The sequence below is a fragment of the Rousettus aegyptiacus genome, unplaced genomic scaffold (assembly GCF_014176215.1).
Source record: "Rousettus aegyptiacus isolate mRouAeg1 unplaced genomic scaffold, mRouAeg1.p scaffold_m13_p_11, whole genome shotgun sequence".
NCBI lineage: Eukaryota > Metazoa > Chordata > Mammalia > Chiroptera > Pteropodidae > Rousettus > Rousettus aegyptiacus.
The window spans coordinates 44,604,461-44,748,639 of record NW_023416286.1 but is presented as its reverse complement, the minus strand read 5'-3'; the positions used below and the strand labels follow the sequence as shown (position 1 = coordinate 44,748,639).

Below are 144,179 nucleotides of genomic sequence, written 5' to 3'. Positions count from 1 at the left end.
TGCTTCCAGGTGTCTAAAGACAAGATAAAAAACAGCACAGGGAAAAAGTAGCAGTGGGTTGGGCGCCAAGGGAGAGCTGTCGTGTCCTGGAGACAGGAGCACTACCCCACTCAGGTCCAGGCAGCAGTGCGTGGCAGAGAAGTCAGCTCCTCTTGTCTGAGATCAATGTCAGGAACAGGAATTATTTATATGCTCCTGACCCCCCAGAGGTCCTGCAGCTGGAGGAACTTTTGTATCTTAAACACTTAGTTGAGGAAATGGAAAAGATATCACAGGAAGTGTGACTCAGATGCTTCGCCCCAGGCCAGCAGCTCTCTACCCTTGACCAGGCAGCTTCAGGGATTACTCCTGGGTTACCTGTGGTGGGTATCTATGATAAGGAGAAGAACAATGATGAACGGAAAATCCTTTCAGCTGTGAAACAGACTGTCTTTAAGGAATGAGAAGGTTCCCAACACACTGCAGGTAGTCTCCCCAGGGGTTCCCAGAATATCTTACTCTGCTTGTCTTGTGAAGGAGTCCGCTTTGCTGCTTTTCCTTATACTAGTGCATGTTACCCACTTTCTGTCCTCTTATCTCCACCTCCTGGTTTCTTCTAAGACTTCTGTTACTGCCTTCTGTTTCTGTTCGTATTATTACTTTGTATCCATGTGTGTGTGTGTGTGTGTGTGTGTGTGTGTGTGTGTATCGTGTGATCAAAAGAGGTCATTGGGTATGGCACTCACTGACCAATATAGGAGCTCCCATAGGTCCTTGGGTATGGCTCTCTGGTTCCATCAGTTGTGGCCAAAATGACAGGGTCACAGGATACAAAGTCCATTCATAAGGAATCCTGTCTGGTATGAGTACTTGGATGCACCCCCGAGCTCTGTAGCGTGTGCTGGACATGATCGGATTGTCTTAGGAGGTGGACAACGTTCATGGTGTTCTTACTTTTGGCATCCTTCTCAGTTTCCAGTGAAGATCCAGTTTTCTCTATCCTTTAAATCTTAAGGGACCCCAGCCCTCAGCCCTCTGCATTTTTCACTTTATACTTTTTTCTTGGATGTCCTTATCCAATGTTGACAATTATTTACTTACTTTCATATGCTAACTCTCAAGTCTGTCTCTGTAGCCTAGACTTTTCTCTTGTGCTCCAGACTCCTAGATATTGTTTCTATTTCTTGATCTTGGTGGTGGTAACATGGGTGTGTTCCCTATGTAATTTTTCGTATGTAAATTTTACATCAATTAAAAGCTCATTTCAAAGAGTAGCAAGGGGGTAAAACTGGGAATTATATAGTGATTTGGATATTTTATTCTTATAAAAATGGTTTTAGAAAACAAAATATATCATGTGCCTTTTTCACTTAATATGTAGTGGACATCTTTTTATATAAGTATATTATAGATATAGCTTATTTTTCATCATGGTGCATAGTAGTCTATCATATGGGTCGATTATGTTCTGTACAAGCATTTAGGTGATTCTCAATTGTTTTGCTAGTAAAATAGTCCAACTAACATTCTTGTATACATACATTTGTGTACGGGTGTGAGAATTTCTCCATGACAGATATTTAGAATGAGGACTGTTAATTCAAAAGGTACGCACACTTAACATTCTGATAGGTATGTATAGTGGGAAACCTTTGGAAGGTTTTATGCTAGTGAATGATAATATCTGAATTTCCTCTGATTTCAACCTCTTAAAAGGTGCGGAGCCCCTCAATTCACCATCTGAAGACACAGGACAAATTTTCAGGTAGGTAGGACTCTCCACCTCAGAGTACCAAGCTAGACCAGGAACCCTCCTTAGGACTGGCATTGTCCTCTTAGTCACCTGAGACTTCCTAGGAGGCAAGAGACCCTGGGGAGTCGGACTGACCTGGTGAATGGGTCTCTGATCCTCCCTGGGACCTTGGGCCAGTGGTTCCACGGCAGGAATCAGTTTCCTTAAGGTCAGATCCTGGGTTGAGCCAAATTGGAGATTTTCAAGTGTTTGCTTGATAGCAATGGAACTCTTTGTCAAATGGAAACCAGACGAGTCAGAGCAGATCTACTTAGTGGAATGGGAATAAAGGACCCAGGTAACAACATGAGAGTCCCCCCTCCCCCCCAGTTCCATGGAAACCTCAAGGCTCAAGGGATCTAGTAAAAATACTCATCCAGTCCGTTTGGATCTTTTGGGTACTCAAATATAAGGTATTTACACTCAACCCCCTTCACATTATTCCCAATTTTTCCTCCTCCTTTCTCCTGCCCTCAGGAAGAGCTCCTGAAAAGAATAATAATAATAATAAAGCTAAGCACTAAAGACCAGTGGGTAAGCAGGAGGTCTGGAAGGAGGGGAAGAGAGACAGGGAAGGAAGTGGGTTGGTTAGTTTCTCACTTAAAGTTTCTCTGAAAAATTCTAGTCTAGCTTGTCCCAAATGACAGAAAGAGGGAAATAATTGGTACATGGAAAGGTGGGAGCAGTTTGTGGGGGCAGGGCCTGGTCATAGGAAATAGGGGTGTTGCTGGGCTGTTCTAGTAAGGTGAGTAGCTGCCAGAATTAGCAGGTGTGGCTTCCATGCTGGTCCAACAGCTGGCACTCATCTTCCTCCACGCTATTGGGGGCTCCCCAGCCTAAGGTTAAATAAAGTGCCAGGAAGAGGCGTCCCCACAACTTCTGGCTTGAAAACCAGCAGAGATTGTCGCTGAGTGAGACAAAGAATGGCTGGAGTTGCAGATGTTCCTCTTAAAGGGCCTGAGATGGGGCTTGCTTGCTGATGGACTCATTCGCTCTGAGCTGGACGAGCAGCTTGAAAAGCACCAGGGACATACTGGGAGAAACTGAATTGTCTGGCTTCAGGGTAAGGGCTAGAGAGGCAGCTTTCTCTCAGACAGAAGTGCTGGTCCACTGTCTTTTTGTTGAGCGATCCCTCCTCTCAGCATGTAGACACAAGTGGCCACCATATCTGAATCTCCATCAGCCTGGATAACACTAGTTGCCCTACCCTGGTGATTCCTGGACCCCCTGTTCAACCTAATTTGCGGTAGCATCCAAGTGCCTCCCGTGGCTTTCCCATACAAATGGCCTGTCTTGGCTCATGTTGTGGACCTTCCTAAAATCTCTTAAAGGTTTGCAAAATCCAAACAATTAGCATCTGGCTTTGATGTGCTCTGTATCTCTTGCTGAGAAGCACCAAGCCTGGCACTAGTGCCCTGGTTCACAGCTTGGCCTCTTGAGGCACCTCTAAGCCCAGCATGGGTGGTGGCCATCTGCAGATCATTTACTGACTCTTACCAGATGGTGGACAGGGCACAGGCTTGCAGCTTAACTTGGCCTTTGGTGGGGACCCTTTCAGGGGACCCTGGGGCCAGCATGCCTGGTGGCCAGCTTCAGAGAGAGCTTAAGTACCACCTAGGGCTGTATCCAAGAAAAACATGCCCGAGCCCTGCTAAAGAGAATCTTGCTTCATGAGGTCAGCCCCTCACTGACCAGTTCTCACAACCAATCAGCCTATGGGTAAATCCCTCCTACCGATGTGCACACAGTAACAAAGGCTCAACTACAACAGGAGGGCACATGCAACTCACACAAGGGACACATTTGGAGCACCTGGCTCAGGTGACCAGGGAAGACTGTGTCACTGGGCCTCACAGAACACTTACTAAATAAAAAAACTCTAGTAAGACCGAGTGACAGCTGTTCTATCTAATACATAGAAACAAACACAGGGAGGCAGTCAAAATTGGGAGACAAAAAAACATGTCCCAAATGAAAGAACAGAACAAAGCTCTAGAAAAGAAATTCAACAAAATGGCAATGAACAATCTATAAGATGCAGAATTCAAAACATTGGTTGTAAGGATGCTCAATAAACTTAGGTGAAGCATAGATGAATTCAGTGAGAACAAAGAGTTAGAAACCATAAAAAAGAACCAGTCAGAAAAAAAGAATACAATAATTGAAATGAAGAATATATTAGAGGGAATCAACAATAGATTATGTGAAGCAGAGAATCAAATCAGTGTTTTAGAGATAAGGTAGCAGAAAACAACTAATCAGAACAGCAAAAAGAAAAAAGAATCCAAAAAAGTCAGAAAACTTCCCTAATCTAGTGAAGAAAACAGGCATACAAGCCAAGGAAACACAGAGAATCCCAAGCAAGATGAACCCATAGAGGCCCACACCAAGACACATCGTAATTAAAACACCAAAAGTTAATGACAAAGAGAGAATCTTAAAAGTAGCAAGAGAAAAGCAGTTAGTTACCTACAAGGGAGCTCCCATAAGACTGTCAGCTGATTTCTTTACAGAAATTTTGCTGGCCAGAAGGGGTTGGCAGAAAACAGCCAAAGTGATAAAAACCAAGGACCTACAGTCAAAATTATTCTAACCAGTAAAGCTATCATTTAGAATCAAAGGACAGATAAACAGCTTCCCAGACAAGAAAAAGCTAAAGGAGTTTATCATTACCAAGCCAGTATAATAGGAAATGTTAGAGGGACTTATTTCAGAAGAAAAAAAAAGATAAAAAATAAGAATAATGTAAATAACTATATACCTATCAACAATTACTTTAAATGTAAATGGATTAAATGCTCCAATAAAGAGATAGTGTAGCTGAATGGATAAGCAAACAAGACCCTTACATATGCTGCCTACAAGAGACTCATTTCAGATTGAAAGACACACACAGACTGAAAGTAAAGGAACAGAAAGATATTTCACGAAAATGAAAACTAATAAACATAAAAAACTAGAGTAGTAATACTTAAATCAGATAAAATAGACTTTAAAACAAAGGCTATAACAAGAGACAAAGAAAGATTCAGTAATTCTGTTTCTGGATATTTATCCAAAGAAACCCAAAACACTACTTCGATGGGACATGTGAATCCGTATGTGCTTAGCACCTGACTGATCATCTCTGAGCATGCATGGACACAGTCCTCACCAACGAAAATATTGAATGTTTTCAGTCTGGGTTAAAAACGGACACTGCTTTGAGCATATCCCCAAGCTTATCTCTGAGTTTATACCTGCCTCATTATTAGGAGCTGAAGGGTTACCACCTGCATTTTGAACATCATCCTTTGGAAACATCTTGTAAGAACAAGGGGACCCCAAATAGGTCTGAGCCAATAGTCATCCTGTTTGGATTGGTTTCATGTACTTTTCCCTTGATGTTAATCTCAGGGCATAGTGACACTAAGAAATGTGGTAAAGAATCTCTTGAATTCCAGACATGGTCTTTCTAACCTCCATTGCAGAGTAGGAGAAGGAAGCCTGAGTCCCCAAGTAATACCAATGCTATAAAGACAGTGTCTCCTTTGGATGTAAAGATGAATAAAACTCAGGGAAAAATGTCTGAGAGAAAAACAGTTCAGTCTTTTTTTCACCTTTCTCTGCACTAAATCCTACTGGACAGTTCTAGCAGAGGCTCTCCAACAAGTAGCCCAAAGCATTTCAGGCATGAGACAGGTGTACTGTTCTGCTTCAGCTTTGCGGGAATAAATTGTATAATTTCTATACATTTTGCAAATGACCATAGATGAAGATATCAAAAGGCTAAGAATTAAAATTACTCTAATGCTTCCCATTCAAACATTTTTGGTGTGAGCTTCACATACTCAGTCTTAGGCATTCTCCAAAAATATACTTTCTAAAGACTGTAAGAATGATAACAATAGCTACCATTATTGACTACTTAATATCTGCTAAGCAACATGATTGGCAAGCTCTGTATGCATTATCTCAGTTATATACACTATTCTTGAGTGCTTTATTCATATTTTATAGCTAAAGATATAGAGGCTCAGAAGTATTAAATAACTTAATGAGGGAGGAAAAAAATTACTAAGAACCTATGCTGAATACCTAACTATCGTCAAAGAAAGAGTTAAAAACATTTTTAGATGGAAAGACAGACTCAAATTTGACCTCCCACAGGCCTTCAGTGAAAGAATCAGTAAAGAATGAATATCAGGAAGAAGAAATGTGAAATCAGAAAAACACAACAGGAAGAAAAAATAGTGTATTTAAATTAGTATTAGTTTTAAAACAAGACAAGAAAACACATTCTGACTAAAATTCCACATGATTACCACATGGGAGAACAGAAAAGATCCAATTAAAAACAACTCTCTTTTAGGTAAGATATAAATACTATAGATACTCTGTTATTGTTTAATGCTTCATTCTCAGAAACTGATAGATATGCTAGACAAAAGTAAGTAAAAAAAAAAAAGAGGATTTGATAAGATAACACGCTTGATCAGGCAAATAGGCAAGTCAATTCCAACAACCAGTAACTTATTGTTAAATAGATGATGCTGAAAATGGTCTGTCTTGATATCATGATCCGAATGGCATGTGAACCTTCATGAATCAAATTTCAAAACATATATAGATCTAAAAAAAATGAAGGAAAGTATGGCATTTCATTATATGCAACTCTGAATTAACATGCAACAAAGAACAGAAAATAAAAGGCCTAGAAGTATATGTCTTATTTGAGAATAGAGATATAAAAACTATTTAATAAAATATTATTTTAGAGTCTACTGGAATATTACACAAGAAGAGTAATACATTCTAACTAGGTAGGTCTGATTCTGTGACTGCGAGGTAAAACACTAAATAATTCCATGACTTTGATGACTCTCTGTTGACTTTAAAATACAAACAAATAACATACATAGTAAAGGAAAGTGCGAGTCCAACATGAAAAGGAAAGATCTCCTCACCTAAAACCAATTTCTCACCTCAAAAAGATCACTGTCTATATATTCTGTCATGCAGAGAAGTTTAATGAAAAAAAGCATTGGTATATTTTCAAGTTTCAAGAGCTCAAATTAAGAAAATATCATGGACACCACAAAGAGACGCTGACAAAGTACCATGCACCATTTCATCTGCACCATCTTCTCTTTATTCCCTAGTGTTTTTCAGAATATCCTTCTTGGCCCCTCACTTTCTCTGCCTCACTAGCGAGTCTGTCTGCAATCAATGCTATGGCCAGTCTCTCTCTTGCCATCTTCATTTTCTTTTCCTGTTTCCTGATATCTTTCTCAGTCACCAGAAATTGTTTGCAGAGGAGCTGTGGGATACCCAGACCAGCTCCTGGAATCATCTCTGCCAATTGTGAGGACCCAGCAGAGGTGGCCATGGAGCCACCTGTGAAAACACCTGGCAAGGATTCACCTGTGCAACTAGGCACAAGTTTTTGCAAGGCTTTGGCAAGATCGAAAGGACTTAACAGTTGTCCTGTGCTACTGCAGGCCTGGAGTCCTTGCAGTCTCTTCTGCCAGCACACCTGTTGGGGCTTGTCCAAGGTTTCCTCCCAGTGATAGCATCTGACCTCATTGCCAGGGTGGGATGTGATTCTAGTAACTGGTCTCTTGAATATGTAACTGGACATCCTCAAAGGAATGGAGATGCTTAAACCCGGTTTTGGTTTGGATGGATTTACCCAATCGTGATGCTTCCTCTGTGGAGTCTTGACCATTCTTTTACTTTTACTCTATAAAAATAAATCATGAAATTGAGTCCAAATGATAAATAAAGCCTGCCTTCTTAGGACAATTAATTTGACTGTCTTGTACTTCCAACCTCCCTGTCTCTCTGGGGATAGACCTGACCTGCATCCTGGGATATTATCAAGCCAATTTAGGTCAAGAATCTCAGGATCAAAACACAGAACCCACTCCAGATCATTTTTCCTCCAAAATTTTGTAAGACCTTCTCCTTTATGAATATGATTTTTTTTCTCTTTTTGTCCTTGTCACTCTTAACTGTCCAAGACTTGGTACTGTCCCATGACACACAGTCCCCAGTCTTTTTCTAAATCCCAAATCCTACCATTCTTCTGTGTTATGTGGTTAACCCACTGACCATTTGGTTTTTATAGCTTCGTTAGAGCTTAAATCAACAGTGATATTATCAACTGACCCACTCTTAGTGACTCACCCCTATATCCCAGAAACTTACATCAACCCAAATGGTCATGTTCAAAATAAATAATTCGGAAAATATATTCACCCACTACAAATTTCTGATTTTTGACGTTTTTCCCTAAACACTCATATATTAGATACCTGTTCCTCAAGATTGCACGTTATGCCAGATCACCATATTCTTATCTTAATTTCTCTCCTCTTAGTCCTATCAATGAGAAGGCAAGGTTCTTTGGAAAAGACAGTCATTCTGGGAAAAATAGAAGGCAGCAGGAAAAGAGGAAGGTCAAATATAAGATAACTGACTCCATAAAAGAAGCCATAGGCTCCTGTCTATAGTAGCTGAGAAAGGCTGTTGAGGATAAGCCTTTGTGGATATTACTCCTTCACAGGGTTGCCAGGAGCCAACTCAATAGCACATAACACACACATTCCTATAAATCCTAGATTCTATAGACTATGATCTCAATAATTCGCTGGAATAATTCAAAATTCCTTACCATTCATCATATCTGCCTTGTGAAACTTCAAAACAATCCTGATTATTTGCCATGCCATAACCACTTCTGGTCTTATGATAACTACCTGATATTTTGGTACCACTATAAACACAAAATCATCTGCATCCACTGGAAAGTATCCATACTACCTGGAAATTTTCCCTTCTTTTTATGTGTTGACATATTTACTCCTTGATTTTTCCCAAAGCCTGTTTCAAATTTTCTCTACTTTCTTTTTCTTTCATATATATTCAATACCCCTTCATTTCTCTGATATGTCAGAAAAATTGTGAAATACTTCTAGATAGAAATTTTACTGCCGTAGTTGCCAAATCTGCAAATTTCTCTGAAAAACTTCCATCAATTCCCAATTTCCTCTAATTATGTTTTTAAAAAATTATTTTACCTTCTAATGGTGATCCTGACCTCATTCCTTCTTCTCTCTTATTAAGGTATTTACCCCAATATTCCCACATTGCCCTGTATTTTCAAACTCTCTTTGTAAACTGAATCCTTCCTTCAGCATTTATGCATTCGCAAGTCTTTCCTAACTACACAGAACTCCCTCACCTGCCCTTCCTGGACCCCTCCTCAACACTGCTCTTTCTACTCCCTTCCATTAGTCAGGAACCATAGAAAAAGGTCATCTATATCATGTGTCTTTGGTCCTCACCTGCAACTGCCTCCTCAGATCATCCCACACTTCCATCTGCCTTTGTCATTCTAGGGTAAGGTCACAATGACTTCTTTGTTATTAAACCCAACAGGAACTTTTCATTGTTCATCTCACATGATCTTTAAGAGGAAAACTTTTAAATATATTTGGACGACTTATTTATTTGACTATTATTTTACAGTTGTGAATATTATAAAATCCAAATACTGATCAGATATATCTGATAATATGCAACTTACAAAGTGAGGGTGAGCTTTAAGTGAAAAGTACAAACTGAATTTCTGGAACTCAGTACAAAAAAAAAAAAGAATGTAAAATAACTCATTAATTTTTACATTGACCATATTCAAAAATGATTATAACTTGGTTGTATTGGGTTAAAATATGCAATTAAAATTGCTTTCACCTATTTGTTTTTACTTTATTTAATGTGTCTAATAAAAAGTTAAGTTCTATAACATAAAGTGTTTAATTCTGCTATTGACTGTGCTGGTCAGGCCAAATGAAAATAGAGTTCACAGATAATGGTCAGGGAAATTTTTCCCAAGGCAAAGAGTCTACCCTGCCCCCCACCACAAGATGAAGCAAACACTCGTGCTCTCCCCCACCCAATGCCTCCTTTCACCCTTATCCCCCACCACACTCTAGCAAAACCGTATATACTAAGATCATCCCAGAGTCCCACCAATATTTCTCAAATGTCACGAGGTTGCACTTGTACATTGTCTTAACTAAACTGATATCAAGCGAGAAGTCAGAAGTCAAGATAATTTACCAAGTAGGAAGAGCCAAAACTAGAGACTAAGGGTCAAGATTTTTTTGTGAATTCCCCTCTCTTTAGTTTCTGTTAAACATTCAATACGTTTGGAAAACTTTTTCAGGGAGGGTCATTTTAAAAATTACTTTATCTTTACTGTGTAAAAATATATAAAATATGTAAAGAATAATTACTCTAGCCAATAAATGAAAAGGAGATGATAGAACATGAATATCATTATTATTAAACATTATTATTACATTATTATGGATTAGTGAGTCAGTCAGGGTACAGATGATACTAATTTGGACTTTATTAGGCTGATCCCAATAAGAGTATCATCATATTGATTGCTTTATGCTAGGACCCCTGAAACGCGCCGGCCTCCCCTACTATTTATCTACCAAGACCCATCAATCAGACGAGTCTTTGCTGACAAATCCCTTGACTCCATCTATTCTGATGACACCTGGAGAATATTCCCAAATCCCACTTTGCCATGGCACTCTTCTACCTGCCACTGGCCAGGAAAACATTTTTCCCAAGGCTCGTGCTCTGTGTGTGCCCAGCTCTGGGGATGACACTTCTCCCTCAAGTAAAGAAAAATTGGGGTGCAGACCCTGTGGGCTGCAGGAATTAGCACAGGGCTGGGGTTTGCTGACAAAGAGACAAGAACCTTTAGTGTGCATAGCTACCATGTTCCACGAAGCCCCAGTGATTCCTAGATAGCATTGAAGAAGAGGATGTAGGACAGAGTAGGTATGTTTGTGTGTGACTGTGCTTGAAAAAGCCTGTAACATGACACATGTGACACTGGTTATGCATTCAACAATGCTCATTCGTCTATTTTATCTTGTGAAATGTTTTCTATATACACTTTGAAACTAGTTACCCACACTTCGGAGCTTACAGTGTCAGAAGAATTTTAAAATTTTATTTGTAATGTATGGATATAGCACCTGTGATATGCCAAGTGTTTCAAGCATTTTTCAAACATTAATATCTCCATAACCTTACAAAGTAGGTATGCTTATTATTATTGTCAATTGACAAATGGAAAAATTGAGATACCAGAAAGGGAAATAACTTGCCCAAGGTGAAATATCTAGTAAGTGGTTGAGATGTAATTTGAACATCAGCTGTGAGCTCCATATTTTATGCCCTTAACTATTACATTCGCTCTCTAAAGACTTCACTTCAGTTTGGACTCAGAGCCTGCATTCTTTTCTGTCTGTTGGATGGGAACTCCCTCAGTGCTCTCCTACGGTGCCTCTACATAGGACAGCTCAAAATATCAGCACTTGCTCTCCCACTTTCAGCAATATGGGGGAGAGAGGGAGAAGGAAGAGGGGAGAAGGAGAGGGAAAAAACAGATGGGGAGTAAGAGAGCGAACACAAAGTGAGTAAGATGAAAGCGATAGGCTTTTGTTAGTTAAAACTTTGGTATGATATCTCAACACTTGGCTGTATTCTGTTATTCAGAAGCCAGTTACTAACTACGTAATGGCTACACCAGGATGTGCACACCAGGAAGCAGGGACCACTGGGAGCCATTGTGAAGGCTGCCCATCACATAGGCTGACATGATGCACTTGGGTCTGATTCTAGGTATAATAGGAGGCCACTGGACAGTTTTATGCCAGTGGATGAAAATATCTGAATTTCTTTTCATTTCAGACCCTTAAAGGTACAGACCTAAAAATGAGGCCAAGAGGGGCAGTGACTTTCCCAAGATCACATGGCTAGAACTCAGGCCCGATTTGAGTGGTATTCCATGCTACGTCCCATCCACCCCTTCTTTGTGATTCATTCGTCTTTGAGTTTGTGCATCAGACATGTGACACCAGCCCACAGGTATTGTAGGTATTCTCATATATAGTAGTCCCCCCTTTATCCACGGTTTTGCTTTCCACTATTTCAGTTACTCATGGTCAATCAAGGTCCAAAAATATTAAATAAAAAATTCCAGAAATAATTAATAAGTTTTAAATTTCATGCCATTCTGTGCCACATGAAGAAATCTCCTCCTGTCCCCTTCTGCTCCATCCCTCCCAGCACACGACCTCTCTCTCAGTCCAGCATATCCATGCTGTGTATTTCCTGCCCATTAGTAACTCGGCAGCTGTCTCAGTTATCAGATCCACTGTAGTATCACAGTGCTTGTATTCAAGTAACCCTTAGTTCCTTAATAAAGGCCCCAAAGTGCAAGAATAATGACGCCGGCACTTTGAATATGCCAAAGAAAAGCTGTGAAGTGTTTCCTTTAAGTGAAAATGTATGTATGTACAGGAAAAAACATAGGATGTATACTGGGTTCAGCACTATCTGTAGTTTTGGGCCTCCGCTGTGGATAAGGACAAACAACTCTACTGCCAAATGGTCCCCCCAGAAAGGCCATACAAATTTATAATTTCACCAATAACTTTTTAAGAGTCGCCTTTTTTCCATACCTTCACTACTATAACTACAAATGATCAAACTTGAAATTAACTTCAATAAGACAGGTGAAAAACAGTATCTCGTGATTGTTTTCATTATATTTTTAAACAAAAATAGCATGTAATTTTTAAAATACATTTATTGGCCATTTCTACTTCTTTCTCAATAAAATGCATATTCAAAGCTTTTGCCAGTTTTTAAAGTAAGCTATTGTCATTTTTCAATGAAGCAGTAGGAGTTCTTAGGTTAATAAATCATACTGGCACAGTGGGCTATCTATCTATCTGGAAGAAAACAAAGGTAGACCCTACTTGACACCAAAAATAACTGAAAAATTTAATTTAAAAAAAACTGTAAATCATAAGGAAAAATTATAGGAGACAATATGTATGATTTCAAGGTGGGAGAAATTTTGTATGGCTAAAGACACCATAAACAATATCAACAAATAAAAGACTGGGAAGTATGTTTGTAAATATTTGACCAACCAAGGTGATATTACTTTCTTGAGTCTGTTTTGATTCTTTGTACTTTCTTAAAAAAAAAAAAAAAATTAGCCATTTCCTCTAAACTTTAAATTTAATGATACAAAGTTAAGTATAGTTTTTCTTAATTTTAAAAAAGCTCCATGTTATCTACAGTTATTTTATTATTCTTTGTATTCTTTATTTTGGTGTTTTCTATTTTTTTCATGGTCAGACTTGAGGTTTTCTTTTTTAATGTGTTAGGTATACTGATTTTATTGTTGTCTGGTTCATTACTTTCTGCTTTGATTTTCTGCTGCCTGCTTTTCATTTTTCTATTTCTACCGTGAAATGCTGTATTTCATTTATTTTAAATCTTTCGTGTTTTGCAAGAAATGCATTTAAGATCATAAATTTTCCACAAAGAAAACCTGTACATTTTAATACATAGTGTTCCTATTGCCATTTATTTCTAAATAGATTCTAGTTTCCATTTGTTTTCTCTTTGACACAAGAATTATTTTTAAAAGTATAATTGAAAATTATAAGGAATTATATTGTGAGGAGGATGTAATTTTCATGGGTAATCCTCCTTCCTTATATAACAAATACTTATGAATCCCTACTATGTGCTGAACAATGTGTTAGGTGCTCTAGCTTATTTCAGTTAGCATAATACCTTCTAGGTCTATCTATTGATGGGCACTTACGTTGCTTCCATATCTTGGCTATTGTAAATAGTGCACCAGTGAACATAGAAGTGCATATACCTTTTCAAATTAGTGTTTTGGATTTCTTCATATGTCTTATAAGTCTCCTATAAGACTTACAGAAGATTCCTAAAAGATGAGAAGTGGCTCTCCCACACCCGAACTCTCATCCTCTGCTCCTGCCTTGCCCAATATCTTGGAGTGTCCATAATGTTGTATGTGAGCTATAGCCTCTGTGCCTTTGCACACAGTACTTCTGCCCCAAACAGTCATCTCCACTTCTCTCCCTGGCTTGGCAAACTCTAGTGTTTCAAGTCTCAGCTCAGGCACCACCCCCTTCTGAGTAGCTTTTGTGATTTCTTTGTCTTTGGAGTCCTTCCTAGATTCTTTCGTAACACCCCATGCCCATTCTTACTTTTATAAAAGCATATTATTCTGTGATTTGTGTTCTTGTTTGTGTCTTTCACTAAACCATACACTGCTTCAAGTTAGGGGCTGTCTTCCTCTGAATGCACAGCACATACCACAATTTCTGACTTGTTTACCAAATTGAGTGGAGTTATATTTGGCATGCTACTATTTTTTTATATAAAGAATAAAAAGCGTTCATTTGAGCAAAAGGAGCTGCAGCCCAGGAGTCACAGATTTGGATAGTAATCTAAACTGGGTTCCCACTACTATTGTTATTGTGTCATTTACTTGACCTATTCATTCTTTTTTAAGTGCGGCAAATCTTGCCATCATTTCCACTTTTGCTTATGTGCCTTACTTAGAAATTTGTATTCTATGAAATGGCTCATTCCCATAAATGTTTTAAAAACTGGAAACTCCAGGTTATTAATATATGCCCAAGTTACTACCATGTACTTATGTATCCTTTACTTAATTCTTCCCAAAATTTGGGGCGATTTTTAAATTAAGATAAAATAAAATAGTAAGCTTGTCAGATAAAAAAGAGATCAGAGACTATTTAAGGAAAGACCCAGGTCAATGTTATAGGAGGCTGGGGTGAGGCAGTAAACATAGTAATTGGCTCTGAGCTCCCTCATAGGAGCTATAAAAGGGAACCAACAGGCCTCATTTACCTGAGAAAATGAATCACAGAAGTCAAAAGAGACAAACTTTTACTTGCACTAAACTCTGGGAAAGGTTTATTACATGGACCCTTATAAAGGAAATGACTAGTAGTTTGACAATGTCTTCAACTGTAATTTTTGGAAGATATAGAGATGTTATTCACCTGGCTGTTTTTTGCTAAAAGTAAGGAACTAATATATTAGTCTAGGGATACTGCCCTCTGGCATCACATTTGATACAGAAATAAAACTCGGGGAAATAAGAGAAATGAACTGATGATACATTCTTAGTGTCTCTCATTTTATTTATTAAACTGGTAACTTGCTGTGATTAGAAGCCTATATGACTAAGTTCACTAAAGTGTAGACATATGATGTTGTCTGGAGATTAGAAAGCTTTAGATACCACGAGATGGCAAAATTGATAATCTATTATAAAAATGAAGGATGTGAACTACAGTTTGACTTAGACTGAAGGCCAACGAACTTGTCTGGAGGTTGAGGGGAGCCATGACTGCCAACATAGCAGAGTGGGCATCAAACATGCTGTGTTTGTTAACAAATGTAGATGAGGCATATGTCATTTTTCACTGTTATTTTCATGATCTATTTTGGAAGTTAGATTGTAGGCATACGCAAATCATCTTGTTTGCTCTAGTGTTACAAAGATAAAATTATATACACTTTACTTTCCCAATGAATTTTGGTGGGATTTTAATAAAGATTAAAAAAGTAAAACCAGAAGTATAAAAAGGAGATTAGAAACCATTTAGGGAAAGAGGAAAAACAATTTGGCCAAGACGCTGGAGTAAATGGTGAAACCAGTGCTTACCTCCTAGGGTTGTTATGAGGATTAAACATGGTAATTCATGGAGAGCAATTTGACCATTGTCCAGGACAGATGCTCAATGAATATTAATCTCTTTTACCCTCTTCCTTTTCTGTAGACAATGGATGGCCACTGACGCTTAAGAGGGGCAATGAAATGGTTGGAAATACACTTGAAATTATAGGTTCAGAGATAACAGAAGCAACAATTTGAAGTTTTAAATAATTTGCATTTGAGCTGTAACTTTGGGTCCCAAGGAGTACCCCACTGAAGATTCTTAAAACATTCTCTCATAGACAAAGGTGAAACCAAGAAAATAATTTCCTTCTTAGTCCTTACTGTTCAAAGAAAACTTTTTCCTGAGCCAAATAATTTCATATTTTTAGATTTATTCTTAGGGAATCTTCTTAGGATTCACTGTAAATTCCTTGGGGGCAGAAGTAGTTTTACTTTTGTTCTTATTCTCATAGAACCTAATAGAACTGTACAAGAAGGCTTAGGTAAATGTGTGCTGAATTTATTTTGAATGGTTTTCCTTGTCTTCATAAGTTAGGCAGCATTTGTAAGCACTGAGGTATGTAGAACATGACCAGCTTAAAGCAGAAAATACTCCTATGTTAAGAAAAATGCCACCTCCTCTAAAGTAGTGTGAATGGTAGTAGCAGTGGTTACTTCCTCTAAGGAGTCTTTTTGGAAGACTGAACTTACTCCAGTGAAGATATCATTACTCAAAACATTCCTGGATCTTTTTTCCTTTTGTGGTACTTACCTGCAGAGTACTGCCAGGTAATCAAGAGGAGAGACTCTGGAGCTCTGGACCCACTGGGTTTTGAATCCCATATCTCCTCTACCTAGTAGCTATGTGACCTTCAGTAGATTAGTCTGTTTTCTCATCTATAAAATGAGGATGTTACTATAACCTATATTTAATTACATAAAAAATTTAAAATTGATTTGTAAACACCTATATAGTTGGAACTGTTAACTCTCATATAGACATAAAATGAACATGTACCAAAGATTTTATTTAACTTGCTGTTTAATGAAAGAACCAGGAAAATTAAAAGTAGCTCAAATGAAATTTTGGCTTTATTCTCTGCAGGACAAAATTCATTTTTATTGCCATAGATAGGAATTATTTATACAGCAACAGTCAGGAAATATTCTCATTATTATCAGTTTTCTATCAATTAACTTCTACCTCTAAAGAGCTGTAAAATAGCCTATTCAAAGACACGCACACATACACTGTAAGGATTAAACATCTCATTGAAAGGACAATAATCTTCATCACTCATTCCAGGTCTTTCATTTTTCCTTCCATAGGGTTGTTGTGAAGATTTACAAAATTATCTACTTAAAATATAGAACAGTCAGATTCATAGTAAAATACTCAGTAAATATTAGAAATTATTATGCCTTCAGAATCTATAGTACATTCCTTTGAATACCTTCAGTAGTTGTTTTTCAGCCATGAAGGGGATATTCAATTTTTAAATAGGTAAGTTATTTGAAATCAAATCTGTTAAATAGGTAAAGAATGTTGATTTTGCTTTTTTAAAAATGAAGGCTTTTAGTCTACAGCCATGCCACCCTGAACAAGCCCGATCCTGTTTAATCTTGGAAGATAAGCAGGGTTGCGCCTGGTTAGTACTTGGATGGGAGACCACCTAGGAAGACCAGGTGTTGTAGGCGTAAAAAATAAAAATAAAAAATAAGGGGTTGTAAACTGATAAGGTCCTTGCAATCTGTGAGGTCAACCGAGGGTTGCCTAGTCTAAAAAAATAAACAAACGTAAAAATAAAAAATGAAGTTTTTTGACAAGATGAGAGCACTTTCAGAGTTAGTTGATTAGACACATTTTAAAAATTAACTCTCAGAGGATTCTGGGAAGATGTCAGAATAGGAAGCACCAGGAATCTGCCTCTCTACCTATACAACAATTACACTGGCAGAATCTGTCAGACATAACTGTTTGAACTCTGGAGTCTGTTGAAGGCTTACAACTTCCAGGAGAAGATCTGGATGGCCAATTGCAGCAAATTTTGGTCAATTTTAGCTCTTAAGAACAGGAGCAGCTACCAATCCACCAGCCCTATCATATGGCAAGTGTTCCTGGCACAGCTTGCACACAGCTTGTGGGAGCCACAGTAGGCAAAAAGAACCCTGTCCTCCAAATATCGGGGAACTATCTGTGCTCGGGTCGCTGATGGCTTTTGATCACGGAGGTAGCAGCCATTATTGTTGTCCCTCCCCCAAGTATTGCAAGTCCTTTCCCCTCTGGTCAAAGTGACTTTCAAGTGATTTAAAGGCTGGTGCCCTTTCTTTTCCTCTGTATTTTTCATTTTTTTCCTCAGTCAGGAGCCAAACTGAAAGACCAGGACATTCAAAAACAACTTCATATACAGAAAAAAATTTGAAAGTGATTGCATGTGCCCAGAGAAAGGCTCAGAAAAGACCTGAGATGATATTAAGTTTACACCTAAGGTTGACCTTTGGACTAAGACAGTTTACCATAATAATAATAATAAACCCCCAAAAACAATAAACAGAAAAATAGCAAACCTTAGACGAGGAGAATCTGATTTCCAGAGTTACTATATTATTAGATTTAAATGGCTAGTGTTCAACACAAAATCACAAGGCATACAAAGAAACAGCAAAGTATGACCCATTCGAAGGAAAAAGATCAACAGAAACTGTCCCTGAAAAAGACCTAATGGTAGGTATACCAAACAAAAACTTTAAAACAGCTTTATTAAAGGTGTTCAAAGAACTAAAGAAAGATGTGGAAAAAGTCAAGAAAATGATGTGGGAATAAAACAGCAATATCAATAAAGATACAGAAAACCTAATAAGAAACAAACAAAAATTCTGTCTCATACCATATACAAGAATAAACTCAAAATGAATTAAAGTCTTAAATTTAAGACCTGAAACCATAAAGATCCTAGAAGAAAAGATAGGCAGTAAACTCTCTGATACTGCTCTAGTAATATTTTTTCTGATATATTTTCTCAGGTAAGGGAAACAAAAGAAAAAATAAACAAATGGGACTACATTGAACTAAAAAGTTTTTACACAGTAAAGGAAATTATTAATGAAATGAAAAGACAACCTACTAAATGGGAGAATATATTTGCCAATGATACCCATGATAAGGATTTAATACCCAAAATTTATTAACTCAACACCAAAAAAAATAAAAATAAAAATCCAATTATAAAATGGGCAGAGGACCTGAACAGACATTTCTCCAGAGGAAATATAGATGGCCAACAGACATATGAAAAGATAATCAAAGTCACTAATCATCAGAAAAATATAAATTAAAACCATAAGACATCACCTCATACCTGTTAGAATGGCTATCATCAATAAATCAAAAAACAAGTGCTGGTGAGGATGTGGAGAAAAGGAAACCCTTGTACACTGTTGGTGGGATTACAAATTAGAGCAGCCACTATGGAAAACAGTTGGGAGGGTCCACAAAAAATTAAAAATAGAACTACCTTAGGACCCAGCAATTCCACTGCTAGGTATTTATCCAAAAAATCCAAAATACTAATTTGAAAGATATATGCACCCCTACATTCACTGTAGCGCTACTGACGATTGCCAAGATACGGAAGCAATCTAAGTTCCCATCAATAGACAATTGGGTAAAGAAAATGTGGCATTTATATACAATGAACTATTACTTGGCCATTAAAAAAAATAATAAAATCTTACTATTTGTAGCAACATGGATGGACCTAGAGGGTATTATGCTAAGTAAAGTAAGACAGAGAAAGAAAATACCATATGATCACTAATATGTGAAATCCTAAGAACAAAATAAATAAAACAGAAACAGACTCATAGATAACTGAGAACAAACTGATGGTTGCCAGATGGGAATGGGGTTGAGTTGCTGGGTAAATAAGTTAAAGGCATTTATAAGTACAAATTGGTAGTTACAAAATAGTCACGGGGATGTGAAGTACAGCCTAGGGAATATAGTTATTACAGTATACTCTAATAACTCTTTATAGTGCCAGGTGGGTACTAATCAGGGGCGATTACTCTGTAAATTATCTGAATGTCTAACCACTATGCTGTATACCTGAAACTAATATAAACTACTACTCAATGTCAACTGTAATTGAAAAAATTTTAAATTATTCGGGTTATAATTATTTTAAAAATGTATGCTTTTTATTTGCTTAAGGCACGAACAGCATCTCAAGAAAACAGAGCAGTTAAGAGAAAATAATAATGCTTCAATCAGAAGTCAAGTGGGACTCAGAATTATAGGTCTGGAACCTGAACTCTCCAAATGAGACTTCTCAAGGAGATTCTAATAAGCTAAAATTGGAAAAAAATATAACAACTCTATGTAGAAGAATTAAAAGTTAGAAAGTCACCGACAAATAAACTAAAACAAGGCTAATGAAAGGCTAGCAGAGACCAGTACCAAACTTCTTGTGAAGAGCAGAACAGATCTTTACCCAGCACCTTATTATGAAGTGGATCCTGGAGCCTTGTGTTGGAAATCTTGGTAACAGGTCAGTACTCAAGAGAAATCTTGCTCCAAGAGAAAATTTGGTTATTCCTACCTCAACTGTAGACTTCAAATAATAGCATGGAGACTTAATTGACCAAGATGCAGCAGGAGTTACAAAAAAATATAACTAGAGAACTGAAAGAAGCTGCTGCTGAATTTGAAGCTGAATCCTACAGACCTCCTCTAGGATCTATTCATGAGTCATATTTATATCAAATATAAATATGACTGCTATGAGGACCAAAAGGGAAGCTTCCTAACAAAGCCATAAGTGAGCTGCGCCCCGGCCTGTCAGACCTTATCCTGCACCATTTTCCATGTTGCACATTGCATTCTAGCCACACTGACAGCAGGTAGAGCTTGTTTCTACTGCAGGGCTTTGCACAAGCTGCCTTTTCTGCGTGGAATGCTCTTCCTTTAACCTCTGTGTCTGGCTCCTTCTGGTTATTCAGATCTCAGCCTAATACTGTGAGATTCATTGTACTCAGTGAGAACCTCTCAGACTACCCAATCTAGTTACTCTCCAGTGAGTCACCTCATGTGAATTCTCTTCAAGGCACTTATCAGCATGTGAGCAGGGACAATTACTATATTATTCTAGGTTGGCGCCTCAGTGCCCTGAACTGTCCATGTCACACTGAATGCTCAGTACATATCTGTTAAGTGAATAGCTAAAGGTAAAAACACTCTGGAAAAAATAAGGTACTATATGAAATAAAAAATGCATAAAACCTTCCTTGCTTTTACCTAGTGATTTCTCCTAGAAATGACAGCATTGTTACAGTGATTACGCTAAGAGCCTATATCATGTAAATGAAAATCTCCTTTTCATTAAATGAGACTGGAATGAAGTCTGATTCATTCACTGTTCGCATCTCTCCTTTATATATCATGGTAATAGTCTCCATTCACATTAGTTTAATTTCATCCATTTCCCTTGAGAAAGTGAAGAGCTTAAAAAAGAAAAGCTGCCACTAAGGTCATAATATAAGATACTAATGTTGGTTTGCTAACAGAGCCTTGGCCAAGGATGGCCAGATGGTCTGGAGGCTGGCTTGGCGAAGCTGCCTGAGACACAGGGAGGCTGCAGGTCAGCAGCTGGGAGAACATACTGCATTAGACTACAAACTGAGAACTGTCCGAGGTTTCTTTTTCCATAAAACCAAAACTTAATAATGGTTATTGGTTTGGTTGTGACTCCCAGTTAAGCATGACAGAAACTGGTTTTAAATTCCACGTTACAGGTTCCAAAAGGTCAGTTTACACAATTTTAGTGACTTATCAGAAGAAGAACACAGTTGTTTTCTTTAATCTATTTACCTCTTCCTACTAGGAAGGTTAAATGGACTCTCCTACCAGTATCAGGTCAGGGCTAACTATGGTCCCCTCATAGTGATGCCTTTTTAGGAACTACCTCTGACTCATTTCCTTAGTCAAAAACATACCACAAAGGGGAAAGGTGCACAAAGTGAGAGTCTCCATGAACTTGCCCAGTGTGCAGAATCAACAGAGCAATGGCCCCATCTGCTGATTCTGGCTAAAATGGCAAAAAAGTTCGGATATGTAGCGAGTAAGGGATCCTGCCTTGAGTACCTTTCTCAGTGCCAAGTGATCCACAGCACTATTAAGAAAAGTCTGTCTTTAGGCACAAAGTGATATAAGGAGTGTATAAATATTTTCTCTCATGTTCCATGTCTTCATTCTTGCTTATTTATTTTTAGTTTTAAATTAGCTGTACTGCTCCAGAAGCGACCAGGGGTGCAATGGTTTTATATCGAATCAAGTGCTGTGAGCCTTCCTCCAAGTCAATCACATAGTCTCTGAAAAGGAAGAAGAAAACATATCTGCAGAGTTTAGCTGGTGCTCTATCCAGAGGAATTATTTCTCACTGTCAAAGACACATACATCACTCACCTCTGTTCGTCTGTTTCTGGTTCTACCATTATGTTTTCTTGTCGTTCTTTCACTCTCAGAAACACATATGAATCTAGATCCGGTTTGGGAACTGCCAGAAAACCAATAATATAATCAGAAGATGCTCAGTTAATGAGATCAATATGGGAAAGGTCACTATAATTAATTATAGTGAGCATTGGGGGACCTGATGTAAAAGTATTTTGGGAGTAGGGTGATTTGAGGAGAGATACAGCTCCTCCTAGAAAGAACACATTTCCTACCCATGGTTTCACATAGCAACCACTCTTTCAACAAACGATGAGTATTTCTGACATGCAGGGAATTCTGCTACACACTGTGGAGGATACAAACAGAACACATAGTCTCTGGTAACAACAGCATTTGATGAAGCTTTACCTGAGTGGCACATTCACTCAATGATGTGGGGAGAAAGAAGTCAATGTAAGCTTTGAAGAAAAGGGTAGGACTTAAAGAGAAAAGAGTGAACCTGAGAGGTAATGGCAAGGGCCACGTAGAATATGCATGACGTTTTGGGAGGACAGAGTATATAAATCTGGTTAGATATTTTTACATAAAGGAGTAGGAAAAGAAAGTACAGTAAGTTCTCACTTAATGTTGTTGATAAATGCTGCGATTTCAAGTGAAATGGTGTATAACTAAACCAATTTTAACATATGCTAATTGATGTAAACAAGAGTTAAGGTCCTTTGGTAGCTCATCGTTATAATGAAAAAAAGCTGAACAAAACCATGTTATTCAAGGACCTGCTGTATTCGAAAGATCGGGTCCTATGGTAATAGTCTTGAGTGTTAGACTAAGGAAAGCAGGTTTTACCTGTAAGTCCCTCACTCATCAGCCCCAGGTTAGATCGCTGCTGCCAACCCTCCTCTTTTATCATTGGCCAACACTTCAAGGGAGTGCCCCAAGCGGGGCTGCTCCTCAATAGCTCTTCACTTCCTGGCACTCCACTTGTACCTGGAGGACTCTATCAACTGCAGGGTCCAAAGAAGCTCCTGGATAGCTCTCAGTTCTAAGAGCCCAGCTCAGATTTCATATTGCCCTTGATTCCCTCATCTGTAGGAATGGGTTCTGGATAACTAGCTCCGAAGGTCTAAGGAGGGTCCCTGGGCTGCTCCACGGTTTTGGGCCTCTCAAAGAGACTCTAACTTCAGGGTCAGTTGACCCCACTGGGCAGGTACAGATCCCAGGAAACTCAGCTTAGATTTCAACATGTCTCTCCCACCCTGCCATTGGGTCTATAGGGCTACAGAGGCCAGAAGGGGTTTCACACATTTGGACTAAGCAAGACTCAGATTTCACCAGGGCAGGCTAATCTTCCCCTCCTCAAAACATACCTCCCCCAGCAGCTTCCAATTCCAGGAGCTGGATCTAGTCCTTGAACGGGATCCAGGACAAGCGATATGTGAGTGTTTTAGGAGGGATCCACCAATGTTTAGGAACTCTGGAACAATGGCTTAGGTCCAGTTTCAGGAATTTGGATGCATGCCCATCAGTAGTTCTGTGGGTGCTTTAATCAACTGGATGCAATAGCAGTGGACAATGATTAGGCATATGGTCCTTGCTCTGCCCCTAAGATGCAGACAAAACTGGCTGAACTGGACATGGATTGGGCCTTCTGTTTCCATCAGGAAGGTTCACCAAGATGACTAATTCAGAGTTCCACAAATCTGGTATAGGTCTGGCTTGCTCCTGGTGTTATAGGCTTCACTGTGTCCTAGCCCCCCACACCCCAGATTCATATGCTGAAGCCCTAACTCCTAGTATTTCAGAATGTATTTGGAGATAGGACCTTTACAAAGGTAATTAAGTTAAAATGATGTTGTTAGGGTAGGGGCTAATCTAATCTGACTGGTGTCCTTGTAAGAAAAGATGCTGAGGGGCTTGTGTGCAGAGGGACAACCATGTGAAAAGGCAGCAAGAGAGTGGCCATCTGCAAGCCAAGGAGAGGCACTGGAGGAAACCAACACTCCAGCACCTTGATCACAGACTTCTGGCCTCCAGATCTATGGAAAAATAAATGTCTTGTTTGAGCCCCCTAGGATATAGTAGTTTGTTAGGGCAGCCTGAGCTGACTAAGATCCCTGGTGAACCATGCCTCCGCCACCCTGTTCTAGTTCTTCCACCCACCACATGGGTCGCAGTGCAGACCCTAGCACAGGCTGTGGAGAAAAATGAACTCTCAGGGTTCAGTTGTACTTGAACTTGTGACTTCAGCACACTAAGCTTAGCTTATGAACAGGGTGGATTCCAGTCCCTGGAGCATTGATAGAATTAGTCAGGCAATTTTGCCTGATAAGGTCCTGCTTAGATATGGTAAGCTATGAAAGATTGAGGCATATGGACTTTAACTTACATGCTAGGGATCCCTAGTTAGTGGATCTAAGGTTAGGAGTTACTAACATAACTCCTCCCTCCTCTCAGCTCAGCAGAATTATGATGGGACTCTGGGAAGAGGGTGAGAGGTGGAAGGACTGGCCATGCTTCTCTTCTCTTACCCGCCTTCTCTTTCAACCTCGAATACTCTCAGTCCTGCTCCCCCTCCTCCATAATGAGAGAAACTCCTTACAACAAAAAGGTGAGGAGCCATTACTATTTGTTACAAGGAATCATTGAAGGTTTCCGTAGCCTCCTGTTCAAGTCCTTTTTGGTAGCTAGACAGTCCCTGCTCAGTTTGGAATTTGCGAAGAAAAGACTGCTGGCTCTTTGAGGGCAGAGACTAGCGAGAAGAGCCTGGTACTATGCAGATGCCCCATAGATAGCAGCTGAAGGAACGAATGACTGAATACAGGAATAAGTCTAATATACAATGGCAGTCACAACAATTTCAGCCAGACCTGAAGAATCTATGGGTATCTTTGTACCTACTTTTAATAATTTTTTGTTTTTAATTTCTTTCTGCTTATCTACATGCTTATTTTTCCATGTTTGAGAGGGAATGAGTAAAGAAAAAGATCTTTTTTAAAGCACTTGAAGAAAGTTGGGATGTAAACTATAGCCCCTTGGGATATCTGAAAAAAGAATGTTCTGCTTACCTGACCTCAAGAGGTCCACCTTCTGTAAGTTCGGTGGCATATGCCTTAAGGCAACATTCTTTAGATAGGTCTCTGTGTTAGCCATGTACCTGAAATATACAAATTCAAATCATTGTAACAACATGGCTGGTAGGGGCCATCAGGACTATCACACAGACAGCACTGGCTCTGAGATCAGCTTCATGAACCACCAAAGCTCATGCTCGTGAGCCAGGGAATGGAAGGCAGTTCCCACACTTACTGCTTACTCACTCTTTGGCAAAGGCAAACTCTTCTGGAGAAAGGCTAGAAGGCTCCCCCTCATGGTGTGTTTTCTCCTTTTCAAGGATATGAGGAAAAAACTTCTCTATCTGTGAGGATAAATAAAAATCACAATGAAATCATCTTTCAAGATTCAAATGTCAAACATAATAGTTTTCTGAAAACTATTGAGGTAGAGGTTAATATAGCAATTGACTTCAAAAATGGCAAGTCTTCGTGGTCAAGACTATTTTTAATAATAACCTTCTTCAAGAAGGCAAGTTTCAAAGAATTCAGGGGAAAATTAAGGGCTCTAAAAAGGAGGTTAGTTTAAAAAGGATGAGGCATTCATAAAAAATAATCTAAAAATACAATTGTAAATGATATTTAAGAGGAAGAGAAGGGAATATTATTTAATATATTTATGTAATTGTACAGTGTTTTTCTATGAGATGAAACATAAAAAAGCTGGAAAGACACATACAGAAATCAGAAGCAGACAGAATAGTGACATTTAATTATATGAATGTAACTAGCAAGGATAAAGTCCACAATGAGATGAGGCTTAGAAAAATGCTAAAAATTATCAGAGGGAGGAGAGGGAAAGCAACAAAAAGGTATGTGGTCAGGTACCTGGAAGGGATCGCTGCTCTGTTGTTTGAAGACAAGGGCTATGGTTATCTCTGTCAAGGAAATGCTCCTTGTAAGCAGGGAAATGACAATGGTAAGAAGGAACTGAAGGCCAAGATAAAGGAACACTCAACTATTTAAAGGAACTTGTCTTCTGGCTTGGATCAATGATAGTCCAGATAAATTAAATTAACATTTGTATGGAGTTTAAGTGTATGAAGCACTTTCTCCTGCTACATGTAAATTGCTACTACTACTACTAAATCACTTAGTGAACTCAAAATATATGTAGTTTCATAATTTCAGAAAAATTAGCTCAAAAGAGGTGTGAAAGATTAGGGATAGGTAAATTTCTCAATTTCAAAAATACACAAAGTGGGAAATTCAATACTGATTAGTACTCTTAACACTGAATAGATAATTTAAAAGATGATTTGTGAACTCAAAGAAAAGTAAATTGTTAATACGAAGAGGATTTACCCAAACAACAACAAAAAAGTATGTGGCCTAATAGTTGAGGGTGGGTAGAAAGGCATATTGTTTGTTTCAATACAATATATTTTCCAAAACATTGATAGTGTCTTTATAACACCTTTGAGGTCAAACCGTAAACCTGGGGCTGGGTTATAATATAGACTGGGTGACTCATAAACAGTTGAAAAAAAGAATACTGATTTGATGGATGGATGTCAATCCATAGGGAAGTCTCTGGTAGAATATTCAATTATTGCCCTAGTCTTATTAACAAGTCAGATAAGACCTTTGATGATGACATCCTTGTTAAACTTGCTGATGACATAAAGTGTTAGGAGATAGCTAATAGGTTAGATGACAAGATCAGGATCCAGAGACCAGGGAAATGGCTCAATTTAATAAAATGAAGTTTAAGAGGGATAAGTATCAAGTCCTACACATAGGGGATAAAACCCAGCAATATATATACAGGATGGTGAGAGGATGGGGTAATAGTAACTTAAATAGTTCAGATAAAGTTAGATTAACAGTGAGGGCTGAATGAGTTAGTGTGAGGTCTCTGTCAGATACACTAATGTGATATTAGGTGGCATTACTACTATTTTAATATCTAGAATAAGGGCAGTGACCGTCCTGTTTTCCACAAACATGACCAAACCACAACTGGAATACTGTACTGGGTTGAGGTGGTATAATTAAAGGAGGATACTGATAAACCAGAATCTTTGTAGGGAGGAGACCAGGAGTGTAAATGAAAATAAAGTGTTTAGCTGAGAGGACTTCAATGAGACTCATGAGCTGTCTTCAGATATTCAGATATGAGAATTCACATAGAAGACTGTATTTGTTTTGTAATAACTAAGGGGACAAGTGAAATCAAATGAGAAGAAACTTCAAGGAGGTAAGAACTTTCTGGGGTTAAAATAGATATCATACAAAATAAAAATGCTTGCAATTTCATTTTTATAAGTTAAGATAGCTGGCCACAGAGCTACAGCTGAATGTCAAGTCAGCACTGCCATGCTGAAACTCCAGGGGGCACCACTCATGTAGCAAATAAACAGACAAAAAATGTGTCCCCAGAGGTGTGCATCACACGTTTCATCTATGCTCCTCCAGAACGATCTCTCGCCCTCCTTACTCTTTAGCTACTCTGATACTGGGCCTCAGTAGCATCTTCAGGCCATGGGCCCTCCCAAGCCCGAGCCCAGTTTCTCCCCAAGGCACTCGCACTATATTACAGACTGCACTGCCTTAATGCCACGTCAAACCTTCATGAGTCGACACCGCAAGTAGCTACTCAGGACATAGCGGATCCTCTCCATCTCCATTCGATGGATACTGACCTTCAGGTCCCCCTTCTTTGCTCTCCTGAGATTTTCTTCCTATTAAAAGAGAAAATGAAGTTTATAAAAAGCATGATATTCAAAGACTAAGAACTTTTTTTTGCTTAATCTGTACACGGCCAACAAGGACCATCATCACTGGCAATGCTCAGGACGCAAACACTACATTTCTGTCAAAGGGACAAAATACTCATTATATGAGTTCTCATTTTCCTTTAATTTCATAATTACACAAATATATGACTACAGTCTCATTATAAAAAGTTCAAACAAAACTCATTTATAAGCATACCTCGACTATGTTGCAGGTTTTGTTCCAGACCACCACAAGTAAAAGTAGTGGTGGAGGGTTTTGCCTTCAATTTGTAAAAAACGCAACATCTGTGAAGCACAATAAATTAAAGCATAATAAAAGGAAGTATGCCTGTGCTTTTAGAAAATGACCATTTAAATATAATCTGAATATGATTGGTCAGAAGAGCCTAGAAGAACTCCAACACAATTATAAAGGAGATAATATAGCAGACAGAAGAAATGTCTACAGGGTTTAAAAAGTAGCATTAAAACACCAGTTGAGAAACTGTAAAATATCAATGTTTAAAAGCTACTCTGAGGCTGATAATGCCTAAGACCCAGCTTATCTAAACCAAGGCCCCAAAACTCAAATGTTTATAGGGGCCAAGCAGGTAAAATACATGAGAAAGGTGGGTAGTTGGGGACTGTGGGGAATTGGAAAGCACACAGAAAGGGAATAGCCTTTATTCTGCTCTGGTCCGCTGTTATCATGTAAAAATATGGAGCTGGTGATGATAGGTTTTTAGACTGTTCATGGGAAGTGATATTCAGATATTCACAGGAATTCTCATGCTTTATAAATGTGGATAACTAATTCAACACTAAAAAGAAAAAAAAATGAAACTGGGCTGGGCCAAATGAAACATATTTGCTATCAAACCTCTCACTATACTGACAAACCCTTTTAATGTTCTCTTCCTTTGTAACCTTGGGATGAGCAACTCTTACCATGTGATCTAGCTGTTCCATCACACACTCTACAATTTCAGGCTTGCTTTCCAGCAGGTCAGGGGCAAACTTTTCATTCATCCAGGCCTAAAAAGCAACATATATATATATCACTCACAATGGAGCAAAATAACCCTGCAAGTCAGGACATACCCCATGACAATTACAGCTGTTTCAGTCAAAGAAAACTGCCTACCAGTTGAAAATACAAGTTATATTTAATAGTGGCTTTTCTATTTTGTTTAGTAGTAAAGCTGTGTTTACAAACATATTTGATGAACATTACAAAAAAAATCACTGTTCACTTCAAAAATATGTCAGTTATGATACCTGTTGCTGAGAGTAACACCATCTAGTATTCAAACAGGACTTTTCACTAGGCAGCATTAACATATTTCTACTTGTTCACCTGCTATTTCCCACCAAGGGACACCAGCATCTTTCAATTTTGAGAGTCGAAGTAACACTACATCAATCTATACATCTCTTCATTCCTGAAGCTCAGAGCACTTTACAAATATTTTCATTCACCATTGTAACATTTGAGGGAAAATGGATATAGTTATCCTCATTGCACTGATGAAAAAAAAACCAGATTATTTGCTAACTGCCCTAGAATATAAAGGATCACAATAGAAGTAGATATTTATCTATTAAACAGTTTTGAAATAAGAGGTTAAATTCCTAATATATGACTCAGGCCCAAGTGCTTGGTACATTTCAGAAACTATCAAGGTTTAGAAAATTGAAATATCTACAGGTGACTGAAGAAAACCACATTTATCTTTCAGTTATAGGAAATTTAGTTTTAACAAGAGCTTAGAATTACATGCCAATCAGGCTCAATTAATTCTTTTTGATGTCCCGAGTCTCTGCTTCTCCAATTATCACCACCAACAAGCCACACTATTAAATACTGGGTACTGCTACTTGAATTTTTTCAAGTGCTCAAGCTTCTGTACTAGTGTTACAGAAGTTAACCAGAAAGACAACCTGTATTTTCAAGTAGCATAAGTGAGAAAAGATGAAATTCTCATAGAGAACTTATGAAGCAGTTTTTCTTTTTAACTGATTTTATGAAATATTAATTGGTACAAAAATATTTATAAAATACATATTAACATGAAGAACAGTGATATTAATACCGGTGTATATATAACTTCATTAACAAATATTATCATTAGTTTAAAAGTCCCTATGTCCTTCTCTCCTCAAACGTAATCATTAGCTTGAATTTAGTGTTTAATTTTCGGTACAGTTTCACTACATTTGTTTGTATCTCTATACAGTGCTTCTTAATCTTTTCATGACAGGGCATTCAAAGAAAATGATAGTGTTTATATAGTACACTGGGATAAAATAGAGTAGATTTTTGGGGGGATTTCTCATTTATATTATGAAACTATGATACAAAATAAAACATTAGGGGAAATTTATATTAATATAAAACTTTCAAATACATTTTTTCAAATTTTTTAGTGAGAAACTTGCTTGTATTTAAATCCATGGTCTTTTTTAGATAATCAGGTTCCACGTTTGAATGGCCACATCTGGGTCCTGATCAAAATTTTTAAGGACAATCTGTTCATCACATTGTGGGCTAAACTGTGCCCTCCCCTCCAATCTCCAATTCATAAGTTGAAGTTCTAATTCCTAGTACCTCAGAATGTGACTGTATTTGGAGACAGGGTTTTTAAAGAGATTAAGTTAAAATGAGATCATTAGGTAGGCCCTAATCCAATAGACTGGTGTCATTTTAAGAGGAAATCTGAATGCAGACACACAGAGGGAAGACCATGTGAAGACATAGGGAGAAGACGTTCATCTACAGCCCAAGAAAAGCCTAGGAAGAAACCAAACTGTATCAGTACTTTGATTTCAGACTTCTGGCCTCCAGAGTTGAGAAAATAAATTTGTTCTTTAAGCCACTCGGTCTGATACGCAGCCGTAGTGAACTAATATAATCATTAAACTGAGAAACTATGCACTGTAGGCAATAACTTTTAAATCATTTTTCATAAGCATTGAAGACTATCCTATATGTGCTTGTGGAGCTGTGTTTATCAGTGGCCCTTGGCAGGTCCTCCTTAGGCAATCAATGCCATGCAGCCTGAGTCTGTGTCCTGCTGCAGCAGCTGTCCAGGTGGTGGCAGACCAACTCCTTGACTGCATTCGAGACATTGCAAGAGAGCATCAGGCCCGAGATGTAACTCATGCTCACCCACTGCCAAGCTGAGGCTGTGCTGTCAGACCCTACTATCCTTAGGCTGCCTTCCTGATGTCACCCACAAGAGGCAACCAGCCTGGGCACTCTGGCTGCTCCAGATGGTGGAGGGTAAAATGCATCACGGAGGCATATGCAGCACACCAGTGTGTGCCATGTCACCCAAGCTGGCAAGCTCTGCCTTAAATAACAGTTTTACAAGTGTTTAAACTTTACGTAAATGGTTTTTCAACAACTTAATTTTTGTTGTCCTACGTTACGTTCCTGAGATTAGTTATCCATGCTGTTTCAGGAGTTATCTTCTACTCATTTTATTGCTGTTTGTTTTTCCTATTGTATGTATATGCCATAATTTTTTATATATTCTATTGTTGAAGGATATCTGGGTATTTACAGTTTTAACTATTGCAAGCAATGCTGTGAACATTTTGTGCATGTCTTCTGGAGTACATGTGCACGTTTTTCTCTAGGGTATATACCAGGAAGTAGAATGATTGGACCACAAGATATGTATGCCTTCAACTTGACCAGACAATAACAAATTATTTTCCAAAGCAACTGTACCAATGTACATGCCACCTACCATATACAGGTGTGCAAACTGCTCTACATCCTTGCCAATACTTTACAATGTTCACCTTTTTCATTTCTGCCAATCTGATGGGTAGTATAAAGTGATATCTCACTGGGATTTAAATTTTCATCTTCCTGATTACTAAAAAGGATGAACATCTGTTTGATATGATTCTTGGCCATCCTGGTTTCCACTTCTCGGAGATGCCTATTAAGACTTCATTTTTTTACTGGTCTGTTTGTAAAGTTTATTTGTGTATTATGGATACTTTTGTCAGTTATACATTTGTGAATATTTTCTCCCAGTTTTGTGGCATGTCTTATTAGGGTGTTAAAAGAGTTAATTTTAATGTAGTTAAATGTATCAGTTTGGTCTTCCATGCTTTGTGGTTTAAATTTTCATTTAATGAATCCCTTTCTAATAAAAACAGGGGTTCTTAAACTAGCGTTCCCAGGTAGGCAGGTTTCGGGGTATTTGTGAAACTCCTGAAATTATATGAAAAATTCTGCATGGGTGGTATTATTATTTGCTGAAGAAGGGCCAGAGTTTTCACCAGATTTTTCAAGAAGGTCTGTGATATAAAAACACATTAAGAATCACTGTTATATAGTAAGGATTATCACATAAGATATAATTTAAAAATTATGTTTCCTTGATTTTGTCACTCATGATGGCATGTATGGTAGGAAAGAATGAAGAACACTAACGTAATTAATGTGAGAAAGTTCTAGAATGGGGCAGTTTAAAGGAGAAGGCAAGAATAAGGCAGCAGGTGTACTGGATTAAGAGCATGTGTTTTGGAGTCAGAGACCTGGTTTATGTCCTGGCTCTGCTGTCATTGTGTGACCACAGGCAAATTACTTTACATCTTTAAGCTCCAGTTTCCTCAACTGTAAAATAGAGATAACAATAATATCTGCCTCATTGGGTTGTTGTAAGGATTATTACTATTCACAGATAACATTCAGTATTTATCATGAGTCAGACTATATGCTAAGTGCTTTATATATATCATCTCATTTAATCTACTCAAAAACTTTGTGAGGTAGCCACTATTATTAACTCCATTTTGCAGTTGAGGAAATACTTGAGACAAGCTATATAACCTGCCTAAGGTCACATAATAGACTAGTGGCATGAAGGGATTTAAATACAGATAGTCTGAATTCCTACCTATTAGGGCTTCATAAGATAATAATTATAAATAACATAGTTACTGGCACACAGGAAATGCTCAAGCCATAGCTATTATGATTAAAAAGAAAGATAGCCTAGAAATAATTTTAGGTAAGGATTGAAAACATAGAGAACAGTTGACAGAAGAAAGTATATAGGAGGAAAAGGAATAAGACCAATTTCTCCGAAAAAAGGTGTTTCAGCCCTTTTTTGTTAACCCAAGTATTCTACAGGGAAACAGATGTTTAAGAGAATGAGGTATAAAACTTCCATGTTTCCACACAACACCTCTGTAGTCCCTGAAAATACAAAGTAGCAAATTCTTGCTCTGTGAACTGTTCTATTAAATGTACTCAAAGCTGTCCCTTCCTGGCCCATTTGAGGATTTTGTGTTTAAGGTGAGGTTTCTAACAGAGGCTGTGCCTGCTACTTCCTATTTCTGTATAGATGGCAAGACCCAGCCCCTCTTCTCTTGAAATAAGCCTTGAATCTCATTTCCTCATGTCCTGATTCCTGACATTTGCACAGTTGGACTAAATTAAAAGGCTAAGATTGGATTCTATTAGAGATGCCTACCTGCTCCAGCCTTTCAATGAGTTCTGCAGGAGTTAGGACCACTTCCTCACTACCCCCATCAGAGTCATGTCCCATGAGATTCAGTTCCTCTGTCATCTTCTCTGAAACTGGGAACCTATTGAGAATAAAAGAATCCATATCCCTCAGTGTTTTCCATTTCTTGGCAAGAATAGGAAACTACGTGTCTACAACTGGGTTGTAGAGGCTCACAGGCAGTGGGCTAGAGAATTCACAGTCTTGATTTTTTTAAAATTAAGTTTCTTGGGGTAACATTGGTTAATACAATTATATAATTTGCAGGTGTACATTATAATTTGACATCTATATATTCTATTGTGTGATTACTACCCAAAGTCCAGTTTCCTTCAGCTACCATATATCTGATTCCCTTTACCAACTTCATCTTCCCCCTACCCCCTTATATTTGAGGCTTGATTTTTCAATTCTTTGCCTCTTCCTTAACCCTTAGATCAGGTATCAGTTAATCAAAGAGCTCATCCCTTATGTTTCCACGTACACCTTGAATTGAGCACCTATCACACCACACCATGTAATAATTGTCTTCCGGATTGAAGTCCTCTCCTCAGGACCTTTGTTCACTTCAGTTCAAATATGAATCACTCATCTGCTCTGTGCCTGCTACTTTTAAGTACATGTGACATAATTACCTGTGTAGTCCCTGAGCATAGCACAGTGCTTAACTCATAGCAGGCACTTAAAATTGTTTGGAAAACTAATCAATGCCTAATTTCCTAGAATCGCAAGACTCAGCAACATCAGACTAGTCAGTGATCCTTAAGGAGTAAGAAGGAAGGTCCCTGGAGCCACAAGAAAACTGAGAACGTATTCCTCTCGCTCCTCTCTTCTCTCGTGCCACGAGCAGAGTGGCTGTTCCCTCCCCTCTCTCACACACACACACACACACACACACACACACACACACACAGAGGCCCCGTTCGGATGCTCACCTGGGCACGCGGGAGGCAGGGAGGCACTGTGAGGTAGCAGACGGTTAGGACGGGAAGCTCGTGGGGAAGCAGCTCCCGCTCTCTCTCAACGAGAACCTGAGAGCGTTAACGGTATTTTCCAGGCCTCTCGGGGACTTAACCGACCCTCCACTTCTCAGCTCCCGCGCTCCTCTTAGAAACGTTCCGCCTAAGCACAACGTCACTGCGCACGGGCAACGCTGACCAATTACGACCCGGCGCCCCACCCCGCTCTAAGGGGCGGGGACTCGCGTCACTGCGGCTTGTTTTCCCAGTGGGTCCGGTTTAGCCCCGCCCACCTCGACCTGCCGCTCTTGTGCGCGGTTCCGGCGAACACCACCCGCGGACCGTCGGGAGGGGGCGCCCCGTCATCGTGCCTGAGAAGACGCGGCGGTGTCTGCCTCCTGGCCACCAGGCATAATCTCTTGAGTATCGCGTGGCCAGTAGGGGGGCCCACAGAGAAATGGGACCTGTTAAAATCAGGCTACTTCGTCTCCTGGGTCATCTTCTTCAGCCTTCTGGTTCCTTCATCTTTGCCAGAGCTTCAGCTGTGGCCACTACTTCCAGATCTAAAAACCTTTAGGCTCGTGGTTCTTAAAGCCTAGCACCGGACCACCAACAACAGAGTTGGCTGAGAATTCGTGAGAAATGCAGATTTTCAGGGCCACCAACATCTGCTGAATCAAAAACTCTGAGGGTGGTTCAACAGACTCTTCAGGTGAGTCTGAAACAGGTGAGGTTGGAGAACCACTGCTTTCAGCAATGCTTCCATCTCAGCCGCTTGCCTCTAGGTTGTTGTGATATTTACTGCTTGTGCCTTCAATCTATAATATAGGGCAAAAGTATATACTATATATTTTTGTGTATATGATGTCAGTTTTTCTTCTCTTAATCACTGATGCTTTTTTTCCCTGCTCTGCTTTCTGTGCAAAGTGTCACTTCTGGCTCCCCTAGAAATGTGTTATCCCTATCAGTCCGAAGCCTTTTCTTTGTGGTGTTCCCTATGCCATATTGATTGATTAGAAAAAGAAGTTTGGCTAATTGACAGGTTGATAGTACCTGCCTGATTGCAATCATGTTATAAAAATAATTACAGTAGAATATACTGAGTGAGAGAGTAGGCATATTTACAAAGGGCTATTGCAGCTGGGGGACATCAAAGAGGGATTCCAAAAGGAAGGCCCATTTGAGCTGTGTCTTGCAGAATGAGTTTTGTTAATGACAAATGGTCTTTTCAAGGTGTATTTCAACTCTGTGTTTCAGTGTTTTGGTAATCTAGTGGTTTTTAGTTGTGGCAGATATCTTTTCCAAAGATAGCTGTTCTGATGTAGACCTCATCTCAGTGCCCTTACAATACAATGCAGACACTTTTCCATTGAGGTAGAGTCTATATTCTTGCCTCTTAAATCTAGGAAGACCTTTGTAACTGCCTCGACCAAGGGAATGTGGCAGAAGTGTTGCTTTTTGAGTTCCAGAGCTAAGTCATAGAAGGAGGTGCAGTTTCTACCTTACTTTCTTGAGCCATGTCCTATGGGAGCGATGAACTGATATGTGAGAAGTTTGGCTAATCTGCAGCTGCCATGCCAAAGGGTCCATGTAGAAATAGAGAGTGATGTCTAAGGAGCCTCAGCAGCTCCATATGTTCTGTCCTCCAAATGTCTGAAGCCTTCAGATGATTCTAGTTCTCAGACTTTAAGCAATCAACCAGCTGTCCCTGCAGAACTCTGCCCAGAATGCAGATTTGTGAGCACAATATTGTTGTTTTAAACCCCTAAGATTGGAGATGGTTTATTATGCAACATTAAGTGACTGGAACATTAGTATGTGAGCACAGTTTATTCATCTATAATTCTCATTACTACATAGCTTTTCAATGGTCTTTATTAATATTCTTTATGTATTGTAGATTTGAGTCCAAGCACCAATAACTTCTCCATACAAGTATTAATCACTTAGTTCCCTTACTCAGAGACTCCTTCTCCAGTGCCAGCTTCCTTCTCCAGTCTCCCACTACAACTTTTTTAAGAAGGTGGAGGCCAGCTACTGCTTCCTTACTTAACAGAGGTGTGACCTTATACAAGTCACTTCTCTGGTCTTTGGTTGCACTGTCTGTTAAATGAGAATAGTATATGTGTTCCTATAGGGAAAAAGGCTAGATCAAAAATTGTGTTGGTGGGAGGTCCCCCTTTCACTTCTAAGATCATCGATTCAAACTAACACTCATCAGATAAAACCACTTTACAATAAAATGAGTTGGCAGAGAAAGGTTTCTGCTAGGTAAGGAAAGAGAATTTGAGGAGATAGCCAAAAAGAATATATAGAGCTACCTGGGGAAGGAAGCTCAGACTTTTGGTGAAACTGGTGAAATGACACTGTTAAGTTCGGGAAGGTAGGAGAAAAGACAGGTTATAAGTTACATTATACAGAATGAAGAGAAAAATCAGGAGTACGTCATTGATGTGTACCCACTATCAAGAAGTTTTAAAAAATAATTACATAGCAAAAAAATTGGAATGCTGTTTATTAAAATAATCACATAGAAAAGAGAATTACATAGGTTATGATAGCAAGAAGATGAATTTTGATGGTGATAAATGAAACTGCAGGAAAGAATTTGTAGGCAAGTTGTAATGATTAAAAGAGCAAAATGAGCATGCTAACATGAATTCAGGCAAGTGAAACATGAAGCTACAAACAACAAAACTGCCCAAGGTTGAAGAGGATACAGAAAATAGGACCCTATACAATAAAGAAAGTGAAAAGTCAATGCAATTTCCAGATATTTCTCAATGAGGAAATTAGTTGCAGTTAAAGATGCAGCAAATAGAAACAGCCAAAATATTTGTGGATAACTGTGGAAATATACATTAACATGAATGAACCTATTTTTTTTTCAATCACCAAGGATAAAATATAAAACATACATATCCATCAATATGGTGAACCTTTTTGGAGAAAGATGCTTTTGAAATACAAGGTAATATCATCATTATTGTTTTCATATCATCATTGCTCTTGCTCATTTGGTCAACAGCTATTCCTTACTGTTTCCTTCCTTTGAATATCATCACATTTTGGGTCTTCCTAGTAAGAACCAAAAAATTAAGTTTTGGGGAATGTACTATTTAAGCAAAGTTTAATCCCCAGTTGTTCTGAATGAATGAAGATTTGACCTAAAGATGGAAAGAGGGCAACTTGGATTTTTAAGGAAGACAGAAAAGTACTCTCAGAATATATATATATATATAGATAGATAGATATAGATATAGATATAGATATAGATATAGATGTATATATATATTATCCTCACAAGGAAAGCTATTGACTGGTGAATTTACAAGTATTTTTCTGGTCAGTGATAAAACCTATACCTGTTTATGTGGCTGAGAAAGTGGAAAATTCAGGAAGCCAGAGCTGGGTTTGGGTCTCTCTAACAAATGTAAAATCTGGGCAATTCATGATATTCCTAATTCCTTCCCTCACGTCCCAGACTTTAGCTCCTCATCCCTTATTCAAATCTCTACTTGATTTTAAGCCTATTAAATTAACCCATATAGGTCCCCAATAAAGATACAAACTTTTCAAATCTCTTCTAAGTTTTCAGATCATAGTTTCAGATCATAGTTTTCAGATCATAGTTTTTACAGGTAAAGGTGAATTATGTGGCTTGTAATATTGTTTAACTAAAAAAAGCATGTCCAAACCTTTGATGCTATGTTCTCTATCTTCTTTACCTGCTCCTTTATAGGGATGTGGTTTGACTCCTTCCCTTGGTTTAGTCTTAATGTGTTACAAGTTTCTGGCACAGACATAAAAACCTTCTACCTCCACCTCTATATTTTGTCTTGTCATGGTTAATAGGAGTATGCATTTCTGTCATGACTACAGAATCAGCCTTAGGAATAACAACAACAACAACAACAACAACAACAACAACAAAAGTTCAGTTTGCTATAGAAGTGTACTCACATCTGAAAAGAAAGCTAATCCAGACATCCAGCTTCAAATTCAGCTCTAGGACAGGCTTCCCAAGCCTGGACAAAGACTTGTGGATGCCAGCTCCCCTTTTTGCCTCAACTTTGGAAATAAGGAGGCCAAGGTACTGATAACTGCCAAAGGCTGCTGCCTCCTCAAGCAAATAATAAGATGGTATTCTTTCATTCCAGGATTACTGTTTTTCACTGTTGAGGTTTTCCTTGGTTTTATCTTTACAGATAACCTATAAGCTAGTACCTCATTGCTCTTGCACTTAGACAGCCGCACTGAAGTAGGCTGTTGGAGAATGGAGTAAATTCCCTTTAGAGAAGTAAGAGGACATCAGGCGCTGGTGTGATTTTAGTCACTCTGAAAGCAGTGCTGCCGATTATCTTGTGGTTTAGGGCTTCCTCCCTTACACTGTCTTTGTTCCAGTTGTGTTGAACTATTTAAGGACATGAGATATTTTGTCTCCTTTCTTTGCACATGCTGTTTCCTCTTTCTGGGCTTCTCTCATTCCATTTAACCACCTGATAAACTCCTATTCATCCTTCAGACTCAGCTGAAGTAACTCATGTGAAACCATCCTGAATATACTATCTCTTATTTAGGTCATCGTTACACCTTTTATTATTCTGATATCACATTTATCATGCCATGTTACAGTTTTAACATGTCTGTTTCTCCTGGTAGATTATGAATTCCCTAAAGGTATTCTCCAAATCTGTCACAGTGCCTATTCATGCACACATTCATTTCGTAACAAATATTTCTTGAACATAGAGATTTTTGAGTATCTACTGTCAGGTCCTATGCAAGCGCTAAAGATGAAGCAGGGAATAGGGAACAGTCCCTGTGATAGGAGACAGACAATAAACAAATAACAATTCTTTGTCAGGTGGTGATAAAATAAGTTGGGTAACAGAAAATGTAGAGGTCGGGGACATTTAAATGGTTGGGATAGGCATCTGTCTTAGTTTATTTGGGCTGCTATAACAAAATACCAGAGGTTAGGTGACTTACAAACAACAGAAATTTACTTCTCACAGTCTGGGAGGCTAGGCTGTGCAAGATCATGGTGCTGACAATCAGTGTCTGGTGAGGGCCCCACATCCTGGTGGCCATCTTTCTACTGTAACCTCACACAGTGGAAGGGGCAAGAGAGTTTTATAAGGGCACTAATCTCATTCATAAGGGCTCTGCCTTCATAACTTAATCTCCTCCCAAAGGCCCCACATCCTAATACTGAAAACATGTGATATAGTTTTCAGGAATAACAAATATTAGTTCCAAGAGAGATGGATGTGAAACACTGTCCTTTGCTCATTGCAGAATAAACAACCATGAATTTTCCTTTATTTAAAAAATTAATCTGAAAAACTATGGCTAATATAGCATTTAATAGGTTAAGTAAAATGATTTTCTTAATGATTTTCTGGGTAAGAGTCAAGCAAAGAGAAATATGACCTTTCCATCAAGAAATTCATGTGCCTTCATTTCATGGGCATCTGATGAAAAGCTCATATGTCTTAAGTGCTGAGCAGAACTTTATATTTATTAGGGTCCATGTAATTTACTTTAGGGAACTGTCTTTAGGTCTAAATGAAAACCAGGCCAAACGCACTATTTCTAAATGCTTATGGCTCTTTTTTTGTTTGTTTTTAAATACGTACCATAGGAAAGGGTTTGACTACAGTCATAGGAAAAGGATAAATGGTAGCCTTGCTCAAGAGTGTACCCTGTACCAAAATTCTACTTACTCCTTCTCCTTTAATGCCTTAACCTTTTTCTTTGTGTTAATGGATCATAGACATGGCACCATTTTGAGAATGTTGCATAACTAATGAAATGGGTCATTCCACTTCAGACTAAAGTTTGTCGAAATAACTTTTCTGTGTAAGGACAACTCTTAAAATACAGTCAAGATTCATCTGTGCATAGGTAATAGTTTCCTTGAATGACAAGATACAGTAAGATTTATTTTTAAGTTTCTTAAGTTCCAAGCTTTCTAATTAGAATTAGAGATGGAATTGCATTGTTAACTGTTACCATTTTATTTTCATTTCTACTTGGAGCATCTATAAATTATACATTCGTTGAAGTGTCAATACTTGAAGTAATAAGAGGCATGGGTTAATTTAAAAATGTGAAATTAAAGACACTTTTGACGTCTCAAGAACTTTTGGCAGGTCCGGGCTTCTTCATTTCAACACTTGTTACAGGTCTCTCACTGGTAACACTAAAAATCTTAATTGAATTCAATATTCATCCTCTATCAGAAAGCTAAAGAATGGGATGATTAATTTATGTTCCATGCCACACAACATTATTTGGGTATTTTACTATTAAATTAGCTAGAACAAATAATGTAATAATTCTACCTTTAGAGTATCCCAAAGAGATAGAAACTGTTAGATTTTTTCAGTTCATGTATGTTCAGTTGTTGTGAAAATATTTACAGTTCAAAATGCTGAAATCTGATCACAAAATTGTGTTAATTGTTGATCTTTTTTTAACCAAGAACCAGATGCCTTGGGTCATTTGGCCTAGTGTAGCTGATCTTACTGTGAGCAGCTGTCATATTATGAGTCACTAACTCGTTAGAATCAGTAAGAGTTGGATGTGACCCACGGAACTTGGTGAAGACTGAAACATGTTGGACTTTCCACTATTTGTGGGGAAGTGAGAGCATAAGTTTCCCAGTCATCCTTCCTTTGTTTCATCTTAGACACGTTTACTTTAAGTGAGAAATTCAGCTTGACCCTGAACTTTATTCTTGGCTATATGCTACTTCTAGGATGGAAGTTTATTCATTTATTTTAGAGATCTACTCACATACCTGTAAGCAGGAAAAAGCCATTTGTTCACTTTTTTTTTTTTTTTGTATAATGAGAACAAGCAGAGCTCAGAGGCTAGTGCCTCTTGACAATCAATGAGACCAACAAGACAAATAGGCCTGAAGGCTTAGAGGAAATTGAAAATAGAGACCTGAGTGAAATCTCAGGGGGTGGTGGGTAGCGTGTCCAAATTATCAAAGCCCGTCATGATACTGAAAATGTTAAGTGGTGTGCATAGTATTTATATAGACAAATAATGTGATTGTTTTTATAATAAAAATTTGGGGGGGGGCATTTCAAAAAATATGGAAAATAATAAGTCATTTGTTCAATCTAAGCCTTGTACTCCTCCTTCTGACCGTTTCTTTTTCCTTCTCTGCAGAGATAACTACAAGTTGGATGTTTATTGCTCCTGGGCATATTTACATATTTTAGCACATATGTATAGGTTCAAAAATAATAAGATGGTAATATATGATTCGTGTATATGTCTGTGTATATATATGAATTAGGATAACTCATGGAATGTAATCATAAAGCAATTCTATTTTTGTCTACAATTTTATTTTGACCCTTTACATTTATTTATTGGGTCTAGTTCTTCCCCTGTCCCAGGATGAAAACTGAGGATGGTCCAGGATTTTTCCTGTCACTCTTTGTTTGGAAAAAAAAAAAGCCCCATGATCTCTTTAAGTCATAAAACACAGTCCCAATTCAGTAATCAAAATGTCCATTTTTATTATAATCAAAAAACCCCTCTGGAGAATGGTACCATATTGGTTACAATATAGTTGCTGCTGGGAATTCCAGTTACTTATAAGATGATTTTTCCTATCCTGAATTACTCCCTGCATATCATTAGATATTAAGTAAAGCTCTCTTTCTGTAGTATTTTAAGATGCCCAAAACATGCTGTTAGGCCTTTCCTTTCCTAATTGTTGAACTCAAGCATTCCTCATTTTAAAATTAGACAGTAACATCTATACTAATGTTCTTTTTTCCAGCATATAATCCTTCAAACATCTAAATTAGGTACTGGACTAAATAAAACATTTGTACATTCTAAGAGATGCACAAAGGATTTGCAAAAGTTGCACACGCCGATCCTTTACTTGGGAAGAAAAGGTTGCATTACATCTGTTTCTGAGTTTCTGTATATCACAGAATCTGAGCTTCTACAGTTACATTATTTGGCATTTGGTTGTTCCCAGACTAATTGCCAAAACATTTTGAATACAAATTAGTATGTTCATTTCCCCAGCTATAAACTGGTCTGTGAAAATAGGAAGTAAGGAATATATACACAAATAGGAACATTAAGATCAAGAACAGATCTGGCAGTCAATGGACTGATTTTTAGTCCCATCCTCCCCCTTTTAAAAAGAACTCCTTATAAGTGAAACAAAATTAAGAAAATTCTCAAATACAAGGTGATTTAATCTGAAGATTAAAGATTTTACTACCAAAGTAGAAAGTGACATCACAAAGTTAGAAAAGTTCTGACAAGGTCAATGCTTAAATTGCTCAGATACTATTTTTTAAAAATCAGAAAATTCTGCTGGCATAAAATTGTTTTAAATGGACAGTGACCCTTAACCAAAATTCTTTGGTTGTACCTGATTTATAAAATTATTTCTTTAGGCAAAATGGAGGCTTAAAAAATTTAAAGTAGGTATTAAGTTCCTATTGGGCTTCCTGGTTTTAGGTAGAATTTCACAGAACTTCACATCTGCAGCATTTGAGGTAAATGGAAGGAATTTAAGATATAATACAGTAGACCTATAACTTTTATTTTGGTTATACAATTCTGTGTTTACTCATTTTGGAGCAAAAAATGTGCCTTTGTACTACTAAACTATCCTAGAACTTAAGTGGTCGAGAATCTACGTTTTAGCATTCACAACTGACAGCAAATAAGACATTAATCAGACGTTTGCTATATTCTCCATGTTTCCAAGTTTTGAGTACTATGGAATAATATTATTAAACCATCAACTCCAGCTCTTGTGGGAGGAAGAATAAAAACCTTCATACTTTACACATTTGCGGATTAAAGTTGGTCACTTTGTAATGGGAATATTCATTGATGTTTATCATTCAGCCAAGCATCAGTGAGATAGGGATTACTTTGGTTTATTTCAGTTAGCATTTGTACTATAAAATAGTCTCTGGTGATTAGATTTGCAAGCCTGTTTGTTCGTTTTAACTGCTAAATGAGTGACAAGCATGTTTTCCTTAGTTTCTTGTAACTTTGTATAGAGAGAAATCTAGTAGTAAGGAAGGGCTTAAATGAGTACAAAGTATTATTCATACCTTACTAGGTTATAGAAAACTCTTAAAAGTGAACTTTGAAGATTAAATTTAAATGAATTAAAGAGAAATAGATTTCAAAAATATTTCCTTAAAAAAATGGTGATAGAGGATTTGTTCAGCCCTCTTGCAACCAACTCAAAACATGACAGAAACATGGAGCAAATAGCAAGTCGCCTGGGATCTAGATGAACAGTAGGACCACAGCTAGGGAGAGAAATGAGAAATCACCCTGCAATGGTGGGAGGGGGCGAAGATGTGAGGCTGCTGGGTCCCAAGCGGCTGAGTGGGACAGAGGCTGCTGGAGCTGGCAGCTGCAGACACCTCTTAAAGGGGCTGTGTCAGTAAGCAGACCTTCGCGGTGATGGACCTGCTCACTCTGAGCCCCAGCACCGGCTCAGCTGCTTGGTGGGGTGACAAGGGGGGCACCAGGAACTTACAGGGGGACACTGAGTTGTTGGAGCGAGGGTCAGAGGTGAGGCTCTTTCCCAGGCTGAAGTGCCGGCGGTATCCATTGTTCCTCTGTTGAGCCCTCCCCACTCCCAGTATGTGGACTCAGTGCTGGCATAGCTGAGACATCATCAAATTGGATAACAGCAGAGGTAGCTCCACCCAGAGGATTCCCTGAAACTCTGCCTCCTCCAACTCCCATCCCCACCTAAACCACATCCATGTGTGTCCTCCGCCAGAATCTGGTGCTTCTTGCTGAGCAGAGCCAAGACACTGGTGACAGCTGGCCTTGGCTTCTGGTGTGGCCTCTTGAGACAACTATAAGCACAGCATCTAGGGGTTGCTTGCTGAATCTTAACAAGGTGGCCCCGTAGGGACACAGGCTGGGGCTAAACTTGGCCTCCAGCTGGACCCGTCTCAGAACTGTGGCACTGGACACCTACTACAGAGAGCCCTGCTAATAAGACCGGGAGACTAAGAAGCTTTACTTAGTTTATATGTATAAACAGAAACAGAAAGGCAGCCAAAATGGGAAGACAAAGAAGCAGAAACCATGAGAGAGCAGAACAGAGATCCAGGAATAATGGAGTCTAGCAATCTAAAAGATGCAGAGTTCAAAACACTGGTTATAAAGATGCTCAGTGAACTTAGAGGAAGAGTAGATTAACTCAATGAGAACTTTAACAAAGAGATTTTAAAAAATCATAAAAATGGAAATGGATATTATAAAAGGGAACCAGTCAGAAATGAAGAACACATTATCTGAGATGAAGAGGATATTAGAGGGACTAAACAAAGTGGATAAAGAAGAGGATTGAACCAATGATATAAAGGATGAGGAAGCCAAGAACACTCAATCAGAACAGCAAGAAAAAAGAAGCCAAGACTATATAATTTAAGGAGCCTATGGGACACAATTACATGTAAAAATATCCATGTCATAAGGGTACTTGAAGGAAAACAATAAGTTAAAGAGATAGTTGAAGAAATAATGATGGAAAACTTCCCTCACCTGGTGAAGGAAATAGACATACAACCCCAGGAAGCTTAGAGTTTTAAAAAAGAGGAACACAGAGAGGCCCACACCAAGACACATTATAATTAAAATGCCAAAGGTGAAATACAAAGAGAGAACCTTAAAAGTAACAAGAAAAAAGCAGTTAGATACTTAAAAGGGAGCAATACTTTATCCAGCAAAGCTATCATTTAGAGTCGAAGCACAGATAAAGAGCTTCCCAGGCAAAAATTAGCTAAAGGAATTTATCACCACCAAGCCAGTATAACAGAAAATGTTGGAGGGATTTCTTTGAGAAGCAAAAACATGTATCAAAAACATGAATAAAGAATGGTAATAACTACGTTCCTATCAACAAGTACCGCAAATGGAAGAGAATTAAGTGCCCCAACCAAAAGATAGAGTGGCTGGCTGGATAAGAAAACAAGACCCCTACATATGCTGCCTACAAGAGACTCACTTCAGATTAAAAGACACACACAGACTAAAAAGGGGATGGAAAAAGATTGCTTCGATGGACCTAGAGAGAATTGTGCTGAATAAGCCAGATAGAGAAAGGCAAATATCACATGATTTCACGTACATGTGGAATCTAAAGAACAAAATAACAACAAAAATGGAAATAAACTAATACAGAGAACATTTTGAGGACTAAGGGATGAGAGGGAGGTTGCGGGGGATGATAAAAAAGGGCAAATGGATTAAGAAGTACAAATGGATAGTTACAAAACAGACAGGGAGATATCAAGTATAACATAAGGAAAATAGTTAATTTGTAGTGAACATGTAAAGGAGAAGAAGGGTACTAAATTTAGTGGGGTGATCACTTTGTAAGTTATATAGACCTCTAATCACTATGCCGTGCGACTGAAATGAATATATTGTACGTAAACTGTAACTGAAAAAAAAAACCACATTGAATTGCACAGTATAAATATGAGCAACTAATTGTCTATTATATTTTGATAAAGCCAGGAAAAAAAAAATGTTTCCGAACTTTAATCATATCTAGATTTAACATTACATATTGGTAATATCAATGACAGACAAAATAAGAGGCTTATTCATTATTTACATTACCTATCTACTTCAGAGATTTTGAATGCAGTTCTTTCCCATCCCCTGGGAATTCTTGACTTAAAGGATGGTCATTCAAATCCTCTAAAGTAGTTATCTCTAGGCAAAAATCCACTGTAATGGAGTCTGAGCCAGGTATCATTTCTTCCCAGTCTTAGAACAAGACTTTAAAAGGGGAGTATACAATTTAGTATTATATCAAGTCAAACACCTTACTAATCAAGGTGTAGTAAAGCAACTCTGCTACCTGTCAACTTACATCGCATTCATTTATTCACTTTACAAATATGTGACTGCTAAGTGTATGTAGCACCGTCTATGATAATGTTTGGAGTTAGGGATGGACGCAAGGGCAAGTAGAAACAGTCTCTGCTTTTATGGAATTTACAATCTCCACTGTTGGGCAGAAGAGCTGGGGTGCAAGAAGAGAGAAGCATGGAAAGGGGAAGGAGAAATAAGTATATAAATCAAATATAGCACTAATACTCTGACTTCCTTTATATGAAATTAAACAAAACAAGAAACAAAGCATGTTACTCTTGAGAAACTATGACTTTAGTTTATGCCAGGAGCCAGGCCAAGTGGAATATGAAAGAACTTACTTTGGGTTTTATGACCTCTATTTTGACTACTGGCTTGGCTACACATGAGTATTACTATTAATTTGGACAGGAAAGAAAAGCTGAAAATCTTACAAAGAAATCTCACAAAAAAACCCTTGGATTATAGATAAAACTATATTTTATAAACTGTTAATCTCTACAAACGCATTTCATTGTAACAATCGAAGTGACCAGATGATTTAAGGTAGTAACGACTGTGATACTTTTTTCCTAATGAAACATTCCAATCTCTCTTAATTAGTTGAATCTATTTTTGACTTACGGATTATTTCTTGGTTTTTCCCTATTTCGCTAACATATCTGCTCTTAAGAGATAAGCATGTAAAACAATGAAAAGTGTAACAAACTGTATAAGTGTACGATGTCTGTTCATAAATACAAAGCTGCACTGTACCAGTAATTCTAGTACTGCATATTGTCTATCTGCCAAATTTAATGCTACGTTATTTATCATGTTACCAAATCACATCAAACATGACACAGAGACAATTTGTTTAAGAAAAGTTTTACTAATGTGTTAATATTTCAGCAAAGTTATTGCAATGGGTTTAAAAGGCAGACAGACATTATTTCAGGCTATAAAGTAACAAAGGAGTTTTATACAATTAAAATATTACACAGACCTATAGAATTTATTGAATAACTAACAGATCCATAAAAGGAATTACATATGAAAAATTAAATCCAGTATTAGCACCTACAATATCTCTGAAAGTAACTTTTAACTGTTTCATTCTCTCCTAAAATATTTCTTAACTCTCTCCCAAATATGGTGCTCTCTCTCAAAGCCCACATATGAATGAAGGGCATAGAAGCCCTGATGCTGAGAACATATGGCCAAAGGAACAAGAAATGTTGACTCAGACTTGAATTTAGTTGGAAATTACTTAACTTACTGTACTTGAACCAATCATAAGATTTCTGTGCATTGAATACTGTATATGAGTCCATGAATAAGGTTTGCCAGTAAAGATAGTTAAAAATTAGCAATATACAGTATTATTCCTATCAAATTTTTTCTCATAAGTTATATTTATAACAAAACTATAATTAAAATATTTATTACACTTGTTTAATACACTTTCAGGGAAACAGCAGGGACATTTATGTGTCTGATGGTTTAGCATCCACTTTATTGTGCTTATTTTTATAAGGAACAAGCAACACATACCACATCTTCTCAACATTCAAGGTAATACAATAACAAAATTCTCCAAAGAAAAATAACTGGAAATTGCATTTAATACTGCTTTAATTAGGAATAATTGCTATAATAAAACAAATAACATTATACATTATTTTTCCAATGAGCTTCAGTTTGAGAAACTGAATGGCAGAAACATCTTTAAGATCTGAGTCATGGCAAAACTGGTAGTTCTTTGAAATCTGGGACATGCATTAGCAAAACCACAGACACAGCCTACCCTTCGCTAAAATCCTGGAGTAAAGCCTTTTTTCGGGGGGGATAAGACCAAACACTGGCTAACACATCACTTTGAAGTCTACAGCCACCTGGGAAGCTGGGCCAAGGAATGACGAGAACCATTTGGGACTGGTGGCAGATAAGAAATAAACTTTGAGTTGGGCTGACTAACTGCATATTTTATTAATGGCTTTGAATAAAAAAGTGAAATGCTTCATTGTGTTTTCTCAGAAACTAATCAAAAGATTACAGAGTCCTACACAATTTGGAGACATAAAGTGGATGCTGAGCGACGAGCGGTCACTCCAGGTGTGGAATATTAGAAAGTTAGTCCTTGGAGGAAATGGCACCGTGGCTCTGGCAGCAGATACAAAGGAATGACGCTCTGGAGAGGAGGTAGGGGACACTCTGCGATTGGCCAGTGGACAGATGAGGGTCCCAGCTAGAGTTGGGATCTATAATCAGAGAGGGAAAGTAAAGGTTATAGAAAAGGATGATAAAAATAACCTCTAAACCATCTCTTTTACACCAACTAATTTGAGTGCCTCATACATGGCCTATGTTCTGTTAATCTAGGATTCTAATAAAATATATGCATCTGTACTGTGTGCATAGGGGAGCACACAGCTCTCAACAGTCTAGAAATCCAAGCTCTGTATATTTTCATCTCTGACCAACCACGTCACTAGAGGTAGTATAGCACAGAGTTAGGTAGCAAATCTGGGTTTAGGCTGCCTCGATCTATACCTATCTGTTTTTAGCCTTGGAAGTAACTTTTCTTGGTGCCTGAGTTTCCTTATCAGAAAAATGAGAGTACAGTATCTACCTTGTACAGTTTTTGTGATGATTAAAATTAAGCATTTACAATAGTGCAGGTACATAAGTGCCATCAAGTGTTAACTATTTTTATCTTGAATTGATTGTGTTAGAATAATGCTATATTCCATATTTTAAAATAAACACAATCTTAAGCCAAAGAGAGAAAACACCACCAGTCTATTTAATACTATATTTAAAAAATTAAAAAGAATAAAAAATTTTTATTTAAAAATCTTTTTAAAATAAAGGCTATTTCCATGATTTGGGTACTCTTTTGTTGAAACATTAAATTCCTAATAATGTTTAAACCTGAAGATGCCTTGTAGATTTAGGAAAAATGATAGAATTCAATTACTCTTATAGTCCCCCCTACCCAAGACTTCAGCCCACACTGGATCCTGGGCCTGAGGAACACACAGCTCTGAAAATTGTATTGAACAAAAATATCTGCATTCATGAAACTATCCAGAAGTTCCTAATGTAAATCTTCCCATTTCAAAATTTCACAGTTGTTTGAATATTGATTGATTAGTCTCTGGTGTGTAATTGCTCAAAACCCCATACCGCTTCAGAAAAATATTATATTTAGCAATAATCGCTACAAAATGAGTCATGACAAGTGGGTTGTGCCAAGTCAATGCAGCTGCAATTGATAAAACAAACTTATTCCAATGGCACGTAACAAAAACCACATATAAGGTTTCTGACTGCTTGTTTGAGAAATTGTACAAGAAAGTGTATGGACAAATAACACTAAGGTTCCAAAACAAAGCCTTTTCAAAGAAATCAAATATATGGCAGATGACGTCATCATTAGGTCTTTGACTTTCAAGACAGGTGACATTTACTAGTGCTAAAAGAAGGCAGCTTTGGAATGTTGGTCTGTAGGATTCAATAGATGATACAGGGCACACACAATGTATTTAAAGAGTATTGAAAAGGGGAATAAACCTTAGAATAATCTGATGAACTCTTTCCTTTCTCCATGTACTTGCTGCTGTAAGTACTTACCGGAGGTATGGTGTAAAAAACGGGTTTTATGGTCTATTAGACTTGGGTTGATATTCTAATACTCATTAGCTGTGTGACTTTGAGAGTATCATTTAATCTATTTGCACTTCAGTTTGTACATCTATAAAATGGGGAAATACCTGGCAGAATTCTTGTGATGATTAGAAATACCATTTGTATATTACTTGGCATATAGCAGGTGCCCTCAAAATAGTGGCTATTATTATTACTACTGCCCTGGGAAGGAATATATTTGCTTTGGTATATTCTGCTTCTGTGCTGCCTGTTAATTAGTGATAGATACCTGTAAACAAAGTTAATTAGGAAAGCAAAACAGCAGAACACTATTTGTAGAAAGAGTAAATGATTGAAATTAGCAGAAAAGTAAAGTACAATTTTCTGTCACTTAGAAGACTATGCTAATGTACTATGGTTTCTATGTGATTTTGCCTACATATTTCTATTAGTATTACCTAATTTGTTTCTCACATATTCAGAGTCATTTGATAGATATATAAGAACATAAACATTCTAAACAAAAGAATTAAATTTATGGTTCTGCCTGTTAGAGGTAAAATTTCTTTTACAGGGCTATGAAATATTTATAATCTCTTCTCTCCATTCTGAAATGTTTCTTTGGTTTTTAAAGCCATTAGTCATACAGGCAAGGAGATCTCTGAACTGATTCTTAAATGCAAAATCCAACTATTTAAGTGCTTAATGGTTTTGAAATATTAAAATAAGATCCCCTCCCCTCAAAAAACCAAAACCTCCAAAAAACAAAAAAACCAGTACAAAAAAAATATAGGGGAAAAAATATCATGATTAAATTCTGTATCATCAAATAGAACTTAAATACACATCTTAAATATTAAGCCAATACAGAGAATATGCCGCTATTTAACAAATTATTTCTCATGCAGGAAAGAAAATTCATATATCCTACAAAATTACAAAAACTACATATAAATCATATAATTTCATATTTACCTTTAATTCTATGTTTATCTTCCACTGCTCATGCCTCTGTCTTCATAAATGGTAATTTCAATCTAAACAGCATGGCTGTTAAGAAAACACACTATAGAATATAACATAAAAGAGGACTGTGGCAAGATGATGCATATGATCTATAGACTTTTCTTCCAATTTGCCTTGCTTATTTTTAAATTATGAAAAATTTCTCCTATTTAAGTTAAATGCAATGCTTTCTCTACCTTGCTGAAAAATTTAAGAAATGTTAATGCTTATTGTACTCCACATGTACTTCTTCCCCAAACATTATTTTTTTGGGAAAAAAAAATCTGAAAAAGGATACTTCATTGTAGAACTAGGGAGTTCTTAACTGAGAATCTATGAAGGTAATAAATTCAGGGGTTCGAAATGCCCTGAAATTATATGCAAACTTTTTCCTGAAAGAGAGTTCATGACCTCTAAAAGTTTAAGACCCATCTCTGCAGAGTATAATAAAACTGAAATTATTATCAGCAGGAAGGCCTGGGATTATCGGACCTAGGTTTTTAGAAAAATTTATTTTATCCATTACTCCAGTTATCAAGCTAAATTAGTTTTTTGCAATTTTATTTACCAAATTCACTTAGTGATTTTCAAAGCTTACTGCTTCTAAAAATATGCACAGTATGTCAAAGGTAATGAAATTATACATCTGGCAGCTGCAAGTGATTTCAACTAGTCAGATGAACCCATGGAACTGCAATTCATTTGGATGACAAGTCTCACCACACATTATGAGTTTATGCATTTCAAAGGGGCTTTAGGTTCAGAGTTTCTGCAGCTGAAATGCATTACTCATACCACTCCCATTATTACTACAAGATGCCCTCAGAACCACCAAGACAGACAGTTACCAGAATACTGAACAATCCAGAGACCTGTACAATGCAAAGGAAGGAGAGAAGACATGCTCTAAGAAAAAATGTTGGAGAAAGGAGGCTTATGGTAGGTATGCCATTCACAAAGACCATTCCTAGGGCAAACACAAGAGAAGGGAGTTAAATTTAGCCAATGCCAAATAGTACCACTGAAATTTTATAGTTAGATCTTGTGATCTGCACTAAAAAGATACAACTCGAAGTCCTCTCTCAATGGGATCTGTCAGGAGGAGGCCTTGGGGAGCATATATCTTCTCATTCTGCTCTTGAATGTATTTGGAGACTTTCTTCAGAACCTGACAGAAAGAAAAACCACAGCTTTTTACAAACTTCATCAGATTTCCCTTTAAAGTATCATCTCGATCTCAAAATATTCAGGCAGTGGAATTAGTTTTCAAAGCGAGTCATGGATATTCACATGAAGGGATACAGCTCTGATTACTTGGCTCGTGCCAGTTGCATACAATGTATAGTGCAGCACGATGCATTCTTTAAGTCACAAGTATTTTCAATGCAGTGTAAGTACAAATGCATACAGAAGCAAGAAAACCAATCCCCTCCCCTTATCTCCTTGGCCCTTCAATCTTGGATGTAGATAAACAGACGATTATATACACAACAGTTATAATTTTTTCTTTCCCTACTCTTAAGTGTTGTTAATGCAACATCGTCTAACATCAAGGGTAGTTCTTGGCCTTCTTTAACACTTAAGAACTGCTTCTCTCCTTTGTACATTTTCATCAATTTTAAGTAATAATATGAAGTTGGCCTCCAGCAAAAGGTAGCCCAGTTAGTTTAAAACCGAACGGTTTATTTCCTTTGTAAAGCTCGTGGGCGTTACCTGCCATGGAGTTTCTGATGACTACAAGTATCTTATGTCACTGCCATGATTGCATGTAGTGCTACTCTGTAGTTTTCTCTTGTGTCCTAGACAGGAACCTCAATTTATAAGTTTAGTATTAAGGTTGTAAAAGTCAAAGCAAATGTAGACAAAAACCAGATAGGATACAAAGGAACTTCTGGAAATTGCCAAATCTCTAGCTTTAATAAGGGTAATTCTGAGACAGATAAACTAGAAGAAAATAAATCTTAAAGGCTATATACAAAATCAAAGAGTTACATGTTTTATTTCAGATTCAAAGTCATCGGAATCCTTTTCTGGCTCTAACATTCAAAGAAGCTTTGATCCAGTTCTTAAATGACTACATATTTTAAATTCACACTATCAGCTTATGATAAAGTCACAGATAAATGTGATCATAACTTAAAGGGAAAAAAAGAACTTATAAAAATAAAGCTGGAAATTAAGAAATAACTTAAGTGTGTGTCTGTAATGTACCAGGCCAAACGAACAATTTAGGGTGTTATGATTTAGGTGCTTAATATAAACTGATTTAGAATTTAAAACACTATGTGATTTGTATAACAAATCTTCTTATTGAAGGGAAAAAATGTAAGTAGTTTATTAAAGTTACATCTTTGGGAATAATACAATCTTGTGTTTCATGCTTTTTAAAAAAGAGCATAATATTATTAAAAGAGTGACCTACAGAGCTCTTATATAGTAAATTAAGAATACTATTTCTAATAAGTTTTTTTCACCTATTACTTGAAGTAATACATATATCATTCTCCTGTTTTCAACTATCAAAGGATTTGAGCAGTGCTTGGTCTTACCAGGCCAAAAAAAGAAGAAAAAAAAAATCTTAGATACTATCTACCAGCGTTTGTCAATCATGCTAAAATAATGAATAGAAAATAAAAAGAAGTAGCCCTTAAAGGTGCCCAACTCGGGACACTCAATCTTCTCTCTGATTTCCTTCTCAGCTCACCTGCCAGACTTGGAAATTGGAGAGCCAGTCTCCCCTCTCTGAGATCCATTTATATTAGGGGACACTCAGAAAAATGTTTGCATGGCTGGTTTCAAAGAAAGGATTCCTTCAGAACAGCTTTCCTCTCTCTCTCCTTGGGTACAGATTACTAGCAAAGAAACTGCATTCCTTTACTTGATTTAAGCACAACTTTGTTGTGCAGGTCTTTATGTAACTTTAATAACATTCACGTGTACTTGGGTAGCAGTTCAAAAAGAAAAGTTTTCTTTTTGTATACGCTCCAAATCCTCTTATACTATTTGGTGAAGGCAGCACTGCCCTGAACAAAATGCTTTTAAATATTAGTCTCTTTAGCAATTGGAAAGCATTAATATGAGTAAATTCATACTGTACCCCACCCCAGGACAAAGCATCATTCCCTCTCCCAAGAAACCTTATGTTGGTATTTTACTCATACTTTATTATCTCTGGTAGATCAATGTCAAAACAACTATAACACTGAACAAAATTATCTGTTATCCTCTAACCCTCAATAAAACCTCAATTTGTGTAATATTTACAAAGCTAGACAAATCAAACTGCAGTAAAGACTATTATCCTCCTCAAGAACATAATCCAGAGAAAGTCTACTAGACTTTCTAGTAGAAAGATCCTAAATAAGGCTAAGTGAGAACACCAGAATCATAATATTTTCAAAAATATTTTAAGTTCCTTCTAACTGTGTTTCTGTTACAGATTACATCGCATAGGCAGAAGGGATGTTTTCTAGTTGAACAAGGCAGAGAGCTACTGAGATGACCTCTACAAGCCTATTTGTTCCCTGATTATAATGTGCAACAATAGAAAAATAACACTGAAGTCTTTATCTTCATTTTAAATCAATAAGTAGCATATTATAGGGAAAAAATGCATGACTGTTCTAGTGAGCTTTAAAAGGCCTATTTACAATTTCAAAAAATTTAACCCACATGACAAACTGAAAGCAGTTATATTTGGTTGTTGCGTATAAATTTTAGTGTCTAAAACAATAAAGACTAAATGACTCAATCCTGTCCTTTCATAAAGTAGAAAATAATAGAACAAAAATTCCTCAGGAACAAGGGGGGGGAGTGTGATTATTCTTATACTTTCATCATTTTATCAAAAATATAAATATAAATTTTAAAAGTTTTCTTTTAAAAGCATAGGTACATTGTATTTTAATGACAAAGATTCCAGTTATTCACTTTCCATGATCTAGTTATTCATGTCTACTTTCTAAAATAAAATCACCTATTTATAAAAGGTGGCCATGCCTTAAATATTGCTTTCTTGACCAATTTTATTTGGCTTTTACTTGCTTTATAATACTTAACTCTGTAAAGAGTCCTTGATAAGACCTGTAAAGTAGTACCTTATATACTGCCTATGAACCCAAGTTAAAACATATATTGGGATCAATTTCCATTGTATTTCTGAAACTGAGAACTGCTTTCCAAGATTAATAATCAAAAGAATTTTAATTCAGAGCTGCTTAGTGTTTTAGCAGCTAAATAAACTAGCAGGTGCTAAAACAGATTACTTGAACTTGAAATAAAAAAATTGTATGTCAATTTACAAATATCTGATTGGAAAAATATATACTAACTTAATTTCTAAATCTATCTTAAGAAAACACTCTTTTTAAACATTGATCATATGTGAGGCAGTTTATTAATTCTAAGAACCATTTTACAGTTGAAAGCACTCTGAAAGATTTATTTGTCCATGATCCCATAATTAGTATATGACAAGGCTGGCCCCCAAATACCAATTTCTTTTTTGCAACTGACATCAGAAGGAGCTACCTTATCTATTTCAGCAAATGCACACGGACAAATAAGAGTTACAACCTCATTAATAAATTTAAAAACTATAGTGACATGACAATTCCAAGCATCTAATACTCTACTAAGAATGAATAAAATAATCTGGAGAATGCATTTCTAACTTAAATTGACAATATTATATATATCTTTAAAGGACCATCCTTAGATAAGAGTTTTTATCAATATGAATTCTGCCTTATCTCCCCTTTCTACATTCAGCATTTCATCAAGTCTTTGTTTTCCTATCAAAAGATTCCTTGAATTTGTTCCCCTACTTCCATCTCTACGGCTGTTCTTTGTCCAATCTATCATCTCTTGCCTGGATTTCTATGGAACATCCTAACTGGTTTCCCTACTTCTACTTTTATACTTTTTCACAGAGCAAAGAGATCTCTTTATAATGAATATCCTTCTCTTGCTTAAAACCCTTTGAGTAGCTTCCCCTTGCACTGAAAATCTAAACTTCTTTCCATGGACTACACACTCCTTCATGATAAAGCTCTTCCTCACCTCTCCAAATTCAACTCTAGCAGTTTTCTCCCCACTCCTCTCCTTCTATACAGGCCCCCTTTCAGTTCCCAGGACTCAGGAAGCTGTGCGGGCCTTTACATGCAATACTGATCTCTCTGCCTGAATGTCCCCAGGCTTTTCATCGTTCCCCAAGCAACTTAAATGTTACCACTTCAGAGGCCTTTTCTGACCACACAATCTAAATTGGGTGTCTCCTATTATTTTCTCTCACAGGAGAGTTTGTTTTCTTCAAGGCACTTATCACAATTTGCAATTTTGTATTTTTATCACTTGTTACCACTAAATTACAAACTCCACCAGGTCAGCAACCATATCGCCTGCATAATGCTTAGCACGCTGTAGGCTTTCAATATGTATTTAGTAAATGAATCCATCCCTTCCCCTCACTCAGCAAAAGTAGTATTAAAGAAGTGCTGCTAAGACAAAACAGACTGAAAGCTGACACTGATCCTTTATAACTTCTGATTTTGAATGTTAAACAGGAATAAAAGTTAGCGGCTTCTCTGCATAATATATAAAAGAATATAAACTCCTAATTTATTTATTTAAATATACCCCTTTGTAACACTAGATCAATATATATTAGCTGAAACCATATCTGCTCTCTACTACATGAAGTACAAGATAATCACGGGGACACTTCTACCATGTAGGGTATAATATAGATATTCTTACAGCATTTAATTTTCCAAACATGGTCAGAATTTAATAATATATTAGGGGTTCACTGTAATTAACTGAAATTCATTCAACACACCTGCATGGGTACCTAATATACTTAGGGCATGGTTTGGAGAGGGATACAAAAATGGTTAAGGCACTGTCATTGACCTAAAGAAAAATGCATACTTAATAGGAAAATAAGGATGTAAACTGCTACAAAGTTAAGAGTGAGAAGTGCTGGAAAAGATACAAATGAAATGTTGTGGGATACAAAGGGAGAAAGACTGGAAGAGTAAGGGAAAGTTAGATGAAAGTGGAACATAAGGGACTGAGAACATGGGAAGAATGGCACCTATGTGGAGGAAAACTTTAGAGAGTATGTTCGGTGACCAGTGAGGAATTGAGTTTGGCTGAAAGATAAAATGAGGAAGGGGTGGGAGACACAGCTGAAAGGTAAGCTGGAGGTCATCTTGAGAAGAGGCTTGAATTTTACTTAGTGCCAATAAATGGGAAGCCAGGGAAGGCCTCTGATAGCAGGAGTGGTAGGGGAAGGGTGTGTTGTATGAAGACAGCAGTAGACAGGTTGGCGATGTAAAAGAATGGGAGAAATGAGACTTGTCAGGAGACTATTTTAAGTCTAAGGGAGGTCAAAAGGACAAAAATTAGGACAGTAGCAGAGGAAATTTTGAAGTTAACGAATGGGCAAATGAAAGCTAGTTCAGTCTCTGATCACTGATAAGTTTTCTCCCTTCGTTCATCCTAATGATGGTATTTAAAAAGACAAGGTGCTGTTAAACAAAACAGAGATATGTGAGGTTTGACTTCAGGACATCTAAGTTGAGAAGCCAGCAACTCTGGGCCTAACAGGCAGGTGTAAAAGAGAAGACAAGACCTCAGGTGGGAGGATAAGACTGAAGATAGAAATTTGGAAATAAAAGGATTCTCGGAAAGCTGAGTAGAATGAGAACATAGATTTTATACATTCTTCTTAAGTGTAAGCCAATTTGAAAATTGATACATCAACTCCAAGTTGACACCTCAGTTCTGACCTGTTTCTCAAAGATGCAGGACTCTTCTAAGTGTTCTGGACATTAAAGCAACATCAAAATTTAATTATTATTAGTGTCAATGCTTCTTTAATAATATCACCTTCTTCATGATTTTAAGAGATTTTGTGAAAACAAAGGTGGCCTTACCTTCTCATAATGAGTTTCCATGCATAAGAAGATGGTGTATGCTGTTAAACAAGCCAAACAACCTTCAAGATATGATTGACCCCCAAGCTTCTCTGCTTCTGCATAAAGGTTATTTAGAGTTCGAACTGTTTCTTCAAACTGCTGCCTATCAATCTGTATGGGGAAAAAATTTTATAAGTAAGTTTTGGGAAAAAAGATCAGCAACTCACTAATGCTTGCTATCACTAATTTATCGTGTTGCTTTGTCAACATTCTTTATCTAATAGTTGGTAAACAATTTTTAGGTGATTAAATCTGGCCCTAAGTTACTAAAACTACTAGTGTTTGATTTTATTCCTATTATGAACATTGGATATCTTCAAGGCTCAATATAGTGTCTCTTTATTCTCTATACTGAATTTCAAGTAAATTAAATTTTAAAATACTTTGATCTTTCCATTCACTTATATTGGTTATTGAGTACCTACTACTAGATATTATGATAGGTCTTAGAGAAAGATGAGTAAGACACTGTCTTAGTCCTCAAGGAGTTTATAATCATGTAAGCATAACAAATATGTAAACGTAAAAATGCAATAAACTGAGTACTACAACAGAGGCATATATAAAGTATGGTGGTGAGAAAAAAGGCAGATATTCTCTTTATCGGGAAAGAGCAGGTGACCTTGAGTTCCTAAACATTGGAATTTACTGGGGAAAAAAAGGGAAGTCAGGACATTTTAAGCAGAAGGATCAAAGGGTATAAGTTTTGTATTCTATTTACTCACTATCCCATTGCTTTTATAGTAACTCTTTGATACTAAAAGCTCACACTGAACAAGGCAAAATCTCAAACTACTGCACAATTCTTTACACCAAGTCATTTCTATTACCTCTTTCTATTCAGTGACACCATTATCTTATATTATTGTCACCCATTTTTCACTCTAATCATCTGCTTTTACGTTCTTCTTCTGATATCACTTAATTTTATTCTTCTAACAGTACTTTGTAGATTTCAAATCTCAATACTTTATCCTAGGATTTCCGAAACCCATTAGTAGAGAATTTGATCTCATTATTTTTAGTAACAATGATTTATCTGTTCTTACTCTGGGCCTTCTCTCACAATATCTCCTTTATTCCTAAAATGAGTAACTACTTACATATGAATTCTTTTTTATTAAGTCTTTACATATAGACATACTCAAAACAGTTGAACCTATATAGTGAGACACAATATTCCCAAGAACATGGTTTTTTTAAAACAATTTATCCTCACTCTTAAACTACTAAAATCCTTTAGGTTAGAATTAGTTGTAATCACTTTGTCCTTCGTGTGGAAAACTGGGAGGCCACAATAAGCCAATGGCATGTAAACTTTAAAGTGGTGGTGGCTCTATCTGTTTTTCGAAAGGAGCTACTTTTAATTTCCCAGAACATTAGAGTTTCTCACAAGGGTTGGGTAGGTAGAGACAGTGCCGAGAAGGCAGTGTTCCTTCAGTGAGCTACTACTTGAAGATGTGATATGTCAAGAATGGTCATCTGTAGAACTTATATTAGAGTTCTCAGTCTCTGAAAACAGACTTAGGAGAAAAGTTAAGTGATCAAAGATTAAAGGTAAACTGTAACCTTCACACCTAATTATGCCTTCATTTGTCATCAGAAAATTTACAAAAGTCTAAATAATTTTACTCACATTTGATTTACCTATAATTGTTATGACCTAATTTTAAAAAATTTATTTTAATTATTTACATTTCTTTGGACAGAATATGATTCAAAACTACGAGATCCAAACCAGAAACATTTCATTTCTTTTAGATCAGAATTATTTACTGATCATACCAGCGAAGCTAATTCTTAAAAGTTATTCCAAGACTGCAATGCTTTACAGGATGGAGGCAAATCATAGATCATTAAACAAAAACAAAAAACCAAGGTGAAGGATTTTGTTGTTACTGTTAAAAACATTTAATTGATTTGTATTTTACAGGATTTTTTAACCCTTTTCCCGTTTGCCCCGAGAATACTCGCCGGCAGCACTTGTGGCTACAGCACTTACCCTGAGATAACTCACAGATTACAGTCCTAATCTTACCCGCAAAGTTTACCACGAAATATCTTGCTTTATTATCGACAATCTTTGGAAACAAATGTCATCATTCTATTTATAGCATTCTGTTTTTAGTAGTGGTATTTCCATTTACAAAATATAGTAATTCTTGATAGCTAAAAATGTCAAATCCTAGAAAACGTAGCATTCCTATGTGTGATGTTAAATGAACACTGGCAGCGAGCTACACTTTTTTTTTTTCTAAACAGGAAAAAGGCTAAAAGGTTAAGAAGAAATAAAGGTTAAAAAAAGCGCTAAGAATTTCTTTGAAAGATTACTTTAAAAGGGGGGAAGAGTAAAAATCATGGTAGTCAGCAGTAAAAGCAAAGGACATATTCAACATACAAGGGGTGAACAGAACGAGGGCATTTTCATCTCACTCCTTTTAGACACAATGAAGAACAGCTGTTGGTGTTCTCCCCTGGATACTTGCACACTGGTATAGGAACTATATCAAAATTTGGAGATATGTGAAGTTGGAGCCAAATACAAATGTGGATCAATAAACACTAAAAGTCATAATGGAAATAGGAATAAGGCTTGTTTTCCCAGAATTTTTGTTTCTTGTTGAACTGCGTAGTAGAAAGCATTGAGCTAAAGCTTCAAGAGATCACAAGTCAAAGGTTAGTGTATTGTCCAGGTACAGACAGATTTTTAAGGGTATGTAGGGGAACAAATACCTCCATTATAGTTCTCTCATTTCTCTTCCACCCAGACCAAAGGTGCCTAAGATGTCTGTATTTTGGCTAAAGTGAGAATAAAGCTTCCTTTAAAGAACTGTCCTAGCAACAAAGCTCTTAAGCATCAAAGTACTTTCATTCTAACAGGCAGTGGAGAAAGTAAACTTGTTAACAGATAGAGCTTGTACTCACTCCCAAATTAAAGGGTACAAATGTGTGTTTTTAGTGCTTTAAAGTAATACAAAACCCTTGTATATTAGTTTCTTCCTCTATTAGGTTGCCAAGTGTGATGTTCTCACAAAAAGAAAATCAGCCTCAGTGGCAGAGCAATCAGTACAATTTCTAGGGTTAGCTGAAAAAAAAGAGAGAAACCTTTCAATTTTCCATCAAGCAAAGTAAGGAAAATTTAAACCTATAATTTAAATTTAATCTCAACACAGAAAAAAAAAAAATCAAAGCTTTCCCAAGCAGTTTAAAGTATAAGCTAGTGTTTTTACCCAAATATTTAAAAAAAAAAAAAAATCAAAGGCACCATTGAGCAACACCATATAGCATTCAGAATCATGAGAAGTTCTACATGAAGTCAAAGAAGTAAAAAGACGTCAGAACTTAGAAACATCAATTTCCTATAATAAACAGGAGTACTGTAACTACATTATGATTCTGTATTCTGACTAAACTAAAGGCTCTATATCACAGGTCCCCAACCCCCGGTGCCAGTGCTGAGGATCTGTACTGGTCTGTGGCCTGTTAGGAACCGGGCTGCACAGCAGGAGGTCAGTTGTGGCAAATGAGTGAAATTCATCTGTATTTGCAGCCACTCCCCAGCACTAGCATCACAGCCTCAGCTCCACCTCAGATCATCAGGCATTATTAGATCCTCATAGTAGCACCTGTCCCTGGTGTCAAAAAGGTTAAGGACCGCTGGTCTATACCACACACAGAATGGAAGGCTAATAATGTCTGATTCTGCATACATATATTTGGTTCAACTATGAAATGGAAGTTTGAGAAGGAATCTTGTAACATCCAAGTAAGTATGGTGAAAAAATAGTATACATTCTGCTTTGAAGGTATATAAATAGTGTAAGCGAGAGTTTCTATAAGAGGTTTAAAAATTAAATATTTGATTCATTTCATGTAAGTCCTAACATGTAAAACATGTTAACTATGAAGTTAAATTATTATTATTTTTTAAATCTAGTAGCTTTAGCTGATAGATAACTTGCTCAATTTTTACCTCTTCAAACTATTGTGGTTTTATGTCCACCTACTGTCAGGCTGAGTCTCATTAACATCGGGACAACAAGCGACAACATTCATATGGAATTTCACAAACAAGCTAATCTAAAAACCATCTTTATAAGGCATGTTTGATCTTTAATTTGCATTTAAAGAAACATACTGGGCCACGAAACTGTCCAAGGTTATAAATCAAGTTGAAGGGCACTATAATTGATCAATGTTGATTTTCCAACCTTGGCAATCAGGAAGAACCACCTACCTTGCTACAAGCTAGTTTTAAATGACTGCTACGCATTTCTCTAGTACAGATTCATCTACACCTACTAATTCCATGACCAGCACTTCTTAGCCCCACACCCACAGCATGCCTCATCACCTCCTTGCCAAAGAGGAAAGAGCCACAAGGCTTGTTCCCGTAAATAAGAAATTGACTTCTTAAGAGTAAAAAGCTATAAGGTAACATGGCTCAAGACCATGGTGAACACATGTAGACACAAGAAAACACATACATTCACATAGCTCACTTCATCGGATCTTTAAAATAAGATAATAATATTTTTCTTCTACGTCTGAAGAAAGGGGAAACATCCCATTCTGCCATTTCTATAATGCAGGGTTTCCCAAAGAACCTATATCCTGATGACAATGTTTATATGCAAGCCAACACAACACAGGCGGCTCCCAGTGATCATAATTGGGAGTGACAAATTTAAGGCCTCGTTCTCAATATTTTCCTATCGAATGTTCTGTTTTTCAGGTTCCAAGAAGGCCTGTCTGCATTGCCTGGCACAGGCAATTAATAAGTTAAATTCTTTCTGCCCAGCAGTGCGGCCAGCACAGTAGCCACAAATGCCAGTCACGAGAATGACGATGATTCTTCTAGCATGGTCAGGTAGGAGGATGTGGCTCACAACATGTTGAGTTAGGTTGCCTGGAGCCTCAGGAATTAGTTCCTCGTCACTGTTGACAATAACGCGGGGTGGGGGTGGAGGACATCAGGGGAAGATTAACCGGCAGTGGGCATCACAGAGTTCTATAAGGTCATCACACCCGGAGGAATGGCCTTATTCTTCCTCCTCCAAACACCAGGTCTTGCTTCGTTGCCCTTTTCGTACACCTGTAGCCAACGCCCCTTCTTTGCCTGCCTCTCCCCAGAGCCGCGAGACACTCTGCGGCCCGGGTTTCAGTGCATACCTCCTCCCTTCCCTGAGCAGTCTCCCTCCCTCGTCCCAGAAGAGATGCGGGGAGCCAGGCTGCGTACCCGGTTCTCCAGCTCCGCGGGGAACTTGGTCTGGAACTGGCAGCGTGTGCCACTGCTGTAGTCTCGCTGAATGAATACTTTCCCGGACACCGGCGCCTGCTGCGGCCTCATGGCGAGGACAAGACGGGCCACGCTGAGGGTTCGGGGGACACCAACCACGGGTCAGATCCCTGGCCTGGACCCAGGATTCCAGGCCGCCAGCCCCGCAGACCCACCCACCGCCCAAAGAAGCCCAAGGCCTCCCCTGCCACACTCCCCTTCACCCATGCTGTCACCGCTGGTCTTTGACCACTGCCCCTGCCCCGGCCCCGCGCCCCCCACAGCCCGGTTCTGCCCGGGATACACGAACCCGCCTCCTCGGCCCTCCAGCTGCTGTCGCGCCTCCTGCACCGTCACTTACGTCCTGCCGCAAAAGGCCTCTTTCCCCGCCCCTCAACTCAGCTTCCTATCTGAAGTCTAAGACCCACCCTCTTCTTCGGCCGTAAAGCGAGTGTGCCGGGGCTGCGCGCTACGGTGCGGGGACGCGCACCGTGGGCGGGGCCAGGGCCGAATCCGCTTCCCGCCCCACCCAAAGGAGCCTATCCGGAAGGAAAAGGCCGGGCGGGACTGGAGGGTGGGGCGGGATGGGGCGGGGAAAAACTATGAGACTGGAGCGGATCAGAGGTTGAAACTAGAGGCTCGGGATTTCGTGGTTGCGTCATTTCTCTACTGATCGTGGCGAGGTAATTTCTGGTCACTGATGTAAGGGATTACTTTTACTATTGATTGAATGTTGCAGTTTAGACGCGGGACACCACCCAACCTTATCTGTAGGAAACAAACTGCTCACACAAATTTAGAACTAGGAAACAGGTACTAGGAATCCACTTGGCAACAAGGTGGAAGGGAGGACGAAGAACCTACCTGGGCTTCACTGTCAAGCATCCCTCCTCTAACTCTTCTCTGAGGCGTTATCTTTCCTCTTACCACGTAGATTTTCATCCATTATCTCACGTACCCCTTAGCTGACCTGAGAGGATAAGCAATTCTATTCCTCTGGTGGTGCCAGGCTAATATAACTTGTTAGCACCACTGTTCGATCCTGCATTTTATATATTTTAAAAATTATTTTCTCATATTTTAAAAATGGCTTTATGGAGGCATAAGTAGCATACAATTAACTGAACATATTTAAAGTGGACAAATTGGTAAGTGTAGAAGGATGTGTACAACCTTGAAACCATCAAGATAGTGAACTTTTATCACTTTCAAAAGGCTCCTCTTGCTGCATTGTAATCCCTCCTTCTTGCCGTTCCCCAACCCCTTTCCCCAGGCACTGTTCTGCTTTCTGTCACTGTACATTAGTTTGCATTTCCTTGAATTTTATTTAAAAAATAATCATACAATATGTACTCTTTTTTTTTTTGGTCTGCTTCTTTCACCTAGACTATTTTGAGATTCATCTGTTTTGTTTTCAAGAATTCATTCCTTTTTGTTGCTGGATATTATTCCATTATACGAGCATGTTACAGTTTATTCATTCACCTGTTGATGTTCCTTAAAGTTTGGGGCTATTACAAATAAAGCTGCTATTAGAGACTCATTGAAAAGTCTTTATATGGACATGTTTTCATTTCTCTTGGGTAACTACCCAGGAATAAAATGTCTGGGTCACAGGATAACTTTTAGGAAACTGTGGAACTGTGTTCCAAAGTAGTTGTGCCATTTTACATTCATGTCAGCAGTGTATGAGAATTCCAATTGTTTCACATCTTTGCCAACACTTGTTATATTTATTTGTGGTTATAAAAAATGAGTTATACAGTATGTACAGAACTTTCATTTGTCTATGACTAATGCTTTGGAACATCTTTTCATGTACTTATTTGCCATCTATATATTTTCTTTGGTAAAGTGTCCAAATATTTTGATAATTTTTTTTGTTTGTGTTTTGCTATTACTGAGTGTTGAGAGTTCTTTATATATTCTAGTCCCGTGCCAAATATATAATTCGAAAACATTTTTTCTCTAGTCTATGGCCTGTCTTTTCACTCTCTTAAAATATCCATGGTGTCTATGGCTGTGCCACCCTGAACAATCCCGATCCCATCTGAGCTCCGGAAGCTAAGCATGGTCGGGCCTGGTTCGTACTTGGATGGGAGACCACCTAGGAAGACCAGGTGCTATAGACATAAAAAATAAGGGATTGTAAACTGACAAGGTCCTTGCATTCTGTGAGGTCAACTAAGGGTTGTCTTGCCTAAAATATATACATATATATAAATTCATGGGTTTTGGGAGATGAGGGTTGGATATTTTGAGGAGGGCATTATCCTGCCTACCACGGGTATGGATTGATGTTCAGTTTCCTGCATATGATTATATAATTGTTCCAGCACCCTTTGTTGAAAACTATCTCCTTTCTCCACTGCATTGCCTTTGTGCCTGTGTCAAAACCAGGTTTGTGTGTGTGTGTGTCTATTTCTGGATTTTCTACTGTGTTCCATCACCTGTTCCTGTTTTTCATTAAGCATCTACTAGTGTTTGTGAAGTCAATGTTTCCTGACTTGGCAAGATCTCGTAAGAGTTGTTTTCCTATAAGATATGTATGTATGTATGTATGTATGTATGTATGTATACATATGTACAAGATGTAGAGATATGAACATATATACATGAACAAATGCTATATATATATAGCATTTTCCTTATTTATCTATTGATAAGACACTTAGGTTGTTTCCATATCTTAGTTGTAGTGAATAATGCTGCAATGACATGGGATTACAGATATCTCTTCGAAATACTGCTTGAATTTCCTTCAGATATGTACTCAGAAGTAGGACTGCTGAATTATATAATAGTCCTATTTTTAATTTTTTGAGGAACCTCCTAACTGTTGCCTATAGTGGCTGTACCAATTTACATTTCCACCAGCTATGCACAGGGATCCCCTTTCTCCACATCCTCCTGACCACTTGTTATCCATTGTCTTTTTCATAAAAGCTATTTTGACAGTGAGTTGATATCTCATTGTGGTTTTGATTTGCATTTCCTTGGTGATTAGTGATGTTGAGTAACTTTTCTCATATCTGTTGGCTATTGTATATCTTCTTTTTATTTTTTAATTTTTTCCACTGAGTTGTATGTGTTTATACAATATTATTATGTTACCTAGTTCTCCCTTCAAATCTGTTAGTATTTGCTTAATATATTTAGGTGCTCCAATGTTGAGTGCCCATATATTTATGATTGTCATATTCTTTGATAAATTAACTCCTTTATCATCATGTAATGACCTTCTTTTGCACTTGTTATGGTTTTTAACTTAAAATCTATTTTGTCCTATATGAGTATTGCTGACCCTGTTCTCTTTTGGTTTCCATTTGCAGGGAATATCTTTTTTTCATCCCTTCACTTTGAGCCTATGTGTGTCCTTAAAGCTGAAGTGAGTCTCTTGTAGGCAGCATATAGTTATGTCTTTTTTTTTTGTCTGTCCAACCACTCTATGCCTTTTGATTGGAGAATTTTAATCCAAATTGCCTTTGATTCCCTTGTCTTTATCTTCTGTGTATCTACTGTATCTATTGTAGGTTTTCACTCTGTGGTTACCCAGAAGTTTACATAATACATTGTATATTTATAACAGTCTATTTTAAGTTGATAACAACTTTAATCACATACAAAAACTCTACCCTTTTACAACCCCCCCAATTTTATGTTTTTGATGTCACAATTTACATCTTTTTACCTTATGTAATCATTAACATTGTAGCAATAGTAAAGTTTAACATTTTTGTTCTTTAACATTTATACTCAAGTGATTCACACACCATATTATAGTGATAGAGTATTCTGGAAGGCAGCTATGTTCACCACTATACCACCAATGCTCCCCTAGTAATAGAGTATTCCGAATATGATTATATATATACCTTTATAGGTGTGTTTTGTATTTTCACATGATTTTATTTTACTAATTGACATCCTCCTATTTCTGTTTGAAGAACTCTTTTCAACATTTCTTCTAAGGCAGCTCTAGAGGTAATGAACTCCCTTAGCTCTTGTTTCTCTGGGAAGGTCTTTTTGTGTCCATCATTTGTGAAAGACAGCTTTGCTGTATGAAGTGTTCTTTGCTGGCAGTTTTTTTCTTTTGGCTCTTTGAATATATTATCTTATTCTCTCCTCACTTGCAAGGTTTCTGCTGAGAAATCTTCTGATAGCCTTATAGAATTTACCTTCTGTGTGAAAAAAAATTTTTTTCTTGCTGTTTTAAAATTATCTCTTTGTGTTTGATTTTAGACTGTTTAATTTTAATAGCCTTGGGGACCTTTTTGGGTAGAACCCTTTTGGGGACATGAGCTTCACGAACTTGCATATTCAAATCTCCATTTTTGAAAAGTTCTCAGCTATTATTTCTTTAAATAAGCTTTCTGTCCCTTTCTTCCTCCCCTTCTTCTGTAATAATGCATAGATTGTTTCAGTTGATAGTACCCCATAATTTAGATAAGCTTCCTCCACTCTTTTTTATTCTTTTTTTCTTTGTTCTCTTCTGACCAGGTAATTTTAAATGACTGTCTACAAGTTCACTGATTATTTCTTCTACTTGATCACATCTGTTATTGGTACTCTATGTTGCATTTTCAAAAAACTTCATTCATTGTATTCTTCAGCTCCAGCTGCTTGGTTCTATTTTATGATATTTGTCTCTCTCTTAATCTTCTCATTTTGATCATATTTTTATGATTTAATAGAGGGGTTTTTTTTGTTTTATTTTTTTAGTTTGCTGAACTTAACCTAAAACAACTATTTTGAGTTCTTTATCAGGCAAATTACATATCTCCATTTCTTTGGGATTTGGTTACTGGAAAATTATTATATTCCTTTGGTAGTGTCATGTTTTCTTAATTATTTTAATGTTCCTTGAAGTCTTATGTTGCTCTTTTTGCATTTCAAGGTGTGACTTTTTGCAGTATTAACTGACTGGCTTCAGGAGAGAATTACCTTCTGTCAGCCCTCCCAGGGATTCTAGAGCTTTCTTAGATCTTCTATGAATATGCCTGCTTCACACTTGTTCTTTCTTGGAGGAAAAATCTTAATTGTCTGCCTTTTCTCAATCCTGCAAAGCCAGGCTGAGTGCTGACAGCCTTCTATTTGCTTTCCCTGGGGTGGTTTCGAATGCTTAAGTTTGAGTACTTTCTCCCAGTCTTGCAGATTCAGGCTGGCTTTCTACACATGCTCAAAAGTTTCAGCAAAGGCTTGCACTTGCTGCACTCAAAGGTATTTGAGTGAGGTGTGTAGAGCACTAGGAGTACCTACAGGTCAGTTGGGGGATCTGTGGGTATGGCATCCCCAGTGGCTTGTGAGCAACTTTCTTGATGGAGTCTGTGTTCTTTCGATACCCTCTGAGAGCCATGATTGCCCACCCGCAACTTGTCATGAAGCACACTTCGGTGTTCTGGATGGGTAAGAAAGATGTGGGCCTGTTTGTCAATTCTCTGCACAGCTGGGGAAGCTGGTTGCTCACTCACTTTCACTTACCTCTGAAGGAGAAATCACAGGCCAAGAAGGTCTCTCTTGGTGCCTTTCTGTGACACCTTAGGTGGGCAGTGATGCTAGTGAAGCTCTCTTATCCTCTTCAGTGCATACCAATTTGGACTTTTTTTTTCTCCAAAGGTATGCTGGAACTTCTTTGCTGGACTCCTGGACTTCCCCAAAGATACCATTGTCCACGGGCAAGTGTCAAGATTGGTGTTCTTAGGAAGGAAGATGGTGGAAAAATCCTTTCTGCCATTTTGCTGAGGTTACTCCTCTCCCATAGCTATTACAAGTGTGTCACAACATAGCCTGCAAAGCAATTTTAGGCCCAGCTGTGGTTATTGCCTGGGTCCTGTAATCTCTAAATTTAAAATCTTATAGTAGGTCTCTGTGCTTCCTGAGGGTTGGGCTTAATTTAGATGAATGATCTTCCTGGTTGGCAACCATAGAATATCTCATGGAGCTACCAGAAGGCTTCTACTAGAATGAAGACTCTTCAAATGACAAGCAATCATGCCTCATTGGAATTTTCTTTCTAGTCAGAAAAATGGGGATGTGGAAGGAGTAAGGATTTCTTTGTCCTTTCTATTCTAATATAGTCTCCAGCTGAAAATTATGTTCTTTCTGAAATTGGCGTGCATCTTACAATCAACAGTATCCTGCAGTCACTCTCTTCTGTCCTACCTGTCACACTGCCTGTGCATATGGTCTTTGGTTGCTATTCCTGATGCAGGACTGGACAACTGCAGCCTTTAATACTTTGGACAGCCTCACATACCTGATCTTTATTGACACCTATGCCATGCCAGGTAACATGCCAAGCCTTAGAATACAGTATGCATAAAACATACCCTTGAGCTGTTCACAGCCTGGTAGTGAAGAACATCAGAAACAAATTTTAAATTGTGGGGTAAGTACTACTATAGCAGATACATCCTTCCTAACTAAACTCTACCTTATCAAGAACTTTCCTTCTTTTGAATTCTCCCGAGCACTTCTGAATACCATGTGTGCTACCTAATCATGCACTCTCTTTCATAACCTGTTGGGATTACTTTCTTTTTTAAAATTATACTTTTTAAGTGTGTGGGTAGTCACTTATAAAAATAATAGAATTCTAGAGTGAGAAAATGTTAGGTGTTACCTGCCCACGTCCCACTCTCCAGAAATTCCTCTACAACCTGGTGGACTACAACTTTATGATCTGGATACGTTTTTTTGTTGTTAGAATTTTTTGTTGTTTACTGGCTGGAAATCTGTTCCCCTGTAACTTCTGTAATGGTATGTTAGAGTGAAACCATTTTTCAAAATTCCACAATGGCTCTAAATGCTGAGAACAGTAACTGAAGCTGGGTGTTTAATTATCTATGTGGACATATGAAGGAGATTGTAAAACCTGTCCTAGCCGCTTTAGTTCGTCACCCATCTCTCTGTCAGCCTGAAAACCTTCTTTCTTTGAAGGTGTATTAGAGTGCTGTGGCCTTTCCCCTCAGACAAAGTAGAAGGGATTCAAGGAGACTATTCTGAGAGTTTCCATTGTGGCCCCTTGAGGTTTGAGGAATTCATACCTGAAATGTGTCAAAGCTGGAGTCTATGCCTGTAGCTGCCCAATCTTGGTGACCTAGTGAAGAGGCTGCATTGGAAGAGAGCTGTGCTTTCTCTGATGGTGCAGCAAAGGCACATGTTTTCCGAGAATCCAGTGATCATGCAGAAGGGAGCTGGTCTGGGCCTTCTTAAAAGGGATCCTATGAAAGAGGAACTCCTGGACAGCAAAGGGATTTCAATGGGCAGATAGGTGGCCAGGGGAAAGCTGTTAAGCTGCAGGTGGCAGAAAGGCATTCCTCGGTCAAGAGAGCCCAGCCTGACTCCTGGAGGAAGCTCCTAGTTGTCCTTCTGCCCTCCAAGAGGGCACTACCACCTCATATAACCATATCTTCCTCTTTACCCTTTTCCTTCTAATCTCCTCTTGTCTTGGGTTTGACCCTGAAAGAATCAAACATGGTGACTGACAATCTGGGGGAAGGGATAGAGCAAGGAAGAGAGACTAAACCAACCACACCTCCTTCTCCAAGCTTCCCCTCTGTTGGCTTCCAAGCTGGCGGAGGAGAGAAACCCAAAGTTTAACTGAGTTTGGAGTGTCGATATTATGCTGAGGTCACATTCTGTAAACTAATAAAAAGAGGTTCTATGTAAAGTAACTTCACAGGGTGATCTGATCTTAAATTCCTCACTGGGTGGGTCATGGTGGGTAGGCATGCCCTAGGCCTATAACTTCTTTATTGAAAGGTTTTAAGGCAGCCCTGTCCAATGTTCTTGGGCATCTAGGTTAACACACCTTTGAAATACCTGAAGTAATACCCCTTAGAGGGGGTATTATCCCTCATAAGAGCACATAATCTTGTTAAGTATCCTGTAATCCAGACCTCGTCTTGCTTTCTCCCATTTCCATGTGTGTTCCCTCCTTAGTATCAACTGTGTAAAAGAAGCCACAAAGTGTTATTCTCCAGAGCATTTGAGATCTTGTTCCCCAGAATATGTTGTCACTTTGGCTCAAATAAACTCTAATAAAAATTCTCTACAGGTTTGGATGTTTCTTACGTTGATATTTTGAGGTTCCCAAAGAACACGAATCTTTAGGGACCCTGTTTAACCCAGTATACTCACCTGGTGGGGCTTCAATATAATATTGTACATAAAGCACTTAAGATGTGTTCTGAACATAGTAAATAGTAAATACTCAATGGCAGTAATTGTTTTTATTATTACTACTGTTATATCATTAGGGATCTTCCATTATTTAGTACTAAATATGGAACTCCAATAAGAGCATTAATCTGGCCTTAGTTCTTTCATTTTAAACTATATGTTTTTGCTGATTGGAACAAAGCGAGCTTTTCAATATGAAATCCTATTTTGTATCACATGTTCAGCTTTTGACCCATGGATGATTTTCTGTCTTGCTTACAAACAGCTTCCCAGGCTGCAGTTTATTTTTCAGCTACTATCCCTCCTGGGCTTTGTTTTATTTGGGTCCAACCACTTCCTCTCAGGTTCTTCACAAAGATTTGAATCGAACTGAAAGATGTATTTATTCTAAAGATGTTATGGGTGGACAATTTTCCAGTAAGCCAGTATTAAATATTTACTTCTGATTCCGTTAACCAGGGTGTGGTAATCTGATCAAGGATATGCTAATGGCCAACTGTTAACCAGGGTGTGATGATCTGCTCAGGGATGTGCTGGTGGCTATATAAACTGCCTCTTCTGGGAGCTCAAGGCTGATCTCTTCTAACCCTGCGTGGTAGAGAGTCAGTCTCCGGCCGGCTAATACAGGCTCACAATTCATCTCGATTGGCTCCATGGGTCTTGGATTTGATCGCACCGCAACAAAGACTTTTTAAACTATTCTCCTTGTCCATGCTTATGTTGCTAAGCACCCTCCCCCCCCCCCGCCCCCCATTTCATCTAACATTGATTTTTGTTGTTGTTTCCTTACATGGCATTGTAGCAGAACTAGATGGGCAGGTCAGATCCATTTTCCTCTTTTTCACTTCTTGTTTGTAGGGTGTTCTTGCACAATGCACAGACCTCCAAGGATCATTGTCTTTTTGTTTTCATGCATTTATCGCTAATTTCAAGTCAGCTTCTTCTACTTCAGAAGTTTATGCATCTTTATTGCATTTTGAGATAACATTGTTAGGGTACCTGAGTTGACAGCATCTGTTTTTTTCCCATTTAAATCCCACCATCCAAAGCAGCATGTGTCCCAGTTTCAGGAAACAGGCTGAACAGACGCCTAACAGTTGTACTGAACACTTTTCCTCATAAAAGAGCTGCTCTTGCCTGCATTTTGATTCTTTCATTGTGAGGAATAGTGGATTTAACAATATCATTACTAAGGGTCCTTTGCCTTTGGGCAAATATTGCATACTTTTTATATCTTCAGTGGCTGGTGGTAGCAGAGGGTTTGGAGATTTCAGATTCTCTCTTCACCAGCACAGTGCAGAATCATAGAGCAGGAAGCAAGGCCGGCTTTGTGGGCCTGCAGGCCTCTGCAGTTGCACAGGGCTCTGCACTAACAAGGACCCCATGCTTGGCTTAATGTTCTCCTGTTGTCATCTCGAAATGCTTAATTTTTGATCATGGGGGTCCACATTTTTAATTTGCACCGAGCCTCACATATTAACTGGTTCTGACTGGGAAGAATAAGAGGGCATCTGGTGGGAACATGCCATCACTATCTAGGATAGATGATTAAGCTTCCATATCTCTGTTGAACCTGATTCAATGTGAGTTTTGGCAAAAATCAAAAAGAAAAAGAAAAATAATTTTCCTTAAAATTGTGTCTTTCTAGAGTTGGAAGGGCCTGGCAAAGATCCGTTTCAAACATCCTTCTTAGAAGAGGGCACTATTTATCTTTGTGACTTTTAGGGATGAAGACTTAACAACTCTTCCAAAAAATTTTTTCAGGCCACTGCAGGCCATGCCTAGTTTTCTTATAAAGGACAAATATCTGTCAAGCACACAGAATTAATCACTACCGTATCTTTATAGTAACATGCATTCCAGGGCATTGGCAAAATGAGAATCACGGCTGTCTGCAAATTTAAGAACTTTTTTCCCACTGAGAACTAGTATTGTTGAAGAAGTGTTGCACACTTAGGTCTTTGCTTTTTGGAGTAAAATTACTCCTTTGACATTTGGTCATGGAGACTCATTTATAGACAGATAAGGAGTTGGACAGCTCAGGGCTAGAAAAGAATCAAGAACCCCCTGAAAAAAGAAGAGAAGATGGAAGCCCTTGTAGAGGGTGTTTTTGAGAAGGCAGCATTAGTGGCCACAGACTCAGAACTCTGCTGAGTATGTTTTAGAATCTTCTCTGCTTTCTAAACCATCCATCCACACATGTTATTGAACCCTGTTCTGTGTAGAGCACTGCATGCCCAAAGTTACCCTTCTGAACCCCTCATACCTTTCTTGCTGGGTGATGCTGAACCATGTGCTCTCCATGTTGTTTGTGGTATGTTTTAGTTTTTTTTAATGTAAGACTTACATAACGTCCCTATTAAGCTCCATCTTACCCTTGAAAGTCAGTCTCATTTGTGCCTTGTCTAATTTAATGAGACCCCTGCATTTAATCAGCAGGATTTCTACTCTATCCTTTAGGTCACTGATAGGCAGGATCATTGAGTAATAGAGGTTAAAAAAAAAAAAAAAATCCGCTGAAGCAATGGCCCAAGGCTCTCCTACCAAAAATACCAAAAATACATCTCCACTATTTGATTTGCTTCTTTGATCTCAAACCTCTTAACCAGGAAGGCACAATTGATAAAATGCAAATTTCTTCCTGTAGGCATGATAGATGCCTAGATAGATGTCTTTTTTTCCCCCTGGAAGCCCAGAGGGCCTTAGAGGGTACAACAGGATGTAAATGAGTTTTATTTTTGTGAAAAAGTGTGGAATGAAATAGTTGGGGCACAGTAAATAGCCCAGCGGGGTTCCCAGAGGGTTTCCTGGGGGTTGTAGCTGCCTGAATGCCAAAGGTGCCTGGGAAAGGGCAGGAATTGGTGGGAGTGGGATGCTTATCTGGGATGTCATCATCCATTTGCAATTTTGCCAAGAGCTAGTCCGGGACAAGACATTTGCCCTACATTGTGTCGAATCTGCAGAGAAGTTACATTTCTCCACTGCCCTTTAGCTGTCAAATTAGTCAGTCACCAGGGGGAGCCATGAAAAACATGCCAAAGGCCAGATGAGCCTGGCCTAGGCAGAGGAAGAAGGGAGAGGTCTGACGTAGGGTGGGCTTCGGTGTGATGATCTCTAATAGGTAGGTAGGGGGAGGCCCGTGGAAGGGAAAATAGAGTGTGGGAGCCCTTAAGACAGAATTTTCTTACTTTATTGGCATGGTATTGCTACAATTGATAGTGTTTCTTTCAAAAGTGAGCAGACTATTAGAACCACTGCATCAGAATTTCATGGAATTGAAGAGGATGACCAGGTTTGGAAGTGTTGAAAACCAGACATTCTGTGGTATGTGGTACGACTTGCCAGGTGAGATGTGTCCCTGAGGAAAATAGGCCCTTCGTCCCAGCTTCTCAGGGTGAGGAGAGTGTGTTCTGGTCTGTCTCTAAGCTGTACCGATTGCTTGAAATTTGTCTTTTTCTTTCTAAACCATCCAGCGTGTTCTAATGGGCAAAAACTCTGTACCCTTAATTTCCTTGTATGAAATCAGTGATAATTAATTGCTGGCCCCACAGGTTGTAATGAAGATGAAATGAGATAACTCAGGTAAAGTTCCTAACTCAGTTTTTGGCAATTCACTGGATGTTGACATACTTTCCCATCTAGTATTATTTTTCATTTACTCATTCTTTCACAAGTATTTATTCAGTGCCTGCTGTGTGTCAGGCACTGTTCTGAATGTCTTTAAATAATTATTGCCATGAAAATTTTAAGCACTGGATTGCTTATGGATTAGTTAATATTATGTGTCATTATTAATCAATATAACCAATTAATAATAGTTATTCATCTTAATAGTATTAAGTAATAGCATTAATTGTATAATTGATATTATACTTTGATTCTGTAAAATGGTAGCCTTTGAGGAAGCTAGGTGAAAAATATATAAAACTTTTTAAAAACAACTTTTTATGTAATTTCAAAATAAAAAGTTAAAAAATTCTAAGAAATACTAGGTCTTTTTGTTAATAGCATTCCACATATACTTTTCTCTTTGTCGTTAGCCGATGCTGGATGAGGGCATTATAAATTAACCTGGATTTTATTGACTGGGTTGAGATTCAGGCAAAAGCTACCTCAAACTTGGCAAGCTGAATATTGAGCTAATTCTTTTCATCTTTTTTACCTGGTCCCTTTTCTGTAATTCTCTAAATTAGTAACAGGAATCCCCTCTTTAGTCACCCTCAGTCATTGTGTCTTTGCCTGTGTATCTCCCAAAATATCTCTGAAACTGTTCTCTTTCCATTCCCTCTCTTACAAATGTTTTAGATGAATTATGAAAAGAATGGAAAGAAGAGAGAAAAAATAAGGCAAGTGGTGTTAGCCATACCAGCCATTCCTCTGAGACTTATATGTACTCAGCAAAATGAGTTTTCCTGCACGGTGTGAGAAAGCTGTTTTAGTACTTTTACCCATGCCTTGTGTATGTATACTAGAACATATATACTGAGATAGGACTATACTATGTGCTACCTTCCCCTTCTCCCCTACCGGCCACTGTTCCATTATGCCCCTTTTAGGGGGTATGTTTTGTGATTTATTTTCTCCTTCAAAGTTGACCTTCTTCCTTTTAACCAGATGTCGACTATTTTAAAAACATGGTCAAGAGAATGAGAAGACAAGCTACAGACTGGGAGAAAATATTTGTAAAAGGCACATCTGATGAAGGACTATTATCCAAAATATACAAGAATTCTTAAAACTGAACAATAAGAAAATGAACAACCCAACTTAAAAATGGGCAAAAGATCTGAATATATAACTCTCCAAAGAAGATATGCAGATGGGAAGAAAACATATGAAAAGATGTTCAACATCATATATCATTAGAGAATTGTGAATTAAAACAAGAGACCATTGTACACCTATTAGAATGACCAGAATCCTAAACACCGACAGCATCAAATGCTGGTAAGAATATGGAGCAACAGGAATTCTCGTTCATTGCTGGTGGAAATGCAAAATGGTATGACCACTTTGGAATACTGTTTAGAAGTTTTCTACAAAACTAAACATACTCTTATCGTATGATCCAGCAGTCACGCTCCTTGATATTTACCCAAATGCATCAAAAACTTATGTTCATACAAAAACCTGCACATGGATATTTATAGCAGCTTTATTCATAATTGTCAAAATTTAGAAGCAACCAAGATGCCCTTCAGTAGGTGAATGGATAAGTAAACTGTGCTACATCAATAAAATGTAATATTATTCAGTGCTAAAAAGAAACGAGCTATCAAGACATGAAAAGACATGGAGGAAACTTAAGTGCATATTACTAAGTGAAAAAACCCCATATGAAAAGGCTACTTACTAAATGTTTCCAACTATATGGCATTCTGGAAAAGTCAAACTATAGAAACAATAAAAAGATCGGTGGCTGCCAAGGGTGAGTGGGGAGGGAGGTATGAATAGGTAGAGCACAGAGGATTTTTAGGGTTGTGAAACTATTCTGTACAATACTATAGTGGTGGATACATGTCATTATATATTTTTTCAAAAACAGTCTACGGCAACGGGAGTGCGTGAGCCCTGATGTAAACTATGTACTGCGGGCAATAACGATGAATCAATATAGGTTCATCTGTTGTAACGTGTGTCATTCTGGTGCCGGCTGTTGATCATGGGGTCTCGAGATTGTGCTTGTGCGGGAATGGAGGGCAGATAGGAACTCGGTATTTTCTGCTCAGTTTTGCTATGAATGTAAAAGTGCTCCAAAAAAATAAAGTTTATTGAATTAAAAAACAAAAATGAAAAGACAAAACCCAGGAGTGAATGTAATTTATAGGTGGGAATTGTCATCTGCTCTGTGTTTTGCTCCTCTTCCTCCCATTTCACATTCCCATGGATGACATTTCCAACCGTTTCTCCTATTTCACCTCTGGCTTCTGTTTGCTTATTTTCCTTACTTTCTTATACTATGTCAGAGGCCATGGAATGTCAGTTTTCTGAAATGATGTTTCTGCTAACATCCAATTTCCATTGAAAATACTGTTACTTTTTTGATGCCCAATAAACTTTTAACTCCCTCCCCAAATCTCTGAAAGCATAGGCTTCCTGGTTCTTACTCGTCACTGGTTTAATTCTATTTAATTGGGTCTGTCCTTTATATATAGCCATATGGCTTCAATATGTATGTTTTCAGTATCTCCTAATATGTTATCTCCTAGACCCAGAGCATTTATAAAGATGTCTCAAATGGAATTTAATTAAAAACAGATGGATCCTCTTTGAACTGCTTCCTTATCAATTAACAATACCAGCTGTCTCACTAAAGCAATCCTAGAGAAGAGGGAAACCATCTAATCTAACTCCCTCTTTTTGTAGATGAAGAAACTAGTGGTGAAAGGTGCTTATGTGACTTTCCAAATGTCACACAGCTAGACAGTGACAACACTGTGCTTTGAGTCAGAAGACCTGAGTTCTAGTCCCAGTTAGTTTCTGTCAGCTTAGGCTGCTCTCCTTTTGTGTGCTTGCAGAGACTCCATTGGTAAATGCTCCCCTCATAGGGTGCTCCAGCCACCGTTGGGGCAGCAATGCTTGCATGGAGGAAAGTTCAATCATTTCCTGCTGGTTTCCTCCTCCTCCTTCCTCCTCTTTCACCTCTTTCTTCTTCTTCCGTCAGACAGATAAGACTTAAATAACATTTTTCAAGATCTCATATCTTTTCTTTTTAAAAAATATCTTTTTCTTTTAAAAAAGAAGTCATTGCAAAGACGTAAGAGGTCATTGAATCTCACCCTGTAGTTTTATGGATGAGAAAACAAAGTCCCAGAGAGTTGAATTAACTTACCCCAGATCACACAAAAGTTGGTAAACCTGAAATTAGAACCCGACTTTGCAGTCTTCTTCTGGGCTGGCCCTGCACAGTATCCTAGCACAGCCTGATCTTGCAGGTCCGCTTTATTTAGCTGACTGTGGGTGGGAGTAGGGTTAGAAGCATCAGGGAGGGGGCACTCAGGAAAGATTTGAAAATACACCATTAATTAATTTCTTGTGAAGAGGATCCAGTGCTTCTAAAAACACGTCCCTGGGTCAGAGATAGCACTGTTGCTCTGGACTGTTCAAAAGATGAAAAGCAGGAGTTTGTGTTGGCACAGTCCTCTTCAGTCCACAAAAGAAGGAAAATATCTTTTGTGTGTGCAAAGACTGTACAGATTGTCAATTTCCTAGGAATTTGATACAGTGAGAACAGACTGGCCTTTACTCACACATTATTTCTCAGTTTATTTTGCTGATAAACATATTATCATTTCCAGACCAATTAACCCTTGACCTCCAGAATCCTGCCTTCACAAGACACAAACAGGGTCAAAGGTTATTTTGTTCAATGAAGCATTAAGATGGTTCTTATTCCAACTCAGCTGCTTCAAAATTTGGTATTTTTATTCTGCTTCTTATAGCTATTTTCAGAGGTTTCCTTTTCAAAATCAGGTTTTTATAAAGAGAGGCAAAAGCAATTACTTGTGAATTATAGCATTCTTTGATAATAAACTTGAACATAGATTTTAAGTTCTTAGGCTTAAAAATAACATTTTTTAGAAACGTCTTTGCATTAATAACCCAAAATATATTTTGGACCTTAAAAAGCATTAAAAATACTTAATTAATGTAAAACTTGAAAGCTTAATTTTTATTTCCTAACTACCTCGATTACATCTAAATCAAGGAACAATTCAATCCTGTAGAGTACAGAGAGTGTTATAGGATGAATTGTGAACCCCCCAAATTCATATGTTGACGTTTCAACCCCCAGTACCCTAGATGGGACTGTGTGGAGATTAGGTCTTTAAATTGGTAATTAAGTTAAAACGAGGTCCTATGGGTGGGCCGTAATCCAGTATGATTGGCGGGTGGTTTTTTTAAGAAGAGGAGAATAGAACATAACGGACACAGAGGACACATGAGGACACAGTGAGAAGTGGTCGTTTACAAGTCAAGAAGAGGTCTCAGCAGAAACCATCAGAGAATAAATTCCTTTTTTTAAGCTGCCCAGTCTGTGATACTGCATTAGCACTAACAAACTAATATGAAGAAAGTGCTTAGCACAAAAGGCCTTTCTTTCTCTCCCAGAAACAGTAGGGCATGCGGCTTCTCATTTACCTTATAGGGCTGATAATGTGTGTGAATTTGATCAGAAAGTTATAAATCACTGTCGAACTGTGTGACCTTGGGCAAGTAAGTCTCTTCTGTCTCTGGGAATCAGTCTTTTGTCCAGGAGCGTCTCCTACAGAGGTTCTGCACTACTGCTCAGTGCAACACCTCTAGCTGGGCCCTCAGGAAGCTTGGTAAAAATAGATTCCTAGGCTCACCTATAGAGCTACTGAACCAAAATCTCGTGTGAATGGTGCACAGGAATTTTTATTTTCAACAAACTTTTAAGCAATTCCAGTGGGAAGCCAGGTTTGGGAAACACTGGATTAGATTATCTCCAAGCCTGCTGCTTGACCTAGCTTTCTGTGCTTCTACACAAAAGGTTTTGATCCTCATCCTCCAAAAAGAGACTGGAACCTGGAAGAAAATGGGCAATGGATTCTTGTCTTCATCAAACACTGGCGATGGCCCCATTTTATTGCCTGCGCATTTCTGGCCAGTCTCGGGAATTTTGAAGCTTCACAGGACGGCCCGGGTCATGAGGGGAGCTAGTGGCATGCTGCTGACAGTGCACAGAGCAGGCGTGCTTTGGGGTTTAAACAGAGATCAGGACTAGGTGTGATACTGGAAGCACTGTGCGGCCCAGGGCTGTGGTTGTGGCATATAGATGGATGGATTGAATTCCAGTTTCAGCTTTGTAATGTTCTAGTTATTCAGCCTTGGCCAAGGTAGTTAGAGTCTCTGTTAACTCACTTATGAAATTCATTTATTTTCTGCTCTACCTATCTCATTCATGGCACTATTGGGACGATCAACTGGGATGATGATTATCAAAGAACCTTGAAAAATAGAAATCCTTTATACTCTTCTCTGGTTCTCTAGTTAGAATATAGCATATACTAATGTGCTATGTCTGGATGGGGCTGAGGTTAAGAGTGTGGCCGAGGCAAAGCATAAGTCTTTGGAAGCTGGAAAGATCCACTGGTTAGTTTCAATTAGATTTTCTGATATATATTTAAATAAAATATGCAACTTTGGTTAATACCTAGACAAACCTTGTGATAAAAATGGAATGACTCTAAATCCAACACAGGAAAAATGGGTTTCTAGTTACTGGTTCAAAGGCTCCAGGCAAAAAATATGACAGAGTTAGAATATTCATTCAGGTTTTCTGACCCTGTAGTTCAGTGTGCCTTCCCAACATCATGTGGCCGCTCCCTGAGGGTAAATGTGCCAATGGCTGGAGTCTCACTCCCTAGTCATCCCCTTGAAAGGGCAAGTTCCATAGAGAACCTCACAAGAGCTACCACTTGTATTAAAATGCTTTGAACACTCATATCCTGGTGTGCTGAAGACTCATCTTGGTTTCTCTGCATACCTCAGGCATGTGTTGATATTTGCACATCTGATTTTCATAATGCTTTTCAACCTAACAGCATTTACAGATGTTAACTAGTGAAGCCTCAGAGAGTTCCTTTGCGAGGCTGGCAATTCTAACTTCAATTTTATGAAAAGGGCAATTGAGAAATGATGGAACTTCTTCTATGCTTTTGTTAGAAGGGAGATCTAGTTCTTGAAAACTGATTACTTCAGCTCCCCAACTCATCACTCTCACCAACTCATCACTCTCTGGCATATTATTTAGTCCTTAGTTACTTCTCAGGTGCTTTGGATCGATCAAAGGGATCGTTCAAAGTAGTTGATTTATCTATTTATATTATTCTTTGTGTGTGTGTGTAGATATATATACACATATGTATAGAAATAAAAAAATTTATACAAATATTTTCCCCCAATTATCCCAGCGATGTCTTTTGTTGATTATTTTTGGACCAGGATTTAATTGTGATTAACGTGTTGCTTTTGGTTTTTATGTCTCTTTAGCCCTGGATGATCAGAGCAGTCCCATCACTTGCTTTTTATTTTTATTTTTATTTTTCATGACATTGATTTTTTTAGGAGTCCAGTTCAGGTATTTTACAGAATATCCTACATTCTGAATTTGTCTTTTCATGGTGTTTTTAACGTCTTCCTCTTTCCCTTGCATTTCTTATAAAATGAGAATTAGGACCAAGGCTTGATTAGGTTCAGGTTAAACATTTTTGCAAAAATAAATCACGGGCAATGCTGTGTTCCTCATTTTGTAGCACGTCAGGGGACATGTGGTAGCAGGTTGTCCCCTATTAGTGATGTTGTGCATGATCACTTGGTTAAAGGTGGTGACTGACAGATCTTGCAGTTGTGAGATGCATTTCCACCCTTGCAATCTGAGGAGTAATACTTTGGGACCCTGCACATCTCCTTCTTTTAATAACATTTCACCAAATGGTTTTAGCATCTTTTGATGAGCCTTGTATGACTCATTGACTACTGTGGAGGTTGCAAAGTGATTTCCTTCACTACAATATTACCTGGCCTTCTATAATGCAGAGTTTTCCTCTGAGGCCACCCTCCCTCCTCTTCTCTCTCCTTTGAGGATCACTGTGGACACGTGCATTTATTTAATATTTTATAATAAAATACAGTCACTTTTGATGCTTACGTTTACCCAAATTCAGACAGTGTGAGTGCCTCCAGGCTGGTTCCTGTGTCCTTCGGATCTAACCCGAATGATCTTTGAGTGCTTTCCTTGCCTTCTGGCACCTCATGATGTCCCACTTACCCTTATTCTTTTTTTTTTTTTTTTTTTTTTGCCCCAGACCTGAAATCAGCCATTTCTCAGAGAGCCCTGATTTCTTTTAATGGGGAATGGTGTTAAAAACCAAGACCTGACTTAACAGTACTGTACACTTAAAAATGGTTAGGATGGTAAATGTATTATGTATTCACCACAGTTAAAAGAGAAACCAACCAAGATTCAGGTGCTAGGTAGGTATTTTTATCTTTACTGTCATCGTTTCTAGGGCCTTTCAGGAGACAGAGCTAGGAAAGAATATTTTAAAAAATGAATTTATGTTGATATTTCCAAATCCACTCTAACTGTAGATTTTCTGCATGGAGAAAGAAACATGTAGGGTTTTTCTTCATTTCTTTTATTTTATGTACATATCTCTGCTCTCTTATTCTGAAAACCTTGGTTTATAGAATAACTTATTTTAACTTCTTTTCTTTATCTTGTAATATACATTAAAGAGTTTCATTGTTATAATCACAATGCTGTTAATGACTTTTTATCCTCAGAACATAGTTGTACAGAAAGAATAGAACCATTGAAGGTGTATATATAGTATTCAAAAGTTATTCAAAATAATACAGTCTCTCATAAGACAATTGTGTTGTTAATTTGATAAACACTTAGGTTAATATGTTTCTGCATTCCATTTAAAGTTGTAGGGTTTTCCCCCCCTTTTTAATTTAATTAATTTTAGCTTTTCAATATGCAAAATACAAAGTTTAAAGATCCAAATAATATTAAAATTATGCTTAGAAAATCCTCAATCCCGTCTCTGCTTCCCCATTCCAGAGCCTATCTCCTGACCTCAGAGGCAGTCATTGTCATTTGTTTCTGGTTTATATTTTCTTTGTTTCTTTTTGAAACAGTAACAACAAAAATGTGCATACATATCCCCATTTCTTTCACAAAGGGAAGTATATTATACTTTTCTTCACTTTTTTCTTTTATAAAAGGAAATATACTTATGTACTAAGTATACCATTTACATTATTCTTGATTTCTACCTTAATAAAGATCTTGGAAATGATTCCATAACCATTTATTAGAGATCTTCATTTCTTTTAAGTTGCATAAAACTGCATTGGATAGATGTACCATAGTTTGTTTAACCAGTCTGCTTTAGATAGACATTTGGATTGTTTCCAATCTTTTGCTATTACAGATAACTTCCTAGTAAGTAAAATACATGTGTATGTCATATATATTTGTTGAGCTGTGTCTTCAGAGTAGAGTCCTAGGAGCCCCAACTTTACTACTTCAAGCCTTTTGCCACCCTTTACCTAATATGTTTGGTAAGTGTTTCAAAATCAAAGCACAAAGTAATATGAGGTATAAGGGAAAGGGTTTGGATAGTTATCAATGAACATAGTAACTCAACAAAGAATTTTTCGTGTTAAACCCTGCATAAAAACTTACACCGTCCAGCACAATCATTTGTAGACCTCATAGTTTATATTTATAATTAAAATTATCATAGACTATACATAGGAATTACAGTCCAGTGTTGTTTCAAGCCATATCCTCTTTTTTGGCCTGTGTTCTCTCTCGGTGCTTGGATCTTTGCTATTCTGTGTTCCTGAATTCCAAGCACATCTTAGATGCTAGACTTCATTTCTTAAAAACTTGACTCATACTGGTTATACTTCATGCAAGTACAGTTCTCCTGAATGGCGGTCAGATTTTTACTAATCTGGGCAAATCCCATATTGTCTAGGGCTGCCGTTCAGGCATCAGTCCTGTACCCATGTAATGCCCTGACATCTCGGTGATTAAAATCCCTCTGTTAGCTTTGAGCTAATAGTGTGTACAGTTGACTTTTGAGTAACAGGGGTGGTTCGAGGCACTGACCTTCGTGCAGTCGAAAATCCGCATATAACTTTTGACTCCCCCAAAACTTAACTACAATTAGCCCTTGTTGTCTGCATGGAGATTGGTTCCAGAACCCCCTGCGAATCCCGAGATCTGCAGATGCTCAAGTACTTTAAGTAAAGTGGCATAGAACGGTACATACTGTTGGCATTCCACATTCATGGATTCCCAACTGTGGATTGAAAATACTGTTTTTGATCCAAGGTTAGTTCAATCCATGGATGTGAAACCCACAGAATATGGAAAGCTGATAACTGTGTATATTGAAAAAATCTGCATATGAATGGACCCCCACAGTTCAAACCCAAGTTGTTCGAGGGTCAGCTGTAATCTCTTTACTCATATTCACATATATCAAGAATATTCATGATCCTATCTGGATCAGGGTTAGAAACCACTGAACTCCTATTACGCAACTCTTGAAATAAACTTTAACTTCATGACACATTACTGATTCGATCTCTGAATCATGTAATTCTTCTTTAATTTTTTATATCTTCCACTTCCCTTCCCCTCTAGGAACATTTGGTTTCAGGAAGAAGGTGATCGATTCATCCATGGGGAACAAGTGAGTTGCTGTTTCCTTTGTGCTTCCACAGTGTTTCGTACTTATGATTTATATCTGTTTTATAGCACTTAGACATGTGGATAAAAAATGATGGCAATGTAATGAGAGATTTCCTCACTAGACTGTGAGCTCTTCAAGGGCGCCTTGAGAGTAAAGTCTGTATCCTTATGCTGTCACAGTATGGGGGCATAAATGAATGAATGGTAATACCTTAAACTTATTCTTCCTGGGGCATTCACACTTGTACACTGAGGCACACTAACATTTCAGGATCACTCCCACAGAGAAGAGGACAATCAACAAGAATCCAGTATGCATATCTGTGAGGACCTTGACATGAGGGGAAAATGCAAACTGTCATTTTGATAAATATGGGCTGAAGAAAGCATTCTAATCCAAATCATTAAGGGAATACTACAGTACCACAAGAAATGCAAAGAGTAAGCTAGCTATCTTCATCCTACCTTTTACATCTTTACAGTCTAGCTCCCGAGTGACCACAAATGAATCTTTGCGTAGGTCATCATAGATGTCCCCAATCATTCTAGCTTTCCAGGGTCATCTTTCCCTTTACTACTCATTGGAATGATATGACCAACAAGAAATTCTTAGGCTCGTACGGGAACCAAGCATATGACTTAGGCAAATGTCTTCCGGAAAGCTATTTAGTCCATATTTCCTTTTGAAGTTATTCAGAGATGGCATATATATTCCAGGATCCAGATGTCCTCTGTTTGGTGACACAGAGCTGGTGGGAGTGGAGTGTCATCTCTCGCCTCATATGCAGGATAGGTTTAGATTCTGTGTACACTTCCATTTGGGATGGCCAAAACCCACCCTTTAGGGAGGTTCTAGGTAACCCTGGAATATGTAGATAGATACTGAAGTTTCTTTGCAGCCTAAGATGCAAACTTCAAGAGAGCAATAGTGGAGAGGGTAAGAAAGTAACTGGCCTGACATGTGGGGCCTTAGGATTGCCATTTGGAATGAGACTTTGGAATCATATATCTGGGAGAGGCAGAAAAGAGAAGAGGGAGGGAGGTGTAGCGTGGGTCATGCCTAGGAGGTCTGTTTCTCTGGCCTTTTCTTTTCCCAAGTGCTTGGAGATTTGGAAAAACAAATGGGTCATTTATGGGGGAGATGAATAACAAAATATTAAGTAGAGAGTTCTGCAGGAGAAAGCCAATTTCCATTGGCTAGGAAGGTCAGGAAAAGCTTCCCAAGCAGAATTGACTTTGAACTAGGTCTGTGGAAAGCAAAACTTAGATAAGCAGAGAAGCAGAGGACTGGCCTGAGATACAGACTGGGAGATGGGAGGCATGCAGCACATTTCAGGGAGCATGGAGAAGGTCTAGCTGAGCTGAGGCGATCCTGAGGTAGGCGATACATGGGAGATGGGTTTGGAGAGATAGATTGAGGTGAGGTGGCAGCGTGCTTTGACTGTCCATTTTACACTAAAAGCAGGGTCAGAGTCAGATTCAGGTTTTTGACACATATACACAATTTGGGAGTCACACTCTAAGAGCAAGAATACAAAATTATGGAAACAGAATTCCCAGGGCTCCTTGCAAGGGCCTATGCAAATGACAGGCCATGAAACTCAGGTTGCACTAGTTTACTAGCAATGGGAAACTGTTGAACGTTTTTGAGCAATGGGTGTTCTCTGGGCCGTCATGCCTGGCAGAAACTGTTTGGTTCAGGGCCGGATTCAGACCATTTTTTGGAGTGCCCATGTTGGTACCAGATGAGCTGGAAAGCTTGAAGGGGGCTGTATTTTGTAGAGCTGCCAGGACAAATCACCACAAATTGAGTGGCTTGCAACAACAAAACATTGTTCTCTTAGAGTTCAGGAGGCTAGAATTCTGAAATTAAGGTGTCAAGGTTGGTTCCTGCTGGATGCCCTGAGGGAGAAACCGACCCATGCCTCTCCTGGCTTCTGGTGGTTGTTGGCAATCCTTGGTGTTCCTTGACTTGTAGACATATTACTCCAATCTCTGTCTCCATCTTCACTTTGCCTTCTCTGTGTCTTCTCCTCTTCTTATAAGAACATTAATCTTTGGATTTAGAGCTCACTCTAAATTCAGGATGATCTCATTTTAAGATCTGCAAAGACCTTATTTCCAAACAAAGCCATCTACCAGCAGGTTGGAACTTGGACATAATCTTATTTGAGGTACACTATACAATCCACTACACACACTAACAAAAAATATTGCACAATTTGTTTCTCTGCCATGGACCTAAGCTCTCTTGCTGTTATGCAATCAAACTCAACCTGACTCATGACTGTGAGACCTTGGATGAGTTATTTAACTCCCAGGTTCAGTTTATTTAGCAGAAAAAGAAGTGATTGGCCTACATTCCCACATTTTACTCTATGTTAGAACTTAAAAATCTCATTGCTCCGGCCATATCTCATAACAATTAAACGAGAATCTTAGAGTAGAGCTTAGGCATTAATGTTTTTTTTTTTTTTTTTAAACTCTTTGGGTGATTCCAATGCACAGTGTGTTTGAGACCAGTTCCTCTCAGCTTTAAATGTACATGTGGATCACCAGGGGGATTTTGTAAAAATGCAGATTCCGACTCAGCAGGTTCAGGGTGGGGCCTGAGACTGCATTTCTAACGTGGTCCCACATGATATTGATGCCAGTGTTCTCAGGACCACATTGAATATTAGGGCCTGCACGACCCCACAACAGCCTCCCAAGCTCTTACATGATCCTACTCACTCTCCTGCTGTGGTATGTTTCCAGTCTGTTGTGGAGTGAGGTGGAAACATTTGTAACAGGAAATAGTTTTTGCTGAGAGATGGTTCAGTTTGGAGATGGTTTATATAGTGGGAAAATCCTTATGCTACAAATAAATGAACTCTGAATCTAATGACATTAATTAGAACTAGTTTAAATGAAAGTGAGCAGCCAGTTGTGTGTGTGCTCAGCTCTGGACCCTGGAATGCTCGTTTAGTATAACAGGTGTTAATATGGCTTCCTTAAGACCTCCGAAAAGGGACAGCACCTTTTCAGTGAACCAAAATACCAGAAAAACAGCAGGAAGGATGTAAACAGTCTCCATCTTCACATTTTAATCTGTTGAGTGTTGGTGCTGTAAAAGCAAACCTCTCCTCAGCCTGGACTTAGGGCCTGGGCTGCATCACATTTGTCACTAAGCATTTACAGATGTCACAGAGGGCAGGTGGGGAAGGAAGGAGAGGTGCATTCAAGGTTTAAGCTTTCTGCTCTGTACTGTGTTCACTTGACCAGACCTGAGAGATGCTCACCTGCTCTGAGATTGGTCCTGGATTCTCAACAGTGATTGTTACCTATGGCAACATCTTAGAATCACCTAGGGAAATCCAGCTGGTACTCATGCCTAAGCACTCCCAGGCCAATTAAAAACAGTTTTTCTGGGGTGCGGCTTGGGCAAGGGTGTGTTTTAAGTATTTTCAGATGCTTTAAATGTGTACTTCATGCATTCTCTGGACATCCAGGTTGTAACAGACTATACAATTAATTCTGCACATATTTATGGAGTCCTATGTGTAAGCTACTGCGCCTCTGCACAGGGTCTATGACAAAGAGCAGGATGGCTTCTACTCTAGCCGGCAGGGCAGATGGAAAACAGCAAACTCTGGAATTTATAAATTTTAGTTGTGATCAAGAACTATAGAAGTGAGGTACAGGATGCTATGAGAGCATACTATGGGAATCAACCCAGATTGAGAAGGTGTCCTTGAAGAAGTGCCATTTGAACACAGTTCTGGAAAATAAGTCGGAATTATCTAGGAAAAGAAATAGGGAGGTTGGGGAGAGACGTTCAGGTCCAGGAGAAACACCTGCCAAAACCTGGAAAAAGGAAGAGCGTGGTGGATTAGAGGAACTGAGAGAAAGCCTGCGAGCATGCTGTGCAGGAGGAAGGAGAAAGCCGAGCCGCTTTAGCTTGGAGGGTTCAGGGGACTTGGAGGCCATGTTGGGGATTTGGTGTTCACTAATTTATAAATGCATAAATGGCTTTCAAAGTTTTTTGTTCACTCCTGCAGGGCAGAGCACATGTCCCTTCTAATTTTTTTTTTTAAACTTCTTTTGCTTTTTCTTTCTTCACCATCTCCCACCACCTTTAATTTGTACTGTACCTAAAGTTTACAAAGAGCCCTCACCAACATATTATTTATTTTTTACAAGGTATGAGATGAAGTCATTGTTTGTAGAAGAGGTAGCTTAGATTTAGACAGGTTATGATATTTGTCCAAGGTCACAGGTTAAGTAGGCATTCTTTCTCTGTCCCTCTCTCTGTCCTTCTCTCTCTCCCCTTATGTCCCTTCCTTCCTCTCTTCCTTTTTCTTCCTTCGTTTTTGTACATGATGGAATCTGAGTATATATACTATTTTATAACCTGCCTTATTCATGGAACACAATCTTTCAGTATTTTATTCACATTCTTAAATATCGTGCTGAGTATTCTATTATTTGGATATATCATAATCCAATTATAATCCTATATCACTAGTATTTGTTTTCTCTGATTTTTCTAAATGTTCATTGTTCTCTAAAGTGAAGATCCTCATACATAAATCTTTAAGGACATTTTTGATCATTTCTTTAAGAAACAAATTTATAAGTGGAATTACTGGATCAAATAGTATGTACAATTAAAACATTTTTTATACATATTGCTAAGTTGCCTTCCAGGCTGATTGAACAGATTCAAATTCTCATCAGCAGTGTACGAGATTGCCCAGGGGAAAACGTTTCACTTAAGCAAGGCCAATCGATCTGTAGCACTTCGGTTGCTGAGAATATTTCAATCAGAGCAAAACAAGCGACTTAAAGTCGTTCACAGCGGAGCTCTTTGTAACTTGGACCTTGTTAATGTGCACTTCCCCCCATGTCTCCCTGGAGTCTTGAGGGTCCAGGATAGGTTTGCTCATGATTTCCTGGGCCTACTCTTCCCTTTTATCTTCCCCTCCTTAATCTTTATCTTTCCGGATGGCCTTTGGTTTCACTTTATATATTTGTAAGATACATGAACATGAGTTCTCCCATTGTCCCTCAAAAATTTGATTTGTTACCGTAAATCTTTTTCTAGTTTCAAGAATTTGAGTTTTATAGCCACAAAAATCAGGATTTTTACTGTTGAATGGGACCTTGGAGGTCATCAGGCCCATCACTCCATCCCCGGCAACCAACTGGTGATGGTCAGTCACATCGTTGGGTGTCCATTACCCAATAAGGTGGCCGCTGCCAGTTTTGGTCCTTCAGTGGGTATAGTGAGACCAAGTCTGCTGTTGTTTGAGATTTAAAAATTGTGAAATATTCCGAACATACAAAAATGCAGAACATGATGTGACACCCCTGTTCCTACCACATATATTTACCAAATGCTAGTATTGTTATATTTGTTCTAGAAACTTCCTTTAAAAAGGAGTAAAGAGTTCTAGATACAGTTAATACAACTACTATTCTTCAAGATTGTGTTGACTGTTCTAAACTCTCATTTCCATATGAATTATAGAATAAAATTCTCTGATTTTTAAAGCTAATCCCCATTTTTGGACATTTTCCTCAATATTGCACTATTGTGAATCATGCTTTGATAAATATTTTTTACACAAATATTTATATACATTCTTAATTGCTTAGTACACATTTTAGGAATCGCCTTATCGAGTCAATAATTAAGCAGATTTAAAGACTTTTCATGCAAATTGTCAAATTGTCCACCTGAAACGTAGGAGTGTACCCCTTTTTTGCATTCTTGACAACACTGGATATTATCTTTAAATTTTTTTTAACAATAGGATAGATATAAATACTAATTTATTGTAGTTCTAATTTGCATGTTATTGACTACTAAGGACACTGAAAATTTAATCATGTTTATTGACCCTCGAAGGTGTTTTGTGAATTGCCAACAGATATCCTTTGCTCATTTTTGTACTGGAATATTAATATTTCACTTTAACTTCTAAGTGCTCTTTATTGTTATACACATTGCAAATATAATTTGCATTTGCTTGTTTACAATTTTATTTCTTCTTGCTGTTGTAAAAACAGAATCATAAACATTTTATTTAGTCAAATCTATTGGTCTTCCCCTTTGTGCTTTTTGCTTTGGGTGGTAAGCTTAGAAAAACTTCCTTTATCTTAAGATCATGTAAATTGATTTTATAGTATTAACATGTTATTTTATAATAAATTGTGTAAATCTATTTTCTTCCAGTCATTTTTTTTCTTCCAGTCATTATTACATTCAACTTTTTAATATACTTGGAATTTCAGATAAGTTATAAGGCAGAGCTCTAATCTTTTTTTCCCCCTCATGCTTTATTCAGCCATCTCGATATTATTGGTCATCTATTTTCCCAGATGCTGCTGTTATCTTATACTAAATACTTATGTGTACATTTGGATTTATCTTAAGTTTCTCTAGTCCATAACACTGACACGTCCATTTACAGTATATCACATTAATGAGCTAATTATCATAACTTTTTAATTATTTTAATTTCATTATATATTTTAATAACTGACAATATAACAGTAATATTTTAATTTTTATAATTCTTATTGCATATTTTAAGGAGTTTATATTGTAAAAACCAATACATAAATGCTTCATGACAACAACAAAAAAAACAATACGTGTTCATGGCCAACAGTTTCAATAAAAGAGAAGGGTCTAAGATGAGAAATCAAAGGTCTCTCTCTCTCTCTTCTCAGCTCTCCACTTCCACTCCCAACAGGCACTGTTAATGGTTTCTTCTGCGTCTTTGGAAAGCATGTATTAAAAATTACATCTATACATGCATATTTACGTAAGTGGGTTTATGTTATGCAGACTTCTTTATGATTCATTTTTTGTATTTAAAAATTTATTTGAACATCTTTCCATATCACTACACAAAGTCCTAACCCATTAATTTTAACTGTTTTGTGATAGTTCATTGAGTGGATATGATATAATTAGTTTGGCCAGTCCTTGACTGAAAGTAATATAGATTACTTTTAGTTTTTTGTTAGCACAAATAATTGTTCATTTTCATCCTGCTGAACTTTAGATCGTTTTTTCCTATTTTAAAAATTGGAGTTGAATTAAGTTTATGAAATAATTTATAGAAGGATTGCCATCTCTATTATTTTTGAATCTGTTCATTCAAGAACAAACCGCATCCTTTCATTTATTTGAATATCTTTTGTGTACCTCGGTAAAATTTATAAGTCTTTTCAAGTAGAGCCTTGACAATTTTGTTCAATTTATTACTTGATATTTTATCTTATCTTTTTTTTAGATTTTAGAATGGTGTTATTTCCTATTATATTTTCTAACTAGTTATCTCTGACAAATAGGTAAGTCACTGCTTTTTTTCATATATTTATTTTATGATAAGTCACATTACTCAATCCTGTTTGTAATTATGAGAATTTTAGCTATTTCTTTTGTGCTTTATATAACAATATTATTGATAAAGATTGTTTTTCTCTTTTTCATACCTGTGTTGATTTTATTTTTATATAGAAAAGTGAAAGTTAAAATATATCAACTACTCATTTACCTTCTACATAGAAATAACAATAATGGTCTTATTACTCATTTCTTTTCCTTATCTTGTTACCAAGTTCAAAAATTTTAAAACAATATAAATTAGTGGTAACATAGGCATATTCGTTTTTATTCTAATTTTTTTTTTCCTGGCTGTGGACATGCAAAAATACTGGATTGCTACTTAAAGCTGCATTTTCCTTAAACATAATACTTTTTAGTTTGGAATATTTTTAGATTTACAGAAAATCTGCAAAGATAGTTCTGCAAAGAGAGTTCTTGTATACCCTATACCCAGCTTCCTCTATTGTTAACATCTTACATAACCATTAAAACTAAGAAACCGACATCAGTACATTACTTTTTTTTTTTTTTTTTGGTTTGTTACTATTAACTAAACTTAAGACTTTATTTGAATTTCATAAATATTCCTTTTCTATTTCTGCATCCAGTCCAGGATACCACATCGCATTTAGTCGGTATGTCTCATTGGTCTCAATCTGATCTGTGATAATTTCTTGGTCTTTCCTTGTTTTTAAAGGGATATTAGTCCAGTATTGTGTAGAATGCACCTCCATTTGAATTCGTCTGATATTTCCTCATGATTAGACTGTGGTATCGGTTTTGGGGAAGAAGCCTGAAGAGGTGATGTTTTCTTGTCATATACATCATATCAGGGGGTACATGCTATCATCATGACTTATCACTAGCAATGTGAAACCTGGTCACCTGGCCTAAGTAGTGCTTGCTAGGATTCTACCTTGTAAAGTTACTTTTATGCCCATTCATAAATTTTTTTTTCTTGGGAAGCAAGTCACTAAGTCCAGCCCATGATTCTACTGAAAGGGATGGAGGTTGGTTCTAATTAAATTAGAATGTTTCTAGTGTTTTGCTATTATGACATCAACGCTTGGCTTGATATAGATTTTCTTTGTCATGTTAGATAAGTATCTAAAATAATGGTATTTTTACATAAGTCATCAGCTACCAAAATTATAATTTAGGAAAGAAAATGAAAATATTAATGTAGGGGAAAGAGAAGGGCTTTGAAGAAATGAACACAATAATTCAATAGAAAGAAGTCCTGCACCTGCATTAATTCAGAGGTAGCTCATCTGAATCAGTAGAAAGTCTGATACATATATATATATGTGTGTGTGTATATGTATATATAGTACTTTTTATATGTGTATACTACTATGTATATATGAGTAATGTGTATATATATATATACATGTATATATGTATAAAGTAGTTTAACTTTAATTTGAACCAGAAAAACAAATGATTGTCTCCTATAGGTATTGTCCATTCTCATCCTCTGCTCTCTCCATATCTCATGGCCTATGGAATGATGTCTTGTGAGTCAGTCTGTCTTGAGCATCCACTATCAGTTAGTAAGTAGGCCTCAAGTCTTTCATGTTTTTGGCTCACTTTCAAATTCTACAATTTTTATAGCCCTTTTGGAGGTATTAAATTATTAAATTGTTCACTCATACTGCCTCATTTTTTTTGGCCACCCTTCGTACCATGTTTCCTGCCTCAATTGTGCCCTTGGAATTCCTAATGAGATAAAGTTCTTGCAAGGTCAAGTCAACAGGTAGTACTTCAGACTCTTATTCATTTCTAAGCTGGCTTAGTGCCATGGTTCATGACCCTCCCAGCTCAGCATCCCAGGGATTGCTGTTACAAAAATACATTTTACATGTTGATCCGATTTGCTTACAATAGCTTGAAGTTTGACCACACACCACCGTATCATAGTACATCAAACCACACAATACACACACATGTGCACACTCTGTCGAGGTGACCAGTTTAGTATTAGGTTCTCTTCTGTCATATTAAACCTGTGGTATTTCCCATAAGCAAACCTAGACTCGAGTTCTTCAGCAAGTCTCTTCCCTTCTCTGGACTTCAGCTTTCTTATCTTAGAAACGAAACTGAATCTCTGGGGTTTTTCTACTCTCATGGTTATGATTTAAGATCAGAAAGTCTGGTCTCTCTAATTAAACAGTGTGAGCACCTTGAGGTTAGAGATGCTAATTATTTTTTAAGGCTTTTCCTTTCTATAATACCTACAATAGGGGGTCTATTGCAGTTGAGTATGGAAAGAAGAGGAGAATATTTTCAAGCTACCTCCTACTTTCCAGGAAAAAAAAAAATTCCTCTCTTGGTTGAGAACCACTAATCTAGCTTTTTTCTGAGCCCAAAGGAATTGGTCAGTAAGGTAGCCGTTGATTAACTGATTGCCAGAATTTCTATCCTGTGTACTCATATTATTTTGCACTCTGTGTGCCTCCGAAATGTTCTTTGATAACTTTTTGGTTGTGAGCTTTGGCTTTTCTTTCTAGTTTGCATCAGAAAAAAAAAGGAGATACTCCCTCTACCTCACCCCCACACACAAATATCCCCATTCTTTATTCTCTTTTTGTCTTGGGACAGCCCGAAATGCTGGCAGATACTTCCATTTGGCAGCTGAGAATCTGGGACCCACTTAGGGCCCATTAGTGCACTGGCAGAAGAGAGTGGTCTAGCAAACTGACCACAAACCGCATCTGTTTAATTGCGTAGGATCATGCCCCCTCTGCTAATTGCTGTGGAAGGGGTCAGCAGGGCAGAGGCTTCTTTCTCTCTGGGCTCCCTCCCCCACCAAATTCCCTCTTGGTGAGGGCAAGTAGGCCAGTCCCGTGACACCCCATCTGTCTGACTCATCCTTCCCTCCCTGCTCCCATGCCACTGCCTCATTCTGAGAGCATGGACTCAATCAATCTCTCCCGACACAAGGGCCAGGCAGAGAGATGTTAATCAGACAATGGGACTAATGGCTTAGCTCTCCAAGCACCTGGACTGCCTCCAGGGCTCTGGACGCATTCCATGGTGGAGCTGTCCATCTCCTTCAGGGGTGCTTTTGCTAACCCAACCATCTGAGCACGGCGACTCCTCTTACCTTACTCCCAAAGACATAAACTAGCTTGAGCACTGTTTCCACAATGCCGCCTGATAAGAGCCTCTTGGGAACTACTCACCAATGGAAACCTGGGCAGCAGGAGAGAGGGAGTGAAGGAATCTTAAATTTATGGAAATCTACTCTGTGTTGTCTGACACCCTGACGAATCTGTCAAAACACTTATAGGAAACCTAGTTTAGCCTCAGAGCTGGCCCTCCAACTCCAGATGTCCAAGGTTTGCATGGAGCTCATTAACTACAGCGAAGGTGTTGTACTTTGGGGATAGAGGGAGGATGCTGGGAGGAACAGTAGGAGGAAGGTGGAGCTTGACCGAGGGAGTGGAACTTGCGGTTTCTTTCCCAAGTCTCAACTGCAAGACCTTTTCGGGGTGCAGCTTTTGCTTGGGAGCCCTTGGTCAAGAGGGTGGGTTAGGGTTCTGAGCTTCATCTTTCACTAGCGATGCAACCATGCGGCACTTTGTCAGCACTTCATTTATGTCCTTTATCATGTTCTGACTTACATGTGAGTTCTTATATAATTACATAACTAGGACTGTGGTCTTAGTTGCCAGATGTCCTGCTGGTCGCTCTGATACTTACTCTTTGTTTCAAACAAGGTACCTTTGGGAAAGTTGTCTGTGGAAGATCTGTAGATCCAGAAATATGTTCTGTATTCCTGGCTAAATTCTAAACTTCTTTACTGAAGGAATTCAAGGCAGGACTTTCATATTGATGAAGCGAACTGGGCCCCAAAGCAGGAAACCCAGACCAAAGCTTTGTTGTATGCTCTGGATGCACACCGGGAGTTAGGAAAACCCTAATCCAGGGAAGTACAGGTACCCAGCGCTGACACCAGGACCACATGCCAGGTATCAAGGCTAACTATCCTGGACCTTGCCAGCTGGGGCCCAATCAGGTCTTGGTCAGAATGAAAATGGTGACTGGGAAAGGCCTATGAACCTGTACTAAGCAAAGATGGAAAAGGCAGGTGCTGATATCTAGGACTTTACACATATTCTGACTCCAAATAAAATCACTGAGGAATTGGATCCTTGGAACATCAAAAGCAAGGTTAAGCACAGTCTTCTCCCCACCAGCATTCGATGCAACCAAATTCCAGGACACTGAGAAAATGTAGACAGTCTCTTTGGGTTTCTTACAGTAATATCCTCTTTTGTTTGTGCAGAATTTAATAATTCATCAAGTACTTTCACAGTCCTTGTCACCGAGTCCTCACAAAGTCATGCACCCTAACTTTTCTGTGGGAGCAAAACAGAGGTAACATGAAGAGGTAGAACTAGCCCAGGAATTGACCTCAAGTGGATGTGGGTTTGAATCTTCCTTCTAGATTTAATAGCTGTAATCTTGCATGAGTAATTAACTCTTACAAGTCTCAATGTCCTTACCTATACCACAGGGATTACCACCCCGCACCCCATAGGGTTTAAATGACATCCGATACACCAAATGCCCACACGGCATATGAAATGCAGGCTCCCCGCTTTCTCTTCTGCCTACTTCATTCTTGCCATCTGTTCTTTCAGTCGATACTGCCTGAGGGCACCCCATTGGCAAGGGTTTCTGTTTACCTCCCTTATCTATAAGACTGAGGTCTGGTCTTGGGCCTCTGGACAAGGCAGTAACAAAGGCTGTGATGGGGGCCCCAGGTGAGCTCAGGTGGCGACATCAGTCTCTGCTGCTGTGTGTCCTGCTGAGGCGCAATGAGGGGATACCCATAGTCTCCTGTGGTATACGGACGTGTGGGGGCGCTATGGAGACAAGCTAGGATTACCGTTAGTTGTGAACAGGGAGGTGGCAGTCCCTTCATGTGTCTCAGTGACCAGGATCTTCCTTGCCTGGGCAGGGCAATGGAGCTGGCTTAAGACTCAACCTGCATGGGGTGGTGGTGGAAAAATACAGGGTTAGGTTCTTAAGAGCTTTTGGTAACAACAATTTTGTCAACCAGGCCATATCACCTTGTTTTATGTGTGTTTTTGTTTAAGGGAAGCCTACTTACTGTATATTGTTGGTTCGTTAACATCAAACTCATGACCAACAGGGCCGGAGCTCATACCTGAAGGAAGCTTTTCAAATCCAAGTGATTTGCTCCATGAGTCCCATCATGGCCTTCTTGTGCTTAGGATACCAGACAGCACTTTGCTTGGGGGACACAGCAAAATCACCAACAGAAATCCCCAAAAAGGTGGCACTAAAAGACATTTGAAATAAATATGAAAGAACAAGGTAGAGTGTTGCTTTGTTCAGGCTCATCTGGAAATGTGCATACAGGATGACTCAAATTTTTCACCCCCGTACACATGTTCATGAATGAGCATGGAAGCACTGCTCTTGATTTTACATATATAGTTTAGAGAGTCAGCAAATTCACAAATATGGGATCTGTGAATAATGAAGATGAAGTACTTTTCTTCACCCTCCACCTTACCTAGTCCCTACACCTCTGAATGCTTTGTACAGAGCCAGAGTCTTAAGAAAAATAATCACAGAATAGAAAGGATTCTTTCTCTTTGGAACTTGGCTGGTGACTTAGTACTGAATTGCCTACGCTTCATTTTAAATTTTGAATTGATTAATAATTCAAATCATTCTCTCTTCTCAGGTCTAGGTACAAGGCATACAAAGACCTTTGAGATCTGATCCTCTGTCACTTTTCTTACCTTATATTCCTCCAGGCCTTTCACAATTGAGCTCCAGCCATACAGAACTCTGCGTAGTATCCTCTCAGGCACATGTGTGTTTGCACATTCTCATCTCTGTGCTCAAGCCCTTTCCTGCCTGGCTAGCTTCATTACCTCTCCATGAAGTCTGACAGTGAGGCCCCTTTTCTTTCTGTTCTCACTGACATCTCGAGTATGTAAACGTATTTATCCCATTTTATCTCTCTCTCTGCCAGTGTGTTTTCCACATACAAATGTGAGCCCTTTGAGGGAAAGGACTCTCTCTCATTTTTGTTCACCAGTGCTTGGCAGGCAGCTTTGTGAGAGGATGGTTGGATGGATGGATGGATAGATGGATGGATGGATGAAGGAGGGAGGCTGTATTCTCAGATGTTGAGATGACAGATTGCTCATGGTGGTTGAAAACACAGGTATACGTTGATTAGTAAGCTTCAGAGAAGGAAATCAAGGAAGCTTATTTTTTTCTATATTTATGTAACTATGTCCACGAGGTTAGTAAATCTCCATTCTTGGTTATAAAGGTTGAAAAAGTTAAGAAGCAATTTATTGGAACTCATCATGTTCAGCCAAGTATGGTGTAAATTATAGACCTTGACTTCAAATTTCACATTTGTATAATGTGACAGACAGCACAGAGTAATCAAGCAGGAGTAGGAAGAGCACTAGACAGAGAGTCCTCACCTGTGCCTAAGTAGTAATAGCTGCATATCATTACAGGTCCTTTCACTTCTCAGGACCTCAGTTTCTGGAAGCACCTGAAAAATAAAAAGATGAAGACATCATACTAGAGTGCAAGAGTTCTGTTATCAACTTCTGCTGTTGTCAAAATTTATTTTGGCAGTATAATGAATTCTGTTATTTCTGTCTGCCCAGCATCTCTCGCTGTTTCCTTTCTCTCTAGAAGCAGGCACAGCCATGAGAATCAGACCTGGTAAATAAGTATATTTCCTCTATCTGGCCAAAGAGATCGATTCGGAGTTGGGTGCTTGATGAAAGTCCAACCCATAAGATTCATATTAGGAAGGTACTATGAGTCTTCCTCCAATATCCATTTTCTCCATCTTTTTCAGTAGTAGAACTCCCAATTTTTAGCTGGGTTTATAACTACAAAGAATAAATGTTAACATATACAGCTTTCCTGAGAGCAGGTTGTGGACATACAATTAAATTTGACCTTTGGATGTAAGAGGAAGTATCATATATTACTTCTCCAGAATAGTCTTAAAGAAACAGGGGCAAGCCCTTTTTCTTCCCTTCCTCTCTTATACTGACTTGAATACAGATAAAATAGCTGGAGCTCAAGCAGCCACATTGGACTGTGACTTAGAAGTCACCTGTGACAGAGAGCAGGAGAAAAGAAGCCCAGATTCCTAAAGACTGTGGAGCAGCCATTCATCCCAGATTGATTACCTCTGGACTTTCTTTATAGAAGAGAGAATAAACTTCTTGTTTAAAAAGTTGTCATTTTGAATTTTCTTTACTTGGCAGACTAACCTGGTCCCAATTGATAGAGAACTTTTAGGAAAGGGAACCACTGGACTTGTGAGATGAGAGAGTGGAAGCCGAACCTTGCCACAGCATGGAAAGGGGTACCTGAATGAAGCTCACGTAGAAGGAAGCAGGGTAAGAAACCGAGAATGCCTCCGTACTGCTGACATTGTTTAAGTCACTGTATCTGGCTGTTCTTGAAGCCTACAGTCTTTAACTTTTCATAAAATCAAATAGATTTTACCTAAATCTATTTTTGTGTAAATCAGGGGCTCTGACTTTTGTAGTTAAAAAAAGAGTCCTATCTGATACAATCAGTGAAACCACTTCTTCAAACAAAATCTTAACTCAGAACCCCAATCATATTCAGTAGATACAAGTGGAACTCTTCTGCTATGGCAGGGTCTGCAATCTCTCCAGAATTCCTGTTCTCAGAGAAAATTTAGAAACCACTCAACTACACGATTCCATGATTCTGTGGAAGGACATAACTAACTCTATAGCAAATATCTGCCCCCTTTCTAGAGTCGCTGCAAAGCCGGTTACTGTGTCATTGCTGCTTTGCAACACTTGCTCCCTCCTTGGTTAGTGAAGTTCACAAGCACGGGGGCGCCGTGGCTGAGACCAACGAGCTCGGCTCTCCCTTGGCTATTCCCACACATTCGGTGTTCTAGCCTTTGGCAGTCCGGTCCATTAGCCCTAAATCATTCATTTATATTTTAACATGTGAATCTTGGGCTTAGGGTTAGTTAGACCCACAGGAATGTTAACCTCCCTCTAGTTAATCCTCCCATCGTTTGACTCTTTGGTGTTTGGGATTGGTCCAGTTGGTTGCCCTTTGGAATGTGAGAGGAAGGGGGTCAGATTCTAAACCTGGCTCCCAAGTTTCCATTGCTGCCAGTGAGGCTTGGAATATGGGAGGGACTGAGAACACCCACCTCTTCTAAGGATCCCTGTGGGAGAAAAAGGATACCACCTGTCTCAACTTTTCTCCTCATTCAGCCTCTTTGGAATAGGAACACATTAGATCTCTTGATTGGGGAAGGGAGGTGTGTTCTCTCTCTCCGCCCAGCAAAGGGTACCTCAGACCACCATTGATCTATTGGAATGTCAGTGCTCTTAGCCAGTGGAAAGAGCATTTTCCTCTTGATGGGAGCATTGTTGACATTTTCATCAGCAGCCCAGGCTCTAAAAGCCACATCTTGGCAAGAGAAGAGGTGAAATCTTACTCAAGCCTTTGCTCCAGGCAATCATTCTGAGATTCAGAGTTGAGTCTTTTCATCAGAGGCACAGAAGCACTGGGATCAAGGCACATAATTCTTTCCAGCTTTAGGGAAGATAGATACAGCTATAATAAACTTTTTTTTTCTCTCTCTCTCTTTCCCAGGGCTTATGTATGCCCTAGCTGCTGACCCAGGGAATTTTTAGAACTAGACTCTGGTAACATATCAGAGGCTTGATAGAGTTTCCAGCTTCTCATGCGAGAAAAGCGGCATCAACATAACCATCTTACGAGCTGCCTTGGAGTCTGACCTAACCTGGCCAAACTGCTGTTGCTTTTTCAGGAGTCGATGTTACATGAAGACAGTGTGATCCTTCACCAAAACTGGGCAGTCTTAAGGGGAACGGAGTTATACCAGCATGAATGCTGGCTCTCCCTGAGGGCAGAAAGATAAAGTTTGCATTTCTAACAGCCCTGGAGCTGACAGGCATAGGTACATCTTTTATTGTTTGTAAGTTTATTTGCTTAATAACTACAAGTATTAATTGGGTACCCGTTTTGTGCCTAAAACCATGCTTGGTATTAAGAAAAGTCTAGAGAAAGTCTAGGTGTGGTCTCTGCCAGCGGAGGGTCCTACGGTTTAGTGGAATGAAACCTCTTTGCCGTAGGGAACGGAGACACTGACGTATTGTGAGCCCAGACCACAGTGCACAGGGGAAAGAGGGTAGAGGATGTGGTTGCTTGAGGTTACAAGCAGTAAAGTGAGGTTCACAATGTCTCAAAGTTTTAGTGTAAGTTGGTACAGCCTAGATAGCATCTCATTTCTGATTGAAGGTTTGCCAGACTTTCCAGCAGAAATTTCAGGTTCAGGAGAACAGGGTCTTTATTGGGCTTCTGTACAGTTTTGTGTCCAGTGAAATGCCTGAGGAGTGGTGGACACTTGATAAATATTTGCTAAATGAAAGAATCAACGAGTGAGGTGAACACTGGTACACACTCCCCTACTTTCCATGGACTGTCTTTGCACTTGTTTCTGAACAAGTTTTGGGGCGAGGACAGCCTTTCCCTGCCATGTCTCTGGGAACTGGGTGAGGGTTCTAGGGATGAGTAAAATGTGTCCCAGCATCTGGGAATGTATTGCCAGACACTCTTCCTTCAGTTGCTCATCAGAGGGGCCTTCTGAGAGCTTTCCAGAAAACCTATGAGAGAAGTCCAATGTCTACTTATCTTTGAGATGCATATGCATTCTCCTTTGCTGTCTCTAATGGCTATTATCTGAAAGCTGTCTAGACTTTAGATTCCAATTGGGCCAAGGAGAATGAGAATGAAATATTTCTTCCCTTGGGGGTGGAGGTGGACACAATGAAATATTCCCATTCCTGGCCTCTGGGGCTGCCTCCCTGCACAGTCAGAGGCCCCACAACATGGGGAATGGGATTTGTCAGTGTCTAAGTGATGTCCCATCACAAGGGGACTATATATTGCTTGGCTTGCACCAAGAGTTTTTGCAATAAATTTTTCCATTTGGGTGGAAAGGGAGCAGGGAAAGCCTTTAATCTTCCCTTTTGCATGGTATCTGTGACAGGGTTAAGGTGATTGCTCCCAACTGCCTAGAGAGCATTTTGGTGGGATGGTGGGAGGTAGGTCCCAGCCCCCTTTTGGATTCATGTCAAACTTTCTTTATCCCAAAGCTCATCATGCTAGTATCTAGCCAAAAGTACATTTTTTTTTGCAGTTTATTAAACATGTTGCCTCCTAGATCTTATATTAAAATCAATTTCCTTTCTGTAGGAGACAAGTTGAAACAAAAAAGTTGCCTTGTAATTTTTTCCACTTTGATTCTGCTGTTTGCAAGGGCACCTCCAGTTCTCCAGTTGCAGTAGGGAGCTACTCTGTAGGGGAGGGAGGGAGTTAACTCTAGATTTGCTGCCCCGCTGAGGGCCTGGCTTTCCTCCACCACCTGAGAGAGTCAGGCCGCTCCTCACCCCTCCTCACCCCTCCTCATCACTCAGCGTTCACTTTGGATCAGCAGGGTGAGTTAGGGGAATGTGTCACTGTGAAAATTAAGTTAAATCAAACTCTTCTTTAATTGATTTCACAATCAAATAGAAACTATTATCTGCTATTATAGACCCAAAGGGGATCTCTCCTCTTTGTGGGGTCCTCCAGCCTTCAGTGATGCCTCCTTTGATCTCTTGGAGCATTTGTCTGATAGCAATGGACAATTCAAAGTCAGGGAGTACGGAATACCGTGCCTGAGCCTGGAAATCTCCACTGAGAAAATAACTCACTTTCTCCCATGATAGCTTACCCCACTGCAGGCCTCTCTGGCTGTTAAGATGTTCTTCCTCAGGTGGGGTTGAAGTTCATCCTTCTCCCAGACGCTGATTTTTCTCCTGAAGGTGTGAGAACCCTGTTTAATCTAAAGCTCTCTCCCATGAGGAAGAGTGGGGACACTGGTCTGAGCCTCCAGGACAGGAGCTGTAAGCTCAAAACCTCTGAAGGATCTAGGAGGAGACCTAAATGGGTGGAGAAAGCTGGGCAGACAGGAAATGGCTGGTGACAGACTTAGAGCTGGTGGGACACGAGAGCGACATGTTCCATGTACAAAAGGGACAGCTGCTTCTGCCAGTCATTGCTGTGCTGCGTGAAAATGTGGGCCTAACGTGGGCAGAGTTTGCAATTTTTCAAGAGAAGCTCGGAATTTAGATTTTTTAAAATGTGAGATCTCTCACTTTCTAAATTAGCATAAAACAGCAAAACCAAACAAACTAAACTTCTGGCCAGGAACAGCCCTTGGGTCTTCGCTTTGTGATGGAAAAATTAAGACCAGAGACTGCAGGCTTGAGAACAGGACTACCCCCTACCCCATGTTACTTTTGCTGTTCTCTGTTTCCCAGGAATGACAGCATGCAGTCTTTAGGTGTTCGCATTCAAGGATGCCAAAGAAGGGAAGAGAAACTGCCTCCCATCTAAAAACTGGTGATGGGGAGGGCAGCTTGAAGCAATGGTATGGATGGCAGGGTCGGCAATGGGAAAGAAAGCTGACAGAGAGCCAGTGTCCATAGCAGGGAGAAGAGGGAACTCACAAAACCTGCCTGGCTAGAGAAGATAGAGGTCCCTGACGATCCCTGATGCCAGAAACCTCTGAGTCTCTCCAGAGTCTCATGAAGATAGCATTCCCATGGGGAAAGGAAGATTAGCTTAACTCGTTGGGGTAGGCAGACAGGAGCAAACTGGGCAGAGCTCTGGGGAAGGGACTAAGAAGTGAGCTTCTTGGATAGGAGCTGGAGACAGAATGTGTTGAAAGGAGAGGTAGGAGGCCACGGATACGGGGTTCTCTGAATTCAGAGCCAAAGGAGCCAGCTATGTTATAGGGACTTGGGAAGGTTAATTTTTGTTTCCTTGTTCGTGCGTTGGTTAAGATCTCTCTCTTTCTCCATTATTCTTTATTGTATGAGTATGTAGGCCTTTCTACTTCATCTCTGTGTACTTTGCACCAGTAAACCCTTAGTTAATGTTTGATGAATGAATACACCACATATCTAATTGTATGGAAAACATCTAGGTCTGCACACCGTCTTCAGGACATCTGGGATGTCAATTCAAGCTCCCAAGAACTCAGCTTTTATGAGGGCGAGTGGATCCCCCGGGAGGCAATCAGGAGCTCTCAGTCTGGCCTTGGGGGTCCTGGGCTTAACTTCCAAACAAACGGGAGAAACTGTGTCCTTCCTGGGCTTTAGCTGGAGAAAGTAGACAGATAGGAAAAAGTTACTGAGAAGTTATTGGATACCACCTTTGAAGAGAACTGAAAGGCATGGTAGACACTCGCTGGCCGTAGCAGTGACAGGGTGGTATACATCTAACCCTGGGGAATTTCCTGAAGGCCTCAAAGGGAATGGGGAAGTAAAGAGAAAGGCCTGACTGTCCCAGTGGGCTGAAAGAACTGTAATCACTCAGAAAGCTTTTGTCGGGCCTCAGAGCTGAGACAGAGGTGGAAAGGAGGAGAGGCGCAGAATGGCAGCAGGAGAGGAGGCGGCAATGACAGCTACTGCTGGGAGCAGAAGGCCTTTCTGCCGTCCAGGTAGTTGGCTTTAGAGTTCTTATGGCCTCTTTGGCTGGAAGCTCAGCCCGGAGTCTTAGCTTTTATCTCTAGAGCTTTTTTGAGTGAAGGAAACAAACATGTCTATTACTGACTGTCTACTTGTCTATCTTATCTTTATGTATGTATGTATGTATGTATGTATGTATGTATGTATGTATGTATCTATGTATGTCATCTATCTAATCTTTCTATCACCTATCTACCTATACATATATATTTCCATATAAATATATAATTTAGATATATGAGATGAATATATTCAAATGGTTATGCCTATTTGCATGTCTATACTCAATTTCATTGCATTCCAGAAAATGCTGACATAATAAGGCCTAGATTGAAAAATCTAGGTTTTTTTCACTGACTTGGGGACGCTCTCTGGATTGCCTCTCTTTCTGCTTCCCATTCTTTAATCAGTTTTCTTCCTTCTAAGAAAAGGGTTATTTAATCTGCAGTGCGTTCTTAAATTGTTTTAGTTTAAAAGAAGATGGTGTTAAAAGAGAGAAGGAGGAGCGTTCTTTCACAGAAGTTATCTGTTTCAAGGGCATTTGAAATTGCAAATGTTGATATTGGAGTGTGGCTTTGTATTATGAGTCAGTGATTTGCCCACCTGGGGCATGGAGGGGCACGGAGGGCCACCAGCTGGGACAGGACCTAGGGAGGAGAGTCCTCCCTTCCCCTCAGGTCAACTGGCTATGAGCACCTCAAATCAATGTGTTGGCCATAATGGCAGGAGTTGGAATTAATGAAGACTATCCAGCAGAAATTCATGAATATTTATCAACATTTGAGAATTCTATTGGTGCTGTAAATGAGATGCTGAAGACCACGGTATCTGTTTCTAGAAATGAGTTGTTGCAGAAGTTGGATCCATTCGAACAAACAAAAGTGGATTTCATTTCTGCTTACACATTAAATTCAATGTTTTGGGTTTATTTGGCCACTCAAGGAGTTAATCCTAAGGAACATGCAGTAAAGCGGGAACTGGAAAGAATCGGAGTATACATGAACAGGGTCAAGGAAATAACAGACTAGAAAAAGGCTGGCAAGCTGGACAGAGGTGCAGCTTCAAGATTTGTAAAAAAAAAAATGCCTTCTGGGAACCAAAACTGAAGTTGCCAATAAAGGAAAAAGGCAAAAAATTCAACTTTCTGTTTTGATGTACATATGTTCAAAAAGTACATTTTTATTGTTTTACACAAAATAGATAATTATGTGGCAATGCAAAGTTTAAATGTATTTCTTATTGAATTCATTTATACAATTTACATTTAAATTTGTAATGCTAAATACTTTTCTCCCCCAGAAAGATTAAGTTATCTTTATTGATTTTCCTATAGAGCACTCCGAGTTTTTTTTATAATTATAGTTTACCATCTCTCTTGACAGGACTCTTATTTTCTTATATAGGTCAACCTTTCAAGTATCATAAGCAACTGTGAAATTTAAGTTAAATGTGCTTTGTAAACATTTGTTTATTTTAAATAAATAATGACTTTATGCGGTATGCTATCTAAAGGCTGACGTTATAAATATATCTATTTTCGCTATATACAAAAAAATATGAAATGACTTGAATGTCCTTTTTTTTTTGGTGTATTTATTTGACCATATTGTCATGATTTTAGGAATTTCTTATTTTGATATTTGAAGTGTGAATGTAGCACTTTAAGATTGTACTTTAATTTTGGCACTTTGCCTCTGTGTCCCATATGAAGTAAAATAGTCTCATTAATTTTAGATGGAAAATGAGGTTCTATATTAATGGCTGAATTTTGACATAATGGTTATATCCTATCAATAAAGGCTATAAATGTTGCGTAAAAAAATTTAAAAAATAAAATACAATAAAATATAAAAATGTAGTATGTATAAGTTATTTGTTCAGAACTACCACACATTTGCTATATTAGTTTCACAGCTACTATTTGTTCAGTAGTCACACATTTTAGATTTAATACTTTCAAATGTCGACCATTATTATCAGCAGTAGAGTTACAGTTTACTGATCTTTAAATAAGCCAGGTTTCATTGTTTATTTTTTCATTATTTAAATAATACAGATATCGTTCCCTGGTTTTTAAAAAATTTCCTAAGGTTTGCAAAAAAAAATAATCACAGTTGTTAGACTTCGGGGAACTTAGCATTTCTCACAATGTCAAGTAGATTCCGAAAGCTTTCACATCCTAAAGAAACCGAGAAAAAAAATAGGCTATCTTATAATTCTCTCATCGTTGAGTTCCGTCTTTGACAAGTTCTGTGTGACGTGTTTCATTTCTCAGGTGTCACCCTCAGTAGTTTCTCTTTCCTGAAGCTTATTTCCTATCCTGTCAGTATTCTTATGCAAACCAATCATTCAAATATTTTTCACTTTTTAAAATCCTAGGTTATTTGTCTTTATTTCCTAATTATCTATGAGTATCACAAATATAGACCAGCTTTTTTTTTTTTCCCACACAGTGTGGATAATGGAGAAATGCAAAACAGGTTGAAAGATGACAAGGAAGCGGTGCAGAGTATGTGACACACACGAGCTACAAGGCGGAAAGAACAGAGTCATCGGAACCTCGGGCTCCCCTGCGCATGACAATGTTCCCAATTCAAAAGGTGCAGAAATGTCTTCTCTAATATCAAATTCTTGGTTTTCGAATCTTGTCATGATCGATCTGGGCAAAGTAAATTAAAATGGAAAGGATTCGTCATTGTGGGTGTCATTAAGGACATTTGTGACACAAATGGAAGAGGTCAAAATATCAACAGTAACAGGAGTTTGGAAGAAGTTGATTCCTACCCTGACGGATGACTTTGAGAGGTTTAAGATTTCAGTGGAGGAAGTAACTGCATATGTGGTGGAAATAGCAAGAGAACCAGAATTAGAAGTGGAGCCTGAATATGTGACTGAATTGTTTCAATCTCATGATAAAACTTTAATGAATGAGGAGTTTCTTGTCATGGGTGAGCAAAGACAGTGGTTTCTTCAGATGGACTCCACTCCTGGTGAAGATACTGTGACAATTGTTGAAATGACAACAAAGAATTTAGAATATTATATAAACTTAGTTGATAAAGCAGTGGCAGGGGTTAGAAGAACTGACTCCAGTTTTGAAAGTAGTTCTACTGTGAGTAAAATGCTATCAGACAGCACTGAATGCTACATAAAAATAGTTCAATCAATGTGGCAAACTTTATTGTTGTCTTATTTTAAGAAATTGCTACAGCCACCCAGCCTTTAGCAACCACCACCCCGATCATTCAGTAGCCATCAACATCAAGACCCTCTGCCAGATTATGACTCGCTGAGGGCTCAGATAATGGTTAGCATTTTTTTTTTATCAATAAAGTATTTTAAATTAAGGCATGCACATTGTGTTTAGACATAATGCTATTGCATACTTAATAGACTACAGTATAGTATAAACATAACTTTTATATGTGAAACCAAAAATTTCATGTGACTTGCTTTATTGCTATATTCACTTTATTGTGGTGGTCTGGAACCAAACCCTCAATATCTCTGAGGTATGCCTGTAATGGAATAGATATATACAACAGAAACTTTAAATTATTAAGTTTAAAAAAAATGGCAACTTTATCAAATCAGTAAAAAAGGAAAAAGTAGAAGATGAAATAGTTTAAGTAATAAATATAGAGTAAGATTTATTATATATATCTATGTGACAATGAAATAAGATGCATTAGTTATTTTAAATGTAATAATTGAAATCACTTATTAAAATATGTTATTCATCATATTAAGTTAAAAGGGAAAACTCAACTATGTGCTATTTAGAAGAAACACACTTAAAAGAAGCAACAGGAATGATAAAAGGGATGGATAAATGTGACAAATGCAAACCAAAGAATATAGGAGAGAATATTATTATTTGATATTAATATCAAATAACATGGAATTAAGTACTAAAACACTAAAGAGATGTACTCTGTAATGATAAAATGCACAGTTGATGAAAAAGAAGTCATAAATGTATATGCACCGAATTGCATAACAGCTGCAGTAATAAATCCAAAGCAAAATAAAAGGAGAACTTGGTAAAAAATAAAATAAAATTTGAGGGCAAGATTTAATTTTCTGACTTTAGATTTGAGTCATACAAGGGGTCACAAGCATAACTCACTAGTGCCACATGCAGATATAACATAGGGTTTATGGGGGAAAAAACATGCAGGAAAGTAGCTGTATGGTGCCTACTGAATTCTTACTATTCCACATCAGAGGCTAGGTACAAATATTTCAGATGCTCATGGTTAGCGGGCTAGAGGTGCCATCCAGAGCCCCCAAGGAGAAAACAAGTCCCACCTCCATGCCACAATACATGCTTGCGGGTTAGCTAAGAGAGGCTAGGAAACCTGGTTTCTCCAAGTAGTTAGAAATGTATCCAGGGATCTTCTGAGTCCAAGATCAATACTAGGGGTCTGCACAAGGAGGGTTCTAGGCATAGCCTTGCCTGCCAGATGTGATGATTACAACTGGGCTCTCAACAGATTGGCTTAATTTAGTTGAAACAAATCTTAAAGGGAGAAGAACTGAGTTTCCTGGGCATCCATGTTTGTCTCTCATCAACTTGAATCTAAGTAGTACTTGGTAAAAGAACACAGAGGAACTGAATACTAAAAACAACCTTGATACAACCAACACATAACTTTGAATCTTTTAAATAAAGAACACCCATTATATTTTTATTGAGATATAATTAACAAATAACATTAGTTTCAGGTATACAAAATAATGATTTGATATATATCTGTATCGGAAAATGATCACTACAGTAAGTCTGATTAATATCCATTACCAGAGTTACAATTTTTTCTTGTGATGAGAACTTTAAGATTTACTCTCTTAGCAACTTTCAAATATGCAATACAGTAGTATTAACTATAGTCACTACGGTGTACATTACATTCCCAGGACTTATTTATTTCTTAACTGGAAGTTTGTACCTTTTGACCTTTATCCAGTTTGCCCATTCCCTAACCCCTGACTCAGGCAGCCACAGTTCTGTATCTATGAGTTATATCTATGAGTTTGGTTTTCCTTTTTTTTTTTTTTTTTTCAGATTCCACATATAAGTGATATCATACAGTTTTTGTCTTTCTCTCTGACTTATTTCACTTACATAATGTCCATAATGTTGTGAATGGCAGAATTTCCTTTTTATGGCTCAACAACATTCCATTGTGTATATATCACATTTTCTATATCCATTCATCCATCAATGGACACTTAGGTTGTTTTCCATATATTTTTTTTATATGTTCATAAAACCTTCATAAAAATTGACCTAAATAAAAACAGTAGGATTTTTATAAGATACATTCTCTAGTCATGAATGAATAAAATTAGAAATAAACAATAAAAAGGGTATTAACAAATATTAACGATTTGGAAATAAGAAATACAGTTTTAGCAACACTAAGATCAAAGAGGAAATTTAAAAAAGGATTTTTTATCTAGAAAAAAAGAATTACCGAAATAGAAAACCAGCAAAAAAAGCAGAACAGCAAATAAACTCATCAATAAATTAAAAGAGAAAAAACATTTAAACACAACAGTAAATGCCAAAAAGGCATTGGATTACATTTATCAGCCATTATCAATATAAATAAGAATAGAAAGAAGAAAACTCTTGAATATAAAGACCACCAAAAATTCCTAAAGTGAAAGAAGATGCTAAAACAATTTCAATTACAATAAAAGAGTACAGAGAAGGATGCCTACAATCACTATTATTATTTAACATTATTTTGGAGTTTTTAGCAAATGTAATAAGGCAACAAAATTAAATAAGAGACCTAAATATTGGAAAAGAATAGGTAGAACAATCTCTTCTTGATGCTAATAAGACTGTATATATGAAATCCAAGGAACCTTGGAGACAAACCTACTGGATTCAATAAAGTTGGATGCAATATAATTATACAAAAACAATATTTTTCACTATTCTAACAATAAGCACCGAGTAATGCAAATGGAAAGGTTATATTATTTAAAACAGTGACAAAATTATTTAACAGTAAAGATCCAGAGTCTATGTAAAAATACTTTACTAAAAGATATCAAATCTGAATAAATACAGAGACACATTATGTTCTTGGATGGGAGGATAATGTAATAAAAATGACAATCCTTTCAAACTGATATATAGATTTTTGCAATTTCAATTTAAAACTTTGATGGGTTTTTCTTGGAACTGGGTGAAAGATCTTAAATTTCATATGAAATATTCGAGAATACGACTATTATGAGAAAGGAGAAAAATAAGGGATGACTTGACTCATATACAATACATACTATGAAACCTCTATAATAAAACCAATATGGTATTTATGCAAGAATAGACAAGTAGGTCATTGGAACTGAATTAACAATCTAGAATTAGATGTCAGAATAAATGAGAGTTTAACATAAGACAAGTGTGGTGGCTTAATTCAGAGGAAAAATAATGGACTCTTTAATAAATGGCACTAGCATAACTGGATATCCATCTGGAAGAAAAAAAAAATGGACCCCATTCTTATATCAAACACAAAAATAAATTCCAGATGGATTAAAGACAAATGTAAGACAAATGTAGAAAGAAAAACATTAAAATTTTGCAAGAAAATGTAGACTATATAGGAGTTGGGGCGATCCTATTAACCAAGACTGGAAACACAGAAGTAATAAAAGAAAAATAAGACTTATTCTGCTACATAAAAATTTAAAGTTTTTGTACAGGAAACATTTCCATGTATAATGTCTGTCGGTTAATAATAAATATTGGAAAATATTTGTAATGCATATGTCAAAGAATTAATTTCTTTAATATACACAGAGTTCTAAAAGTTGATAAAAGACATACCAAGCAGAGTAAACTAGGCAAGTTGTTAGACAATTTACAAAATGAATAGTAAAAGATTATATATGAATAGAGGCTCAAATTCATTAGTAATCAGGGAAATGCAAAGTTAAGCAACAATAAAGTATCAGTTTACTCCTATTAGACTAGCAAAATTTAAAAAATTCAAACTGGTCAGTGTTGTGTGTGAAAGACACTTATGCTTATGAATATGTGAAGTGTTATATCCTTTTTGGAAAGCAACAGGGAACATTTACTAAAGTTAAAATATCATACACCCTTTGAGAACTAGCATTACATTCCAGGAATTGATTGCATAAAAACGAATGTACACAATTCATGAGGGCATATATATGTTTATTGCAGCATTGTTTGTAGTGGAAAAAAGTTAATTCCTTGTCAATAGGGAAATGGCCGAATAACTAATGATACATCCACACCATGAAATATTGTGCAACCATTAAAAAAAAAAAGCAGATTTAGAGCCTTACCAGATGACTTGGAGCGATTTCCCTGAGGAAATGTTTGAGTGAGTAATGCAAGATGCAGAAAAGTGTGTATGAAACAAATGATACCAGGAAAAAGTCCTGTGCGTATGCATGTGTTTGTGAGCATGCTTGTGTGCGTGCATGTGCGTGTGTATGTACATGTGTGCATGTTTGTGTATGTGTGTGATTATGGAGAAAATTTATCCACTGACTTTATGAAACTCTCATTTAAGAGGACTCTCTCATAAGGCCTGTTCTTTTCCTTCATGACCTTTGTTACTTTATTTAAAATGTCAATATTCTACACTATGCCATGTATTATATACCATATTATTTATAGATTTGTTTGTGGGATTATTTATTTACATATATCTCTCTCATTGAATAAGATTGGGGCCATGTTTGTTTTTGTCTTCCTTCTGTAGCTCTGCAGTCTCAGCACCTGGTACAGTCCCTGATCCACAATAGGTATTCAATGAATATTTGCTCCACAAGTGACTATGACTCCAAATCTGACCTGGATCTAGGGAAGGGCACAAAGTTAGCTAAAAATCAAGACAGCTGCTCGGATGTCTTATATGGGCATTGCAATGTGTCTTTAGCTAAGGACATAATGTTGCGGCAGAAAGTCACTGACTTCATCACTGGATTTGATCACCTTTAGAACAGAGACTTTTTCCTCACCTTTACATTCCTCCTTAGGTGGCATAATATCCAGCCCAGAATTTAACAATATGTACAGATGTAATATGTAATACTGATGTAAATGCTGTTTGTTGGTTGTCAGAATTCAGAGTTATCAAAGCATGGAAGGGTGTAGGTGTGGTTGCTGGGCAGATGGGACAGCCCTGCTTGTTGAAGCCAAGTCAGAGTCACTTGACCAAAAAGTGAAATGCGGATGAGCCAGGAGAGTGGTGCCCTCATAACACAAAGGCCAAAGCAAGAGATATTGTTGAGAGGTGAGGGAATGAGAATGGATGTTTATATTATTTAAAGATACAAAGGAAACCAATAAAGAAGAAAAATCATAGCATAAATATCAAATTTTGGGAGGAGGTGACCAGGAGAGGATGAGAATAAATTAAAGCCTCCTTGTTCATATGGTTTCAATTGGTGGTCAGTAGACTATAGTTAGCAGTTGATATATTACAGCATAGTGGTCTTAATGAAACATTTTCTTCAGCTTTATAAGGTAACCACCAGAAGAAAAAAAACAGAAACTTTAAAAGAGCTTGCCTCCAGGAAGTTGCACATGGGTGGTACAGGGTAGAAAGGGACAGCGTGACTTTTTATCATAAACCTTTCTATGCTATTTACTGTTATCCATATGCATATATTTTGATAAGAAAAAAATGCCCATTCTATTTTATCATAAGTGATTCACAATAAACCTCAAACTTGACAATTCCATGGTGAAATAGCCAGTTGTTTTGACTATCAGTGTAACTTCTCTTGGAGTCCAAGACTCTTAGCATCTTCTCACGAAGTCCCCACTCCTCAGGAATCCCCCTTTTATTTTAACCTTCTAGCTCTCACTTCCTTCTCAGAAAGAGTAACTGAACTCTTGCCCCAAACCTCACATTCTCAGTAACTATTTTTAGGCTCTAGCAAAATGGCCTGATTGGGATCAAGTATAAGTACAGAAAGAAGGAGTGAGTGTCAGCTACCACCACCCATTGCTGTGAAATTGTTTGTCCAGTGGTTCTCAAATCCCTCCAAACACTCAGCAGTGGGCGATGGGAGGATGGAGGCCACACGGTACTGCAGAAGAGCAAACTCCGAATCCTCGGTCTTGTCAATGAGAGACATAATTTTATAGAGTCAACAGGCAAAGTGGAGTGTGTTAGAAACAACATACCTTTAGAAGTAAGAGTGCGTGAGTTCTAGCTTGTTATTGGCATTAACCAATTTAGTCCTCAACTGTAAAATGCACTAGAGATACCTGTCCAGATGGAAAGAGAGGAGGCAGATGGAAGTTTTTTTATAAATACAACAAAAATCTCTACAATTTAATAGTCACTATGTAAAATGAGCTGTATATTCATCATCTCTTATTGTAGCAATTCTGAGGCTCAGAGATAGCAAATAATCATTCATTCATTAGTTCCTTCATCAAAAATTCATGGAGTCCTTACTATGTGACATGCCTTATTCTAGGTGTTTACATATATTATATCATTTAGTTTATTGTTAACTCACACCCAGTGTTGTGCCGAGCTATACTGGAATCTAAGGCAAAAGGAAAAATCAATAACCATAATTCTATTTTGTTCATCATGGATCTCTTTGCATTTTTAAAAAATATTGCATTAAATGTTATTTGTCTTGATTATTGAGTTTTTTGGCATCTTTTTAAATTTTGTGCCTTAGGCAAGTGCCTTATTCACCCCACTCTGGTCTTAGCTCTGCTAATAACCTTATGAGGTAGACATTATCCTGATGATTTTAGAGAAAAAGAAATTTCAGTTCAGGAATATTAACTAAGTTGCCCGAGGTTACAAAATTAATAAGTAGTAGGACAATAATTTAGATCCAGTCCTGTGTGACTTCATGCCACTGTATCATGCTATCTTTTAATTGATGGAGTGTACAGAAAAATTCCTTTAAGATCTAGAAAGTGCTATTTAGTATTACCATTTTAAAGCTCCTTTACATTCTCAGTGTGTTTTATTTTGGATTAAATCCTATAATTTAGAGACTCCCATTTTCTTTGTATGACACAACATTATGTACAGATAGGGGTTCGATTAATAACAGTTACATATAATCATATCTAGTGTGTTTGCACATACATTATCTGTTTGTTCTCTACAAGCCAGTGAAATAGAATGGGTGGATAGATTTCTCCATTACTTGAATGAGGAAACTGAATTGCACAGAGAGTTAATGACTTGTGGAATTTCACACTCACTTTGAGATGGTATATAGTCTCCGCGGTGCTCTTCATTTTTTAATTTTTGTATGCTAATAATGGTGAGAATGTCCATAGTTCTAGGGTGGGGCACTCGACAGAAAACCTTAGCACATGAAATCAACAATGAGGTGGTGCAAGAGGAATCTGAGCACTCAGGAACAGAGTGGGGTCAGGGGCTTGAGGTCGATGTCAATCTTTTATCCACAGAAATTCCTAACAAGGAGCAGGTCTGAGGGTCTTCCTGTGGAGTAGTCATCTGTGGAAACTTCTCAAGCAACTCGCATCTGGGACATGGTTTATTTATTAGGAAGAGGAAAGCTAATGTGTCTTCTCTTTCTCCACTTCTTTCAAGTTGTGTGGTGTGTGAATATCCAGGCCAGTAGAGGGCACTCCCGCCAGTTGGCAGACCATCCTGGGGTTGATCTGCTGCTGAGCCAAAGAGAAATTAGCTCATGAACACCGGTCCAGTTGATGAAGTTCTGCAGTGTGACAGGGTCTTCGCACACAGATCTGACTGGGGTTTGAGGAGATTACTACCACAATCTCCTCACTGAGTTCTCTGTCTCCATCTTGCCCTTCTCAAACTCATTCTCCAAACCAAAACTAGAATAATCTTAGTCTTCTTCAGTGACTTCCCACTTTCCCTTAGATAAAATCTAAATCAGAGTAGCTCATAAGTTTTTCCATGCCTCATTTCTCACAACCCCTACCTTCACATATGGTTGACAATTCTGAAGCATCGTCAAGACCCAAATTCCCTGGCCTGTCTCTCACTTCAGGAACTACACACAACTTATATTTTCGGTCTATGTCCTCCTTCCCCTGGATGCCCTTTGCTTGGCTAACTTCTCTCCTTTTTATCAGCTCCCAGTTTAGATGTTATATTTTCTAGGAAATCTTCCCAGTCCCCTCAGATGGGATTATAGGTTCTTTCCACATGTCGCTATTCACCCCGCCTTGCCTGGGTGTGGCACTCAGGCTGCTGTGTCATAGTCTTGTGTTATCCTGACTGACGTCCTCCTCTAAACTGTAAGCGCTGAGATCCTCCGAACTGCTGGTCTCCAGCTCCTTGATCTCCTCTCCTTTGCGTACTACCCTATTTCAGCCCCTCACGTCCATGTGGCTCATTCCCTATGGCTCCTTGCCTTGTATCTTCTGCATAGTAGGAATTCAGCAGAGACTATTTAGTGAATGAAATATTTATTAAACAATTTGTTCTATAGCACTGTCTCTTAATGTGTCATTCATGAAATAGCCTTTTTTATGATGCAGATGCCTAGGCACTGCTCAGATTCCAGCGGCAGGATAGGGCCTAAGAGTCTGCATTTTACCAGGTTTCTAGGCAATTCTCATGCATATTGGAATTTGAGAGCTACCGCTCTGTTTATCAATAATGAAGAAAACCCTCTTGGTATTTATTTTGTTAACAATGCAGTCCAGCTCCCTGTCAATAATCTTTCAGACCGTGGATCTCCTTCTGCTGGTGGCAAATCAGATCTCGTGGCCTTTTCAGGATAGTGTCTCCACGCTGTCTGATCCTCCCCACCTGAGACCCCCATCTTCCAGGGAGAAATCCTCTTTGCATCTGGCCTGGTCCTGGTGGAGCCGTTCGCACCAGGTGTGGGCATCACTGTGGAGAAATGGGCTTTGTTCTTCTAGTGTGAGGGCCTCTCTGGATGGGAGCCAGCATCTCTCCCAACATCCTGACTCTCACTCTCCAGGTTATTTCTTCTTGTGTTTGCCAAGCACTTTGTAAATATGTTAATGAGAGGTCCAGTTTGCTGTGCTAACAGATAAAGCAGGAGGTCTGTGGCAGGGCTCCCTGGGAAAGCGAATGTTCCTTGGATCGTTCCCTCATCACCTTCCTCTGCTACTCTGCGCTCAGCTTGAACTGATTAGGCTAGTAGCACTTCATAATGAAGGCTAATAATCGCCTAATGGGTAGTCTTGAACAAACAAGCTGTAGGGCCAGAGCAAAACCCCATTTCCCTGTTCCCAGGCCCATGGGAATTAGGCCAGACAGGTGAAACGACTCTTAGGAGGCTCAGGTGCCAGAATCTGAGCCATAGGGACCACACAACCATCCCTTTCTTTAATCAGCCAGTTAGAAAATTCGCCATTATAGCCAAGGCTCCTGGATTGGCCATACCTTAGTTTGGAGAGTTAGAAAAGCGCTGCCCCAGTGAGACGCCCCCCCCCCCCATCACTCCCATGTCACTTGATAACAAGAGATGGGAGAGGGCAGTGTCAAACTCCCCTGAGGCACTCTTTTATGCTCTGAGAATAATCGAGTTTCAAAGAAGAGAACAGATGGATTGCATTTTCCTAACTTTTAGCTGGTTCCAATGTGCAAACAGTTAAGATCATAATGTTAACATTTTCTCGATGTTTTATGTGCATATAAAATATTTGTGAAGAATGTGCTTTTGAATGCAAAGTTTGATCCAATTATAATTTTATAGAGTTTATAAAAACAAAAAGTATGTTTTCTGGGTGTCTGAGACCCTTTTGGCCTTTACAGTAAACTTGGAAGCTCACAGAAAAACATGACTGCCACCATGTCAGAGAGGGCCCTGTGGAGCTTAAAATGACTGAGCCCATTATGTAAATATGGAAACATCCCATAGTCTTGGGGTGAATGAGATACTGATGAATGGAATTAAAAACAATCCTGTGGGCTTGGATCAGACTGAAAATGGTGGTTGTTTTCTGTCTTTAAAGAGCCGTAAGAAAAAAATGTAAGGAAAAGAATCTTGCAAACTTAACTTCTGTGGTTTAGAAAACATAAGGTAGCTCCATGCAAAAACGAGCAGCTTCCCCATTAGTGGGGCGGACCCAAGAGCTCCAGAACTAAAAGCACCCATCAGAAAACCCCTTTTCAGCATGAACTCTAAAGGCAGCAGAATGTGAAGGAATCTTACACTTGAGGATGAACTATAAGAGGTTGCTCCTGGAAGTGGACACTCGGCTCTTTCCAGTCTCATTTTCACTATGCCGAAGCGAATAACACCAGCACCAACACCTTTTTGTAAGCATTGGGTTGAGGATCTCTCTTCTAGCTCTCCAATGCTGTAATAACCTACCACCCCTCCTGCCCTAAGCTAATTCCAAGCTGTTAGAATACATGGGACAGCCATCAATCAGTAGCATCTTTGGAAGAGGTGTCCATTCAATTGAAATATGCCCCCAACTGAATTTCCAATCAGAGAGCTTAGTTCTCTGAAAATATAGTTGCATAACAAGCCTGTGTCTGAGTGAGTTGGCTTGCTGTGTTTTCCAGTTCCATGTGTAAGTAGTTCATAACATTACCAGCCTATTTTCATTCAGAGATGTTGATTAGGAATAGCTCTTAATACCATAGTGAAAGCGTGCATAGGGTTGTGAAGACTAGTTTTGTTAAGCAAATGCCGACCCGATTTCTTTCCAGGGACTGGTCCGGCTCCAGCAGCTTCCCTGTGGCATTCAGGTGCCTTACGAGGTGAGAATTTTTCCATTGCACACATCTAGGGTAGGTCTCCTAGCTCTGGAGAAACCCAAGATTGTCTAATGAGAATTGCTTTCAATGCACTGATTTGAGTCTGTATCATTGATTAGGGGAATGCTTAGCTTACAGACCTAGAAGAAATTAGAGATGATCTTGTTTTATACATAAGGAAAATGGATAAAGCTCAGGAAGGTCAAGAGACTTGGGCCAAATCACATAGTCTCTCAGGTCAAGACTCCTGCCATTTTGATAGAATCCTACTGGTGTCTTCCATATCCATATAGGAGGTTTGAGGAAACCCATGTGGGTAGAACGAAAAGAGGGAGGGAGAGCGTATGTTTCCTAGGATTGGTGTAAAAAATTACCATAAACCCGGTGGCTTAAAACAATGGAAATTTGTTCTCTCAGATTTCTGGAGGCTAGAAGTCTAAAATCAAGGTATCAGCAGGGCCATACTCCCTTTGAAGGCTAGTGCCAAACATTCCTTCACTTGTGGAAATATAATCCGACCTCTACCCACCTCCATTTTCGTCTGACTTTCTTCTCTGCCTCTCTGTGGGTCTTCTTTTCTTAGAAGGACACCAATTATTGGATTTAGGGACCACCCTAATCCAGTATGACCCCATCTCAATCCTTAACTAATTATAACTGTCTACTATATTTCTAAATGAGGTCACATTCTGAGATTCTGAGTAGACGTGAATTTTGGGGATCACTACTCAACTCACTACAGGTCAGTGGTAGAAAAAGAAGTCAGAGAGAAAAGCAGGGTCCTATCTGTTCCTGAAACATGCTGAGAACACAGCTCCTCATCGCTTTTACTCTAGATGTAATCCCCCAGATATCTGCGTGGCATGGTTCTTCACTTTGTTCACATCATCCCCTTCCTTGCTCCTGTCAAGCCTTCTTGATTTTGTGGGGTCTTACAGGTCATTTGTAAAAATTTTGGCTTTTATTCTGTGTGAAAAGAAGTCACTGGAGGATTTTGAATTAAAGAGCCACGTAATCTAATTTATGTTTTATAAGATTCACTCTAGTTGCTCTAGGAAAATTGGCCATAGGAGGTAAGAGTAAAAGGAGAGAGTGATGTGATTTTTGCAGTAGACTGAAGATATCAAGTTGGAAGTGGTGGAAATGTAGGATATGATTAGATTCTGAATATATTTTGAAACTATAGCTGGAGTTTTGGTCTTTAAAGTTTGAGGTGCCTATTAGACACCTATATAGCAGTTGTTGATTAAGCAGTTAGTTTTACAAATCAGGAATTAAGGGGAGAAGAATATGATAGAGATAAATATTTGGAAGTCACAGCACTTAAATAGTATCTAAAGCTTTGTTACCAGGTGAGCTCACCTGAATAGAATGAAGACAATGGAGAAAGAGTTCTGAGGTTTGTGCCCTGGGACTCTGCATCATTTAGGGGATTGGAAAGATGAGGAGGATCTAGCAAAAGAAACCGATGAGATGGTCAGTTGGAGAGGATGAGAACAAGAGAAAGTGGTGTCTTGGAAGCCAAGTGGAGGAAAGTTTCAAAATGGAGGCAGTGATCAACTGTGTCAAGATTGGCCAATAGGTCAAGAAGGATGAGGCCTTAGGACACGGTAAGGGTCCCTAGTGACCTTGACCAGAGAAGTTGTGATGAGGAGGATAAAGCATGATTAAGTGACTGCCCTGTGGGAACTCTGGGTCAAGCGGGAAGGAGCTGTGATGGAACCCACCCACCCTGACTCCAGGGTGGATCCTGTGTGGTCTAACCAGTCATTGGCAAGCTCACTCCACTGGCTAATGGCAGCTTTAGGGGCTGTATGACCTAATGCCAGGCAATGAGACTGAGCTGAGTGGATTAGGAGAAAATGTGTCCTCATGCCTAGAAAGGAAAAGCTGGTAAAGATATACTGTCCTTTCCTTTTGTCTCTGAAGATGACACATAAATGTGTCAAATGCAGCGCAGCAGAGGAGTTCCTTTCCATTCTGAGCACAGACAGGCCTACTGTGCTCTCTTCCTTCACCTCCCAGACTGCTCTGAGGTTGGAGGCAAGAGAAATGATGACCCAGGCCTGCCAATCTTCTCTTCTAGGTTTGGGGCATGGCATGGCAACCTTCCCTGCAAAATTGCAGCTTCCCTTCAGGTCTCTGTCATTTGAGTTTCCTCCTGGCTCAGACACCCCCATCATCTCCTATCCTAGTTCCCTATATAGACCCTCACTTCTTGCCAGTGTTTGGGTTATACCTCACATCTTTGTAGTTTAAAAAGGGGGGCTCCTGAAGGTGCAACATTATGCCCGGCCAAAACGCTGAGACTGGAATTGAAGATTCTTAGGCCTCAGCGCAACCCCAGAGACTCATTTTGAAGCTAAGGGGTTCACCCAGGGGCCTCACACACAGCGCATTGAGAGAGAGCCAGTCTTCAGTTTTCTTTCAGGCCTTTCCTCTCCCAGGCAGACTCCCCAGGGGCTCTTTAGACCAAAGTACTTCACAGGAAGCTAGAAAGGGAGTCTTTGGAAACATACAGAGGCCAACTACGTGGGGGTGAGCAAGAGGTAAAAGATTTTTGTTCCAAAGGAAGAAAGCATAATGAAGGATGCTTTCATTTAGACTGCGATGACAAGATAAGGAATTAATAGGTTTAAGCTGCATTGAGGAACGCTGAGATAACAGTGGGTGATAAACCTCCCAGCCAGATGGTGCTCCAGACAACACGGGAAGATCCCTGGGCTCCAGCCCAGCCTCCCTTGGAGTTCCAGAGTTTTTAGAGCATTAGCAAGGCCAGCTGTGGCCTTGGGAGTGGGTGGGAAGTGGACAAAGCCACCTGTAGAGAGCTGGAAAAGGAACACATGCAAGGAGGTAGGTCTGTTTCAGCCTAAGGAAGCACAGGAGTCGGCAAGGACTGACCCTGTGCAGATTGGTTTATTCTCTTCGGAAGACCAAAACATCCCCAGGTTCCGCATCAGGAATCCGGGACTTCCCAAAGTGAATTTCCAAGGAAGCGACACAATTTACGTAAAGTCTGTGGAATCACCCTACATGGTCTAGAGAATTAGGCCGCTAGTGAGAAAAAGGAAAGTGGAAAGAGTTACTCTTTCTAAGTCTGGATATGTGCAGCCTCCAAAGTAGCTGCCTTATGAGCAGAACGTGGTGAAAATGTGGATTTGCTCTCCAGAAGCAAGTATGGGGAATCCATGTTTGACTCACTAATTATAGGAAAGCAAATTCTGGCTGCTTGTGGCACTCTTTTGACTAGCTTTTCCCATCTAGAATGGGTCATTTTGGCTAAAGTCCTGTTTCTCTTTGCACCCCACCAAAAATAGGAAAGAAAAAAAGGGAAAGGAAAAGCCAAACAAATGAAGGTTGCATTTGGCAGCAGCCAGCATCTCCAGAAGCTGTCAAGGCAAGCATCTTTATGGAGCAGCAAGGACCCTGTTGAGGCCAGAGCAACTCACCAAAATTCTTTTTCCTCAAAGGTTCTATGAGAGGGAAGCTACCTACTCCGACTAATCTTTCTTACTCTCTTGAGCAGAGAGTCAGGTTCTCATTTCTCCAACCATCACCCCAACCTGGGTCTTCCTTCTTCATGGCTGCTGTTCCTTTCTCCCAGTGCATCACCCTGCAGCTTGCAGGGGGAAGCCAGTGAGAAGAATGACAGTCATCTTCTCCACTGTCACTCCATCCCGTAACTCTCCTGAAGCCCACCTCCAAGGCCCCCTCGCTGAGCTCTGAAACACTAGGATAATTTGAACCCACATCTGTGGATAGCTTCATCAGATAGAAGACAAGCTGCAAGAAACAGAATTAGATTTGTTATTTGTAAGTCAGACCATCTGTGATCTCCTGTCAATGGCTGCTTCCTTTGCAAATGCCTAATGTCACTTGTGGTTGGAGACACTTGTCTTCCCAGATAGTTGTTTTCCCCTCATGCAGCTGGCTTTCTCACCAGCTGCTGCCCTGCAAGGTGTCACTGTGCTGGGTCGGCCTGTACACCACCCCAGGCTGGCTCCTGAGAGAGTGCTCCTTCTCAAGAGTCACAACATCCCTTGGAAGACTGCTTGGCTGAGGTGGGGATGGGGTACTAGGCTGGACTAGACTAGTTCTTCCCCAGGGTCTTCCTTTCCCCTCTGTCTTTTAGAAATCAACTTGAAAGTTCACCTCCATGAAGTTCTAAACCAAGAATCACTTTGGGAAGAAAGAAAAAGAGACACTTAGCCTAATTTACTACTCACTGGAGGGAGCATTAGAGTGACTATATGTATTTAGGCATAACTGCATTTCAAATTGATAATATTTAAATTGTAGAAAAAAATGTTTGCATTTAAGTTGGGTAATATCCAACTTTTCCTCCTTTGGATGGAAGTTCCTTGGGAACTGGGACACTGTCCTGTTATCTAGGAAGTTCCATATGCAGATTTCCATTCAGCAAGTATTTGTTGAACACCTTCCGCGTAAGGCTCCATTCAGCTTTCTGCTGCGAACTGTTTGTTGGTTGGGGAGTACACTATGAAGAAAAAAAAGAAAAGAAGAAGAAGAAGAAGGAGGAGGAGGAGGAGGAGGAGGAGGAGGAGGAGGAGGAGGAGGAGGGGGAGGAGGAGGAGGAAGGAGGAAAACTCACAAGCACTGCAGTTCTGTCTTTCAATGGTAGATTCCACTGCTTTGCCATCCCTAAATTCTTTTTACTGACACTGAGTTGGTAAGGCTTTTTTTTTTTTTTAAATTTCATAGCCATGGGGAGTGGGGAGTGCTCTAAGGCAAAACAAAAACAAAAACCCACAACCAAAATCATAAATTTATCATTCTTACCTGAAGCAGTTGTAGTCTTTCAAGAGTAAGCTCATCTCTCACTTGTCTTGAACAGTTGCTTTAAACAGATTATTTAAAAAAATAATTTGTTCACATTTTATTACTATTATCCAGGAAAAGATTCACCAAGAATTCACTCCATCTTTACTGGAAGCAGATTTGTATAGCAGTACTACAACCTTTGTGAATTTTCTTGTCTTCCCCATAACTTTAAAAGTTATTCTCTGGTATAAAAGGACTCCCCAGATCCTACTCCCTAATCCTCCTTCTTATTCCCTCTTTCTCTCTTTCAGTCTCTGCTGGGTACTCTTGGAACTCCGTAACTTGGTTTTTCATTTTTTAAATGATATTTCTTCATATAAAGAAGTTTGACATTTTGTTATAGTAATTCTTAATCTTTCTTTGTTCTCTTTTGCCTGAATCCCTTCTCAAACTCCAGGTTGAATAAATATTAACTTATATATTAATTAACTTATAACTTCTTTCCATTCAACACTTTAATCCATATGTAATTTATCTGAGTGTATGGTATGAGGTAGGAATAGAATCGGTCCCATTTACAACTCAATTACTTAAATTTCTTCAATCGTTAAAGTTGTATTAATAAGTTTAACATAGTTGATTTTCTTTTTAACATTTCTGCTGCCTCTAATGAGCATTGCCTTCTCAAGCACTTGAACAACTCTGTAGGGTCTGATAGAACGAACCAATAAATATAGTAAAACTTTAAAAACATCCTAATGCTGTTTAAAACTTAGCTAAAGTGTCTTAATTTTTTAACTTACTACTATAAAATTAATTACTCAATTGAATGTTGTAAAATACAATTGTCTCTATTAGATTCTCTCATATGCCAAAGCTCCTCAAACTCTATAATCACTGTAAACACCAAACACATACAGATTGTTCCAATGATTACTAAAACCTATTTTTGAATGTAATAGTTTGATTTATTTACTCATCTCTATTTTTTGATTCTAAACCTTCCTAGGGTTAAAAAGACATCCATGAATGAAAAAAATTGTATCATCCCAAGCTAGCAAGAGTTAATTAGCCCAATCAAATTGGGGGAGCGATTTCAGCAGAATAAAGTTGCTTACAGGCTAGAGATTTCGTCCAGACACGAGATCTGAGTCTCTTGGAGCCACTCAGCAACACACTGACTCAGTTTTTAATAGTCTCTAAAGGACAGGGACTCTGAATCCATGCCCTTTGGAAGGGATTGATCTTTTCTGAGTTTAAGATGGACTATTACTTAACTCTACTGACTGATATCACGTCTGCAGCCTCCTGCCCAGTTTGCTTCACATGTTTAGGTCCAATAAATTTACTCAATTCCACTTCCACTTCTTTTCCAATCCTTTCTGTAGGGCATGCTCACACATTGATAACTTTAATGACAACCTGTTGAAGTCATTATATATTGCCTGTTTATTTCAAAAAGTCCCAGGACTGAAGTCATCCTCACTACAGTAGAGAATTATACATAAGCATCCATTTGCTCATCACCCAACTTCATCAGATCTTAACATTTTGTTGTTTACTTCAGATTTTAAAAAACAATGAAACATTTCAGATGCAGCTGAAGCCTCCAGTGTATTCTTCCCTGATTCATTTTGTCCTTCCCCAGGGGAACACTCCCAAATTTTGTGTTTATAATTTCCAAGTATCTTTTGATTCTGTTATAACACGAATGTGTCATTAAAATATATTGTTTTGCATGTTGTCAAATTTTATGTAATAAATATTATTTTGTAGGTATCATGCTGAAACTTGCATTTTTGTTAATTGACATTGTTTTTGAGAATTGCTAACCTTGGTACATGTAGCTACATTTAATTTAATTGCTGTACATCTGGAATTGATTGAATAAATATATTAAAGTGTATTTTCCCATTCATTTGGATGACGGAATTTTCCCCCATTTTTTTTGCTATTACTAACATTGTTGAAATTTATATTTTGTATGTGTTTGTGTACATGTATGTGAATTTTCTTACACTATATATCTATGTATGCCAACTATAAGTGAAAAAAATTATTCAATAAAACAATAATAAAAAAATAAAAGATCACTTCCCAAATATCAATCTATACACTTTGGAGCCACAGGCCACATGGGCAGACATGTGGATTCTCAGTGAAGTGGTTCTCAATAGGAGAGCCAATTTGCTCTCCAGAGGACATTTGGCAATGTCTAGAGACACTTTTGATTATCACAACCAGATGGGGAGTTGCTACTGTCATTTAATGGGTAAATGCTTGAGATGCAGGTTAACTTCTCAGAATTCACATGACGATCTCCTAAGAAAGAATTATCTGGTTCAAAATGTCAATACTGAAAAGGTTGAAAAACCCTTTTCTAGACCAAAGATGCATGACCACTACTTAACAGGGATATAAAATTAATTTCTGTCCAAGTAGAATTTTGCATATTGGAGTTTCATTCCAACTTTAAATATATATATTTTCTTCACTGCTCTAGTTTGAAATTCCCCAGTTACTGGTGAAATTGAGCATTTTCCTTCTATTGACTATCTTTCCTCTTCTCTAAATTGTCTCTCAAATGTTTTACCTATTTTTTATTATAATTTTTTTCCCTTAAATTGATTTGTAAGCCATTTATAAATGCTGATTTTAATCCTTTGTTAGTTTTCTAAATCAAAAATACTAAATTTTAACTTATATTCGGGTAAATTTATCTGTATTTTCCTTATGATTTTTTAGTGTGTGTATGTGTGAAATCATAAAGATTTCCTTAAAAAGTTTTACACTTTAAACATTTTTTAATTAAAATTTTTTTTAAGTTTTAAAAATTTACTTTTCATGGTTAGGCCTTAATTTACTTGGAATAGATTGTTTTGTGTGGGGAATAAAGTAGTATCTATTTTTCAATCGAATATCACCCATTATTAAACGATTAGTCTTTATTCACGTGTAATGCCACCTCTGTCATATTTCAAGTTTTCACGTATGTATGGGTCTTTTTTGGACTCTATAAATAGAACGTGCATGTGTGTATATGTGTAATCCCTAAAGCAATAGTACTTTATTTTAATTACTATATGTTTATATTTATTTGTGGTCCTCCGCTCTTCATATAAATTTTAGATCTGCTTGTCAAGTTCACAAAATTGTGTTAGGGTTTTGATTGGAATTGTATCAAATTTATAAATTTATTTGCATAGAATTTGAATCTCTTTATTCATGAACTTATTACTTATTCTGGTGTTATATTCATTATATCCTTTATTAATGTTTTGTAATTTTTTAAATAAATGTGTCATATAGTTTTGTTATATTTATAGAACTATGTATTATAACAACATTGATATAAACTATATACATAGATAGGTTCTGTATAGTTTTCATTGCTGTTTTCTATTTTTCTATCAGAATCTCAAATTGGTATTTACCAGTGGAGAGATAAATTATTAATTTAAAAATATTATTGCTGTCTCTTATCAGTTATAATAGTTTGTAAAATTGTTAGGTTGATTCTCCATGTAGAAAATCATCATCTGAGAATAAGAACTGTTTTAATTTTTTCCCCAATTATTATTTGTTTATTCTTCGATCTTATTGTATTGGGCAGGATCTTCTATATAATGTTGCATATAAACAGCAATGGTGGGTATCCCTGCCTCACTCTTGACTTTATTGTTAATGCTTTTCAAATTGTATCATTAATTATGATGTTCAATAGGTTTTTGTATCATGTTAAACAACTATAGCCTATGAAATTAAGGAAGTCATCTCTTAATCCCAGTTTCCTAAGAATTACTTTTCGCATGAATGGGTATTGACTTTTACCAAATATCTTTTTAGCATCTTTTAAACTGATCTTATATATTTTCTGTTTTAATCTAGTAATTTAATTACTAAATTAATTAAAGACTAGTCATCTTCTGATGTCAAATCATACTTTGATTGTATTTGGCATTAAAGTTATACTATACCAAAGTAAAAATACATTAGATAGTTTTCTTTTTCTTTTTAAAAATTTTGTAAAAGAGTCCTTCGAATATTTTGGAAAATTGCCCTTCATATACTCTGGCTTTGTGCTTCTTGTAAGGAAAAGATTGGATTATCAATTCAAATTCTTTAACCTTTTTGTTGTCTATTGAGGCTTTCTATTTCTTCTTAAGCTAATTTTGGTCATTATTTTTCTAGAAATTTATCTACATCTACATTTTCAAATCTATTAACATTTAGTTCATATTATTCTGATTTTAAAAACATTGCTGTTCTGATTATATCCCATTTTTGTTTTAAATACTGTTTATGCCTTTTTCCTTTTTTCTTGATCAGTCTTTATTCTGCTAATGTTTATAAAACACATCAAATGGACTAATATTTGCATTGTAGGAGTCAAAGAAGGAGAAGAGAGGAAGAGGAAGAAAACTTATTCAGAAAAATAATGACCAAAAACTTCCTTACCCTGGGGAAAGAAACAGACATCTAGAGCCAGGAAGCCTAGACAGTTCCAAAGGAGAGTAATCTGAAGAGACCCACTTTGACACACTATAATTAAATTGTCAAAAGTTAAAAACAGAGAGACTCAAAAGCAGCAAGAGAAAAACAACTTGTTATATACAGGGGCACCCTGTAAGACTATCACCAGATATTTTTCATCAGAAACTTTTTAGGCCAGAAAGGAATGTCATGTTACAGTCAAAGTGCTGAAAAAAACCTACCAACCAAAAATTCTCTACTTAGCAAAGATGTCCTTCAAAATGAAGGAGAAATAGTTTCCAGACAAGCAAAAACTGAGAGTTGGTGATGAACACACAATGCGATGTGTGTGTGTGTGTGTGTGTGTGTGTGTGTGTGTATGCCTTACTATTGAATTGTATGTCTGAAACTTAACTGGATTTCATTAACCAGTGTCACCATAAAAAAAAAAAAAAACAAATAAACAAGCAAACAAAAAAACAAACTGAAAGAGTTAATTACCAGACCATCCTTTAGGAAGTGTTACAGGGACATCTTCAAGCTGAAACAAAGGATGCTAATCAGTGACAGCAAGACATCAAAAGTATACATTTATATAGTTAAATTCAGAACAGTCTAATGTTGTAAGGGTGGTGGAGCTAATATTGATACATTATTGTAAATGAAAGTCCATGGTTTGTTCAGATTTTCTTAGTTTTCTCTAATGTTCTTTTTCTGTCCCAGGATACAACACTGCACCTAACTGTCATATTTCCTTAGGGCCCTCTTGGCTGTTATAGTTCTTAAAAATTTTTCTTGCTCTTATGACCTTGACAGTTTTGAATATCTCTCAGTTGGGATTTGTATGATGTTTTTCTCATGGTTACACTGTGTTTTGGGGAGAAAGAACACAGTAGTAAAGCTCCCTTCTCATTCTGTCATCTCAAGAATGTATATTGTTTATTGACATGACTTATCACTGTTGGTGTTAACATTGATCACCTGGCTCAGGTAGTGTCTGAGAGGCTTCTCCACTGTAACATTATTCTGTTTATTCCCTTTCTCATTTTGTATTCTTTGGAGGGAAGTTACTATGTGTAGTCTACATTTAAGAAGTGAAAATTATGTTCCACCTTCCTGAGGGTGGAGTATCTACATAAATTACTTGGAATTTTTCTACATGAATTCCTTTGTTTTTATGGTCTATTTTTGGAGAAAAGTCCCCAAGTTTGTATTTCAATTTTTATACTGAGTTTTTCATTTCTGGCATCATATTTTTAATTTCTTATATCTGCTTTTTGTTTTTTGAATGTTGCTTTTTAGGATTACCTGTTCTTATTTCATGAATGAAATATTTTCTCTTATGTCTTCTGAAGTTTTTGCCCTACAACTATTTTCTTCGAGTGGCTTTCATCTGTTCTGGTGCCTGTCTTTAATATTTTAGATTCTTCTCAAAGATCTCTTCATACTTGGCTACCCTTCATACTTGAGAGTGGGCCACAGAAAGGTTATCTGCTTGTCAGTGATCTCGATGCCAGGAAGGAGAAGGGTAAGTAAGGACCTCAACATTAAGAACCTGAACTTTCACTTTAACTTCCTATTTTCAGTATGGTACTTTGCTCCCTCCAGCTGTGCTGTGGTGTCCCATGGTTCAGAGAGCCTAAGTTTTACGTTTTGGGGGTGAACAATCTCTAATTTTCTGCCAGCATAAGGGAAGGAGCATTCATTAGTGGAATCTAGAGATCGCAGAATCTCTTAGACTTTTCTCCTGATTTTAGTTCCACCTTTAACTGCCTCCCCACAACCTTCCAAAGGCATCTGGTGATAACTAGTGAGTATTCTATGATGAAACTGGGTTGTTCCTTACTTCTCCAATTTCTTAGTATTCAATTTTCTGCAGATGCTAAATCAGTTACACATTCATCCATCTTCTCCAGCCCCTAACACTTCGTTGTCCTATTTCTCTCTAGAATTTTTGTCTTATGGTACAGAAAGAAGAGAATAATTAATATATGTGTTCAGTCCTCCATCTCTAACCGGAAGTCATTAAGATCTGTATTCTCTAGTTCATAACTCCCTCCATAGAGAAAGCCTTGTGCATATGTACTGGTTTAAACACATGTGAGAAGGCAGCACTGGTTTGGGCAAGGTTGATGATTAATACCATTGTTGTGATTTCCTCTGAGAGAGACCAGGAGCTCAGAGAGCCAACTAGTGAGCTCTGTGACATAGATTAAAAATTAAGGTTACTTTATTATTGTGAAAAATACTTTAATAATTGCAAAAGTGTATAGATATTTCTAAGGCCTTATTTTATTTTATTTTTGCAATTTATTTATTTTTTTATTAAGTTTATTAAGATAACATTGCTTAATACGATTATATAATTTGCAGGTGTACATCATAATTTGACATCTGTATATTCTATTCTTTGTTTACTATCCAAAGTCCAGTTTCCTTCAGCTACCATAGATTTGATCCCCTTTACCCACTTCGCCTTCTTCCTAAACCCCTATATTTGACCCTCTTTAACCATCTACCTACCCCTCCTCCCCCACCCTCTCCCTTCTGATAACCACTAGTCTATAGTCTATGTCCATGAGTCTCTGTTTGTCTGTCCTGTTCATTTGTTGCTTTTAGGTTAATATCCCACATATAAGTGATATCATGTGATTTTCAACCTTTCCTGTCTGGCTTGTTTCGCTTAGCATGATTATCTTGAGGTCCATCCATGTTGTCAGAAATGGCAGTATTTCATCTCTTCTTATAAGTGAGTAATATTCCATTGTATATATGAACCACAGCTTCTTTAGCCAATCATCTATTGTAGGACATTTAGGTTGCTTCCATGTCCTGGCCACTGTGAATAATGCCGCTATGAATATTGATGTGCAAATATCTTTTCGGATATGGGTTTTCAAGTCTTTGGGGTAAATATCCAGTAGAAGGATTGCTGGATTATATGGTAGATTAATTTTTAGTTTTTTGAGGAACCTCCATACTGTTTTCCATAGTGGCCGTAACAAATTGCAGTCCCAACAGCAGTGTATGAGGGTTCCTTTTACTCTGCATTCTCTCCAACATTTGCTATTACTTGTCCTGTTGATTATAGCTATTCTAACAGGTTTGAGATGGTATCTCATTGTGGTTTTGATTTGCATTTTCCTAATAGCTAGCGATGTTGAACATCTTTTCAAATATTTTTTGGCCATTTGTATATCCTCTAGGAAGAAGTGTTTGTTCAGATCTCCTGCCCATTTTTTGATTGGATCATTTGGTTTTCTGTTATTATTGAGGTTTATGAGTTCTTTGTATATTTTGGATAGTAGGCCCTTATCGGAGATGTTGCTTACAAATATATTTTCCCATTCGTTGTTTGTCTCTTTACCTTGTTAACAGTTTCTTTTGCTGAGGAGAAGCTTTTTAGTTTGATGTAGTCCCATTCATTTATTTTAGCTTTTACTTTCCTTCCTTTGAAGTCAAATTCATAAAGTCCTCTTTAAGTCCAAGGTCCTTGCGTTTAGTTCCTATATTGTCTTCTATGCATTTTGTTTCAGGTCTTATATTCAGGTCCTTAATGCATTTTGGGTTAATTTTGGTGTGTGTTGATAGACAATAGTTTAGTTTCATTCTTTTGCAGGTGGCTTTCCAGTTTTCCTAGCACCATTTATTGAAGAGGCTTTCCTTTCTCCATTGTACATTTTGGCTTTTTTGTCGAAAATCATTTGCCCATACAAATATGGGTTTACTTCTGGACTCTTGATTTTGTTCCACTGGTCTGCCTGTCTGTTTTGCTGCCAATACTACCATGCTGTTTTGATTACTGTTGCTTTGTAGCACAATTTGAAGTCGGGCAGAGTGATGCCTCCAACTTCATTCTTTTTTCTCAGGATGGCTTTGGCAATTCAGGGTCTTTTGTGCTTCCATACAAATCTAATGATTTTTTGTTCTATTTCTTTAAAATATTAAGGCCCCATTTTAAAAGAAAGTAAATGTATATTTTTGTTAAAAGTGAAAGGTGATATGCTGAGCCTGTATTATATTACAAGAGCCACTGTGCTACCTGTAAAGAGCTTTCTCTTTCCTCTCCTAGAGGTATGGTGCTACCTACAAATAGCGTTTTTCAACTTCTCCAGTAATAAAGGAGAGGGATTTCTGGTCAATGTCACCATAGCAATAACTAAAGGTGTTAAATAATACAATCATGTAATTTAACATATTTTCCCATGAGGTGATGTTGCTGTCCTGAACCGTGTTTGTCTTCTATTTTGTTATCTGGTTTTTGGATAGACTAGACTAACAGAGTAGTTGGAAAAAAACAATCTCCTATAAGCCCTTCTAGCTGGGCATCTATGTTTTGCCCCACAGCTTACAACAGATTACTTATGGGGACTACATTGCAAGAGAGCACTTCCCAGGTTCCCAGGCTGTTACTTCCTGGGCCTTAATGTCTCTCTGAATGGATATAGAAAGTTTAGGAAGGAGGGTCAGGTGGACAGGAGCAGGGTCTACCCAAAATAGACCACACTTGGAAGTTAGAGGAATGATTGTTTCATTTCCTGAGTGTTAGTGAATTAGGGGAAGACAATGAGGGTTGATATGAGTTTTTCCAGTCTTTTTTTTTTTTTTCAGGAGGACTTTGTTTTATAAAACAGTATAGGATAGGATTGTCAGAAGTTCTTTGCAAAAATGAACCATGATCTGTGGGTGTGAAATACATTTTTAGTCAAAATATTTATTGAAACATTTCAACAGATAATTTTTTCCTTTTAGAAAGAATTGTTTCATTGCATGTGACCCTCGTGGAAAAAAAATGTTGAAAAATTGAGTAGTTCATTTCACACACATCTAACTCACATTCTGTTTCCCTCATCCACACCTTATTATTTCTATTGAAAATTCTTTTTCCACCTGCTTTTGAGACAGGAACCGATACACAACGCTAAAACAATTCCAACAAATGTCAACACAAAAGTCAAGAAGAAATACACCAGGTGTATTTTCTGAATCAATAAAAATGTTATTAATAATAAAAAGACATTTGCAGTTTGTAAATTTTCATTTTGCTGGGCAGAAAGCCAAAATTCTGGATAATCAGTTTAATACCAGACACTCAGAAGCTAACTTGAGAAAGAAAGTTTTCCTCATTCTGCTTCCTTGTGAGGCAGGCTAACTGTCCCCTTCCCCTTCAAGATGTGGCTCTAGAATTTTTTCTTAGTCCCTTACATAGGCATCTCCCTGCGGCTCCGGAATTTCTCTGTTGTCCCTTAACTCAGCCCTCTCCCTAGACTCTGTGAGAAACAGGACAGGATAGATGGTCTTGGGTGACCCCCTCTCCTCCAGGTAGCATGAAAAACTAGCCAAGACCAGGAGGCAGAGTGGAGATAGCCTTGGGATATTTCCTCGCCTCCAGAGTAAGGCTCCATCCAGCGTGTTTCCCTTTTCCTTTGTTCAGCTTTGGCTAATCATAATATCATCATATGACTTGCATTGCAAGTACCATGTCTCTACCCCACCTCCTCAAGAAAATAAAAGCCCGAAGTCCAGACAGCTTAGGCCAACTAACTTGAGTATGCCCGCACTTTTCTCTTAAGTGTATACTTTCAATTTAATAAAAACTTGTGCTGTCATACTTGCTGTTAGCCATGTCCTTGAATTCTTTCTTGCTGCATAAGACAAGTACCTGGTCACTGGAACTCCAGGTCGGGGTCCCTCTTTGGACTCGGGCCCTATTGAGGCCTCTGGTATCATTTGGACTTAAAATTCATGGCTGTTCTTCCAGGCTGTGATAAAGACCTTCAGTGCCCTTCTTCCTGGAAATGTTTCTCAGGGCTGAGCCCATGAAGGGACTGGGGCTCTAGCCCTGCACTTTACTGTCCCCTGGGGCAGTCCCCTCAGAGATCAGACCAAGAAAAGGCCATTTTAGGAACTGGAAGGCTTTCTAATCCTGAGTGTTAAGCAGCCATAAACTGCTGATCTCAGCTGCTTATCTCAGCTCAGGTGAATTATAGAGGTTATGTAAAGGCCTTTCTATTCTTTTTAAGTTGTCAGATTCAGATGTTTCCATATTTTTTAAAGCATTTAATCAGTGAGACTTTTTTTTTTAAAGTAGTATCCATGTAATAGTTTTTTTCCTCTCTATGATTAATTGGTGAATCCTCTACCCAATTAACTAAGGCAAACTTCAAACTTGCATTATTGCTGCCCTTTCAGATTCCAATGGCACTTAAAAAAAAAAAAAATTCAATGGCTCATTTCAGCTCTACGGAAATGTCCTTACAGCACAAACGTTATTTTTGGCTCAGGGCATATGCTTTCGTCTATCTTCCCCAAGCTGCCCCGCCCGGCCGGAGGAAACCCAGCTCTGCTGAGTCTATTCAGGTCCCTCCACATTTGCATGTCTATCAGCGGCCTTTCACAGCCCAGTAGCCTCAACAAGTACTTTCCAATGGCCGCATTGTTCTTCAGAACCACCCCAAATCAGAACTTCCAGCTTTCTTCTCCTTTGCTGTTTCAAGTGTGGTTGAAACACCTGTTAGTTTGGGATCCCAGAGCTTTTGCATTCTACTTATAGGAACTTTACTTTCCCTACATGCTGAGATGGCTATCTGTGGAGCGTGCTTGAATTTTCCCCTTGGCAAAGTCATTAGAAGCTACCTCAAGTTTTATATGATACCATTTGGTCTTCTTTATTGTTCGTTTTTCATTTCATTCAAAAAAAGCTGGATTGCCACATGGATGGGAAAATGAAAAACACTTGTTTCCCTCTTTCTCTCTCTTTATAAAATTTAAAATTTTCCAAAGTTAAAGTCTACATGAATGTAACATGATTATTGATAATATTGTGAAACCAACATTTCATATTAGAGTTTAAAACATCACCTTGTTCAGGGAGATGAATTAAAATTTACTGCAAATATTTATTCTACATTTTGACAAGTCTGTCCAATGGGCCCACTTACAAAAGAGTTGGGCAAAATGGTCTGAGTAGATATGTTTGTTCTGACTTGTGTGGTTATATATGTCTCTCTCTCTCTCTCTCTCTCTATATATATATATATATATATACACATATAGACACACACATATATATACACACATTTTGCACAGATATATTTATTTAAAATATATGTATGTATGTATATGTATTTGAACATACACAAATTCATGATTACTTATATGCAATAAAGACTAAAAAAAATCTTTCATTTGTTTTGTTCTTTAAAATCTACACTTAAGGTCTGCGTAATGGTCAAATCATCTGTAAATCCATGAAATGCTTTTGCGTACATTAATTTGATACACTAGACCTGAAAGTAAGACAATACCTGGTTTTTATTTCCATGTTATGAATTAATTATTGTCTTTATCATTAATAACTACTTTATCATTCCAGTACTTGGAAGCAACCCAGGCTTTGTGACTTCTGGCATTTACTGCCCTTTCCTTCTTGTTCCCAACTTGGTGGCAGCTTCCCCACAAACTGCAATCATTTTATGTGATAGCCTATCACTTTTATTGAGTTAGGATTTTAATAATAGCATGCAGATAATTAATTATAAAGCAAGTTATTGTAGGCAGTGCTTACTAACTTAGGTGAAAAAATAGTTTTAAATGGTTTATACTCACTGAGTTCAATGAAATTGTGTATGTTTTAAACTTTTGCATTGTTGCTTGTTAGTAATTTTGCTTCACAACCTGGAAAGCTTTATTCACTGTTTCTCGAGGGTGGCAAATTGGCATTTGGGTTGATTTCAGCAAATCATCTTTGGGTTTCTGATTAAATTGTATATAAAAGATTTATACTGAGGGGTCACCCAAGAGAAATGGTACACATTGCCATTTTTTGACATTTTGTGATTATAACCAGAGGAAGCTAAATGGAGTATAGTCTAAGGAAAAATTTAAAAGCCTCGGCTACCCAAAAGAATGTGGCGTTCAGGTCAGAGATCCCCCAATCCCCTGGCATCTCTGGGATTACTGGAGCGACAATGGTGCACCTATTCAAAGCCTGACCTTTTTTCCTATGGTGCCCCTTTCCTTTTCCTTCTGGATGGAAGGATTTGCTCCACAGAAGGGCTCTAGTCCCTGAATTCGCTGCAGTAGACAGTGATCATTTCCCCTCTCTCTCTCTCTCTCCATATATCTATATCTATATCTATATCTATATCTATATCTATATCTATATCTATATCTATATCTAGTTTCTTTTCTAGGTTTAGAGGGAGGTTGGTTGTGGGAAGGAAAAGTTGGGACTAGCTAAAGGCAGATTAAGAGAATCAAAAAGTCTGCTGGAAAGACGGTTTCTCATAGACAGGATCGGCCGTGTTTGCAAGGGCTCCTTGGGAAATGCTTCTAAACTGCAGGGCTGGGGATGGGATTAGACACAGCCCCCTGACTGTTGCAGCACAGAATGATCATTCAGCTCAGGGCTCTTCCTGCCCCCTTTTCTCTGGAGAGTGACCAGGAGAGAGGGCAACGGTGTCACTGTGTTTCCCAAGGAGCAAACAGTGGAAGTTCCCGGAGGTGAAAGGTTAAACACTGGTGTCAGTAAAGTGAAGGGGATTTTTGGAGTGGGGGAGTAGGTCAGCAGGGAGGTTGGGGAAAAGGTGGAGGGGGGCGGCGGGGAGGTGAGAGCCCTGGCCTGCCTGTCCCAGAGTTGAGAGAAAACAGACTGACTGCTCCTCCCTCCCCCAAGCTGTAGACCCTGCATTTGTACATTGGTAGTTGTGATTCGGTCTCTCCCCTTCATTCCCTCGGCCTTGTGGTTTGGCATTTGCCTCAGTGCTATAGCATTATACATAGGATGTTCACAGAAGATACTTGTTAAATTGTCCTAATCCTGCCTCAACTTTGGCTCCTGTAGAAATACTCTGCTTTTGGAATCGCTTTTGGTGTTGGGCATAATTTTTCACATTGTCATAATGGTTGCTAACTTTCCTATACTAAAGGTAGGACTGGTATTTGGAAGAAGCCCAAAGTTAATCAGAATAATAAATCCGAAAAAGATAGAAATTGAGACTTATTGAAAATGGACCTCCTTGAAAACATGGGGTTAATAGAAAGTAATACATATGATGTTTGTGTGCTATATATATATGTATATATGTATATAATATATATGTGTGCATGTGTATATATGTATAGTTGTATATATTTTTCCTGAAAACATTTCAAAATAATTTTTCTAAAGGTTAGTACATATGGAGTAAATGTGTAGCTTCTCAAAGTCATTTTGTAGAGCTCGGTTTACTTAGTATTTGTTTAGGAAGAAAGGCTATTTTCTTCCCCTATCATCATGTCCTCTATGATGAACTCTTCCTTGAGAGCTGAAGAGAGGTTCTACTCACAGCTTAGGAGAAAAAGGACCCAGTTACGTCTTGAACTGCGTTCGGCTTGATTGCCAGGATCCCTCCTGAGAGTAACCTGCCACCTAAGTTAAGTGGAGAAAGGAACAGTCTGTTCTCGTGGTGAGACGGAGGCTTTAGGAGACCTGCTGGGACTGGGTCTTTGTAACGGTGACTTGCTGATTTTTTGGCGTTTTCACTCCTGGCTCCCTGACCGAATTTAAGACCTCTGTGCTTGGGTTTATGTTTTTTTGCCTATAAATTAGGGAGGTGGGGGGAAAAATTTTTTTTAAAAAGTGATTTCTTTGCACAACCCAGTGCTGTAGGGATGACTATGAAATTCTTTGGTCTCAAAGAGAAACAGAGAAAGAATTAGAAAATCATAAGGAAGGATAAGAAGATAAAACAATACAGAGAAAGGATTGGAAGGGGAAAGGCAGGAAAGGAAACAGATGTTTGAAAACGAGAAGAAAAGGAAGGAGGAAGAAAAGAGGAAGAAAACAAAAAGGAGGGATGAAGACAGAAAGATGGAGCAGAGGGGAAAAACAGGATTCTCTTCAGACGAGAGTCCGGGTCAAGCCCGAAGATCTCTGATGCACCCGGGAGATGGAGTGAGATTTGGCTTGAAAATCTTCAGGGATCAATTTTCTCAGATGTCCTGGGGACAGAATCCAATGCCTGGAAAATACCAATGTGTGTTCTTTTTGTGATGCATCCGGGAGATGGAAGGAGGGAAAGTAGTGGATTTCAGCTTCAGGATTGTTTTGGGAACACAAACCATGGGTCTGGGTGGGGAGGGGACAGATTCTCAGACTGGGGGGGAATTTGTAAGTGTCTAAATGTGATAAAAACTTCCATGTATATGAAATTGTATATATACATTTTAAAACACATAATTTTATTTACTATAGAACAATGTATGTAAAAAATCACTCTAAAAGCAATCAGGATAGAAATGCCAGTCTAACACTACTATGAATGAACTCATGTGCCCACTCTCGGCTCCCGCCTTCAAAATATATTAATTAGCCACTCTGTGTGGGTGGACCTGGAGAACTGTAAGATCCTCTGGCTTTGCTGAGGGCGCAATGTCTTCTAGCTTCTACCTTATATTCCCCATCCAAAACAGAGACGCAGCTTCACACACATGGTCTGACACTGGGATGGAGTATTTAGGCTATTCTGGAAAAATTGCAGAATGTACAGACTTCCTCACTTAGGCCTCAGTGATTTAGCCACAGACCTGCTTCTCTTCACAGGGAGGAGGTCCAGGTTCCCTTGCAAGGAGGAGTCCTGCTCACAAGGGGAAGGTCCAGGTCCCCTCGCAGTGAAGGAGGGCCTATTTTCCTCATGGGGAGGAAGTCTCTGTCCCCTCACAGGAGCTACCGACATCAGATCTGTGTCTAGAAATCAAGGCTGGGGTTGCCCGAGGGATGATCAGTCCGCAGGCCAGATTTCCTTCTCCAAGTAGAGAGTCTGAAGAACCCCAAAGAGAGCTTGCCCCAGGGGGCTTCCTCTACATAAGAGCCAGGGAGAAGAGAGGAGGAGAGAAGCCGGGGAGCTGGCTGGTTGGAAAGCACTAACAAAATGCAAACGCTTCCCTGCCCCTCCACCCCGCCACCCCCGCACCGCGTGCCCCCACTTCCCATTCCCTCACACCGCCCCCGGCCCGCTGGTAACGCAGGGTGTAATCTCGCTTCTAAACACAGAATTACAGAAAACCAGGGGAAAAAGCCCCGAAAGGAATAATTAATTTCTGCTTCCTCATGCAAATCCTTTGGCCAGTCATTTAAGGTTCAGAGCAGGACCAATTCAGCTCCTTGTGCAAATTCCAAACTGAAGGCATTTAGAAAAGAAGAGAGAGCGAGAGGAGAGAAATTGAATGGATTTACTTTTCTAAGAACCAGAATTAACAAAGGTTCCATTTTCCATGGTTATGGGTCTGGCTAGACAGCCCTCACTGACGAGCTCTCCAAACACATGTGCTGGCCTGTTGAAAAGGCCTCAGTGTTGACTGACAGATAATTGAAGTGACAAATTGTTTCATTGTATTTGGCAGGGAGAGTGCTGTATTAGATAATTATGGGGAACAGAGGAGCTCTGGGGTCTCAGGTCACAAGACATGCCTGACCCTATTTTCTGAAAACTCTGAATAGAGTTCTTGGTCCCAGAGGACCCGAGTGTGAGGCTGTCTCTTTTTTTGTTGGTGTTCAGATTTTTCTTCTCCTTTACCTCCTCCTCTGCCTTCACTCCCCACCCCTCCCCCCTTTTCCGATCTAATGATTAAGAAGAGCTAAAGAATATAGAGACTTCCAGGGCTGAGAGAATAGGTCTTACTCTCCACCCCACCCCCCACACTCTCTCTCCCAATCCCCATTCCTTGCTTTTTAGGAAAAGAGCTTGTGGATTTATTTTATCTATGGTAGTAAGTTTGCAAATTCTTCTTTATTAGCTGCCTACAGTGGCCTGAAAGGGGGCTGCCTGCTCCTGGAGAGAAGGTGGCTGGGACAAATGAGTCGCTTGGGATGGTTGCTGTTACTGGGCAGGGAGGGCACATCCTGGCTGAATAATGGGAGCAGAACTGCTTCTGTGTGCAGCTTCTTGACATGAGATTTTCTGTGTCATCAATTCTTCCTGACCTTAGTTTTCCTGAGGTAAAATCTGGTGGTAGAAGAGACCTAAAGATTATTAGGTAGGAGAACCATTTTGTTTTCCAACTGAGCCCTGAGAGAGCCACACGATTTGTTAGTGGGGAGAAAAGGTAGACCTCAGGTTGTGGAACCAGAATCCAGAGCTCTTTTCTCCAAACCACGATAATGAAAAAAAAAAATGCATATGAGGCTAAAATACAAAGAACTATGGCTACCGCTGCTTTCTTAGTTCCTTTTACTGCTGTGTAAGCCTACAGGAAACTGGAAGCAGCTTCACACAAACAATATTTAGCTTCAGGGCAGTCATTCTTGGGGGAAAGGAGAGAGACCTTCAGAATAGAGATGTTCCTAGTGGTTCAGCAGGAACCTAACGCAGGCAGGAGAGACTGGGCGAAGAGCCTCCTACTGGCTCCCACCAGGGAAAGTGAATAGCTAGTCCTTTCGCCTCCGGCACTGCAGTCTTCCACCTGCAGCCTGCTTGTGGCAAGAGGGACAGTGGTGACATTGGGGTGTGAGGATTTTCAGTATAAGCCTCATTGGTTCTCTACAGAGCTTTCACACTTAGGAAGATTCTCTTTCCTTTCAAGTCGAAAGGTTTAAGAATTATGCAAACTCTCAAGATGCATTATTTTCCGTTGTATTCTCACTTTTTCAGAAAAAAAACTCTTTTTTTAAAATTTCTTTAACTTTCTGCTCAGAAGATGATGGTTGGTTGTTTGGTTTCTAAAATAAGTAAACAAATAACCCTAGCAAACTACAGTGGGAATACATGAAAATTTCTGCAGTATGTGTGACACAATTGAGACCCAAGGGCTTTCTCTGTTTTAAAAAGCCAAAAAAAAAAAAAAAAAAAAATCTCTCCAGTAGTTTTGAGGCAGCCGTTCTCTGAGTCAAATCCTACTGTGCTGAATTTAGGACTAGCTTTCCACAGAAAGCTGTCAAATCCCTTTTATTGACGGACAAAAGGTGTGTTCCTAATAAAAACATGAATTAGGGGGAATTGTGAGTTTGAGGGGAAGGGAATACCTAGGAAACACAAGGTCAAAAATGAATAAAATGGATTTAGAACCTCGGAGTAAGAGAAGAACACGGTAAAACTCTGATAGAGAGTTTACAAACATGGCTGCCATCACTTCCCTCCCCCCTGTGCTCTCATGCTTCTCATCCCATCTAGAGGCGGAACATAATTTCCCTTCCTCCTCTTAAATCTAGGCTGAACTTAATGCCTTGCCTAGACAACGGGATGCACTGGAGTGACTTTCAGGAACTTAGGCTAGGTCATAAGCACCTTGGCAGCTTCTGTCTGGGTCTCTTGGAAGGCTAGCTTCTTGGGACACTTCTTCTTAGGACCCAGCCACGATGTTGTGAGAAGCCATATGGAGAAGCCAGATGAAGGTGCCCTGGTTGACAACTATAGCTGACCTCCAGCTGACAGTCACTACTAGCTCTCAGCCATGTAAGTGAGCCTTCCTGGATATCCAGCCTAGTCAAGCCTTTAGATGACTCTAGCCCTGGCCCCTTTCTATCTGATTATAATCCTGTGAGAGATGCTAAACAAGAACATCCCAGCTGACCCAGTCAATGCATACATGAGAGATAATAATTGTTTTTTAAACCACTAAGTTTTAGACTGGTTTGTTAAGTAACAAATTAACCAGAATAAGCAATGAGACTTTTTTCTCTTTTAAAGCTGTCTCTGGGAAGGTGGTAAAGAGAGAAGGAGCTCGGTGATAGAACATGCAGCTGGCGCCAAATGCTTTGAAGTTCTAGGGAAGAGTCTTCATTTTCCTCTTCTCACTAAATGGATGTTTCTCCTCATGAACTGGATCTGAAGGATTCACCCTGATAGGAAACCCTACTGCCATTCCACCACCCCCATTACCTGTGAAACCGAGTGTTAACAGACTTGAAGGGAAAGTAGAGCTCAGGTTGGGTAAGTAGAGACAGGGCATCTTTAAGGACAGAGGCCTGTGAGTGAGGGATTACCTCCAGAAGCTGGGAAATCTTGCAGAAATCCAAAATCATCAGGTCATAAGCCAAGGACACTATCAGTTCTGTCCTTGGGCTTTTTAGTGTACTTGGCTCAACACAGAGTGGGATTCAGGAGCAAGTACAAGCCAGTGACCTCAAAGACCCTCGCCATGGGGTTTCAATCTCTCTTGCCCAATGGATTTATTATTTCCTGTTTCGTTTTCCCTGCTACTCCATCTCATTGCATCCTCTGGAATAGACACTCCCTCATGATTTAATGACTGTTTTGGGGACCGATGATCTCAGCTCTTTCTCTTTTACTAAACCTCCCTTTTGGAGGTGGGCTTCCATTTGGACCCACATGCAACTCTGGTTAATAGGCTCACCTTCCTGGGGCCTCAGCTGTGGTCTCTACGTTCCTACCGGCTGCAAATTGTCTTTTCTGAAAGAAGAAAAAGAAGAGATGAATATTTCTTGAGAAAACTCAATATGACAAAGTTTATATTTGAAAGTAGATAAATTAGAGAGCTGTTCATATTGCAGAGGTGTTTCTTTAAATGTCCACTGGTACATTGAAATATAATTTGATTAAAAAAAAATAACCAAGGTAGCATTTCTTCAGGCCCTACTTACTGTGTAAAGTGAGAGGGACAAATGTTTATAAGAACAGGATCTAGCAGAATGTGCCTCAGTCAAAAGACAAAGGAAGGCCTTGATTGATTTCTCACAGGGGGAGACGTTTTTCTACCTTCCGAAGTTAAAAACAAACAGCCAAAGAGTTGAACAAATCCAGCTTTCTGCAGCCAATTTACTTCACCAATTACTTTTTTAGGAACCCATGTGTGCTTAGTGAAATATACCAAATAAAGAGTTTCAAATCAGTAGAACAGACTCAGAAAAAAGCCATCTTCAAACTATAACAGCACAATACAGATTTAACTATTTTAAAGGGCATAAGATGAGACAGCATTCTTTAATTCTTTATTCCACACCATTTTTAGAATAATAGTATAGTCTTAGGTCTCAGGAATGGAAAATGGGTTTTGCCAAATTATCTAAGGAGAAATGTCTAGATCTGGAAAGGCCTTTATATTCTACTTTAAAACTTCTACCTCAGGCAAATTCATTCTCAGAGTAAGTGAAAATCAAACCCAAACAACCAAGATAAACGAACTAAACAGAAAACAAAACAAAACAAAACAAAACAACAACCCAAAATGAAAAACCAACAATAACACAAACAAAAGAAAAAAAATTTGGTGAAAAACTTTGTGGAAGGAAACTACAGTTAGGGCGTAGGAGAAATGAGAGCCCAGTTTGATTTGATTCTACTCCATTCAACCCAATCCAATCCAATCCAATAAATATTTATTGAGTGCCTACTATGTGCTGGCAAAGTGTTAGATTCTTAGTGGATTCAGAGTTGAGTGAAACAGTCTCTGCTCCTAAGAAGCTATGTTTGTAGCATCTGCAAAAGGATCAGACATGCATTCATATGTTAGTAAAGGGCCCAGGCTAGCCCATTGCTTCCTGGCCGTCTGGGAAAGCCCTGCCCTTATGACCCCACCTCTGTGCTGCCAGATTCAGCATGGTGCCTTCTCACCTCTGCATGGAGGGGGATACTACTGCTTTGTGTGCATGGTTGTAGGGTTACATAGGCAGTGGTGGCTGATAAGGTATAACCCATCTTTTTCAGCACGTCTGCTAGAGCTTGAATTTCATTAAGATCCCTCTTTTTTCTCTCCCCTCACTGTCAATCTAGCACAAATAATAATTATCAAAGTCCTCTGCCCACTATCCAAATAAAATACAGCCAGAGAACTAAAGCACAGCTAGTCCATTGAGAGTTGACTGAAGCTGGGTAAGACCAATAATTTAAAACAGATGAACAGTACAGCAAATACTATGGGCTCAGTATCCCAGGCTGACCCGACCTTTGAAACTTGCTGAAAGTTATCCTTGAAATTCCCCAGAACTCCTTGACTAACTTCTGTAAACGGCTTATTTATCACAAAGTCATAAATAATATTTGCTAGATATTTGCTCCATCTATCTAGAAAATGAATTAAGCTAGAAGACATGAGCTCAGTGGCTGAACTGGGGGTGGGGGTGGGGTGACCAGAGTTGCGGGGTGAGTGTTCACAGTTCTGGGAAGGAACAAGGGAGAAGTGCAGCTTTCCATCTTCCATAGGTGGGGGCGGGGTGTAGGGGTGGGGAGTTGGGTAAAGATAGGGCTGCTCAAGGCATTTGGTTCAATATAGTGGATTTTAATTTCATTGCCTGTTCACAGAGGTGGTTGTAGATGGCTGTCAAGAGACATAGCTCTGGTAAATAATTCAAGTGATACTTTTATAATCACCAAATTGTTTTAGGGCAAGAATCCCAAAGTCGCTGCCCAAAGAGCTATAGATGCTCTGTGACTGCCTTCTGTGAAAGCTGGGGGCTTGATTTATTCATTCGTTCACTCACTCACTCATTCATTCAACAAATCTATTCAAAAGCATCATCCTAGTATGGGATATAAAGATATAAAGGACTTAGTACATATCTTTCAAGGAATCTGTGTGTGCAGGGAGGTGAAAATACATAAACACCTCAGACACAATATAGAAAGTGATTAGCGTCTTAGAAAAGGCACAGAGACAGAGCTATAGGAATTTAGAGGATAGCGAGATGACTTCCAGCTCATGGGGGGTGGGATGGTAAGAGGGGGCAGGGTAGGAGATGAAAGGATATCTAGAGGAGACCCCACTGAGCAGACGCTTGAAGACTGGGTAAGATTTGGCAGGGCAGAGGTGAATCTTTCCAGGCTAAAGGGAGTGTGAAAGGATCCAGTATAGACATATATA

General features: G+C 38.5%; 3 protein-coding genes, 1 long non-coding RNA gene and 2 pseudogenes across 8 annotated transcripts; 3 read left to right on the top strand and 3 right to left on the bottom strand.

Annotated features, from left to right (window-relative positions):
- Positions 1 to 6,908: 6,908 nt before the first annotated feature.
- On the bottom strand, positions 6,909 to 7,478 carry MBD3L1 (methyl-CpG binding domain protein 3 like 1). The gene has a single exon (XM_016127370.1). It carries the CDS (start codon positions 7,476 to 7,478, stop codon positions 6,909 to 6,911), a length of 570 nt encoding a protein of 189 aa, XP_015982856.1.
- Positions 7,479 to 16,953: 9,475 nt separating this feature from the next.
- Positions 16,954 to 17,072, top strand: LOC118609625 (annotated as a pseudogene).
- A 3,712-nt stretch (positions 17,073 to 20,784) lies between these two features.
- Positions 20,785 to 34,305, bottom strand: GINS4 (GINS complex subunit 4). Of its 3 annotated transcripts, none has more exons than XM_016127451.2 (8): positions 34,125 to 34,305; positions 33,157 to 33,271; positions 28,607 to 28,693; positions 27,509 to 27,622; positions 25,146 to 25,243; positions 24,894 to 24,982; positions 21,838 to 21,928; positions 20,785 to 21,743 (listed from the first exon to the last, which is right to left on the bottom strand). In XM_016127451.2, exons 2-8 carry the CDS (start codon positions 33,250 to 33,252, stop codon positions 21,647 to 21,649), a joined length of 672 nt encoding a protein of 223 aa, XP_015982937.1. In that variant the 5' UTR covers positions 33,253 to 33,271; positions 34,125 to 34,305; the 3' UTR covers positions 20,785 to 21,646. The 3 variants fall into 3 exon arrangements, with proteins under 3 accessions (XP_015982937.1, XP_036084639.1, XP_015982938.1); XM_036228746.1 differs by having other exon boundaries at positions 27,584 to 27,622; XM_016127452.2 differs by lacking the exon at positions 33,157 to 33,271.
- Positions 34,306 to 46,918: 12,613 nt separating this feature from the next.
- On the bottom strand, positions 46,919 to 63,346 carry GOLGA7 (golgin A7). Of its 3 annotated transcripts, none has more exons than XM_016127445.2 (6): positions 63,274 to 63,346; positions 62,925 to 63,057; positions 57,644 to 57,796; positions 51,769 to 51,870; positions 50,673 to 50,739; positions 46,919 to 48,307 (listed from the first exon to the last, which is right to left on the bottom strand). In XM_016127445.2, exons 2-5 carry the CDS (start codon positions 63,033 to 63,035, stop codon positions 50,701 to 50,703), a joined length of 405 nt encoding a protein of 134 aa, XP_015982931.1. In that variant the 5' UTR covers positions 63,036 to 63,057; positions 63,274 to 63,346; the 3' UTR covers positions 46,919 to 48,307; positions 50,673 to 50,700. The 3 variants fall into 3 exon arrangements, with proteins under 3 accessions (XP_015982931.1, XP_015982929.1, XP_015982930.1); XM_016127443.2 differs by having other exon boundaries at positions 50,673 to 50,734; XM_016127444.2 differs by lacking the exon at positions 63,274 to 63,346 and having other exon boundaries at positions 50,673 to 50,734; positions 62,925 to 63,156.
- Positions 63,347 to 63,556: 210 nt separating this feature from the next.
- On the top strand, positions 63,557 to 107,794 carry LOC107501357. Its single transcript, XR_001594731.2, has 4 exons — positions 63,557 to 63,646; positions 84,343 to 84,391; positions 91,680 to 91,737; positions 106,854 to 107,794. It is a non-coding gene; the product is annotated as an uncharacterized LOC107501357 (long non-coding RNA).
- LOC118609589 lies at positions 64,976 to 65,095 on the top strand (annotated as a pseudogene).
- Positions 107,795 to 144,179: the final 36,385 nt, after the last annotated feature.

What these genes read in the sequence shown, in the direction of transcription:
- GINS4 (XM_016127451.2), bottom strand. Translation starts at nt 33,252, where the DNA reads ATGACAGAGGAACTGAATCTCATGGGACATGACTCTGATGGGGGTAGT. An exon ending in TGCGGTGTCGACTCATGAAG is followed by an intron (nt 25,244 to 27,508) that starts GTTTGACGTGGC and finishes TTATCCTCACAG; the next exon opens with ATAGAGAAGTTTTTTCCTCA. An exon ending in GAGTTTGCCTTTGCCAAAGA is followed by an intron (nt 24,983 to 25,145) that starts GTGAGTAAGCAG and finishes TGTATATTTCAG; the next exon opens with GTACATGGCTAACACAGAGA.
- MBD3L1 (XM_016127370.1), bottom strand. Translation starts at nt 7,478, where the DNA reads ATGGTCAAGACTCCACAGAGGAAGCATCACGATTGGGTAAATCCATCC.
- GOLGA7 (XM_016127443.2), bottom strand. Translation starts at nt 63,035, where the DNA reads ATGAGGCCGCAGCAGGCGCCGGTGTCCGGGAAAGTATTCATTCAGCGA. An exon ending in CCGCGGAGCTGGAGAACCGG is followed by an intron (nt 57,797 to 62,924) that starts GTACGCAGCCTG and finishes TTCCCCATACAG; the next exon opens with ATTGATAGGCAGCAGTTTGA. An exon ending in TGGAAACTCATTATGAGAAG is followed by an intron (nt 51,871 to 57,643) that starts GTAAGGCCACCT and finishes TCTTTCTGTCAG; the next exon opens with GTTCTGAAGAAAGTCTCCAA.